The following is a 139,618-nucleotide window of genomic DNA, read 5'->3' as shown; positions in this document are numbered from 1 at the left end:
ATCTAAATCCAACTGTACTCAGTAGACCTAGGATTAGTCCTTTCTCCAGTGGATAGTCCCATAGGTCCCACTAGGCAAAGACGAGGCAATAAATGTTTTCTGTACTTGTAAAAGTCCATTCTCTAGAACATCCAAATAATGGGCTCTTTGGGTAAGACCTGTGTGTAATCCATATCAAAGTTGTCCAGGGGATCATGATTTTCTGCTTGACGGCCGACATGAGTATTCTGCACCCCTGTTCTTTGTAGCTTCTGGCTATAGATCATAAATGTCATTATCATCATCACCTGTGTAGAAACACTGCTAGGAACAGCAAGGCCTCCAAGTTGCAAAGACAACCTTGTTTTTGGTTTCAGCAACTGCATGTCTCTTGCTTCTGACAGTGAAATGTTATCTCTAGGCTCTTGTTAGAACTCCATCATCTCACTGGTACACAGGAAGCCCAGTTTCTTAATAGCTCTCTTGCCTTCACCTGAAGACACATTAGACAACAGAGCCCGTTCAAGGATGCCCCCACTCACCCTGAGAGTATATTCTGTGCTGTTTCTGTGATAGGTGTGGCTCTGATCCGTCTGGGAATGTGATGGGCTAGAGAGGCTTTGCTGAAATGCCTGACCCTCTCTCTGCTTTAGCCACAGCATCTCCACATCGTTCACTATGGCAACTCATGTCTCCTCTCCAAAGAGCCCCGTCTTAGTTAGGGTTTCTATTGCTGTAAAGAGACACCATGACCATGGCAAGTCTTATAAATGAAAACTTTAATTGAGGTGACAACTTAAAGTTTCAGAGGTTTAGTTCATTGTCATCATAGTGGGGAGCGTGGAGGCTGGGGCTGGGAGTATGGTGAGATGCTGGCAGACATGGTACTGGAGAATTCTATATCTTGACCCAAAGGCAACAGGAAGTGGACTGCACATTCAGTATTCTGTTAACTCCTTACATCTTCAAATCAAGGCCTGGAATCCCAAACAATCAACTGTTTGTTTGCTTGCTTGCTTTTGTTTTTTGAGACAGGGTTTCTCTGTGTAGCTCTGGCTGTCCTGGAACTCATTGTGTAGCCCATAATGGCCTCAAACTCACAGAGATCTACCTGCTCTGCCTCCAGAGTGCTGGGATTAAAGGCGTGGACCACCACCTCCTAGTATATAATTAACTTCTTATAAATATCAGTTTTCAATGAAGGGATAGAATTTTTCACAGAGAAAAAAGGTAAAATTAATGAGTCATTGGTAAAGTGTTTGTCTAGCATTTGTGAGAACTTGGTTTCAAACTACAACTCAAAAAAGAAGAAATAAAAGGTAAAATTAAAATTCAATAGATGAATATATCTCAAATGAGGATATGGAAGAAGAGTCATGCTTTCCTCTATATTATCAACCCATTGGTCCCCTTTGTATCTAGGCAGAATCACATTGAAGGCCATCACACAAGTCATTATCCACTGCCACCAGCAGTGAGTCATGTGTGACTCCTGCCCTGGGGTGTTTATAGAGTCGCTGTGTCTCTCTATCGCTTTCTGTCCCATTAGGGGAGCTCTTTGGCCCCAGTGGACTTGTGGGTTGGTGGGAAGTAGATGTTGTCTGTTGTTTCACTAGAGAATTATTTACTCCATCTGATTAGGAATAGCCCCCATGGACACAGAAAATATCAACACAGGATAATGGATGTTGGTCTCTAACTTAGGCAGTAATTCAGTAAGGTCGACATGGCCCCCATGTGGAGAAGACTGAAAGAGAAACATCAAATTCCTTCTTGTCTGGCTCTAATAATTATGCCTTAGATACGCTATAAACTTGTTATTTTGTGAGTTTGTATTATTTTTATAATCCAGTCGGCATAGTTTTTTCTTTTCCTTTGTGTGTGTGTTCATATGTACCTGTGTGTAATGTGTGCATGTACACGAGGAGGCCAGAGGTCAATATGGAGTATCTTCTTTAGTCCTTCCCTGCCTTACCTTCGACACGGGATCTCACTGAACTTGGAGCTCACCAATCTGATCCAGTTAGACTGGTTTTCTGACAGACCAGGGACCTTCCTCTTTGCTACCTCCTCAGTGTTGGAATGGGCATGTTCTTTTCCCTCACATGGGTGTTGATGATTGAACGAAGGTCTTTATGCTTACACAATACTGAGCCATTGTTCTTTTTTCTTTTCCTTAATTATGACCCTAGAAACTCTCAGCAGCATCTTCGCATTCCACATAAGCAGAATATATTTTTGAAACACAGTTCTTTCAAAACCATGGTGAAGAGCTGATGGCTCAGAGGTTAAGAGCACTGGCTGTTCTTCCAGAGGACCTGAGCTCAATTCCCAGCAACCACATGGTGGCTCACAACCATCTGTAATGAGATAGGATGCCCTCTTCTGGTATAAAGGCATACATGCAGAGCACTCAGACATAAAACAAAAACAAAAACAAAAACAAAACAAAAAAAAAAAACATGGTGAAGACAGCCAAAAGGTAAATTTGAACACAAAACTTATGAAAGGGACATATAAATTTTGAAAGCACTTGCTAGAAAGATGTAGAAGGTGGCTCATGCCTGTAATCTCAGCAGTTGGGAGGGGAAGGTAATGAGGATCAGGAACTCAAGGTTACCCTTGGCTACTTAGCAAGTTCAAGTCCAGCCTGAGCTACATGAAACCCTGTTTCAAAAAAACAAAACAAAAAAACAAACAAAAAAGAGATTGATTGACTTTGAGATCATTTATCATGTCTGAGCACGCCTGTGTGTATACGTGAGTAGGGAGGCCAGAGAACAACCTCAGGCTGTTGTTACTCAGGTACTGTCTATCTTGACTGCATGCAAATCACCCTGCAAAACCTCACAGCTCTAAAGGAACCATTTAGCTCAGGTTTTGTGGATTGGTGTTTTGGCTCTGGCTCAGCTGACTCTGATTTCTGCTTAGTGCTTGTATCAACCACCAGGTTACAGGTCACTCAGATGCCTGGATTGTGATCCTTGTGTGTCTGGAGGATAGTGATGAGAAATAAGGCCACAAATTTTTTGTCTTCCGACTAGCCCAGGATTCTCTACTTGCCTGTGCACAGTCCCCTCTTGAGGCATAGGCTTTGCTGGTTGTTGCTTTGTATTAGCCAAAGAATAGTCACAGTGGCAGACATGAGTCATGACACAGATAGGCTGGGGTGCAATGCAGTGGAGTCCTTAGCATGCTTAAGGCTTAGGGTTCAATCACTAGCTCCAGAGAGTGTGCAGGGATGGGGAGGGGCCGGTGTAATCTGGGTGGGAGGAGCTACAGGGTCTCGTTATAAAGAGGTGTCCTCCTTCTAAACCCAGGGTTATTTTATGCCCTCTCTTGTAATCCCAGCACTGGAGATTCCTGATGCTGGTTGGACAGCTAGCCTAGCCTAACCATTGAGCTCCAGACTAATAAGAGACTGTCTCAAAATCAGGTACTGTACCTGAGTAACAACAGCCTGAGGTTGTCCTCTGGCTTCCATACTCAGGTACACACACATGTGTGCTCAGACATGAATGCACACAAAATAAGAGGTATGCTCACAAAGAGGCATGGATGCTTGCAACCATTTTTACAACCTTTTCCAAGTCTAACTTTTCTTCTTTCACTTGGAAAAACTTCAATTTGTATGTTTTGCCTGTGACCAACCCTTTGCTAATTTTCACATCTGCCCATCAAATCACAGAGGATTAACTCCCTTTATGAAGCTCTTTGGTAACTGTCCACAGTCACTTCAGAAAGCACCCAGAGAGGGTCCTCTTTAACATGACAGGCCTTCATCTAGATAAATAACAAGGTGGCTTAGTGGAGAAGGGTGCTTGCTGTACAGGCCTGACAACCCAAGCTCAGTCCCTGGAACTCACAGTGCAAGGAGAGGACTGGCTCCCAAATCCTGCCCTCTGACCTCCACACATGTGCTGGGACTGCCCTCCCTCGTACAAATGTCATATGTACACACATTTAATAATTTGAAGATATTTATTGAAAGAAATGTAGATCTTTCAAGAAAAAAGGCAAGAGGCAGATGTATGGAATTGTACATTGAAACATTTTAAAAATACTTTATCACATTCTACTGAGTCTATTTAATTCTGTAGTTCTTTTTTTTTTTTTTCTCCTCATGAGATGGTAAAAGAATAAACTACAATCAAACCATCCCAATTTATGAATATGGATCTCCGGTTGTTATTTCATCTTAATTTCTGCTGGGTGTCCTCAAGAAAAATAATTTCCCCTACTTTTGTCAATATTGTGGAAATACAGTTTTGCCTTGTCTTCTGAGACAGAGTCTGAGGATATAGAGGTTGGTCTCAAACTCCTCCCTCTGCTTCAGTCCCCCAAGTGCAGGATAAGCATGTTTCAGATTTATCTATTTATTGTATGCATGTGGGAGTGCACAGGCCATGGCATGTGTGTAGAGATCAGAGGATAATGGGTGCCTTCATTCCCTCCTATCGAGTGCATCGCAGGGATTGAACTCAGGTCCTTAGGCTTGGCAGCAAGTGCCTTTACCTGCTGAGCCTTCTCTCAGGCTCCCAGCTTAAAACAAGACATTTTCTCCACCCAGAAACCTTTACAAAGGTAAATCAGAAAGAAAACGGCTTTGGTGAGCCTTAACCCAGAACACGACGCTGAGACCAGGAAGACGCAGACAGATCTCACACTTCTATGTTGCCACGAAAGTACAACTTATTTATTACAAGGATGTTCTTTGGAGCCCTGGTAATTAGCCTTTAATTAGCCCTCCAGTAAGAGAATTTGACAACACTATTTGTTTATCTTAAATTCACCTGATAATTAGGTCACCATCTGCATCAGTTAATTGGTTTTATACACTGAAAAAATAAGTTTTCTTTATGAAAGAAGTAGTTTGCAATGGTTTTCATGAAGTCAGGCTCCTAACCATCCACAGAGACTGGGAGACAGGGCCCTGTTATAGCTAATCAGATTATGTACTCTCCGTATATATGTAATAAAACATTTTATAATATAATGATATATTTCATATTAAGAAGACATTTAATAGAAAAGAATAAATTCATATCTAAGTATGTAATAGGGTTATATATACTGTATAATAAGATTTCAAGTCAATCTGAATGACATCTTCAGAGAAGTATCTAGGCAGTTAGGATTCAAGTGGAGAGAACATTTAAAGGAACACACACACACACACACACACACACACACACACACACACACATACATACACACACACACACACACACATTTTGTGACATTCTGAAGACAATGTTTGAAGAAAAGGAGGGGAACCTTTCCCTTGTTCTTCAGGGGAGAACTGAGCTCCATTTCACTCTATCCTTGCCCTTACCTTGAGCACAGCTCCTCTGGGTCAGCCATGGCCTTATTTAGCATGCTTCTGTTCTCTACTAATGCAGTCCCTCGGCCATCAGGTCATAATTAAATCTCGTGCACCAGAAACGGGTCTGGACTATGTTGATTCATCAGTGAGTCAGAGGCAGACTCCTTTCATTACGGAAATTGTACTGCATGAAAGGAAACACAATAAACAGATAAATAAATGTACTTAATAATTTATTTACAGTCTAGTCACAGGTGCTACTAAGTATAATGACAAATAAAACAGCATGAAGGCCGGAGTTAGATGGGGGTACTGTAGGAAGGACAGTGGTGTTTGAATTGGGAAGGATTTCAAGGAAGACAAGAGAGTCAGTGTCACAAGCAAAGAAAATGAGATTTTTGGCCTGGAGGAAGGGAACAGATGCGAGTGGCATTTGGCTGTGAGGAAGAACATGGAAAAATGATCAGAGACCAGAGAGAATTCTTCTTTAAAACATGTAAAGTTTGAGCTTTCTCTTTTAAAAAATGTATCTTATTACTATTTTTATTTAAATGCCTTATGTGTATGTTTCTGTGTGCAGGTGCCCACGTTGGCCAGAAGAGGGTATTGGTTCCATTGGAGCTGGAGTTAGGCAGCTATGAGGTGCCTGATGTAGGTGCTAGGAACTGAACTTGGGTTCTTTGGTGGAGTGGTAAGTACTCCTAACTGCAGAACCATCTCTGCAGCTCCTGAGATGCTCAAAAAACAGAAAACAAACAAACCAAAACCAACCCTTTTCATATTTTATGTGTATGAATGTTTTACTTGCACGAATGTCTGTTTTCCTTGCATGTATGTCTATGTACGACCTGTGTGCCTGCTACCTATGGAGAGCAGAAGAGGGCATTGGATCCCTTGGAACTGGAGTTGTGAGCAGCCATCTGAGTTATGCTGAGAATTGAACTCTGGTCTTCTGAAAGAACAAGTGCTCTTAACCACTGATTTGCCTCTTACTGTTAAATACAGAGCTAGCCTATAACTCCACCTCCAGGTGCTCTAACATCTTCTTCTGTCTTCCTTGGACACCCACTCACACCTAACATATGCAAACATGCAGACACCCACTCATAAATAAATAGATAAATAAAATTTTAATTAAAAAACTAAAATCCAGATGTTGAGGAGACAAGGGGTTAGTTTTTAGTCCACATTAACTGTTAGCAGAAGGTCCCATAAGAGGAATCAGGGTACAGACATGGTTTAAAGCAGGGATCCAGACTTCCTTTGCTGGATACAATTGTGTGATTTGTGGAAAACGCGTGCTCCTATGAAAACAGATTAAAAAGGAAATCAGATTTCAAAAATTAATCTTTATGATGTCTTCGGAGAGCTGCCTGAATAACTAGGATCTGAGTGGGCAGAGCATGAAAACGAGAGGAACCCGAGTGGTGAGCCAAAAGTCTTTATCTGATTTCTGCCTGCAGGCATCTGGCTGATAATAGGAAGGCTGCTGAACTCCCAGTCCAAGGAGATGCAGCCTGCTGAGCAACTGGATAAGAGAGCCAGATAAGGGACAAGAGTGAACTGTGGAAGGCAAGAAAGGAGATGGAAGGTGGAGCCTGGGCATGTGATTTGAGGCCCCTTCTCCTGAAGGCTTTCATCAGACTCAATACTGCATTACATAAGGGAGCAAGGCTGTGGGGGAAAAACCCCTAATGTGTGCCAGGTTCTCAGGGCTAAAAAAGAAAACCTTGGGTTTCAAGACCTAACCAAGAAGAGGAACCCTTCAATAAGCACACGTCTTCTGTTTATTATTGTGTTTTATGTGTGGGGGTGTTTTGCCTGCATGTGCATCTGTGTACCATATGCACGCCTAGTGCTCTCAGAGGCCAGAAGGCAAAGGATGAATCGAACTGGACTTACAGATGGCTGTGAGCTACCACATGTGTATTGGAATTGAACCTTCTCCTCTGGCAGAGAAGCAGTGCTTTTAACTACTGAGCCATCTCTCCAGCACCATAAAAACACTTCCTTTGTTGTTGTTTTGCTTTTTGAGACAGGGTTCCTCTGTGCAACAGCCCTAGCTGTCCTGGAACTCACTACGTAGACCAGGCTGGCCTCGGACTCAAAGAGATGCCTGCCCCTGCCTCTGCCTCCCAAGTGCTAAGATTAAAAGTGTGCAAATCACCCCTCCCCCAGACCTATATAGAAACTCACTTCTTTATGGGTTGAGACAGCTCAGGTTCACATAATGGTACCCAGGAGACCTTAAGAGGCACATAGCTGGGGGCGGGAGGGGTCACTCAGCAGTTAGGAGCTCCTGCTGGTTTTCTAGGAGGAGCTGAAGTTCATTTCCCAACACACACATCAGTCACTTCACAGCCTCCTGTAACTACACACACACACACACACACACACACACACACACACACACACACACACACACACACACTCAAGGGGCTGGAGAGATGGCTCACAGTAAAGAGCACTAACTGCTCTCACAGAGGACCCAGGTTTGGTTCCCAACTATCTGTAACTCCAGTTCCAGGGAATCCAGCATATTGTGCTCATACATACACGCAGACATTACATGTGCACATAAAATAAATAAGTACTAAATATAAAATTTAGGGAGGTGGAGAGATAGCTCAGCCGTGAAGAGCTCTGGCTGCCCTTCCAGAGGACCCAGGTTCAGTTCCCAGCACTCACGTGGCAGTAACTCCATTTCCAAAGGATCTGACTATAGCATGAAAAATAAAGGACCCAGAGACAGATATTGAGATTCAAGCTGCAAGCTGAAGATCAGAAAAGCAAAGCAGGCTTTTAGTCCCAGCACTCGGGAGGCAGAGGCAGAGGATCTCTGTGAGTTCCAGGACAGCCTCCAAAGCCACAAGAGAAACCCTGTCTTGAAAAACCAAAAAAAGTAAAAAATAAATACAATAAAATAGAAAGGAAGCCCAACTTTGAAACTGCAAATTTGTTTGACATTAAGATCACCTTTATCAGGCTGGACATGGTAGTTATGTACCTTTAATCTCAGCACTGGCAGGCAGAGGCAGGCAGATATCTGTGAGTTCGAGCCCAGCCTAATCTACAAAGTGAGTTCCAGGACAGCCAGGACTGTTAGACAGAGAAACCCTGTCTCAAAAACAAACAAAAAGGGCTGGAGAGATGGCTCAGAGGTTAAGAGCACTGACTGCTCTTCCAGGGGTCCTGAGTTCAATTCCCAGCAACAACATGGTGGCTCACAACCATCCGTTATGAGATCTGGTGCCCTCTTCTGGTGTGCAGATATACATGGAAGCAGAATGTTGTATATATAATAAATAAATAAGATTAAAAAAAAAAAACTAAAAGAACTCAGAGAGAGAGAGAGCGAGAATGAAAAATAAAAACAAACAAAAAGATCACTTGTGTCCAGTCTTGATAAAGAGACAAGTACATTTATTACTGAGATGAGTTACTGGAACATCACAGCAAACCCTGTACTATCTCAGCATGTGTGACATCAACTGATTTCCCAGCTAAGGGCTCAGTGAAATGTGATGAAGAACACACAGTGCTAGATTTGTTGCACAGCCACACAGAAAAACAAATTCATGGTCACAGGGTTAAAACGGAAAAAAGAGAAAGGAGAAAAAATGGATAAACAATCAGAGAGATGGCTCAGTGTTTAAAAGCACTTGCTGCTCTTGCAAAGGACCAGAGTTCCGTTCCCAGCATCCACAATTGGCAGCCACAACCTCCTGCAACTCCAGCTTCAGGGATCTAAAACCCTCTTCTGTCTGTGGGCAACCACACACAGATAAACATAAAATAAATATTTTCAAACTTTTTGTTTGAAAGAGGGTCCCTATGTAGTCAAGGCTGGCCTGGAATTTCTTGATCCTGCTGTCTTAATCTTCCCTGTGTTGGGATTATATGCATGCACCACCATGTCAGACCTTTCTTTCCTTTTGTTTGTTTGAGACAGGTTTCTCTGTGTAGCCCTGACTATTCTGGAACTCATGCTGTAGACCTGGCTGGCCTCGAACTCGGAGATCTGCCTTCTGAATGCTGGGATTAAAGTGTGTGCCACCACTGCTCGGCTCCTAATTATTTTTTTAAATAATTTTTTTTTGTTTTTTTTGGAGACAGGGTTTCTCTGTGTAGCTTTGGAGCCTATCCTGGCACTCGCTCTGGAGACCAGGCTGGCCTCGAACTCACAGAGATCCACCTGCCTCTGCCTCCCGAGTGCTGGGATTAAAGGCGTGTGCCACCAACGCCTGGCTAAATAATTTACTTAACTTTATTTTATGTGCATTGGGGTGATGGTATCAGTTCCTCTGGAACTAGAGTTACAGACAGTTGTGAGCTGCCATGTGGTTGCTGGTGCTGGGGATTGAACCTGGGTCCTCTGGAAGAACAGTCAGTGCTCTTAACTGCTGAGCCATCTCTCCAGCCCTCAGCTCTTAATTGTAGCCATGTAGATACTTAGGTTTACTAGAGTTATTGTTGAAAAGATTACCATTTGCCTCATGGAATGGCCTTGACATCTTTATTGAGAATCGGTTGTCCATATGAGTTATTGCACCTGCTGCTCAGACCCAAATTCGTGGACTCATCTTGTCTTTTTCTCACTTGCTACATATCTAGTCCATCACCACATCTGACTTTGATGTCAACATATTTTGTTCCTATTGGCACACCACTCTAAAACCATTGGCTGCATCACCATTTTGCCTGTATATCTGGCAGTGGACAGGCTGGAGCAGGAGAGTGTTTGCATAGGGTCTGTCCTAGTTAGGGTTTCTATTTCTTCAATCAAACACCATGACCAAAGCAGATTGGGAAGGAAAGGGTTTATTTTGACTTACAATTACAGATTGCCGTCTATCACTGAAGGAAGGCAGAACAGGAACTCAAACAGAGCAAGAACCTGGAGGCAGGAGCTGACACAGAGGCCATGGAAGGGTGCTGCTTACTGACTTGCCCATTATAGCTTGCTCATCCCGCTTTCTTATAGAACCCAGGACCACCAGCCACAATGGGCTAGGCCCTCTCCATCAATCACTAGTTAATAAAATGCCCTACATGTTTGCCTAAAGTCTGATAATTTGGAGGCATTTCTCAGTTGAGGTTCCCTCCTCTCAGATGACCCAAGCTTGTGTCAAGTTAACATAAACCTGGCCAGGTCAGGGTCTGATGTGGTTGCAGTTGGGTGATGTCCTTGGCTGAAGTCATCCTCAGAGCCTTCTGTATTCATAGGTCTGCAGGAATTAGCTTCTCAGGCATCCTTCTCCCTCCGTCTCTCTGTAAAGCTTTCTTGATTTGTTCTCCCTTTATGGAACCTCAGAGTATCCAAACTTCTTACATGAAGTTTGGATACTTCTTACATGAAGATTGTGACAGCAACTTGGTAATGCACTCAAGTCCATTTTCAACAGCTGCAGACATTTTTTTCCTGCTGCCATCAGCAAGGTCACAGCTGTTTGCATCAGGAGTTGGTTAAGAACCTTCGTGCATCCTTGCTCAGTCCCTCACTGATGTTGTTAAAGTGGTTATTATGGGATTCCCAACCAAAGTGAACTTGCAAATTTGTCTTTATTTAATAACTGCAGTGGACTGAATGGTGACGCCTTCTAAAAGATACATCCATGTCCCAATGCCTGGAACTTGTATTACCTTTAATGACAAAGGTGTGAATGTCCATTAATATGATAGTGTGTGGCTGAGTGGGATGGAGGGGTATGAATCAGCAATTGCGAGCACATGCTGCTCTTACAGACAACCCAGGTTCTGTTGCCAGTACCTACTGCAGACAGCTCACAACTCGTGCAACTCTAGCACCAGTGATATGCAACAGCTCTGGCCTTGTGGGCACCTACAATCAAGTTCACATACACACGTAAACATAATAAAAAAAATTTAATGTGTGACTGGGTTATTGATCTCAGATGAGGAACTTATCTTAATTTACCCACATGAGCTCTGAATACAATTGTGAGTATCCTTACAAGAAAGATATCCCAGCATGATGACCCACCTGTTAATCCCAGCACTCAGAGGCAGAGGCAGGTGGATCTCTGTGAGTTCAAGGCCAGCCTGGTCTACATAGTGAGTCTAGGTCAAGTAGGCCTACAGAGTGAGACCCTCACTCAAAACCAAAACAAAACAGAGAAGAATGTACCCTAGATAATAGTGTGATTGATGCCAGGAACAGAGAGTGGCATAAGCCTTCAAGTCCAGGGATACCAGGGCAGCCACCTGGCAGAGAGAGACAAGGAGTGGGTTCTTTCCTGGTGCCTCTGGAGAGAACAGGGCCCTGCCAGTTTTAGACAAGCAATACTGGGAGAGAATGTATTTTTCCCACATACTCCGTTTCATCTATACTCATTTGTTAATGTGCCTCAGGAAGCAAGCACAATAACCATCTTTCACTTGCTGTGTGGTGAATATCAGGGCCTCAGAAAACCTTTGCAGCCCACCTCCCTACTGTCACCAGATGGTCACTGCCAGATGGCCTATTAGTGGAACTACTGGTCTCTATATAACCAGTAAAAGTATCTCTTCAGGGACTAGAGAGATTGCTCAGTGGTTAAGAGCACCGACTACTCTTTTAGAGGTCCTGGGCTCAATTCCCAGCACCCACACGGTGGTTATAACCCTGGTTCCACGAGATCCAATGCCCTCTTCCCAGCACCCACAGGGTGGTTATAACCCTGGTACCACGAGATCCAATGCCCTCTTCTAGCTTCTGCAGGCAGGGGGATTTTGTGTTTGAATTCTAGGCCAGCATGGTTCATAGGATGATACCCTGTCTCAATCAATCAATCAATCAATCAATCAATCAATCAATCAATCAATCGATCGATCGATCATCAATCACACACACACACACACACACACACACACACACACACACACACAAAACAAAAAAGCCCAACCCTTAAACGAGTATACATTGCAAAAAAAAAAAAATCAAATCTCCCACGTGTTTGGAAAATGTCCCTTTTTAAAGGGTTTTGAGTAGCAGTGCCTTATGCTGTTATAAGGAGTGATAACAGCTTGTTTGAACATCTAAGCCAGGTACTCAGAGGAGGAGGCTAGGACCATCCTCTGTCTCAGCAAGCAGGCAAACAGAAAATTCAAAGCCAGGCATGATGGCGCATGCCTTTCATCCCAGCACTTGGGAGGCAGAGGTAGACAGATCTCTTGAGTCTGAGGCCAGCCTGGTCTATATATCAAGTTCCAGACTAGTCAGCCAGGGCTAGATAGTGAGACCCTTTCTCAAAATAAAATAAAATAAAATAAAGGAGAGAGAAAAGAAGGGAAGGAAGGAGAGAGAGAGAGAGAGAGAGAGAGAGAGAGAGAGAGAGAGAGAGAGAAGGAAATTGACAAAACTATAGCACAAGGAGGCATTTGAGTCCTCTTAGGGCCTGTACTGTGGCCCGGCCTGTAGCCCTGTCTTCAGACAGCTTTAGCTTCTCAGGGTGCTTCACGTTCTAACTTCTGACTCTCTGGTAGCAAAGTCAGTGGTGGTGTCTGCAGCCCTCAATTCAATCCGAATCAGTAGACAACATAGTCTAAAAAGTATGCCTATGTGTGTCTATGCATATGGCCATTGTATGTGTGTGTTCATGTGTGTCTACATGTATACATGCATGTGACCATTGTGTGTATGTATGTATGCTTGTGTCTACATGTATATATGCATATGACCATAAGTGTATATGTATGCTTGTGTGTGTCTACATGTGTGTGTATATACATGTGTCTCTGTGTGTGTGTGAACTCTAGTTTAGTGTTAGATTCCTTGAGTTTTTGTCTTAAAGGAAAAAGGATCCCAGCTACTGAGGGTCCAGGACACAAGTTCTACCCTGTGGATGCACAGGAGAATATAATTTTGCAACAAAAATACCTTCTGATTTCTGATTAGTAATGCAAGCTTGAATAAAATCAGCATGAGGCTTTTTGGTTTTCTTCTTCTTCTTCTTTTTTTTTTTTTTTTTTTTTTTTTTGAGACAAAGTCTCATTTTTTAGCCTAAGCTGCCTGGAATTCATGTGTAAGTGCCTATATGCATGAGTGCATGTGTGCATGTGTGTGTGTGTGTGTGTGTGTGTGTGTGTGTGTGTGTGTGTGTGTGTGTGTGTGTGTGTGTGTGCTAGCATGTATGTGCACAGAGGCCAGCCGCAGGCATCAGGTGCCCCTTTATTAGAAAGCTACACAAATGAAAACTCTCAGAGGCTGTGTTGGCACTGAGAGGGGGACCCTACCACTCTAATTCGTTCTCAAGGTAGACATCAACATGGAAAGCAGGGTCCTTAAGCCAGTATTTGGAGCAACCTAATGGGCTTCACATAATCAATTGAACCTGTTAAAAATGAGTGTGCTACTTGATATTTTCTAGAAAGTTCTGACAAGTCCTTCAGCAATCAGGGTTTTCCCAGGTCATGTAGCTTTGGTGCACAGATCCAGGAAGTTAGTGTTGGGCAGCTCATCTGTGCAATGAACAACACTGCACAGTGAATTTAAGTGTGAACACTCTCAGTTGCGTGCATCTGGCTCCAGGAAGCTATGAGTGGGGTCAGGCTGATACTCTACAGGCTGCAGCTGACTTCAATCAAAGACTGATGACCTGCAGGTGGCAATCCCACTAAATGCTGCCATCTTTGGCCAAGCCTTTAAAATCAGAGCAAGCTGTGGAGAAGAGCGAGTGTGGGCTTAGGCCATGTAAGATGGAGTTCCTTTTGCCTAGTGTGCCAATGGTGAAAATCTTCTCCTTTCTGGATGCCTTCAGCTTGCTCCAAGCTGCCCAAGTGAACAAGGTAAAGACTGCCCTTCTTACTGGTGTCTAATCGACCAGCTCTGTGCCTGAACTCCAGCTCTTTGTATATTCCTGCAAAAGGCCCCATTGGCCTATCACCCCCCAGTGATGGAGTTGGCGATCCCAGCATACACTCATACAGCCTTCTTCAGACCTGTCTGTGCAGCTCTGACACACTAGCATCTTGGGGACTTATTTCCTTCTCTTGATGAGTGGCAGTGTCAAACTCCAGAACAGCAAAGGGATGTGTTGAAGGCTTATGGGTTAGCATCATTCACTCTGAGAACCTAAAATCCTGCTAAGTGAGCCAGAAGGACTGGTGCACCCCTTCTGGCATGGCAGGTGGAAGCAAGAGGATCAGGAGTCTGGGTCATAGTCAATTAAAGGGGGAATTTAAAGCTAGCCTAAGCTTCTAGAGACCCTATTGCAAAACAATGACCACAACGCCAAAATTCTGTTAAAGGAGAGGAACAAGCTGATGTGTGGATTTGGGCTGCTGGTATGTGAGGCCCTTGAGATTCCCATGTCAAAGGTTTGGAGACTGGCCCGCCTTCCTCCAAGCTCTCACAGGTGACTTGTGTTTGCTTGGTAGCTCTTCCCAGGCTAGCTGGGCCTGGAGAGCTGGGATTAAGTTTTATGAACCTGTGTAGGCCCGGCACAGACCAAGCAGGGAGGATTGCTGGCTTAAGGACTCCTTTTTGTCTTGTAGAGCTGGAATGAGGTTGCAAACACTGACTACCTCTGGAGGTAAGGAAAGGGGTAGGATGGGCTGGAAGGGAAGAGACTTGTGGGGAGGGGGAGCTTCTGAGTCTGCACTTGGACCTCTTATGTGTGAGATGCACTCAGTAAAATGAACGTGATAAGAGGTTCGTGCACTGTAACAGTGTCTCGGAGGAGGTGAGCTGACTGGGATTGTGACTGTGCCTTGCAGGAAGCTGTGTCAGAAGAGGTGGTTCTTTCCAGACATGCCTCGAAAGTGCTGGCATAAACAGACATGGAAGCAGTACTTCCTTCGCCAAACTAGGCAAGAACACACTATATCCCGGGCAAAGCCAGAAGACTTCATCTACAAAGAAATGCCCGGGGACTTTGGTATGGGCATGGATATCCTAGAAGAGACACCTACTCGATATTTTCCCCATTCTATGTAGTCTTATATTCTCATTTAATAAGAGAGGGGAACCTGGCAGTGGTGGCGCATGCCTTTAATCCCAGCACTTGAGAGGCAGAGGCAGGCAGATCTCTGAATTTGAAGCCAGCTTGGTCTACAAGAGCTAAGTTCCAGGACATCTAGGGCTACACAGAGAAATCCTGTCTCAGGAAGAGAGAGAAGAGAGAGAGAGAATTACAATTACAATTTATTGGGTTGGGTTGCTGTCTAGTCATGGAAACAACCCTGATTTTTTTTTTTTTTTTTTTTTTGCTCATGGAATTTATTTTCTAATGAGAGGACAAAAAGGGTGTGAGATAGGCAGGCACTAACTAGCTAGCTTTGCACATGACTCTATACTGGAAACACATTTGTGGTAAGAATCTTTAACAATTCTGCAATTCTGGCTACAGACTAAAGTCTGATTTCATGCAACAAAAATTAATTTGCTTCATTGTATTTTTAATTATGTGTATCTATGTGTGGGTATGCACATATACATGAATGCAGATGATCTTGTAGACCAGGGTGTTGGATCCTCCTGGAGACTGAGTTACAGGTAGTGGAGCCACCTGACGTGGGTGCTGTGATTTAAACCTGGGTCCTCTGGAATAGCAGCCGTGCTGTTAACCACTGAGTCATCTCTTCAGACCCTAATTGGCTTTTTTTTTTTTCTCCCAAGAGATTATTTATTAGTTCAAATTAGAAACAAGCCTGCTTCACATGTCAATCCCTTCTCCCTCTCCCTCCCCTCCTCCTCATCCCCCCCTCTGTTCCCCAGGGAGGGTGAGGCCCTCCCTGGGGGTCCCCCAAAGTCTGTCATATCATCCTGGGCCAGGCCTAGGCCCTCCCCCATGTGTCCAGGCTGAGAGAGCATCCCTCCATGTGGGATGGGCTCCCAAAGTCCCTTCTTACGCCAGGGATAAATGCTGATCCACTACCAGAGGCCCCATAGGCCCCATAGGCCTCCTCATTGACATTCGCGTTGAGGGGTCTGGATCAATCGTGTGCTGGCCTCCCAGACATCAGTCTGGGGTCCATGTGCTCCCTCTTGTTCAGGTCGGCTGTTTCTGTGGGTTTCTCCAGCCTGGTCCTGACCTCTTTGCAACTGGGTTCCAGAGTTCAGCTCAGTGTTTAGCTGTGGTGTCTGCCTCTGCTTCCATCAGCCACTGGATGAGGGCTCTAGGATGGCATTTAAGGCAGTACCAACCCTGATTCTTGTCTTGTCTGCTATGATCTGAATGGGAGACCCAGAGTGATTCTTAACAGCATAAAGCCAGCCCAGCCCTGTCACTCCATTTCCCCAGAGACTTCTTACCCTCTCCAGAATACAGAGAGGACTGAATGGGGAAATTATTAAATAGCACAGGCTTTACTATTTACCTTTCCCTTTCCCTAAAATCCTCCTTGCAACAGTTTTCTGATGGAGAGATACTTCAAATTTTTTACATTTTTAGTATGTGTGTGTGTGTGTGATGCATGTACATCCCACGTCAAGTGTATGTCAGAAGACAGCTTTGTGGAATCCATTCTCCTAATAACAGTCTTTTTTGTTTTGAGACAAGGCCTCGGTATGTAGCTGTGACTGGCCTGGAACTCAGTATGTAGACTAGGCTGGCTTCAAACTTGAGATCTGCCACTTGCCTTCCTTTGATGGGACTGGAGGTACACTACCACACCAGGCTTTATACACACACACACACACACACACACACACACACACACACATATATATATATAGAGAGAGAGAGATCTAGAGAGAGTGTCATGTACCATAGTCTGACCCCAAACTCTCCACGTAGCAAACAGCTATGACCTTGAACTTCTGATCTTTCTGCCTCCAAATGAGTTCCGGGATTAGGGTTTATGGGATTCTAGGAATAGAACCTAGCACTCTAACCACGGAGTTATATCCCTTTTTGTATCTATAGAAACAGATAAAGAGTAAAAATATCTGAGCCAGTGGCCAACCTGCAGCTTGTTTGGCTGACTCTCCCTTTCCACAGCTGTTACCCAAGCCTTCCTACAAAGGGAGAGGGAATCGAAAACATAGCTTTTCTGGTTCGTTTGTCACCCCTGAACTATCCAGTGTCCAAACATTGTTGGGGTTTCCTTGCAGGAGTTCAGGGATATGTGAGCTATCTCTCAAAGGGTGGCTTAACAATGGACAGAGAAGGAAAATCGGTGGTCTGTGTGGTGACTTCCAGGACAAAGCTTACTGCCTGGGATATTGGAGAGGTGAGTCTGGAGGAGGAGTAGCAGAACCGAGCTGTTCCCGAATTCATCTTTGTGTTGTTGAGACAGGGTCTCCCTGTACAGCCCATGCTGTCCTGGAGCTCCCTGTGTAGACTGACTTGCCTCTGCCTCTGCATGCTGGGCTTTAAGGTGTACACCACCACCCTGCTTCCTCCCTCTTTTTTAATTTACTCATGTTATGTGTGTGAGTGTTTTCCCTGAATATATGGATGTGTACATATGGAGGCCACAGGAGGGAGTCAGATCCCTTAGATAGAACTGGAGTTACAGATGGTTGTAAGCTATGGATGCTGGGCACAGAACCCAAGCTCCCTGCTGAGTCGCCTCCAGTGCCTCTGGTGTCTGAAAGTTTTCATTTTAGAGATCTTTCACAGATTAGGTTAGCTTTACCCACAGGTGTTTTGTTTTTTGTTTTTGTTTCTTGAGACATGGTTTCTCTGTGCAACCTCCCTGGCTGTCCTGGAACTCTCTCTGTAGACCAGGCTGACCTCAAACTCACAAGTGATCTTTCTGCCTCTGCCTCCCAAGTGCTGGGATTAAAGGTGTTCACCACTGCCCGGCTTATTCTCCGGCATTTTTTTTATATATTTTTTTTAATTTTATATGTTTGAGTGCCTGTGTGAGTTCATGGCTGGCGGGCTGGCAGAGGCCAGGAGAGTTGGATTGTTACAGGAGAGTGTGAGATGTTTAGGCCCCCAGAGCCCAGTTAGCATCCTCTGTAAGAGCAGTAATTGCTCTTAACGCTCCAGCCCCTTCCTTACTGCAGGGCTTTGTTGTTGTTTTGAGATTGTTGTGAATATGGTTGCTTCCCTGTTGCTCCTTTACTTTGCTTATTGGTAATAGGAAGGCCACTGGTTTATTTTTGTTTTATATTAATTTTGCAGCCTGTCAATTTGCTGGGTGCTCCATCAGCCCTAAGAGGTTTCTGGTGGGTCTTCAGGATCTCTTAAGGACAGAATCAGTGTTTGCAAATAAGGCTACTATTAGCCTCTCCCTTTCCTATTGGCAGCATGTGTGTGTGAAGGTCAGAGGCGAGCCTGTGGGGAGTTAAGTTTCCTCCTTCTGTCCTGAGGGGTGTCAGTTGAACTTAGATTATCAGTCTTCCTGGCAAGTGCCTTTACCTGCTGAGCCACCTTTGGCCCCTTTGCCTGGATCTTAGTGATTTATGTCTAACTTTGAGGTTTGTGTGTTTTATTCCCAAGGCACATCATTATTTGAGGTTTTTCTGAAAAAGTTTATTTTGAGACCCTGGTTAGCCTGGAACTCACAGATCCACCTGCCCCTGACTGTGGCTCATTGATTTCTCTTTTCTCCGACACTCTCTGATGTATTAATGCAGGAGCTTGGATCTGTAAACTCTTCTCTTAGGACTGCTTTCGCTGTACCTCATGGTTTTTATATGCTGTGGGTTTGTCTTCATTCAATATTAGGAATCTTTTTTACCCTCTTGATTTCTTTCATGACCCCATTCATCAGTTTGTTTGGTCTTCATGAGTTTGCATATGCTCTAGAGATCCTATGGCTGTTGGTTACAGCTTTATTCCAGTATATTATCTTAGAATATACACTGTGTGTGCTGCAGTATTTGGATAGAATGTTCTGTAGAATGTTCTGTCTCCTATTTTTTTTAACCTGTGGTGTCATTTAATTCAGTATTTCTGATTATTTTTCTGTCAGAAGGACCTGCCATTTGGTGAGAGTGGGGTATTAAAGTCACCCACTGCTATTGTGCTGGGATTGATCTGTGGCTTTCCAGGAGTATTTGTATTTCCAGGAGTATTACAAAATTGAATACCCCATCGTTTGGTGCATATGCTTAGAACTGTAATGGTCTCTTGGTGGATTATTTGCTTAATCAGAATGAAGTGATCTTTATCTTTCTGGCTAGTTTCAGCTTGAAGTCTATTTTGTCAGATAGTTAAACAACACCTGTTTCTTAGATCCATTTGCTTGAATTCCCTTTTCCATCCTTTTACCCTAGGGTAGTGTCTATCTTTTATGGTGAGATGCATCTTGGGAGACTGTTTGCTACGAGCTAAACTTTGCTTTGTTACCTGCTCTTGATCTCATCAGTGTTTTTATATCCTCTTGACTCAATTTTAGTAGGTTTTACTAAAGAAATGTGTCGATTTCTGACCTTATAGGGAGATTCCCATGGTACTAGCACACAGATTTATCAAGCTGTGGCTTGATCAATGTAGGGAACCCACATAGATGTTGTGGAAACAAAGTTTGTGTGATTCTTAGATCTGCTAAATCTGTGTGTGCCTGCCTGGGAGCAGGTGCTATGCCCTCCTGGGGATGGGGTAATTGACACAGGCTGTTTTCCCCATGGTAGTGTCTGCCAGGGATTGGTGTACCTTATCCCAGGAGCTAAACAGAAGAGAATGTGGCTGTCACTGGGCATAGTTTCTCCTGGGACCTTCTTAAGCTGTATGTCTTAAGGGAGGAAGGACAGTGGGAGCGGTGACAGCATTGCTTGACACAGTACCCATACACCCGTGTATAGGTGGAGAATAGGGGACACCTCAGTTCTCTTTCCCCATCTGGTTTGTTAAAGATTGGAGCCCATCTGGGAGAGGAGTGGTGAGGACTATACAGGACACTACTTTTCACCCTAGTCCCTATGGGAAAGTACACAGGGCTGACCATGCCTGAGGTTCTTAGGGGCAGTACCCATGGTTTGTCTCCACACCATGATGCCAGATCTCCACTGTGCACTCCCTGTTGGTTTGTGCAAGAGTTTCTCTTGTGTACTCTAACTTGTGAGACAGCCACGTGCTGAGACAGTATAGTAGAATGTCTAAGGGGTCCCAGGCATGGGATTTGCAGGCTTCTTCACTTCCAGAGCAGTGTATGGTGTCCCAGGTGTGGGGGGTGTGCAGGCTTCTTCACTTCCAGAGCAGTGTATACGGCCCCAGGTATGGGGGGTGTGCAGACTTCTTCGCTCCCAGAGCAGTGTATGTGGTCCCAGGTGTGGTGTGTGCAGGCTTCTTTGCTCCCAGAGCAGTGTATGTGGTCCCAGGTGTGGTGTGTGCAGGCTTCTTCGCTCCCAGAGCAGTGTATGTGGTCCCAGGTGTGAGGTGTGTGCAGGCTTCTTCGATCCCAGAGCAGTGTATGGTGTCCCAGGTGTGGGGTGTGCAGGCTTCTTCACTCCCAGAGCAGTGTATACTGTCCCAGGTATGGGGGGTGTGCAGGCTTCTTCGCTCCCAGAGCAGTGTATGTGGTCCCAGGTATGGGGGGTGTGCAGACTTCTTTGCTCCCAGAGCAGTGTATGCGGTCCCAGGTGTGGTGTGTGCAGGCTTCTTCGCTCCCAGAGCAGTGTATGTGGTCCCAGGTGTGGGGTGTGCAGGCTTCTTCGCTCCCAGAGCAGTGTATGTGGTCCCAGGTGTGGGGTGTGCAGGCTTCCTCGCTTCCAGAGTGGTCTGAGGTTCCCAGGCATGGGGCATGTAGGCTTTGTCACTCCCAGAGCAGTCCTAATGTAGGTACTTAGCTTTCTTCTCGAGGTGGCTCCTGGTTACAGCATTCTATGGGGGCTCTGGCAGGTGAAATAAACTCTTTATCTCTGTAGAGAGACAACTGGCTCTCTTCTAGATGGAGATGCCAGCAGTAGGTGATGATATTCTTGTTTCTCTTGGTATGTCCTTCCCTGTTCTGAGTTTTCAAGGTTTCTTTCTTTCTTTCTTTCTTTCTTTCTCTTTCTTTCTTTCTTTCTTTCTTTCTTTCTTTCTTTCTTTCTTTCTTTCTTTCTTTCTTTCTTTCTTTCTTTCTTTTCTGGTTGAATCTCAGTGCTGTGTAGTCATGTTTTGAAGTACACAGCTATGTGCCTGTGTTCCCCATCCTCCATGGAGAAGTGGTTGAATGGACGCTGGATGCCTTTATGAGTATACTGCTTATTCTGTTCTCTCAAATGTTTTTCTTATTTTAAAAGATAAGAGTCTGTGTTATAAAATTATGGAATGAACATTGTTTGAGAGGTCTCACCCTGCAATTCTGGCTGGCTTGGAACTATGTAAACCAGGCTGGTCTCCAACTCCACAGATCTGCCTGCCTCCTGAGTGCTGTGACTAAAGCAAATGTGTTCTGTTTTTGTTTGTTTGTTAGACAGGTCACAGGTCACTGGTTTTGTTTGTTAGATCACAAATGTTTAGAAACATTGTCACTTGCAGCAAAGTGAAAATGCACCAGAATGAACTGGATGATCTTGAGGTTGGAGGCTTTTTGGTCATTTTGTTTTGGGAGGTGTTTAAGGCAGAGTATCAGATGGTCCTAGTACTTACGAGGCAGCCCAGGCTGGCCTCAGACTCACGGGAACCTCTTAGTTCTGCCTCTAAGTGCTGGGACACAGTAGTGGATCTGCACACCTGGCAGAAAGAGCTAAGAGTAGAACTTGACTTCAAGCTCATGAGACTTAGAGTCATGTGCTACATGGCGCTGAACACTTAACACTTTAACAGGCTGCCTTTCAAAGGAATCAAAGTGGTAGTCACCTTTTAGTGACAGATGTTAACTCAAAGGGGAGATGACGTTTAAGGGGAAGAAGGTGTTACTAATAGATCTCATGCAATGGAATTAGGGCTTAGAAATGGTTATATTGGTCATTGCCTTTTTTTTTTTTTACTAAATTCACATTACCATTTATGTTTTTGGCTTTTGTTTTTAACTGGTAGGGGTGTGTTATTTCTAAGATAAAGAAAAGCCTGGAAGAGAACCCATTTTTTTTTTTTTGTAATGTATAAGAATTGATGATACAGGGCTGGAGAGATGGCTCAGAGGTTAAGAGCACTGACTGCTCTTCCAGAGGTCCTGAGTTCAATTCCCAGCAACTACATGGTGGCTCACAACCATCCGTTATAAGATCTGGTGCCTTCTTCTGGTGTGCAGATACACATGGAAGCAGAATGTTGTATACATAATAAATAAATAAAACCTTTAAAAAATTGATGATACAATAACACGTTTTGCAAAGATTAAGTCATTGTGAATAGGTTTTGTGTGTTATAAAACTTGATACTAAGCCGGGCCTTGAGCCCCAGCACTTAGGAGGCAGAGGCAGGTGAATCTGAGTTCCAGGCCAGCCTGGTCTATAGAGTGAGTTCTAGGACAGCTAGGGCTATTCAGAAACTGTCTCAAAAAACCAACCCCCCAAAACCCAAACTTAATACTTCTAGAAGTGGTGGTCCTTAGTGCTCAGGTGGCAAAGGCAGGTGGATATCTGAGTTTGAGGCCAGCCTGGTTTATAAATAGTGAGTTCCAGGACAGCCAAGACTGTAGAGAGACCCTGTCTCAAAAATAAATAAATAAATAAATAAATAAATAATAAATACTAGCCTCACAAGACACAGTGATAGGAACATGCTGCATGTTGCACTGTTAGTAAATTTTGATTTGAGAATGGGGTGACTGATTGTTCTTCATACATGTTTGTGAGAGTTGGTTCTCTCCTTCCACCATGTGGTTCCTGGGGATTGGACTCATGCATGTCATCCGGTTTGGTAGCAAGTACCTGATGAGCGAACTCACCAGCCATGTTCTGCTGTACAGTCTGTGTAGTGAAGGCTTGCCTCTGAGCATAGTGCACATGTCCTGTTTTCATGTCCACTCCTGCCCCCAAATAATCTAGATGTTTATATTTTTCTTATTCATTTATTTTATTTATTTTTGGCTTCTCTGTGTAGCTTTGGAGCCTGTCCTGGAGCTCACGCTGTAGATCAGGCAGGCCTCAGACTCAGAGATCCGCTGCCTCTGCCTTCTGAGTGCTGGGATTAAAGGCGTGCACCACCACCTCTCGGCATATTTTTCTTTTTTGTGTGTCTCCTTTCCTTTTTTGAGATAGTCTTGTAGTGTAGCCCAACTGGTCTGCAACTTGATATTGTAGACCAGGCTGGCCTCAAACTTGTAGTGATCCTCCTGCCTCTGCCTCCCTGGGCTGGGGTTATAGGCATGTGCCACTATGCCCAGCTAGAAATGCTTAGACTTTTCATATCCTTTTCTTGTAAGAAGTGGTTCCAGTCTGGAAAAGGCTTCCAAATAAAATTGATGGATGAAAGCAGTGGAAATAAATAGTTCAGTAGACACAATGCTGCTCTTGTTCATTAGGGTGCTATGACCTGGTTAAGCCCAGAACAGCCTATCGATATCCTGAAACTGGCTTCCCTCCCGGAGATGCACCTTGTGATCACCGTAGATAAGGATGCAACCGTCAAAGTGTGGAACTGTCGTGACAGGGATGCTCTGGCGACTAACAGAATGTTATCTCCCTGTCGATCACTGAAAGCTGTCATTACAAGGCATGGTCCAGTGGTCTTGGTAAGTGATCCCCAAATTGCCCTCTTGGAGTCCTCTCTGCAAACCCTGAGAGTCCATCACAGTACACTAATAAATGATAGCTATAGAATGTCCATGCCTCTAACCTAACTTCATGTGCATTTAAGCCATCCTTTTTGTTTGAGACAGTGTCTCTTTGTGTAGCCTGGATGTCGTAGAACTTGCTATATAGACCAGGCTGGCCTCAAACTGTGATCTGCCTGCCTCTGTCTCTTGAGTGCTGGGATTAAAGGTATGTGCCACCCCCACTCTGCTCCTAAGTCATTTTTTAAAAACAACAATGGGGGAGAGATGGCTCAGTGGGTAGGAGTGTTTGCTGTGCAAGCATGAAGACCCGAGTTCAAATACCTGGCACTCACATAAAAAGTGGGATGTAGCTAAATATGCCAGCAACCCTAGTGTGACTGGGGCTGGAGATAAAAGGGTGACTGGGGCTTGCTGGATGCTAACCAGCCTAGCTCCAGATTCAATAAGAGGGAATAAGGTGGAGATTGATGCAGCAGGAATCTGACACCCTTCTCTGGACTCCATGTATGCACAGGTATGCATATCTACACAAAAATGTACAGATATACATGTAATACAGTTTTTCTAAGTGACATCACATCTTTGCTTCTTTCAAATGTTTGTTATTATAGAGTTAATAATTTTGGACAAAGACAGTGGAGAGAGAAATGTGTATATTTTCATATTAGATACTATGGAAAATAGGAAAATGTTTATCCCAGTGAGTCCTTGGGGAAGACTGTTTTAGGGCTTAGAAAATCTCTCTATCCTGGGCCGTGGTGGTGCACACCTTTAGTCTCAGCACTGGGGAGGCAGAGGCTGGAGGATCTCTGTGAGTTCAAGACCAGCCTGGTCTCCAGAGCAAGTGACAGGACTACTGCCATGTCAGTTGACAACTGCCATCTATTCTCTAGAAGAACGAGTGCTCTTAAAAACCTCTGAACCACCTCTCTAGCCCCAGAAGGTCTCATTTTTGTTAAAGATCTATTTTTAATTATGTGTCTGTGTGTGGGTGTGTGCATGTGAGTATCGGAGCCCACAAAGTCTAGAAGAGGGATCCGGATCCCTTGGAGCAGGCAGGGGTGAGCCACCCAAGGCAGATTCAGTACAGGCTCTTACCCACTGAGCCTAGAAAGTCTTTTTGCATGGGCTCATCCAAGGGGCTCTGTGAGGCAGGCTGGTGGCTCTCAGACCTGGCAGTGCAGCCTCCCTCCTACTCCAGGTTTCCCTCCTGATTTCAGGCTGGTGGCACTTCTGGTGACCTCCACACATACCGGGTTCCCGACTTACTGCTCATTTCTACAGTCCATGCATTGGAGGCCCCTATTAACCAGCTCTACTGCTCTCCTCACTTGAAGTGGGTCTTTCTGAATAAGAAAGAGCCTCGTGTCTTGCCAAAGGTAGGTCTGTTCAAGAGACTTGAACTTCAGGGTGGGTGGGAGAGTCAAGGGAGGTCCAGCCCTCAGGGAGGACCAGGCAGGCTGCTCCTCTTCCCTTAGCCTTACCACAAGCAGAAATCATCCCCACAGTCAGGAAGTAAAGCTCTGGGGAGCAGCAATGTCTAGTCACAATGGCAAATGTCTATTAGTGAATAGTGTCCTTGAAACCGGCTCAGCCAAAGGCAGGTGAAGTAAGGGTCCCTGGAAACCTCCTTTACTTTGCTGGCCCTGAACTCACAGCAGTCTCTTGTCACTGAACTACACTCCTGCCTTCCCCAGGAATCCACCTCTGGTGCTGGATTTCAGACATGTGCCACCATGCCTGTCGGGAGTCCCTGCTGGTCAGACATACCATGGCCTGGCAGCGCTCTCAGAGCTTGGCACAATATGGAAGATTTCCCCCACCCCACCCCCTGAAGTCTCCCTGCTCTCTACCTAACTTTATTTGGAGATGGACTCTAAGCACAGATGCCTGACTTACCTCAGGTGTGACCCTTGATACGGCTCCTGCAGAAGCTTCCCCTGCTGCCACATAGGGAGTCTTATGACAGGAGCTGCTCTTTAATGCAAACTAGGTGATGCCCCAGCCACTGTCCCCATCCTGAATGCTTCCATTACTCTGAAATAAAGCTGAGCTGTAACACTGAAACAGTCTCCTGGAAGGCTATTTCTGTCATGCTCATAGGCCAGACAAGGCCCTGTTTGCCCTTGTGGCCTGGTGGCCAATGGACCATGGTAAAAGAGGGGACCTACACATCCCCAGTGCTCTTTATACTCCCTTCCCTCCGAACCCCTGTCTCTGTGGTGCCCAATTCATGTGAGGCGGTGGCCTGCTCAGAGGCCGAGTGCTTCCTCAGGGCCCATGCATATTTATTTACCTTTGTACATTGCTGTACTTTCAGAGCCAGCCTGTGTTACAGTAAGATGGTCTCAACCCCTCCTCATTAAAAAAAAAAAAAAAAAAATCAAACAGCCCTGGACAGAAAAATCTACTTCTGTCTGATGAGGAGTATATTGTGGGAGACTGACTGAGTAGCCCTTTGACCTGAGTCAGGAAATCTACTTCTGTCTGAGGAGTATGTTGTGAGAGACTGACTGAGTTGCCCTTTGACCTGAGTCAGGGACTCCATTCTATCTCTGTCCTAGAATATGGCAGGAGAGACAGGAAGACAGTGGGTTACTGGGATATTGAGTGGGAGCAGTCACGGCTCAGCGCTGTGCATTTCTTCCTCAAGCCCCTTGCATGGAGTTGCATATGTGCCAGACTGCGGCAGAGTTACTCTTCACTGACCCTACTGTGCGATACTCTCTGTAGGTGTTTTTCATGGACAGCTTGCTGAGGCCAGCAGAATACCCCACCCCTGTGTTTTGTGTTATTTCATTTACATTATGCGTCAAAGGCTTCTGGACCCCAAGGAGGGAAGACCGGATAACGCTGATGTACCAGAGAGGCGCCCACAGAACTGCGGGATTTGTTACATTTGATATAGAACTGGAAAAGACAGAGGACAAAATAAATGTTGAAGGTAAACCTCACCACCTTAGACATCTCACAAGCTAGGCGTGACAGCACATGCCCCAAATCTGGAGTCTGAGGCTGAAAAGCTTCAGAGAGAGGACTGCCTCAAAAACAAAGATTGGCCTGGTGAGATGGCTTAACATGTGCACATTCATGCAAACATGCACACAGATGCACACACAATAATGAGTTTTTTAAGAAAAGAAAAAGAAAAGGCCAAAAATAGTGGTGCACACCTTTAATCTCAGCACTCAGGAGGTAAAGGCCAGGTGAGTTGAGGTCAGCCTGGTCTACAAAGTGAGTTCCAAGACCACCAGGGCTGTTGCATAGAGAAAACCTGTCTTAATAAAAAACAACAACAAAAAAATACAACACACTCATTGGTGGTGGTGCACGCCTTTAGTCCCAGTGCTCGGGAGGCAGAGGCAGGCGGGTCTCTGTGAGTTCGAGGCCAGCCTGGTCTACAGAGAGATTTCCAGGACAGGCTCCAAAGCCACAGAGAAACCCTGTCTCAAAAAACAAACAAACAAAACAAAAACAAAAACAAACAAAAAACCAATCAAACAAAACCAAAAAACCCTTTATTATGTGGCTAGCCATTGCTTACAACAGTGATTCTCAATCTGTGGGTAGTGACCCCTTTAGCAAACCTCTATCTAAAAAAATATTTATACTATGCCTCTGTGGTGATATATTATTTATAATTTAAAGATTTCCTGAAGTATCAGAAAGCAAAGCCAGCCACATAAGCTAGCTGTAAAAGCTAGGCAGTGAGCCCAGATACACGAAAGAGGGCCTAGGCCCTCCCCCAGATGATGTGACAGACTTTGATAGTCCCCCATGGAGGGCCTCACTATCCTTGGCGTGGGTGGGTGGTGGGTTGGGGGGGTCGGTGGAGGGCGTGGGAGGATGGGAGGTGTGGGAATGGGGGATTGATCTGTAAAATAAGATTGTTTCTTAAAAAAAAAAAAAAAAGCTAAGCAGTGGTGGCACACACCTTTAAAGCCTGGCCTCAGGATGGATCTCTGAGTTCAAGGCCACCCAGGATCATCCCTTTTGGCCTGAGGTAGAGATAAGAGCTAGTGGCCGACTGCTTTGCTTTTTCTGATCTTCAGCTTGAAGTTTGACCCCCCCACCCAACATCAGTCTCTGGGTCTTTTGTGTCCCATGCCTCATAACAGCAAAATTAGTTATTTAGTAGCAATGAAAGTAATTTCATGGTTGAATCACAACATAAGGAACTGTTTTAAAGGGAGTCACATTATTAGGAAGATTGAGAACCACTACACTAGCTTTGGAGATAGGGACACTCGACTGCCAGGGCTGACAACCTAGTTTAATTCCTGGGGTACCACATGGTGAAAGGAGAGAACTAAGTCCCTCAAGTTGTCTCCTGACTGCCATGTGTGTTTGTGGCATGAACATGTATACAAACCTAATCAATAATCACGTGAAAACAATGTTAAAAAGAAACCCTATTTTCAGCCGGGTGTTGGTGGTGCACACTTTAATCCCAGCACTAGGGAGGCAGAGGCGCATCTCTGAGTTCAAGGCCAGCCTGGTCTCCAGAGCGAGTGCCAGGATAGGCTCCAAAGCTACACAGAGAAACGCTGTCTCGAAAAACAAAACAAAAAATCCTATTTTCTCCTCTCACTCCCACAAGTACTCATAAAGCCATAATGCATGACTTTGTTTTTTTTTGTATTTTGTGTTTTGAGACAGGGTTTCTTTATAGCCCTGACTTTCCTGGAACTTGCTCTGTAGATCAGGCTGGCCTCGAACTCACAGAGATCTACTGGACTCTGGGATTAAAGGCATGTGTCACTATGTGATGATGCAAGCTTTTGTAAAGGGAACAGAAGGGCTCCTTAGCTAAATGTGAACCCATGCCTGTTCAGTGGTCACACTCAAGTGGACGCTGTACTCTGCTCTCTTGGGCAAACATGCTTCCATTTATATCCTGTGTTAGGGACTGGATTCTAATGTCCTTTCCTAGAACAGGTGTCTTCCCAATGATTGAGCCATTATTGAGTGTCCACACTACCCCTGTGTTACAGCCCTCCTTTCCATGATAAAGACAGATATGTCAGTCCATTGGACTGTTTTCATGGTCTCTACCAGACTAGAGTTCCATGGAAGGAAGGGTATGCTTTTAACTTGACAATAAGGATTTTGCTCTGACTTAAATGATTTAAAAATTGCCTGCGCATTTTGTGTGTGTTTTGTATGAAACAGCACGTGTTGTAGCAAGCTTCAAGCTGTCATGTCACACGCAAAGCCCAGAGTGGATGGGCGTCAGTGACAAGAGTGTGATTGTGTGTTCAAGTGGGCCATCTCTGTTAGTCTACACCATGACTGGGCTCCAGCTGCAGAGATTTCAGGACTATCCGGAAGAGATCATGCAATTACTGGTGGTATGTTTGGGATGCTTCCTTTCCAGTGGGCCTTTTGTTTTTGTTTTTGTTTAACAGATTTAGATTTTGCTGTTTTTTGTTGGTTTTTTTTTTTTTTGTTTGTTTTTTTGTTTTGTTTTTGAGACAGGGTTTCTCTGTGTACCCTTGGCTATTCTGGCACTCGCTCTGTAGACCAGGCTGGCCTCAAACTCAGAGATCCACCTGCCTCTGCCTCCCAGAGTGCTGGGATTAAAGGCATGCAGTGCCACCACCTGGCCAAATTGATGTTTTTAACGTTATCACTGCTGGGGTGTTCCAGGGCATGTGTGTTTGTGTGTATACAGTGGCCAGAGGCCAACTTTCTGGAGTTAGTACTCTCTGGTTACACCCTTGCTCAGGGATGGCTGAGTGTCAGGCTTGCTCAGCAAGTGCCTTTATCTGATGAGCCATCTCATTGGACCTTTACCCTGTATTGTAATCTGACCTTGACTCCTGTCCACTCACGTCTGGATGTCCTTTGAAGAATCCCATATACGTCATCGTCACATTTACTGACGGCTGTTTGGAAGTGTACAAGTGGGAGGAAAGAAGTTATTACCTCACGAAGTGTTACCGCCTGCAAAATGAGAGCCATCTGGGGCAACAAAGGTAAGCTCTGCTCTGTGATTTAAAATTTACTAAAGCCGAACGCAATGTGGAGTCAGAACTAGATAACAGATAGTTTATTAAGAAAGTACTCACACAACAGAGCCAGTGACCAGGTTTACACAGGATACCTGCTCGTCTGCTCAGCCAGGCAGGAGGGGGAAAAAGAGGGCTGCAAGCATGCCTCTCTGATATTTAAACCCTTGCTAAGTCACTCTGACCATGCCCAATCAGGCACGTGGTCAGCGTTACCCGTGTCCAGCCCCAAGCAGGCATGGTCAGCATTTTCCCCTACACTTTCCCTTAATTAAAAAAAAAAAACCTTCTGCATAAAAATGAATTTTTTAAAAAAGAGAAATTGAGCTTTCTGTAAAAAGATATGACTGACTAGGTTTATGATCCCAGCATCACATAAAACCAGGAATTGTGCTGTGTGTGTACAGGAGGGTCCAGATTGAATCTCTTGTCAGTCCCAGGACAGCGTGGGCTACATAGAGAGACTCTTGTCTTTAGAAAGAAAGTCAGGCAGTGTTGGCACACACCTTTAATCCCAGCACTCAGAAGGCAGTGGCAGGCGGATCTCTGTGAAGTTGAGGCCAGCCTGGTCTACAGAGTGAGTGAGTTCCAGGACAGGCTCCAAAGCTACATAGAGAAACCCTGCCTTGAAAAAAAAAAAAAAAAGGTATTTCATCCCTCTGGATATGGTGGCACACACCTATAATTCCAGCATTCAGGAAACTAAGGCAGAAGGTTTACCTCAAGTTTGAAACCAGCCTGAGCTATTATAGTGAAACCTTACTTTAAAAAAATTATTTTTCTACTTTGTGGGGTTTCTCTTCATTCTTTTGGGGGGTTTCTGTTTTGTTTGCTTCTGTTTTGTTGGTTTTTTTTTTTCCTTCCACTTTGCTGTGGAGAAGCTTTTTAGTTTAGTTTGATTCGATCCCATTTGTCAATTCCTGGTTTGGTCACCTGTGTTTGAAATCCTAGCCAGAACTCTTGCCTAGCCGAGAGTCATAGAATTTTTTCTATAGATTCAGTTTTAGTCATTTTCAAGCTTCAGGTCTGATCTTGTCTCGTATCTGTTCTAAGTTAATTATTGAATTACTGAGTAGTGGGTGATACAAGAAAGTGGTGGATAGCCGGCCTTGCAACACCATTTATTGGAGAGACTATGCCTTTCCCTTAAACCAATTAACTATAAATGTGTAGGTTCTTTTCCTGGGCTCTGATGCATCTATTTTTATGGCAAAGCCATTCTGCTTTGATCACTGTAGCTTTGTGATGTATTGAGTATTGTGATACCTCTAGTTCTGTTGTTTTGGTCAAGAAGGTCTTTGCTATTTAAAGTGTGTGTATGCATGGGTGTGTGCGGGAGTGCATGTGTTTTGAGACAACTCCTATAACCCAGGCTGACCTTAAACTTGTTATGTAACCGAGGCTAGCCTAAAGCTTTATGTATCCAAAGGTTGCCTTAAACTCCTGATCCTTCTGCCTCACTCACTCTGTCTTTTAATTGGTATTACTTTATTCTTTCAGGATTTGAAAGGGGCTTTACTATGTCCATCTGCCTTCTATGATGTGCTGAGAGCTCTATTGTCTTTGCAGTCTGTCACTTGTGTATATCCAGGTGTAATATCCTCCTGATTTCAAGTTTGTTTAGGGTTGTGTGTGCCTCTGACCCCTCCACCACAGGGCTTCTCTGTGTAGCTCTGGCTGTCCTGGAACTTTCTGGAGACCAGTCTGGCCTCGAACTCTGAGATCTGCCTGCCTCTGCCTTCTGAGTGCGGGGATCAAAGGCGTGCGCCATCACAACCCAACTTTTATTCAGTTTTTAGAAATTTGATTGCGGTGTATCTCGTGTGAATGTTTGGGATTTAATGTGCTTGCGCTTGATCAGCTTTTGACTGTAAATTTACCAATTTGGGGAAGGCATTTTGTCTTTCTTGTGCTGGGGGAGTGAATCCCAGGTCTTGCACAGGTAAAGTATGATTTCTGCAATGAACTTTATCCCAAAACTTTAGGAAGTTTTGCTGTGTTCTCAACATGCCTGGTGGGGGGAGGGGGAGAGAAAGGGGGAGGAAGAACCTCTCCTGCTTCAGTCTCTTAAACTGATGTGGCTTAAGGCATATGGCATCACACCAGCGCCTCTCATTGCTAAGTTTAGATACCTATCAGCTGTGGGGGAGGTCTATCCCAGAAGGCTGGATCAGCACTCATACTATGAATGACAGTCTACCTTTGCCAATGTGTGCAGTTACACAAATAACTGAGATGGCTTAACAGTTAAGGCAATTGCCACCAAGTCTGACAGCCTGAGCTTGAGTCCTTCAACTTTCTTGGAAGGAGAGAACTGATTTCCACAGGTTATTCTCTAAAACACATATACACACACACCATGAATAAGTAAATACTTAAAAGTTCTAGATAAATTTAGGAATGTGATTAAAGAACCGTTATCAGTTAGTGTGGCTACTCCCGTTTGTTCACTGACATTTTGTTTTTCCCCTTGGGCAGCATGATCCCCAAAACCCTGTGCGATGACGTGAGCATAATCCGAGTGGTGGCAAGAAGGGCGCAGTGCTTTCTGCTGGCGTACGTTATGAAGCTCTGCTCTTGAAGACTGAGGGCCGTCCGTCCTCTTACTCACTGTAATAAACCTCCATTTCCAAAGCTAGACTGGTGATTTTAGTGTTGCGAAGAAGTGAGGAGGTCAGATGTGGTGGCGCACACCTTTAATCCCAGCACTCGGGAGGCACAGGCAGGTGGATCTCTGAGTTCGAGGCCAGCCTGGTCTACAGAGTGAGTTCCAGGACAGAGAAACCCTGTCTTGAAGGTTCCCCGCTCCCCCACAAAAAAATGTTTAATTGGGCTTATGGACTTCGAGGGTTAGAATCAATATGGTGGACTATAGAGGCAAAAACAGCTAAGGGCTCACCTCCCGATCTGCAAATAGAAGGCAGAGGACACTGGGAATGACACGAGTCTTTTGAAACCTCAAAGCCTGCTCATAGTAACACACCTAATCCTTCTAAAGTAGTTCCAACTAGGGACCAAGAATTCAAACAATTGAACAGAGTAGGGGGTATTCTCATTCTACTTAGGGCACATACATACACACATGTACACCATATACACATACATAAATTATTTAAAGAGGAAGGTTTTATGAAAAGATAATTTGAAGCAAGGATTTAAAAACGAGAGCTGTGCCAATGAGATGGCTTTAGTGGGTGAGAGCACTTTCCAGGCAAGTCTGGTGACTTGAGTGTTCAATCCCTAGAGCCCACATGGTGGAAAGAAATCTAACTCCCGAAGTTGGTCTGTGAGCTCCACTTGAACTGGCATGAATGCGAGCCTTTGCATGCTTACACTACACCCACACACGGGGGGGTGGGGTTGGGGGGACTGGCACACAAAGAATTAGAGAAACCACAGAAATCAAACCTACTGGGATCTTAGCTTCTATGTAGACATCCTTGAAGTCTAGCATGCCTTTGAAGTCCACTTCTGATCTGCTAGTCCAGGCCTGATCCAGGTTCTTCCTCAGTCACAGAAGCCCTGTCAGGGTGCATCTTCCAGTGGTAACTAATCAAGCCTTCCTGTATGTGGCTAATATTCTGCTAACACACACTAATGTTTATCAGACTGTAGTAGCTGACTAAATGCTAGGACCTCTCATCTTCTCAATTCCCCAGAATTCCCTGGGGCTTCAAGCTATCACTCACAGGGCTAACTAGATTATAGAGAATTAATCTGTGCCATTTCCTTTATTAGAGGTCTTTGACCGGATACCATTTAGTAACATTTAAAATAGCATAGGGAGGGGTTGAAGAGATGGCTCAGCTATGAGCATTTGCTGACCTTACAGAGGACCTGAGGTGAATTCCTAGCACCCACATGGCAGTTCATAGCCCCCTGTACCATCTGTAATTCTGGTTCTGGGAGATCAACACCCTCTTCTGGCTACTCTGGCATAAGGCATGCACATGGTACACATGCATACACTTAGACAGAGCACGCATCAATTTCAAAAAATAAAAACCACATACCCATAAAATTAACTCTTAAAAAAGGCTCCTAACAAAAAAAAAAGGCTCCTAACTTTAAAAAGTATACATGAATGGTTTAAAGTCATAGATGTGAATATACTTGCCTGTGAGTGTGCCTGGGAAGGCTCTGTATGCACTCACCTGTGAGTGTGCCCGGGAAGGCTCTGTATGCACTCCCCTGTGAGTGTGCCCAGGAAGGCCAGAGAGCAGTGTTAGCTTCCCTCTTTTGCTCTACATCTTAAAATCAGTTCATACATTTATTGGAGTGGGGAGAGCATGCCACAGTGCACATGTGGAGCTCAGAAGACAACATGCAGGGGTGGGTTTTCTCCTACCTCGTTGGTCCCTGAGATCTATACAGGTCACGAGGCTTGGTGGCAAGCACTTTTACTGACTGAGCCAACTTGCTGGCCCCTCCACTTTTTTTTTTTTTTTTTTTTTTTTTTGAGACAGGGTATCTCATTTAACTTGGAGTTCACCCTTTCCCCTGGGTAGCTGACCAGCAAACCACTAGAACCCATTTGTGTCCACCTCCACCCCCCACAGCACTGGAGTTGTAGGCAGCCTGCTGTGCCCAGCTCTCATTACAAGGCTGCTGCAGTCTGAACTCTGGCTTCACTCACATTAGCACTTTAAACAACGAACCAATTCCCAGCCCCACACTTGACTAGTATATTCCATACAGTACGCATGTCCCAGGAAAAGCCATCTTTATTTACATAAACTCTGTGTTAAGGGCACTTTGGCACAAATCAGGACCTGTTCCTAACACATATAGTGAGCTGTAGTCATCTTTCCCTAGGCACAGAACTGGCTTCCATTATTTCAGTTGCCCATGGTAAACAATCTGAAAATCTTAAAATGAGAAGTTCTGGAACTGGGCTGAGGCCACAGCTTGTCTATGTGGTCACTGCCAGGCGTAAGCCCAGTTCTTATGCCCCCAGGGCACCCCTCCTCCAGGACAGAGCTTCTTCCTGACCTATGACCACAGGCACGCATCATACGTGTATGCTATTACATCCTAACACAGTGAGGAGCCTGGGTGAGGCTGGGAAGAAGTGGCACTATACATGGGGCTCTGAATGCCTACATGCATGTGTGGGTGTGCAGCATGCAGGCACACTGGCTTTCCTGTCTCTGGGGTGGCCTATCCTTTGAAATCTTTGGCCCCGAGATGAAGCTACAGACTGAGAATTTGTGTCTTCCACAGCCTGAAGCTTGGGTTGCAGCCTGGAGAGACAGCATAGGAGCGCCACCAACCCTGAAAGTTGAAATTTCAGACGTTTTCCCAGGTAGTTTGTGTGGCTCCTTCCGAGGAGAACCAGGGCATGGGGGGGGGGTCCTGAAAGCCAAGAGGCTTGGGGCCAATTCTTGCTATGGTAGGAAACACAGCCTTGCACAGAGATCCTGCTGGTCTTACTGAGTTGGCATGAGAGTTGCTCAGGTTGGTTGCACCATCTGTCCTCTCTATTGCTTTCCACCTGCATTTCAGAGCTGCCCTCGAGTTTTCAGACAAACTGAAAGAAGCCTGGCTATTGGGAGGAGCAGCCTGGATGGGTCATTACCCCCGCCCCCAGCATCCTTCTGTAGTAGATATAGTGCCTCTGTCAGCAGCAGTCCTCCCCTTAGCCCAGCTGTGTTTGTTCTTGTCCCTTCAAGCTCAAGGCCGGTAACAGCTGCTTCATCTCTGATACTCTGAGACCTGGACTGATGACAGCTGTAATTCACACCCCCTCAGTGGCTTCTCTAATGCCCACCACCTGTTAAGTGGTCCATGCCATCAATGCCCTGCCTGGACCTGGACCAATCTAGAAGTTATTGTTTCATTAAATCTTTCCAGATGCCAGCTTAAGATGTCACTGCCACAGGATGCATGCCAATGCACTAATGATGCTTCCCTTCTCTGAAGATACCCAGCCGCTCAGGGAACTGAAATTAGAACCTGGTCTCTCTGCAACCCAGGGCTTGGGCCTTATTATCTGGGAAGGCAGTTAAGTCCCGGGATGGAGGGAAAGTTCAAGTAAGAGGGGCTTGAATCCTCCTCCCGGTAGCAAATATTCACGGTGGCATCAAAGCAACCTACCTACCAAATCACAAGCCTGAGCCAAGGGTATGGGGTCAGTTTCTCTGCCCGCTGCAGCCACAGCATGTCGTAGCAGGCTATAAGAGACTGCGGCCCCTTCTGTGGGTGACTAACCTCCAACTTCTCTCCCGCCACCCTTTCAACAGCATATGGTCACTACCGCTACTGGGAACGCCCACAACGGTTTTCCTGCTGGCTACTCACCTCCAAACTATCATTTCCTGTCCTTAAATGTAGCTGGATCCCAACCTAGATTCTAGAGCGTGGCTCTGGCATTGGAGTCCACTGTTCTTATGTGTAGATGTTTGTGTCCACATGTACACCTGAGTTCAGGTGCTCACAGAGGCCAGAGGCGTCCCATCTCCTGGAGCTGCAGTTAACAGTAAGACACCTAATACGGGCACTGAGGACCAAGCTACTCAGGGAAGAACAGCTACGTGCTTTTAACTGCAGCCAGCTCAATTCTACACTATGGCCAGAAGATGGCACTATGAAGACAGACACCAGCAGTGGACAGCACATTCCTACTTCTGCTGGTTCTCTGTGACAGAGTAGATGGCCCATAAGTCTCAGGAACAGCCTGTCAGCCAGATAATCCAAGCACTTGGGAGGAGGACCGACCCTCCCCCCCCCAAGGTAAGTTTGGAATGGGATAACTATCATCCTTCTTCTTCTTCTTCTTCTTTTTTTTTTGGAGAAAAGATCCCTGTCTACCCTTTAGTGGTTTAGAATTCACTGTGTAGACCAGGTTGGCCTGAACTTGGAGTTGACTCTGTCAACTCCATCCCTCAAGTGCTGGGATTACAGGTGTGCCTGGCAAGAACAGAAAACTGCCCCCCCCACAGGGTTTCTCTGTAGCTTTGGAGCCTATCCTTGAACTCACAGAGATCTGCCTGTCCCTGCCTCCCAAATGCTGGGATCAAAGGTATGCACCACCACCGTTGGGCAAGAACAGAAAGCTTTTTAACAAGTTAATAATGAACCATGAGGTGGTGGCGCACTGCTTAAATCCCAGCACTCGTAGGTAGAGGCAGGTGGATCTCTCGAGTTCCCACACAGCTAGGGCTACACAGAGAAACCCTGCCTTAAAACACAAAACAAAAATAGTGAGTTTTGCCTACATGTTTCTACACCATGTGTGTGCCTGGTACCCACAGAGGCCAGAAGATAATTTTGGAACTCCTGGGCCTAGAGTTATAGACAGTTGTGAGCTGTCATACGGGTGCTGGGAATAAAATCTGGATCCTCTGCAAGAGCAAACTTCTGAGATCCAGTCAGGCCTGGTGGCACTGAGCTGTAATCTCTGTGCTCTTGAAGCAGGAGCATTACTGCAAAAACCAGGCTAACCTAGTCAGAGACCCTTTCTCAAAACAAAATCTACAAAGATATAAGACTTTACCAAGACTTGTAATCACGTGTATTTGTCTCATGGGAAATGTGTGAGTGAGGCAGATCAGAGCCCCTGGAAATGGGATCACAGCTGTGAACACCTAATGTGGGTACCTGGGAACGGAACTCGGGTCCTCTGGAAGAGCAACTGCTTGTAACCACTGCACTGTCTTCCCAGCCCTTCATATTTATTCATTCATTCATTCATTCATTCATTCATTCATTCATTCATTCATTCATTCATTCGTGTGTTCTTTCTCTATGGCTTTGGAGGCTGTCCTGGAACTCACTTTTTAGACCAGGCTGGCCTTGAACTCAGAGATCCGCCTGCCTCTGCCTCCCGAGTCCTGGGATCAAAGGCATGCGCCACCACCACCCAGCCCCAGTCCTTTATTTTGATACAGGATTGTGAAAACAGATGAAGCCATGGACCCATGCCTTAGCTGACGGAGGTGATTTGGGTATGTGCTTTTTAATGTGTTCTCTTACAGAAGCCCGATGACACACACACTAGTAGGCATTACTACCCAAGAGGAAAGACCAGGTAGGTCTACACTGTGGCCCAGCACAGTCCACACTCTGGATATCAATCAAGTCTCCTCCAGTGCTTTTGCCCCTTTCCAAGGTTCAAGTGACCTCAGTGCTAATCAGCACAAATCCAGATGTTACACCCACAAGCACCATTCTTCTGAAAAAAAAAATAATAACAAAAATATATAATGTCCTGGGTGTGGGGATGTACACCGTTAGTTCCACCACTCAGGAGGCAGAGTCTGACTCTGATTTCAAGGCCAGACTGGTCTACAGAGCAAGTTCCAGGCCAGCCAGGGAAAAACAGTGAACCCCTGTCTTAATTAGAAATATATATATTCATCTGGACAATTATTCCAGTCTTTAAATTGGTGGGCAAAGTGAGAAACAAAGGGCCTTTGTATACTAACAAGTTTGTGGAAAACAGTGAGGAGGACACACCTTTGCAAACTTGGAGAGAAAGGGGAAAAGACAGACTGCATTATAAACGGTTTATACTGAAACTGGCCTAGACCCAAGTGAGCCATCACCAAGCTCTGTTGGCACTGGCTCTGCCATTCTTGGCCATGGTGTTTGAGTGAAGACTTAGCTTCCTATCTTATGTGGTAAGGTTTTTATTTTCATGACATCCTCTATCACAATGTTCTGTGAGGGTGAGACATGAGTGACTCAGCGCACGTTCAGTGCTCGCCCTTCCCGCCAGCGCTCGCCCAAGCGTGCAGGTACTTGAAAGCCTCCCTCACCAGGAGCCCTCACCTCCTCACAGGACTCCCAAAGACTGCAGAAGCCCAAGCCTGGAGCAGAGGTGCAGCTCCGTCACTCCCTCTTTGTGTCTGTCTGAAGTCTAGCCAAGACCTCATTCCCCTGTCAGCCCTGTTCCATGGTTAGCCATGGGGGAGGCAGATGAACACTGAGTGAGGATAAAATCTGGACTAAGACAGCTATTATTAGTACTGAGGTTCACACGCTCCCAAATGAGGGCCTGACCGATAACCCCATCTGTGACTGTGGCTCCCCACATCTGGCAGGAATGGGCAAGACAGGATGTTAGAGCTGACATAAATAGCAGCTGTGATTTCCCCTGGAATGAAAACCAGCATGGCTCCTGCTATCTTAAGGACAAGGACTTCAGAGATGAGAAGAAAGGGCTCTTCTTGGAATCGTATCAGCCCACCTCTTCAAACCCTCAGAGAGACCCCAAAGGCGGCTGGATCACTGGTGGTACACAGTAAGAAGGAGCCCTCACCTAGCAAGGCCTAGGGTATTCTCAACCTCCAGCTCTCCTGACCCAGGCGGCCACAGACACCTCAGTACAGTGGTGTTGAAGCTCACCTGCAGCTTCAAATAGGAAAATACCATGTAAGGGGCCACTACACAGGCAGGTGGTTGGCTGTGAGCCCCGACTTAAGGTACCTCGACAGGGACATCAATATGGAAATCAAGTCTAGAGACAGGGCCATGGACAAGGACCCTTGAGACCCACAGTGCCTGCAGTCACCTTTAATAAAGGCACGCTTTCCCAATTCCTTTCAAAATGTATGGAACATGAATGAAATTTAGCACAGCCTGCAACCACGGTGGACCCCTTGAAGATGGAGAACCTGTCCTCCCCCTCAGGCCCTACATCTCCTTGAGCCCTATAGTACTTAAAATTCTCCTTTCCAGGGAGCCGACCCCACCTAAGAGCCAGGGAGAAACTGCTGCTTGCAGTGTAGGGCCTTTCAGAGAGGTCAGGAGACCCTTCGGTGTGACTGTGCCCATGTCCCCCAACAGCTGCCAGTTAGCAGAAGGGCCAGTGTGTCCATCTGTCAGACTCCACACCATGTGTTACCCTTTAATGAAGAGCTGCATCATCCCTGGGCCTTCCCCACCAGCCACCTGAAGACAGGGTGGGCCCGAGGCACCGTGCTTGCTGAGGCAGCAGCAGCCCAGAAAGACATTTTTTTTTTTTCTTCTCTCTCTCTTAGGCCTTGAAATTGGCAACAGGGAACAAGGACAGAGGAAGCTAAACTGAGGTCAAGGAGGATGGATGGAGAGGACAGGAAGTGGGAGGGCTCTCTTCCTTCCTCTGTGATTCCTGGTGGGATATAGGCCAGTGCTCAACAACAGTAGTCTCCCCAGGGGCCCAGAGGCCTTACCAGACATTCTCTGGAAACCCTAAGTCCCCAGCTCCCTGCAGGCTGGCGTCACCCAGGAAGTATGTTACAGAGTTACCAGGCTTGGGGCAGGCCTGGCACTACCGCCTGAGCCACTAGTTCCCAGGCCTACAAGGTGGGCCCAACGGGGCTGTGGCTGAAGCCAGTGGGAGGCTGGGAGCCACCTTTCATTAAACTCTGCTTGTCAGTCACTACAGGCATCTACGAAGGTGGCCTCTCCCTTGAGATTCCAGGGCTGCCCAGGAGGTGCTGAGACAATAGGCCAGGACTCCCTGGTCCCTATAGATCTGTGACCTTGTTTTCCACAGCAGCAGCAATCTGCTGGAGCCGGTAGCCCAGCTGCATCTTCTGGGCAGTGCCATCCTCCTCCAAGGCAGTGATGATCTGAAAGGCAGAGCAACAGAATCAGATGCGATGTCTCTGGATCCCACAGTCACTGCAGGGGTAAGCATGAGAAATCCAGTGAATCACATCACATACTGTCAGGGTGAAAACAGAACAGAAGCATCAAGGGTTGCTTTTCTAGGGTTTTTTATTGTTAGGACAGGGTCTCAGTATGGCCTTACACAAACTTCCTGCCTCTCCTGTGCTGAGAATGTAGTCATACACCACCACACCGTGATGTTAAAGAACAGGCAGTTACGTAATAAGTAAAAGTATGTCATTCCCTAACATTCTCTTCTTGCCCAGCTCATTTCAGGTAGAAGCCAGCCTTACACATACACTGGCCTTCTCACAAGGTCTGCCAAAGCCATCCCCACTGCCTTGCCTGCTCCTGGCATCTCCTGATTCTATGCGCTAAGACCCGGAGCATCCAGTATGGGAGGCTGAAGGACGTTGTGGGTCACTTGACTCTTTACCAGACCACTAGGCTGGGGCCATGATACAGGTTCCTGTACTCTGAACAGTGACAGGGCCATCCCTGCTGCCACATGAATGTGATGATTCTACTAGGCACTCCTAGAATGACTAACAGGTCCAGGGTGTGCTCACCTGGTCATAGTATTTGTTGATATACTTGTAGAGTTCGTGCAGAGCCACTCGCGCCCCAAGGTCACCAGAGTAGTTCTAGGGAAGAGGACAAATACAGGGTGAGAGAAATGAGAAGGAAGTGTGGGGGAGGGGCAGGATCCCAGAGAAGGGGACCTGAAAAAGAATGGGTCCTGGGGCTGGAGAGATGGCTCAGAGGTTAAGAGCACTGACTGCTCTTCCAGAGGTCCTGAGCTCAATTCCCAGCAACCACATGGTGGCTCACAACCATCCGTTATGAGATCTGGTGCCCTCTTCTGGTGTGCAGATAGACATGGAAGCAGAATATTATATGCATAATAAATAAAATCTTAAAAAAAAAAGGGGGTCCTGTGGTGGGAAGCAGGATCTCCATAGGGCAGGGACCCAAGGCAAAGTGTGACTGCAGCTCAGGACAGGCTAAGTCAAAGACCCCATGGAGGAAGAGAGTTTCCACTGGAGCCCTGCCAGCCTCTCCAGGCAGAACTGTAGATAGACTGGCTGGGAATGCAGCGTAACTTTGCTCTGATCTTACTCAAATGTTTCCTCACGGGGACATCAGACCCTCGCCCTCCTTCTCTGGACAGAATTGCTGATTCACTCTAAGTAACTCATGGAGCTCTCAGGGGGGATCAAATGTAGAAGTACACCCCCATGAAGGGCTTGACACAGCTGCTGTTGGCGATGTGGGTATCCTTGTAACTACTTGAGGAACACTGTCCATCGTTCCTAAAGTTCTCCTGTGTGCTGACAGTGCCATGAGCAACAGAACAGTGACAGTACGGGCAGGTAGACTGAAAAGGTCCAGAGCTGAATCCCATCCATTCAACAGACCCTACCTAACAAGGGCTTCAACAACACAAGCACCTGGCTAGATCAGATTAGATGACAGCTATCAAAACGAGACCCTGCTCACTCAGAGATGCTAGGAGGGCTGGCCTTTTTGAATACCATTGACATTGGAACACTCCTCCTGTATGGTGACAGTGTGTTCTCTCCCAGCCAGATCATAGGTATAGAGGTGACAGGGGCTTCTCTACAATTGAGACATTTGAAGGGGAGCCTTACCCGGGACAGCTCTGCTAGGACTGAGTTCATCTCTTGGTCACTGGCCGGGACGGTCTGTCTGATGTCTGCATAGTACCTGCCAGGGACAACAGATGCTACAATAAAGCCCACTTCCTTGTCCCATCAGGACCCACCTAGGGCCTCAACTGCATGCACACCCCCACGCCTCCCCAGTACCTTTCTACCATCTGTTTGTAACGGGGAATATCTCGAGCATACAGCAGCTTGTTGATGGGAGAGTCCTGGATACCAACAGAGAAGGAAAGAAGGGTCAAAGTTCAATAAGGTGATCAGCACCTGGGGTTCCCAGCAACATCACAGTTTTATAACTAAATAACCCACAATCCAGGACGCTCCCAGAAAACCAGGATTGTTGGTCACCGAAGCCTACTTCTTTGGGGTTTTTTCCTACATTGTGTGTGTATGGAAGTCAAGGGACAACTTGCAGGAGTTGGTTCTCTTCTTCCACCATATGGGCCCAAGAGATTGAACTCAGGGCCTCAGGCTTGGCAGTGGGTTCCATTATACCATTAAGGCCCTGGCCACTGGGAGCCCCATGTCAGAAGACTCTGGGCTCTGACTCCTGGGACATCTTCCTAGATGCTTCCTGTCACACCACTGACAAAAGACACCTCCAACACCCCAAGAAACCAAATCCGCCAGGCATCCATGACACCACTGGTGACACCTTGCAATTCCTCAGACTCATCCACAAGTGTGAGCTCATCATAGCCTGGGAGACTTCGCCTCACTCTTCAATACCCCACACCTGTATCTTTGCTGGCTTGAGCTGGCCACTGCTGGACCACAGGTTAGTGCAATGTGGACTCCCAAGCTCCAACCCGCCTGCAGGCAACTGCGACACTTCTCCTTGTTCCCAAGCCTACTGTGGCTACCTACCCACTTGCCCTAATGGTGAGCCCTCATCAAGTGGCACTGGTTACATAGGACTATGCAGTCATAGACTGTCACCACACTCCACTTTCCACACCCACACAGGCTACCTGGGTGACCCCATCCTCCCTTGTCATATCCCTCCCAGCCTGCTCACCCTGCCCAGTTTGTGGTCGGCCAGGGTGCAGGCATCCATGAAGGTCTGTGCAATGACGAGGAGCACTGCATCCATGTTGTCGGATGTCTGCACATCAAACACGAACTGTGGGTTTTTGATGATGTTGATCCAGAACCTCAGTGGCAGACTGCAGATTGGGGAGAAGGGGCCAGTAACTATGCTGGGAGGGAGGCAGGGGCCACACCCCCCCATACGTCCTGAGCCTGCTCCTCCCACACCTGTTGGTCTTCCAGATATGGATGGTGTCCTGATCGGAGATGCCATGCTGCTGAGCCTGTTCATCCAGCAAGTCAAAGAAGTACTTCACAGCCAGCGGCACGGGGCGGCTGGTGCCGAGAATCACCTGGAACAGGTCATCCACAAACTTCTGCAGTGTGCCCTGTGGGAAGAAAAGGAAGGAGACGGTAGCAGCAGCCACCTGTACAAGCCCCACACTGCCCCCACGTCCCCTGGGTAGCCCTTTTTTCTAAGAGCTCAGCCCCACCTTCATTGACAGCAGTCGCGTCAGGTAGATCTCAGGGATGGCCTTGGCTCGCTCACGCTCCCCACCCCGAAGGCTGCCCCTCCGTGGCCTGGGAGGCTCTGGCTCCTCGCTTGGCTTTACCAGGTGCCAGGGCCGGATGCCCCCCTCATCTACGTCCTCTAGCATTGGGGTCCCTGTGCCAAGATGTAAGAGTTTGGGTGCCCTCCATATGGTGTTGCCACCTCTCAGGAATCCAAGTCCAGTGAACTCCCCAGGAGTGGGAACACCTGGCTGAGGCTCCTCTGAGGAGGCACCAGGCTGCCCTCAGCCCGAAAGACCTTCCCTGCTACCCATGACTGGGCAACATACATGCAGAAAACCACAACAAGGAGGAGGTAGGTACTCACGTTCTCCAGGGACGTAATCCTGGTTTTCCCTAAGAACGTGCTTTGTAAGGCAGGGGACTAGGGCCACCGTTGCTCCATCTGGGACCTGCTAACCACAGCTGGTGATCCTCTAGTCAGTCTTAGTCCACCCTAGTCCATCCAGCCTCCAGCTCCCATCCCCCCCACCTTGTAATGCTGCAGGGTGTTGAGACGTCTCCACAGACCCTGAACCTCAGAAGTGACATCTTCATCAGAAAGAATGAGGTGCCCGGCCACTCCAGACCGCCATTCTGCAAGGACAAGAGAGGACTTGGTTGGAGGATTCTCTTCTTGCCATGCAGCTCATCTCATCCTAGATGGAGACATGGCCCCTCTACCTGGGGGTAGCGTCACCCATCCTCTCCAAAGAGCTAGAGAAGAACCCTCTCCCAGTGAAAGCCCATCTAATAAAGTTCCTGAGCCAGCTTTTGTAGCTACTCCCAACATCCCACCTGGCCCCTTAGGACCAATCTTGGGCCAACTCAGGCCCAGCACTATCTCAGAGTCCTCAAGCCACCCTGCTCCCAACCCTCACCAACATCCAAGGTTCGAGAGTCTGGCCGTTGGGCAAGAGGCACTCCCTTATAAAGCTGGTCCAGCATCTTCTCCTTGGCCTGGGAGATGGTGTCACAGTCCAAGACTTTCACAGCTATACCCTGGGCCTCTCCTGCACCAGGCCCCACAGCCAGAAGAGCATTCAAGGTCTACAAAAGAATGCGAGTGATTTCAGGATTGGTTCTACATGCAGGATGACCAAGATGCAGGTCAAGGACAGGAACAACCCATGAAACGGCTGCAGCCTGAGCCCAGCCCAGTACCAAGCAGCTGTAACTCTTCACCTGTCTGCCTCCACCCTTTATGCAAATGCTTATGGGGTGAATGGGAGAACCCCCATGTGAGCACATAACCCCCCTTCATGTCTGAGGCAGTCTGCATGAGCAGACTCCCTCTGCAGCCTGATTAGGGAAACTGTTTAGAGGAGACTAAGCTAGGACCTCTAAAGGAACCCTTGTGTGTGACAGAGAAGCTCCAGGCAGGCCTGCCTTCCAAGTGGCTACTGGCTTGGGAGACCAAACTCCATCCCTGGTGAGATGGCAAGAAAGATACTCCGACTCAGCCCAGATCTCTGCTTCCCTCCTAAGTCAGGGACCCTCTGTGGCTCTAGCTCAGTGTTGGAAGCATGCTTGCAGGCACGTGGGAGGCCATGCATTCCCCCCACAATAGATGAACGGCCTCGCCAGCAGGTACCCAGGGGCCAGATAAGCTCTATATCGGGGCATAGACACCTGCCCAGAGCACACCCTCACCAGGGGACGGTACTCCACATCCTCTCTGAGCAGGCGGTTGTCATTCAGGGTGTATTTGGCTTTGCCAGTCACACTGTCCACGGGCCCCTTGTCCACTTGATGCTTAATCCCTCGGAAGAGCATGTACAGAGGCTCTCCTACAGAGTCCTGTGAAAGTGTGGGCAGTCAGGTCCTCTGGCAAAAGGCAAAAGTACACAGGGCATGATGGGTGAAGTCTTGCCTGGGGCATCAGTGGGCAAGCAATACGGAGACTCAGTGCTCTAAAGGGCCTGACCCTCCCATGAAGAGCTGTCAGCCCCTCCCTCACCCTCACAAAGGTGTACAGGCAGATGGACATCCAGTTGGTGAGCAGCTTCTCCACCACAGTCTCTGTCCTGGGATGGCAGCAAAGGGAAGGCCAGGTCAGCAGGGGGCTACAGGGCTCGATTCCACAGCTCCACTCCTGGCTCCGGCCGTCCTACACCACATACCTGCGCAGCATAAGCTTGGGGTTCTTGGCCACATACTGGGCCACCAGGTCACTAAGTAGCGTACGGAGGATGTCAGTGAAGTATTCGAGCTTCCCATGAAGCGCCACAGTGAGCAGAGATGCCACATAGGCACGGTCCCGAGCAGAGAAGGTGCGCTGACTCTCCAGTGTGTGGATGAACTGAGGTCAGGGAGAGAGTCAGGGCGCGGGGTGGGTTTAGACACGGATGGAGGAAGACCAGGCCCGTCCAGGCACGAGTAAGAAGGGATGGGGAAGCCTGGCTGGGAGTGCACCTTGGTAAGGAAGAGCTTGCTGTTAAGCAGGTTGGAGAGCTGCCCCAGGCCCTGTTCCACAGTGGGTCGCCTGCTGTCAGGCACGCCGAGGTCCCTGTGCAAGGGCGACTCCCGGTACCCAGGGAAGAAGACCCTCTCTGCATACACCTTGTAGTCAAGGAAGGGAATGCCACTGCCAAGGAGGTCGCTGGTGAGGTCAGTCATCTCAGTCATGAGGTCTGTTGAGCAGAGGAATGTGAGTGGATCCCATGTGACCACAGCAGCCTTGGCTAGAGCCTGGCAGCAACTCCACCCCCAGTCTCACCTGTAAACTCCTTCTTACAACGATCCCGAACACTGCTCTCCAGATTCTCCAACTGGATCTGCACTTTCTTATAGTCCCTCAGGGCCTGCTTGCTCTTCCTCCTACTCAGCACGAGGGCAGAGGGGAAAGACCAGCCCTTGCTAGGCTGGACTTGGCTCAGGCATGCTTAACTCCAGGCCAAGCCCAGTCTAACCTGACCCAAAACAATCCCTGTCCCATTCCTATCAAAGCACATCTACCCTGCACTCCTGCCCCCAGCAAACTCCGACTATGCCATAGAGGGCCCATGAGTTACTTTTATAAACACAGGTTACAACTCAGCGATAATCAATGGTTTACATATTGTTCACGGCTGTTCTTAGGCCATGTTAGTGTTATGGGAGACCACTATTCCCAGAGATCTGACTCGGTGGTTAAAAGTACTGGCTGCTCTTCTAGAGGACTCGGGTTAAATTCCCAGCATCCACATGGCAGCTCACAACTGTCTATAACTCCAGTTTCAGGGGTTCTGACACCCTCACAAAGATACACATGCAGGCAAAACACCAATGCCCATAAAATAAAAATAATTTTTTGGTTTTTGAGACAGGGTTCTCTGTAGCTTTGGAGGCTATCCTGGAACTCGACCTATAGACTAGGCTGGCCTCTAACTCAGAAATCCGTCTGCCTCTGCCTCCCAAGTGCTGGGATTAAAGGTGTGCATTACTACCACGGCCAGGCAAAAATAAGTAAATCTTAAAAAAAAAAAAAAAAAGCCAGGCCGGGCAGTGGTGGCACTCACCTTTAATCCCAGCACCCAGGAGATAAAGGCAGGTAAATTTCTGTGAGTTTGAGGCCAGCCTGGTCTACAGAGCAAGTTCCAGGACAGCCAGGGAAACACAAAGAAATCCTGTCTCGAAAAACCAAAAAATATGGCAGAGCCATGCTCTAATCTGCACCTTCTCTGTCCAGCCACATCTCCCTGTGTGCCATAATTGGCCACACTCACCTGTATATGAGAACAATGATGATGACACCCAGGGCCAGGAGAGATGTGCCCACTCCCAAGCCCACCTGGGCTGCCACAGGAAAAGCCACAGGGCTCTCGCCATCATACTGTACATGACCCAAGGAGAAGTGTAGGTTCCCCATTTGCACCTGTGTGGGAAGCTACCTGTGAGTCAGGGCCCCAGACATCATGATGCCCAACCCTGCCCAGGTCCTGCCCACTGACCGTGAACTCAGGCAAAGCATCCGGTGCCTCCTGCAGGGCACGGTGCCGTGGCAGGGGCTGCTCTACAGGGGGCTCACAGTACAGGTGGTGTCGGGTCAGTGTCTTCACCACGCAGGGACCATCTCCTACCATGGCCACCACCTCCTCCTTAGACATGGCAAGGTCCAGATTCTCGCCCTGGAACAGTGGGTCCCTGATCTGTTAGAACACTTGCCACCCAGAGCCTATCTTCCCAAATGGCTAGGGATGGTCTGGAGACCACCCTTTAGCCCCGTTTCCCTTGCAGGCAGCGCCCATGGTCAGCTGTCCTTTAGACTCTCACCTTAACCTCTGTGCGTCCCACCTTTCTTCCACAGCTGAAACCCTGGAAAGCCTGCAACAATTCCCCACACGCTGGGCAGTTAACTCAGTTACCCTTGGCTCGGTGACGACAGATTACCTGAGTCTGGCCTGTCCAAGTGCCCACACCCTACTCACCATGTGTGTCACACAAACATCTAGTGTCACCAGTGTAAGCCCAGTTGCCAAATGAGGATCAGCCAGTTATTGAATGTGCACCACACTACCCAACTACTGATTACGCCAAACCATTTACTTAACCAAACAGATAGCCTCATGGAATACAGGGACCCAGGCCACTAATCAAATCCCTGCCATGACCCAGGCTGGTACCTATGCTGTACCAACTCCCTTCAGGACCTGCTCCTTCAATCCTGACCGCTGCAGCATACATACTACTGTTTTCCTATAAAAGAGCCCAAGCAGGTACATTACCTCCACAGAGAACACACTCCCTGGCTTGTGCCGGAATGGTGTGGTGGGATCCTCGGGGTTGAGAGAATGCAAAGTGGGGTCAGCCTCATAGGAGAAGGGTATGGGGCTCAGTGTAGCAAAGTCAAACACCACGTTGTCCAGGATGAACTCTACCTGGACCCAAGGGTCCTCTGGTGGGCCCCGGAGAGCAGGTGTGCGGCACATGATAAGATGTGAGGAGTTCACAAGACATGGCTCCTCAATCTGCAGAGGAAGATGAGAGCAGATCTACGGAGGTGCCACGGCAAAGGCGAAAAACATCATCTTTGGTACCAACTCCCCCATGGCTGCCCACAGGCTGTGGTACAGGGGAGGGAAAGAGAGGGCCAGCATGTTGTCACACAAAGCAGGGGAGGCCCATGGAAATGCTATGTGACGATGCTCAGACCGACATACTTTCTCAGGGACCCCATGAGGCCTCTGTCCAAGCCCCTGGCCAGGCTGTAGCGTTCTTGGGACCACAGTCACTCGGATTCTTGGCATCTGTACCACATCCAGATTCTGGCCACGGACCCATATCTCACGTCCTCCACTGAAACACAGCCGGGGAGCCACTCATGACTTAGACGAACCAGGACCTGAAGCATAGGCCAGTTCTAGCCAGCTCAGTCCCAAACCCAAACTCCATGACCCCTTCTGTCAACAATAAGGAGTTCACAGCCACCATCCTTGAACCCCAGCTCCCCCACCGTGAGAATTACACACACAATTTGGCCCCACCTGAAGAAGCTCTTGGTGGGGCCCACAGAGGTGATGTTGGGGTCCAGTGTATATTTGAATTGACCATGCTGCAGTCTCCGCTCTGTGTTCCCAAACCAGACAGCCACTGGAAGCACAGCAGGCATGGGGTATGGGCTGGTCTCACAGCACAGCTGCTCAGACTGCTGCTCCAGTAGCCTGGGGTGGTGGTAGAAGATAAGGTCAGCTCAAATCTTAGCTCACTTTGCTCCCTCACCAACTGCAGTCTCCATCATGCACCCTGAAGTTGTACTTTTCCCACCGCCCTGGCTTTTGTGGGGATGCCAGAACTTTCTCACGCAGCAGACTTGACCCACCACCCCATCACCTTCCCGGAACGCATGGATTCTACAGAACAAGGAACAACCCTTACAAGTGGCAGGGCTGGTCACCAACCACCACCCGGACGTCCTCTAGCCGCCCAGTCAGAAGCTTAGAACCATGAAGGGTAAGGCGGGTGCCTCCGGCTCTGGGGCCGCGGTCTGGGAAGATGGAGTGTACTTTTGGATCCTGTGAGAGGAGGAAGGGGAGAGACAATGTCAGGTCAGAATCAGAGGCCAGGGGCACCTCAAACAAACTAGGCAGTCTCAGGGTGGGGTGTGCTACGAAGGCAAAACCAAATGGGCTGAGACACCCACAGAGGGAGAGGACTGCTGACAGCTGGGAGGGGAGGAACTTAGCCATCAGGCACCTGGTAGGCAAAGTTGAACTCTGAGACACTGTGTCCTCTTCCAGGTACCTCCACCGCCACAGCGCCAGTCACTTCCTCCCCGGTGGTCCCAGTGATGCACACGAGACTGAGGGCACAAGACAGGCAAGGGATAGCAGGCTACACAGATGTCCCTCAAAGTGACCTGGCAGATCCTCTTCCTACCACTGCCAGGTCGTCTGCTGTGCCCATCCCCCATAAGATGGGTCATCATCCCCTCAGGCTTTGGAGGGAACTCCCTACGGCACACTAGCAAGCCTCAGCATCAGAGAAGTCATATTCCTGGTTCAGTCACTAAGGTAAAAACCTCCAACAAGGAGGAGTGTCTCTCTCTGATGTGACAAGTGTTCACAAAGGAGCTATGGAGAGCTGATTGTGTGTGTGTGGGGGGGCGCTGAGTGAACGATAGGGCTCACCAGCCACCCCCAAGCTCCCCACCATCACTGAGTGGCCAGCAACCTCTTGCAAAGTGATGGAAACTTGATCTGATTTTGAATAAATAGTCCCTGAAAGCCTCTAGTCAGGACTGGAGGCAGATGTGAGCCGTCGAAGAACGCTGGTTCTTGGCCAGAAAACAGAAGCCTAGGGCACATGAACTCCCAGAATGTTAAGCGTACAGTGGCTAACATTGTCACAGTCACCACAAACACCAGCAAAACATCTGGAGGGAAAGTGCAAGCTCCTGTAAAGTGACCCGTTGTTTAAAATATAAACTGTGGGAATCTCCAACAGTTCTTCTGTGGGTGCAGTAGAGAGGTCACCCTGATATTTTGCCAAGTTTGGGCCTGCTGCTCATGGGCAGCTCCTGGAGAACGTTCCATATTCCCAGGCACTCTGGAGGTATGCCACGGGAACCCTCCCGAGAACCCGGCTAGGGTAGGTCTTGGAGAAGTGCTAGGGAGAAGGCTGCTCAGGAATCTGCTACAGCGATATCCAAGGCCACTAAGAAAGCCAAGAAGTACATCTAAGCAGAGCCATCAGCAAGCTCCAGGCAGTGACTTTGCCCAGCAGACTAGAATCCCAAGCAGCTCAGACCAGGGACCTGCAGAAGTATGCATAGGAAGTCAGAGCTTCAGGCCTCCGTGATAACCCAGCACTAAGACACAGACACCATAATTAAAGACAGGAGAAAGGAAAGCAGACAGAGGAAGGGGGCCCTGGGTAGGAAGCCATCTAGCCACACAGTGCCCTCCCGTGTTGGGCCCAAACAGCTCACCTACTGGAGACCTCGTATTCCCCAGCATCAACAGCACAGGGCACACCAGCCACTCTGACCATACCCAGCACATCCTGTACATGCTGGCCCAGGTTAGAGCCCCTGATGGTGACACGGGTGCCTCCGTCTATAGGTCCAGTCAGTGGCTCCACCTATTCCAGGACAAGGAACACTCACTTCTACGTCCCTGCCAACCTCCACGGTCTGAGGCGGCCCCAGCCTCCTATTTTGAGTCCTGTGCATCCATGGCACAGACAACCTCCCTCCAAGGCCAGCAGTGAGTAAGGAAAGGGACACACCAGTGTCCCAACATACCGAGTGAATGAGAGGTGCAGGGCACTGAGTGGCCACAGTCTCAGCCTCATGACAGGCTTCCCGGGCCACACAACGAGGGTGCTCCCCCTCACACCACACACAGCCGTACTGGGGCAGGGCAGTCTGGCAGCGGCTACAGTCCCCATGTCCCACGGAGCAGTCATACAGCACCACTAAACAGCAGGAGTCCAATGTGATGGGGGAGCCTAGCAGAGCCCTGATGCCGCCAGCCTGCCCTGTGGTCCCCAGGCAGCTTACCATACAGCCCATCAGCACTGTCCACACGCAGGCCACCTGCCCAACGCAGGAACAGCCCCACCTGGAGTTCCGGCTGCAAAGCCTGATAGCTGAACTGGAGAAATGGTAGTGAAGTCAGAGCCTAGAGTTTGGGCCAGGCCTGGGGAGGGTGTGGCTTAGGAAAGGGCCAAAATGACTAGTTATGGGAGTAGTGTTGGAGGTCAGAATTGGAATTCAGGGATCCCAGGGTGAAAGGGCAGGGGATCAGCAATGGAACTAGAATGTAGAACCCCTTGGGATATCTTCAACTTAGAGGTCAGACTGGGACACGGGGACCCCATGAGGCACATGGCACAGGTGGGGTACCCATCTGTTTTCCAGCTTGGGCTGTGACAAGCACAACACCACCAGCTGAGGTTAGCAGCCAGCCTGTGGCCAGTGCTTCCATGTCTACCCAGGCTCCTGTGTCCGCACCTGGTGTTGCTGGCACTTGACATGACACCAGGTGTCTGGAGGTGGCTCACACTCGACCTGGGCCTCAACTGCAACCTCCAGGCCCTCCAGCTCCATCACACATTCACTGTTCCTTGGGCCATCCTGGGGGCAGAGCACGTGTTGTTCAGGTTGCTCTAGAAGCTAGCCCCTGCAGGCTGCAGGCAGGCCCTGCCCTGGTACAGCCCAAGCTGGGAGGGAAAGGTGGGGCTGGTGATGCGCTCCTGTTTTATAAGGCTTGGGTAGAGTTGCTCAGTAGCCAAGAAGTCTGAAGGGAATGAAGTTAGCTGGACAGGCACCCACCTGGAAGAGCCGCAGGTTCCTGCCTCGAAGCTGGATCTCTCGCTCCACATGGACTGGTATCAGCAAGGAGCCTTGAACATTCTCCACACAGGGGCAGGAGCTCACCCTCTGGCTCATCTCTCCCTGTAGGCACCAATAGTGAGGCAGTCTGTGGCTCCCACCCTGCCCACCTCAGTATTCTACCTCACTTGACTCCAGTGGCAGCCCTGTCCCCACCCTCACAAAGCAGAATCACAGGGAGCACAAACGGCTGCATCTTGCCATCCCCTCCCTGAGGCCTCCTTCCTGGGCTGGACCTCACCAGCTCCCAGAGCCCGGGGGTGTCGTACTGGTAGTCGAGGCTGGACAGGAGGATGAGGGGGGCAGGAGAGCCCTCGTGCTCTGCTGAGTCTCCATCACCTGAGAGGAGTGTGGAAGTGGAGAAGGCAGGCGTGTCAACCCCCATCCACTCATCCGCCTCGGGCAGCTCGCCGCCTTCTTTCACGAGCCAATCCAGAACAGGCTTCATGGAGCCAGTGGCCCCTGGGAAAGTGGTGGCAGGAGCAGTGCCAGGGGGATGGTCCAGAGCCCCTGTGGAAGGCAGGGCCTCAGGGCCAGGCTCTGCAGGGGACACTGTAGCTGCATCTGAGGGGAATGGGTAGGAGGCCAAGAGGTCCTCAGGTGTGGTCATTGGTTCCAAGTGAGCAGGGGTAGGGACAGTGGTTCCAGGTGTGGTAGGGAGGGGCTTCTCATAGAGAGGTAAGTCTGTGGAGGTAGGGGAAAGTATGGGGCCAGGACCTGCCCATGGGCCCCAGAGGCTGAGCCAGGAAGGCCTGGCCCCAGGTAGGACGTCTGAAACTGTGGAGGGAGCCCGAGGCTCCACTGGGAAGGTGTTGGGAGTAGGGGTGACTGTGGCTTTGGGGACTGTGGGTGGGAATGGAGTGAGTACATCCCTTGCAGGAGGGACTGGGGAGAGGAGTGGGCTCTGAGAGGGAAGGCCAAGACAGACAGGAAGGGCCACTCAGCAGGCAGGTGCAGGAGCAGGCAGGCAAGGGTATGTTAAGAGGGAAGAAGACCGAGGAAAAGAGAAACAAAAAACATCCCATTAATTCTCTAAAGCAGGAACACAGAGGGCAGGCTCCAGGGGGGTCTGTGCCAAGGTAGCAGGCCAAGGCCACACCTCTTGCCCCTCAGCTTAAATGTCCTCTCCCAAAACAGATGGGATGGACAAGTAGCCATTCTCCCGGAGTGTCTGTCACACAAAACAGCTGGAGTACTCAGCACAGAACTTCAAAGGAGGTGGCAGGCACACAGACCCCAGGCCATTAGAAACCTCACCCTGGGGAGCCTTAGCCCCACCCCCAACATGCCTCATTCTGGAGTCCCACTCACCTGTTGGCTCGCCACCATGGGCCCAGCACCACACGAGGCCTTGTGTGTGCACAGGTGCTGCCACACACACCAGTTACACCCCCAGCGGCTGCTCACACAGGCCTGGCACCTGCATGCATATAGTGGTCATGGAATGGAGGTCACAATAAAGGAGCCCAGTGCTGGGGACAGACAAGGTAAGGAACTCACGGTGCAGACGGGAAAAGCTCAGTAACTGCCATGCAGTCATAAAACGAGAGGGAAGTGTTGGCGATCACCACAGCACCAAACCTGAGCTCCACGGTCACGGAGACGTGGTCTGCAGCATGGGGGAGAAAGCCAGAAATGAACAGCGGGAAGGGCATAGGGTCCATATGGGATGAGGCTGACACCCCAAATGGAGACAGGAACTAGGGTCAGAGAACAAAGCCCTCAGGACATATAGCATGGACACTGTGGGGACTCAGAGCACAACCAGGGCTATGTCTGGATTCACCTCTTATCCCAACAAAACCCCTTAGAGCAAAGTGGAAGCAGGATGGGGCTCCCAGGTCCGGGGCTGGCCCCTTCTCTCACCCACCGGCTCCTCTCTGCAGCATCGGAGCCTCACTAGGGTCTGGGGAGGAGCACATCACACCAGAACCAGTCAGCAGAGCAGGACTCTGATGGTCTCCAAAGTAGCAGAAATATGATTCCCCCGGCCAAAGAGACGGCAGGCCTGGCACCGACAAGAAAACCTACCAAGAAAGCCAAGGGCACACTTTGGGATCATTGGCTGGTAGACCAGGAACTCTCCTTTAAGGGGCACCAAGTCCAGGTTGGCATTAGCATCCTGTAGCCCTCACAAACAACCTCTGACCTTGATTGTTACAGAGAAATCCAAGGCCCAAGAGAAGTGGCTGAGGAAGGCCATGTGGCATTTGATGCAATAACTCAAAGATCCAAGGTCTCCATCCATCCCGAGTTCTCCCCGTTGGGGCTCTGCCAACTCCGGTCACTTACCTCCCTCATCTCCTCCCGACTGATATTGGCAGGGCTCACAGCCACCACTCGAAGACAACCCAGTTCCGACTGGAAGCTCCACAGCCACTGCTCTGGGCCCTGGCCCCTGGAACACTCTGACCGGCGACTGCATCTAAGAAGAACCAACATGTTAATTGTGACCCTCAAGCAGTCACCAAGAATTCACAAAGCAAATATATCTCTAGCCCCGAGGCCCTGGCCACAGTCCTCACGTGGGGTTGATACCAGGCTCTTGTGTCTGCTATGGCAGAGAACTGAAGCCCTGAGCAGGGGGATAAAGAGCAGAGGGGGGTCGTCCACAGGTCAGAAATTGAGAGTTGGTGGACAAGGGCCAAGAATCTTGTATGAGGCACAAGCCCAGGTCACGAGTTGGAGCAGGAGCACTAACCTGCCCAGGAGCACGCACCATCCACAGTAAGGGTCCCTGTGGGCAAGGCAAGAGTCACAGTCCAGACGCTGAGCACAAGGGGCCACAGGAACCTTCACAAGCTGTGACAGCAAAGAGGACCTGAGGCTGGCAATCCAAAAACTAGTGGCCCACCCACATATGGGTCCCTGTACCATCCCAGGAACCGCTCCCAGCAGCCATTCCCTGGCCTGTGTCCAGGACTTACGGTAGTCTGGGTCGCTACATACAGATGCTCAAAAGTACCATCAAAGGTAAGGTCTCTGCTCACAGCAGACCCCGGCTGGATGCTCTGTTTAGAGTACGGGGCAACACTTCTTCCAGGGCCCAAGTAGACCTAAGATGAAAGACCACAAAATCTGGCACCGAGCCCAAAGCCACAAACTCAAGACCTTCCACTGCTCAGAACTAGAACAATTTATGAATAAGAGCGTTCTCTTTGGGCAGATGTCGGGGGGGGGGGGGCAGTCTTAAATTCCAGCACCGTGGAGGCAGAGACAGGCAGATTTCTGTGAGTTTGAGAGCAGTTTGTTCTACACTGTGAGTTCCAGGTTATTACAACCAGCCTGTAGGGTGTATGTGTATGTGGGGAGAATTATAGGTAAATACACCCTACCCGGGCAGGAGCAGCATTTTCAGAGCCAGAGCAGGGATGGGAGGCACTTAGTATGTCACATGTCACACATTCAAACCTTAATACTTCCTAAGGACGTACCCTATGCAACTGTCCTTGACTGTCACCCAGGAAAGCAATGGTGTGTCCATCCTCCATGGTGACTGCCACAGCTGTTAGTTGAACCCCTGGCAGCTCCAGAATTGGTGTGGCTTCCAAAGGGACACAGCTGACCATGGGGCTGGGTGTGTGGTCTGAGCCACAAGGAAAGGCATCCGGGGTATCCTACAGGTGGCAAAAAGCATCACTAAGACCCTGCCTGGATAACCTTCCAGGTAAACTTCACCTAGGTCCCAATCTCCGCTTGGCCTCCCTGGCAGTGCTGTCCTGGGCAGGACACTCCTACAGGACCATCCTTAGCTTTACCTCAGTGTGCTTCCGTCCTCCATGTTTCTGGTGGTTCCTTTCCCTTTTCATCTCCATCCTAGCAGTGGTCCCCATTTTCTGCCATCCCTTTCCTGGAAGCTACTTCCTCCAGTTGCTATACTCAGTATCTTTTCCTGAGTCGTCTCCTAAAGCTCGCACAGCTTGGCTCCACAACGCCCAGCCCACTTGCCTGTGCCCTCTGCACCTCACGGACTCAGTGAGCAGTTTCTCCGTCTCTATCCTTCCTAGGCTATAGCCACAGAGTCTTTACCTTTTCTTTTGCTCCAGAACCTAAAACAAGAGGGCTCATTCCAACACTTTATCCATACCCTCGAGCCCAAGCACTCTCTTTGCCGACTTCTACAGTCACTTCTTCAGTGCCCTGACTCAAGCCCGTCCCTCCAACTGCTCCTTACCACCTGGCTCAGCCACTGCAATAAGATAGTCACCTTGCTCAGGCCTAAAAGGAAATACCTAGCACCTGGCATGAGAGCCACTCTTCCCAATCCCTGCTCCTCAGCCTTCCTGGCAGTTGATCAGTGGCAAATGCCTGGACTCACCACTGGCAGCTGCGCACAGTCAGAAAGGACATCGTATGCAATGTCGGCCACCTTGGTCCCATTCTCAGCAAGGCCTTCCCGGGTGTAACAGGCATCTCGAGTATAATTAGCAAGCTGGTCTACCTCATCCAGGGGGAAGGCACAGAGCACAGAGGTTCCATATGCGGATGCCCCAGTTGAAGCCGACAGGGGCCAGTCCACAGTAGGAGGAGCCACTGAGGAGAAAGCTGCAAAGAGCACTTCCCCACGGGCCACCTCTTTGGATGTGGTGACAGCTGCAGCATGGATCCAACCGTAGCGGCCACCCTGGCAGGCCAGGGGCAGCTCCACATACGAGTAGTAATGCTGGTCCTGAAGGCACACTCGGGACACATAGGCACGGAAAGCTCTAGAAGGGGCCTTCAGGTCGCGCCGCAGGAACAGGAAGTAGGCACTGGCCCCACGTACAAAGGCACTCACGAAGTGATGGCTGTACTCAGAGAGGCGGCCCACTGCCAGCTTGGCTGTCTCTTCATAAGAGAAGGCAGCTTGGGGGTCCGGTGGCCGCAGGGCCCGGGTTGTAATGGGAGGAATGCCACCACTTACGCCCTTGCTGGTGTACCCCCGCCCCACAAACAGGAGGGGCTCCCCCAACAATCCCTGGGCAACCAGCCCCACTGTGCTAACTGCAGGGTCATTTGCAGCCACATACTGGGTGTCCCCAGGCCGTTCTGGCCGGAGCAGCAGCTGTCCAATCTGTCCCAGGCTCCGCAGCTCACAGATACCCTGGTGAACACTCCCACACACCACCAGTGCCTCTGGGCTCACCAGAAGCAGCTGGTTAGGGTTGTTAGTAGGCTGGGCGAGGGGACATTCGTCAGGTATCACAGGTGGCAGACAGTCTAGGCTGTCATTCACAGGGCCTGTGGACACCACGGCCTCCAGCTGCAACCCAGGGCTCAGCTGGAACAGGAAGTTGGTGGCCCCTACATAAAGGGTACCTGAGGTGGGGTCCCTTGCCAAATGCTGTAGTTGTGTGCCATTGGCAGTAAAAACAGCTGGTAGAGGGGACTGTAGGGTGAGGATACACCCGGCCCAGAGCATCTGGAGAAGAACTGGGCCGAGGACAGGCATGGTCACCTGGCAGAGAGAAAGGCTGGATGAGGCTCACATGGCCAGGAGGGTACTCAGAAGTCACTGATGGGGGACAGGACTGTGGCACTGCCAAGATGTTCCTCCTAACCTGGGCTACTGAGAGATTCCTAGGCTTCACTAGGCTTAGATGCCCGGGTGATCCCAGGACTGCACACGTACTGAGGCAGAAACAGAAGACATTGCCCTTGGAAAACTCAACACTACTCTCTCAGGAGACCTGTACCTCCTCATATCCCACCCTAGCCCTCACCTGATCTCTCTGTTCCTTCTAGACCCTGCTCTCTGATTCAAATGATGAAGAGGTCTCTGAGGAGGGAAAGGGTCCCTCTATATGGATACTAGATTCCTGGGCAAGAGGAAAAGGGGTGATGAGGTCTTAAAAGACTACCAGCATGTCTTAACAATGCAAGAATTGGACACAGGGATGGGTGTGGTGGCACACTCCTTTGATCCCACCTCTTGGGAGGCAGAGGCAGGTGGATCGGTCGGTTTGAGACCAGCCTGGTTCATACAGAGAGTTCCAGGACAGCCTCATAGAGACCTCGTTTCAATACAACAACAAAATAAATAAATGAAAAAGTAAAGAATTTGGATGCAGGGCCCTTCAGGCCAGGGATCTAAAAGGGCTATGTTGGGATGGGTGAGAGCTGAAGGACAGGGCCTCACCTTGGGGAGCCCTGAGTAGCAGAGACAGCTACACAGTTCCCCATTAGGGTAAAGTCTGGCTCACCTGGCAGGGCTGGCTGGGTCAGGAGATGACAGCATGACCTGAGCAGGAGTCACCTAGCCAGTGGGGAAAAGCAGAGAATGAAGCTGGGGGCTGGGCTGCAGGCCTGCGGGAGCCCTGGACTCCCTCCCACTCCCCAGCCCACGGTGGAGCCCAGCCCAGCCTGGCCCTCAGCCACCAAACACATTCCACAGAGGACGCCTCCTCAGAACCCACACAGGGAGGGGGAGGGCAGCAGAGCCAGGCACCCGAGGGGCCTGGGAAAGGTCAACTAGAAAGGAACCCCATGGCCATCTGGGCTCAGTCAGGCCCCCAGCACCGAGGTCCCTTCTCGGCATCCTTTCCATCCCACCCTTGGCTTTAACTTTGCCCATCAGGGCACTCAGCTCTACACTGCTCACATAGACTAGGGGCCACCCTAACTCAAACGGGCATCAGCACACCAGCAGGGACACATGCACACACACTAAGACAGACGCATGCCACCTACACTGAATGCATACGTCTCCACACAAACACAGGAGCACTTGCACACACAGACAGACACATGACAACGCATGCAGATATGACCTATGCACACAGTAGACACATACACACAAACATTAAACACACCACACAGGGCACATGTATCTATGTTCAGACACCACATGAAAACAGTCATACAAAACTCAGCCCCTACATACATTGCATGGACATGTCATACCTCCACCGAGACAGACATACACACATTAGACACCTGCACATACAGACTCACGCACACTTCCCTGGTTCCAGCACTAAGTCCTAGAAAGCTGTGGAAGGCAGGCCATCTCCTGGAATTTTCTCTCCTGCAGGTTGTAGAGTCAGAACCCAGAGTGCAGTATGAGTGGTAGGTTGGGTATTCTGAGGAAGTGATCATGCCTGGCTGTGCCCTGCAACCTGAGTCCAAACCCAGGACTTCCACAGACTCTGAGTGCCTGCTTTCCCACTTTGCAGGCCCCAGCTAAGGCTCCTAAATTCCAGACCTAAGTAACTATGGCAAAACTACCTTCCCCAAACTCCACTGGTCCTCACTCAGGAACACAGTTTGGTTGGGGTATGGGACAAACCATTCTACATTGAGAAACATTCCCCTCCTTGCCTGTGCCCAGGCCACATTGCCCAGCCCCTCCCACCACCTAGCTGCCAGGCTATGCAGAATGTTCCCAAAGTTTTCTTCCTTGAGCCTGGATTGGCCCATGCTATCAAAGGCCTCAGCAGGGCACTCCTGAGGTTGCCCTATCATAAGCAGGGCTGGGCACAAGGCTAAGAGGAAGGTCCAGCAGCCTGGTGGGAGCAAGGACGCTGTGGTCACAGCCCAGTTGGGAGCAGGGGGCCATGGCCACAGTCTGGCTGGGCACTGCTCCCAAAATAGCTTGGGGGTTTCCATTTTTAGTGTGTAGAGAACAGGGCAGCTCTATGGGAGCGGGAACAAGGCTGCTTCTGTTTGCCACCCAAGGGGGTGGAGGGGAAGAGGCAGCAGAAAAAGTCTTGAACCCAGCCTGAAGCCCAGGGCTGTGGCAAGGCCAGGCTACTAAATAGCCCCCCACCTTGTTTCCAAGGGATAGAGAGACCAAATTTCCTCCCCTGGAAAGGCAGAAGCCAACACTTTCACTGCTGCTACCCGACCTTCCCATACTACCTTGGGCCACAGAGGTGCCTTGGGCACAGGGTCCCATAGTGAGCCCAGCATTTGCTGTTTCGTTGGCTTGTAAATAAATATTTGCTCAGAGCCTACTGCAAGCCAAAGTTTCTCAGCCCTCAAGGGGCAGTAACAAAACCACTCCCCAAACTGAAATTACAGCTGCATTGAGGGGAACATACAGAGAAATTTGAGGGCTCCGAAGAGCTCAGCACACAGGTCAGAGGTTAACCCCCTCTAAGGAACTACTTCAATAGGCCTACATACCATGGGCAGGGGCAGGACAAAGGGTAGTGACATTTTCCTCCTCCATGCTAGCAGACAGATTGCACTTAACTACAGAGGTATCCCTAGTCCCTCCAATCTATGAGGACATCACTGGATGCTCTTTAAACGAAAATGCAGTGCACGCCCTCCTCAAGCTTTTTGGGTACGCTAGGGATGGAGAGAGAAAGGCCAGGCCCTTCTTATCCACATGCTCTTAGTTCCTGCCTAAACTGCAGGCTTGTTCTACTCCTCCCTGCCATCACAAGGGCTGTTCCCTCGGCCTGGAATGCCCACTCCCTCTCTCTCCCATTACCTCCCACACCCAGCCGTCACCTCCCCGGGGAGCCTTCCTAGCCTTCCCAGGCTCCTGAGGAGGCGACCCTGTGTGGTAGATGGAATGGACACACCTAGCCACCAGCCTGACTTTCCTTGGGCTTTGAGCTTCGTTTCCTGTTGGTGGGAGGGGACGTAGGGCTGTTCTGAACACTAAATGTGGTACAGTGGATCTGGCATGAGTGGGTCCCGAGACCATTTTCTCCCATTGCATCCTCCCACCCTGGACAAGGAGGAGTGTGCCCACTTTTAATTAGGAGGCCCAAGTAACCGGCAACCCCAACGCAGAGCAGGTGTTCCCTCCACGGTGAATGAGCCCCCATTTCACTGCCCAGGAAATCCAGCCAGTAGGGGTAATATGGAGCTTCCTGCTTTCCAAGCCTCTTGGCCTCTCAAAAGACAAGGAATTGGCACCGTCTTATTAATGATCAGACTAGAGCAGACTGAAAACGCTTATTTGGACCCAAGCCTCATGTCCCTAACTTGCACTGCGAGTATCTCCTCCCTACTCCCTGCATCTCAGGCTCTGTCCAGGCTCATAGCCAAAGTCTAACTCTGCCTGTGCCCAGGCCTGCCCTACAGGCCTCTTCAGAGTCCACACTCCCTGAAACCCTTCAGCGGGGCCCAGGACTGCTTTGCCTGACTTCTGCAAAGGACAAGCACCACCTGAGCCCCTCCTGCAGCGGCTCTCACTAACCAAGAGGGCTCACAAATTCAGTCCATCCGCACCTGCACAAGAACCTTGCCTGGGAGTTAGCTGGCCTTTCCTTTCTGAGTCCCCATCCAGTATCCACTTAAAAGGGAACGTAACTCATTGACATTGAAATGGTGACCACCGCACACCTGCTTTCAGGCTGTTGAGTGGGGGTGGAGGGGACGGAGCCATCATTTACCAGACACCCGCGATAAATTCAGGCGCTCCTCGAGCACCCGCGGGGTACGTCCCAGAATTAAAAGGCTCGTGGTCCTCCTTTGTCAGCCTCAGCCCGAAGGGTCTGCTATCCTACGGGGAAGCCTCCACTGCCCTGCCTCGGCTCATCCTCAGCCCTCCCCCCTCCACCACGCCACGGGACAAAGACCCCACCAGTGGCCCTGGGAGGGCGGGGAAGGGGCCGGCCGGCCCCGACAGACGGCGGCGGCGGCGGCGGCGAGGAGGGGGCGCGGAGGAGCAGCTCCACCTCCTCCGTCTCCCAATCGCGTTTCAGGCGGCGCCGCCAGAGTTTGCCTTCGCGCGCACCAGCGTGGTCCCAACTCTCTGCACCGCAGCCGCCCACCGCGCCGCTCGGGCTGCCCGCGCCCGGCGGGACCCAGGCCTCGGGGTCGTTCCACCTGGGCGCGCGCGCGGCTTTCCGCCCGGCCCCGCCCAAGCCCCCGCAACTCACCGCCCGACCTGCCTGCGGGATGCGCGCGGCGAGGCGTCCGCGACGGGCAGCTCCGGGCTCGCTCGGGATCTGCGCGCTACGACCTTCCCTCCCCCCGGAGGTGGGTCTGGCGGAGCCGCAGCTGTTACCCGGAGACCGAGGGGCGGAAAACTGCGCCCGCCGCCCGCCCCTCCCGCCGCGGCTCTGCCACCGCTGGGAACAAAGGAGACAAAGCCGCGTCGGCCGGCCCGAGCTCCGCTCCTTCCACCCCCTCCCGTCGGGCCGCCCTCCCCCCGCGCGCCGCCAGGATCAGGCCGGAAGCAGCCCGGAGAGCGGGGTGCGCGGCCCCAGCCCCCCGGGACCCCGCGTGCCGGTCCCGCGGGATCCGAGTCTGTGAAGGGCCCGGGGGGGGGGGGTGTGAGCAGCCCCTCTCATTAAGTGGGGGCTGCTGCACCCCGGCGGTAGCCATGGCTACGAGGACGTGTAGGGCCAGAGCCCAGCTCGGAGCGTGGGCGGTCCGCCCCGCCCCGCCCGGCCTCACCTGCGCGCCGCTCGGGACCCGCCGCTGGCCCCGCTTCCCCAGCGCCGGAGGCCGCGGCCACGGTGGCCCCGCCTGACTCCTGGGGGCAGTGGTACAGCACCCGAGCCTCGTCCTGCCAGAGTCGAGGGACTCGTGCCCCTCACCTGCCCGGCCTGTCCCTGATCACCGTCGCCACCGCCCCCAACGCGCCCCGCCCAGCCCCCGAGCGCCCTCTCTCCCTTATAGTTAGTTCCTGGCCCTGTGGCCATCTTCCCGCAACTTTCTTCACCTGAACTCGTAGGCGCCAGCTTTCTCCTCTTCTCACCTGGCCCTGCCCACCTTCCCTTCTCCCAGGACTCCGCGACTCCCAACCTCTCCTTCCGGCCCCCACCCCTGGCTGTTTGAGGAAAGCCCGGGCTTTGGACCCGCGTTTGCGCCATCACTAAGCCTTGTAACCTGACACTCCTCCCCCAACCTATTTGCTCACCCACAAGTGGGGTTGATACCACCCATAGCTGGGCTGTGAAAGCCGGGCACACTGCCTGCGAGGTGCGTTAAGTGGGGTCTCATTTTTCTTCCTTTCCACCAAGGCCCGTACCTCGAGCTATCCAGAACTCAGAAGCCTTGAGCAAGTCTGGACTCCCTCCTTGGAAAACACCTGGGTCTTTCTGGGCCGAGGTTCTATCCCCAGGCACATTGCATTGTGCCTTGTGCCGCGCCCTTCACACCCGGGCTTGCCAACGGCAATCTGTGGGCCCAGGACCTGACCCATCCTGAGGGCTTTTGGAGGACTTTAGCTCAAGGCAAAATCTGCTATATATAGAAGCCTCTAAGTTTGGGCTCTTACAGGGAAGCCTTCCACATAGGCCATAGGCACTCAGTTGATGCCAGCCAGGCTCCTCTGCCACCACACCCTCCCACCCTGTGCTGGCTTGTTTTATGTCAACTTGACCAAGCTTGAGTTATCTGAAAGGAGGGAACTTCAACTGAGAAAAATCCCCAGGGCTGGAGAGATGGCTCAGAGGTTAAGAGCACCGACTGCTCTTCCAGAGGTCCTGAGTTCAATTCCCAGCAACCACATGGTGGCTCACAACCATCCATTATGAGATCTGGTGCCGTCTTCTGGTGTGCGGATATACATGGAAGCAGAATGTTGTATACATAATAAATAAATAAAATATTTAAAAAAAAAACCCTTCCTAAGATCCCTCTGTAGGGCATTTTCTTAATTAGTGAGATGGGGGAGGGCCCAGCCCATTGTGGGTGGCACCACCCCTAGACCTGGGTTCTATTAGAAAGCCTTGAGGAGCAAGCCAGTAAGCAGCACCCCACCGTGGCCTCTGCATCAGCTCCTGCCTCCAGGATCCTGCCCTGTTTGAGTTCCTGTTCTGACTTCTGTCAATGATGAGCATAAGCCAAATAACCCTTTCCTCCCCAACTTGCTTTTGGTCATGGTGTTTCAGCAGCAATAGAAACTAAGACAGGATCCTCTCACCTCCCGGCTTTCTAAAATACCCTTCACCTAGGTCTCAGAGCACCCCTCTTTTTCCTCCACCCCCACTTTCAGCACCTGATTCCAGTCACCTAGCATGTGGTCAGCACACCTTGAGAGGCCTTCCGCACCCTGGCCTGATGATACTCTGTAACTGCCAACCCAGCACTCCAACACCCTTTCCCCACCCGCTAACCTTATGCTCCACAGCTCTCCCAAACCTACCCCCACCTCAGCTAGGACAGTCTACTATGATTCCCTCTTACATTGGCCTTTTACTTCTGCAACTTGTAAGAGCCCCGGTTCATGTGTGGGGATCCGCTCCCCTCAAACCTACTTACTCAACTATCCCAGTGGGGAGCCTGGACACACCTACACAGCCTGTCCTCATGTATGACACAGACACGACACTTCCTGGCCCTCCAGGAGTATGAACACTCTTAGGTGAGGGGGGGGTTGTTTCTCCCCTAGGGAACTGTATATTGAAAATGAAGTGACCAAATGACCAAGAGACTAGATTGTCAGAGGTGAGAACTTGAGCCATTTGGGTCATGCTTGCTGTTTAGGAATGAACACGGCATCCAAGAGTAGACGGCTTCTCGTGGGAAACACTTCTGGCTCCAAAAGCACCAACAAGCTCACACCTGAAGCTTATAGCTGGGGTGCCCTCTGGGAGGCTGTTAGACTGACTCCCCACTATAGTTCTAGACCTCTAATAATCAGGCACAGAGCAATGCTCCACAAATTCTGTTTACGTAAGGCCACCCACGCCATTTAGCTGAGGAAGTCAAGGGTCACTGGAAAGAGGTCAGGGTTCTCAGGGCAGTCCACATCGGTGTTTCACTGTACCTTAACTAATTCTCTACACCGCTACTGGCATGGATCTGAACTATGCTCATGCCTTTCAGGGCCCCAGGCTACATGGGGAGTACTTTGCATCAGTGCTGCATGACAAGCATGGATCTGTGACTCCCGGTCGGTCTCTTCCTTCCTTCTGAGCATACTTCAGCATCAGAACCAGGAAGTCCCTCTCTTCCCTTCCCCATGGCAGAAAGCTATGCACCAGGCTAGGTTCTGTTCATTTGAACCCCTATCCAGAAAGGCCCAACAAGCAGAGGGCAAGTCAGGATATTCAAAGTGAGAATCTAGACCTCAGGGCTAACCTCATCTAACAGTCCTGAGCCAGGACCAAGATAGGATAAGAGAGGAACTAAAGGGGTGATTGCTGGCTGAACCCAAGCCCCAAATTTCTGAAGTCAATAACAAAACTGAGTCTGATGTAAAAATCTTTTAAATAATACAAATTCTTATATATTTTAATTGGACATCTGCAAAGTTTTGATAATTAATGTGAATAAGCATTACCTACAAAATAAAATATAACTGCCAGTGAGCCTCTCAGATGGTACTCAGTTTGCGTTTGTGTGTACCTCAAGATTTGTCATATCACCAGCAAAAGCCACATTCACCCTCAGGCCCCTCTGAAGAGGCCCCCAAGGCTAACTGGTTTTGAACAGCATGTAGAGCACGGGCAACGTGGCCATAAATGTCACACAGGTGACCAGTGTGCTGTAGATAGAATTCCTGTTGACTTGGGCTTCTAGCCTCTGCTCCACATCAGACAGGGCCAAGATCATGCTCCCTTGTTCCAGCAAAGAGCTGGGCAGGGCCCCGTCTGCTGGCTCCTCCAGGCCTGGATGTGCTGTAGCCTTTGCAAGCTGAACCAACCCAGCCATTTGGCTGTAAGTCTTTTCCAGGCCATCAAGCCGCTCTCGTAAACCCTCCAGGCAGGAATGGACCTGCTGGGAATGACTGAGCTGCTCTTTCATGGCAGCTGAAAGGGCATCTATGTCTTTTCCTCTGGTAGAAGAAGTACCTGTTGGTGACCCAGAGCCCTGGCCCTGCCCAGCATGCACCAGGCCCCTCAGATCCACCATGAGGTCCTTGAGGTCTCTCTGCTGGAGGGAGTAGCTAGAAGCCTGTTCACGGATGGCCTCCTGGAGACTCACGGGCCCTTTCTGTGCCTCCAGGAGTAAGGCCTTCAGTTCTTGTAGCCGGACACGGTTAACATAGGTGGAGCCAGCCACACCGATCAGCGCTCCGAGAACTGAGCCAATGAGGGACCAGTTCTTAGTCCTCTCAGCCCGTGTGCGCTCCTTCTCGTGACTCTCCCGCACAGCTGCAGAGAAGAGAGAGAACTTCTCCCGCTCAGAGTCTTCTGCACGCATATAGGCTACTCGGAGCCTCTTCTCTTCCTGTGGGAACAGAGTGGTGTCAGACAACAACCAGGAGCCTTGTGACTGCAGTCAGAGGCACAGGGGCCACTCCCCTGCCCCTGGCGCCACAAACACCTGCTGCATGAATGACGACAGAAAATACCTAGCTGCATGTGGAGCAGAGCCATGAGGAGTGTGAAAGGCAGCCACGTGATCTTCCCAGTGGGCAGTCGTACAGAACATGTCTATAGGAAATAAGTGTGTGGCATTCCCTGAGCCAGCACCTCCACACTCTCTTCAGTACTTTGGGCATCAGTCAGTACTTTGCTGGACTCAGGAAAGAACAGGCAGACAGGCTCTGGAAGCCTGGGGCCATGACATCAAGAGTCATGGTTACCACCTCACACCCGGCCATGCCAGAGGCCTTGTGCAGGTAAGCAAGGGCTGTTGCCTGAGGGACGCACCTGCAGCATCCTGTGCTCCAGAGTAGCCAGCTCCAGGTACTGGTTGTCCTCCCTGGAGACTCGGTCCAAACGATCCCTCACCTCCTTCAGCTTAGCCTGCTGAGCCTCTAAATTCTCCCGAGCCTCTCGGACAAGGCTACGAGCCACCATGAACACCTTTTCTGCCTGCAGAGAGAACATCAGATGCCATCAGCCCTTTCTGTCCATCCCCAAACAGGCTCAGCTCCACTGCTAACAAGGCAGCAGCTGAAAAGAGGTCACTGGGGTGTTACTGTGAAAGGTAGAAAGAGTCCTTGGACATTAATCCCTGCTCACTCTGGCATGCTCAACAGGCAGCCATAGGCCACGCCCACTCGAAGCACTGGATTTATTCATTCAAGCAGAAATAACATGCCCCTGAGAAACTTGCAAAAAGCAAACAGTGACACAATCTTTGTCCACTAAAACCAGCCAACTCTTGTCTGATGGGAACCACCATGAGGAACCCATGTACTTACGCTGTTTGCCGTGTGTTACTGAGGCCTACAATACTACCATCAAAGTATTCGCTACAGTCTCCAGCTGATGGTCCTGGAAATTTCAACTCAGCAAAACTCACTGGTATAAATATTTTCCGAGGAGAAGAGACAACCATGTGCCTAAACCTCAATTTCTTCCTACCATGCCACACTCCTCTGCATCTGAGTGGACACAGGTGATGGAATGCATTCCTGCTGCCACCAAGGGCTTGAAGAAAAAAAAAAAATAGGCAGCTCTGTCTGCTTCCCAATATGATGTTTCCAGTGCCCTCTGTCTTCACACAATAAGGCAAAACAGTCCATGAAGGACGATTTGCTGGCCTAATGCAAGGGGGGAGTCATTAGCCAGGACTTTTCAAGTACTTAAGTATTTTCATAAAGGCCTTCATCCCTGTAGTGCAGACACAGACTTCCACATGAGAGAGAGTCAAATATTCCATCCAGTGACGTTTGTTTAAGAAAAGGCAAGCCTGAGCTGGGTGTGCTGACCACACCTATAATCTCAGCTCTGATGCAGGGAGATCACAAGTTCGAAGCCACCTGGAATATAAATTCCAGGCAAGCCTGGACTTGAGGACACACAGCCCTGTCTCAGAAAGAAAATAAGGCTAGCTGTGGTGGCACACGGACACAGGAAGATCAGGAGTTTGGCTACATAGGGATTCCAAGGCCAGCCAGGGATACATAAGATGCTGTCTTAAACAAGAAGGACCAAACTGTCCATGTAGTTTTCCCAGCTGCCACCACATATGCAGATGGGAACTTTTTTGTTAGGAACCCAAGACATATTTCCCAAAACAAAGGCAAAGCCAACCACCCAGGCTCCCTTCTCACCTCGGTTACATTTCCTTGGGCCTCTCGAACTTCATTGAGTCCCACAAACTCTTCATATCTGTCCCACCAAGCCTTGGCTGTGGAGGTCGCTTGTTGCTGAATGCTGTGGCCCAATGCTCTTCCCAATGCCGGGAGGCGGTGATACAGCCCTAAGGCTGCAGCCTCTGGTCGCTTTTCTCTGGGCTGGCTGGGACCTGGACTGCACAGAGTCCTTGTCATGAGGAGGTCCGTTCCAAGGAGGCTTCTCCGTACCAGTCCATGGGGCACAGCCACAATGTGCTGCATGGCAAATGCAGGACTGCACCCTGTCATCAGAGCTGTGAGGAAGATACCAGACAGATGAGCCCCTGACTGAGAGAGGCTAGACATCAGGCAGGTCTCAAACGCTAGGCCTAGCACTGAATAGACTAATTTCAGCCCCTATCGCAAGAAGAAGGCCAGGCTTTCCTATGGGTCTGCAGGACAACACATTTATGGAAAAGCTCATCAGGGTGTCATGCCTTCCCTGACCTCCCATGATGCCTTACAAACCACCCCCCCACACACACACATATCCTCCCCCACATACATACACCCCCCCCACATACACATATACACCCCACACACACCCCCCCACATACACATCCCTCCCACACACACACACACACACACACACACACACATCCCCCCCACATACATACACATTCCCCTCCCACAGATACATACACCCCACCCCCCCACACACACACACACCATCTCCTAGGTATTTCTGACAGGACCTAGGTGAGAATCTTGGTGGTGCTTGCTTTTTCTGCTAATGCCAGAGAAAATCCTCAAACCTGGGTTGCCCATGATGACAAACAGATTAACAAAGGCCCTATGGGCTGGGCTGGTGGTACAGGTTTGTAACCCCAGCTCCTTTAGAAGCTGATACAGAACGTCTGAAATTCAAGAATAGCCTGGTCTATATAGCAAGTTGCAGGCTAGCCAGGGCTACATAGTGAGACCCTGTCTCAAACAACAACAAAAAACAAAATAATAATAATAGTACTAACAAAAAGTAAAAATACTTTTCTAACATGTCTATGACCCTAGGTTCGATCCCCAGTACTGCAAACGACACACACACACACACACACACACACACACACACACACACACACACACACCACACACACACACAAGCCTCCTTGGGAATGGCGGATCTATGGATAACTTAGTTAACTTCCAGAATCATTTCTATGAAACACCCTCACATCTAACTCCCAGACTTACTGAGGCAGCACTAAGCTCTCCTTTGAAAGGGCAATTCCAGGGGAGGAAAAAAATCCTGTTTTCCCTGCTGCCGAGTGCTTTTCTTAGGTTCACATCACACCATCACTCTGCCCTCCCACCTGACTTCAGGTAACCAAGTCCCTGTGTCACATCCCCCTTCCTCCCCAGCCTCGGCCACTGCTCAGCAGGTCAGGGTTCTCTGCTCCCTTTTAGCCTAGCTTTCATGTTTGAGCCCTAACAACACCTACTTCCTCTGACACCACCAGGACGAGGAGTACCCAGAGGGACTCAGAACCCTAAATCGAGGGCTAGGTTATCCAGAATCCCAGAAAAACCTAGCAATGTCCTCTGGTCAAAACCACATTAAGCCCTGAAGCACTGACCACAGTGACACCTGGTGGCCAACAAGAGAAAGCAGGAGGAAGCCAACAGAAAGCAGGCAACAGAAGCAGAGGAAGGGCCAAATGGAGAACAGGAAAAGGCTTCCTTACACGTTATTGGGATTTCATTCCTTAGTTTCAAGGGATAAAACTTCACACGGTGGTAACTAAGAGACGACGGCATAATTTTGATAATTTCTTCTCTATATGCGTATTAACTTGATCATATTTGAAGGAACTATGTAAACAAACACAGGTGTGACTCGATCACAGCATCCAGTCTTGTCCTCATCAGCGGTGCTCTTGGATAGACAGGGACATGCCTTCTGGTCAAAGTGGCCTCAGGCAGAGAGCCACAGAAGAGGGCATCTCTGTGACACTGGCCCCAAGCTGGTGTTCCACCTGAACTCCATAAAGCTGAGTACCAGCATACGGCATTCATGCCCCAGTGGTTGGGTGAGCATCCCCAGCCCCAACACCAGGGTCCACAGAACACAGGTGACAGCACCACAACCACTCTGTAAGTATCCCTTTCATCACAGCCAAGCGTTACAGCTGGTGCATTTACCGCTGCCTCCTCCCCAGCCCTCTCAGGGTTCATGACCAAACCTAGCAGAGCCTGACAAGCTCTGTATCACTACGCCCACAGCTGCTTCCCTTCCCTCTTGACCCTGCTCTAAGATTCAGAGGCCGCCGAAATAAGAGGCACTCGGACATCTCTGATCTCGCCATGACTTTCAAAACTTCTTCCTGAAGTCGCGCCCTCCTTTCAGCTTCCTCTAGCCCTTTCAGCCCAGTTCCCGGCTTGTCCTCTACCAGCTGTCTGCCCTCAGTTCCCTGGAACATCACCTGTACACAGCAGTGATGGGGTCTACAGCATGTCTCTGACACAGCAGTCCAGCGGCCGGTTAACACATAAGGAAGCACAGCCTACAGTTCCCAACTCACCTGGCATAAGGAGATCTGGCAGAAGCCAGCAAGCCCAGCCCACCCAGCCCTCCCAACCTCCCCACTCTTTCTTCTTTCCATAGCCATGCTCTGCTCCACCCACCCTGACACACTAAGCGCGATCTGCGTGTTTCTGTGCCCTGCAATCCCCCCTCTTCCTCACAAGTCCATGTGACTCATCTATACCTGTTCAAATGTCCCCTTTCAGTACGGCCTTCCTTGCCACCCTTCCTGCTCTCCGTCTTAGATGTGTAGTTCCGAGCAAGCACATGCCCTGGTAGTAGCAGGAACTCCCAGAGAAAAGTGTCAATGGCTCCCTGCTGCTTCCCTGCTCTATGCCCTCCTTTCAGACTCTCCTTGCCAGCCCATCATGCACTGGCCTGTTTCAATCCCAGTGACATCCATACACAGGTGTCTTGTAGGCCCTTCAACCAGCAAGGGAAGAATGATGCTGGCAGGGGGAAAGCTAGGAAGCTCTTGGGGTCATCTACAACCTGGAAGGTGGCCAATGCCGTCAGAAGGTAAGGCAGAGAGGGGTTGAGAGGGAGAAGCTGGACAGGTGGACAGAGGCCATATCAAGCAGGAGTCTAAGGACCAAGTTCAGAATCTTGCCCTTTCAGATCAGTTCCAGCGGCCACCGGATGGCTGCTTCCTACCCTGCTTTCCTCACACCTTTGTCATGTGTTTCTTAGCCTCACTGGCAGCTGATGGTTTGCTTGTTTCTCACCAAGAAAACTGGAATGGCGGGGTGGGGGTGGGAGGGATTTCTACAGATTCCTCGCATACTTTCTCAGCTGCCAGTATTTCAGTGCTGGGAGTTAAACCCAGAATCTTGCACATGCTAGGCAAGCATTCTACCAGGGATCCAGAGCTCTAGCCTTCACCTTCTCTCTTGATCTTAGGACTAAAAGACGCATGCTTCTTGGGAAGAGCAATAGGCAGCCTCTCACACTGCTCAGTGGTTGATGAGATGCCTCATCCAGCAACTGCCCGGTTTCTTTGTCCCTGTGTGCCATCAGATCCTTCCACACGGTGCCGGAACTCCATCTCACTTGTCCTCCTCCCAACGCTCCTGAGCCCTCTGCAATGGCCTTCACCCCCACCTTGTCCAGATATGGATCTGCTCAAACGTCACCTGGTTCTTGTCCAGATCACCTCCACCACTAAATGTGATGGCCAGTTCTTGATCCTCATCTTTTTTTGGGGGGGGAGCAGGGGTTCGAGACAGACTTTCTCTGTGTAGCTTTGGAGGCTGTCCTGGAACTAGCTCTTGTAGACCAGGCTGGTCTCAGAACTCACAGAGATCGCCTGCCTTCACCTCCCACTAAAGGCGTGCCCCACCACGGCGCGGCTGACCCTCTTCTCATCCTGTGTCTCATGAACACGCCCTCTTCCTTCAAAGGCCATTTCACTTGGCTTCCATTTGCCATCGTCTCCCTAATGGCCAGACACTTTTGCAGCCCAAGATGCAGTGCTCAGATTCCTCTTTCACAGTTTTCTGGAGTTAAAAATGCCAGAGGGAGCTGGGCGTTGGTGGCGCACGCCTTTGATCCCAGCACTTGGGAGGCAGAGGCAGGTGGATCTCTGTGAGTTCAAAGCCAGCCTGGTTTACAGAGTGAGTGCCAGGACAGGCTTCAAAGTTCCACTGAGAAATCCTGTCTTGGAAAGTAAATAAATAAATAAATAAATAAATAAATAAATAAATAAAAATGCTAAAAGGTGCGGAGATGCCTCAGTAGTGAAGAGAGCATACTGTTCTTGCAGGGAACACAAATTTGGTTCCCAGTATGTAGATTGGTGCTTGTACCACCTGTAACTCCAACTATAGGGAATCAGCGCCCTCTTCTGGCCTCAATGAGTACCTGCATTTACACGCACATATGGACATGTAATTAAAATATAAGGGCTAACTGTAGTGGTACAAGCCTTTAATCCTAGCACTCAAGAAGCAGAGGAAGGTGGATATCTGTGAGTTCAAGGCCAGCCTGGTCTACATAGCAAGTTCCAGGTCAGTCAAGGCTACACAGTGAGACGCTGTCTAGAAAATAAATAAATAAAAAGCCAGGAGTATGCCTTTAATCCTAGCACTCAGGAGGTAGAGGCAGGAAGAGCTCTGTAAGTTTGAGGCCAGCCTGGTCTATAGAAGGAGTTTCAGCACAACAGAGGCTACACAGGGAAAACCTGTCTTGAAAAAAAAAAAAACCAAATATATACATACATATATGATAATATATATATATATATATATATATATATATACAAAATATTTTAAGATAGTTGAGGTTATAATTGGGTGTGGTACACATGTCTTCAATCCAAGCCCTCATAAGGTAGAAGCAGGCAGATCTTTGTGAGTTCTAGGCTAATCCAGACTACATAGTAAACCCCTGTCTCCAAAAACAAACTCAAAAAACTGGTTTTGGAGCTGGAGAGATGCCTCAGTGGTTAAGGGCAACTGCTGCTCTTTTAGAGGCCCAGGGTTTAGTTCCCCCGGATCTATAGCCCATGACTCACAACCATCTATATAATCCCAGCTCTAGAGGATCCAACTCCCTTTTCTGGCTTCTACAGACACTGCATGCATGTGGTATGTGGATGGACAAGCAGGCACACACACCCATAACAATTACAAATACATTAATACAACAAAACAAAACGTCACAAGGCTAGGGATGCAGATGGGTGGTTCAGTATTTCCTAGCATGGGAGAAGTCCTGGGCTAGACCCCAGAAGAAAATAAAAGTGCTCAGCATACTCAAGGTGGTGCTTGCACCTGCAATTCCAACACTTGGGAGGCTGAGCAGGAGACTTCCTCAAGTCCCAGGCTAGTCCAGTCTACAGAGTGAGTCTCTTTTTCCTTCTTTTTTGTTTTGTTTTTTGAAACAAGATTTCTCTGTGTAGCTTTGGAGGCTGTCCTGGCACTTGCTCTGTAGACCAGGCTGGCCTCTAACTCACAGAAATCCATCTGCCTTTGCCTCCTGAATGCTGACTCGCCTGGCAAGTCTCTGTTTCAAACCCAGTGACAGCAAGAGGAAATGCTTCTATAATTGAGTGTAGTAGTATTTGCATAATCTTTGATGAACAAAAAAAATCACTGAGTTGTACAAATTAAACAGCTGGGTTACATAGTAAGTTTTATATCAGAAAGCTGTTACTAAAAAAAAAAAAAAAAAAAAAAAAAAAAAAAAAAAAGCAGGGTGGTGGAAGCACACACTTTTGATCTCAGCTCTTGGAAGGCAGATCGAGACCAGCCTGGTCTACAAGAGCTAGTTCCAGGACAGCCTCCAAAGCCACAGAGAAACCCTGTCTCGAACCCCCCCCCCAAAAAAAAAAGAAAGAAAGAAAAGAAAAACCCAAAGTAATAATTACCAATAATAACTGGGTTGGAGAGATGGCTCAGAGGTGAAGAGGGCATATAAACTAGTTTGGTTCCTAGCACTCATACCTAGCACTCAAGTTTTGGGGTACCTGATGGCTCTAGCGTCTGAGCACTCTCTCTCACACACATACACACACTCATAATTAGAAATTTTTCCAAAGCTGGGGGTATAATTCAACTGAACAGCCTTTGCCTAACATGTGTAAGACCCTTGGTTCAATCCCTAGTGTGTGTGTGCATGTCTCTGTTGATAGCTGGCTCCCTGGCCTCCCTCAAGTCCAAGTTCAAATAGCCCCAGAAGAGGTCTTTTCTAACCATGCTATCAAAAATTGACATCCTACCTCCAAAATAACCACTTTCTCTGCTTATTTTCTCTCCCTACACAGGTCATGTAATGTGTGAGACATAGTTTACTCATTTGCTTTGCTGTGGGTTTGCCTTGCTACAATGTCAGCTTTGCTCAATCCCCAGTCAGGAGTACTATGCATATAATAAATAATACATAGTCAACAAAAATGAACGAGGAGAGGAAAGAATTTGCAAACAGTTACACTCATTATTTCATAAAGTCCAAACTTTTCCCCGCGGCTCCGAAGCTGAGGACCAGGAGATATTGGCCAGTGCCGTCTCCCATCCTATATCGTTCCTTCCAGCCAGCTGTGCTTTCCTCGGTTCCGGAAAGGCGCTTTGCACGTGCCCTCCCCTCCACCTGCAACTACCGGCCTCACAGCCACACACCGCCCCGCGCCCCCGCCGCCCCCGCCCCCGCGGGTTCGGGTCGTCCCCAGGCAGAAGCTGCCTTCCGCCTCGTACCTTAGGAGCCCAAGCCTATTAGGCTCCAGCGGTGAGCCCCGCGTCTGCCACTCAAATGACCCCTGGCCGGCTAGCACCCGCCCCCGGGCAACGCGTCATTTAAAAGACGTGAGGATAGCTTCCGGCCTAGGAGCCAATCAGCGGGCTGCTGCGCGGCCTAGGCGCCGGCAGTAAGCTCCGTTTCCGGCTTAGCATCAGGGTCTGGGAAGGGGCCGTCAGTGGGCGCCATGTCTGGCCGCGAAGGTAAGGCTGTTCGGGGTCGGGATCGATGGGCGGGGAGCAGGGAGGAGGGCGATGGAAGGTGGGGATGGGCCGAGCATGCTCGTGTCGCCCACAGGTGGCAAAAAGAAGCCCCTGAAACAGCCCAAGAAGCAGGCCAAGGAGATGGACGAGGTGAGGACGGGCGCGGGGGCGCGGGCTGGCGGGAGCTGAGGGAATGGGCGACTGGCCTGGAGTGAACCTGCTCTGCCTCTCCGCAGGAGGATAAAGCTTTCAAGCAGAAACAAAAAGAGGAGCAGAAGAAACTCGAGGAGCTAAAAGCCAAGGCCGCGGGGAAGGGACCCCTGGGTGAGTGAGGGAGACATGTCGAGCCAGTGTGGGTGCGAGCGTCTGTCCCCGGGTCTGCAGCAGCAGTACGGAGGGGTGGAGGGGAAACGTGGCCAGGGAATAAAATCTCTGGCCTCGCAGTCTTTGGCTTCCAGGCCGTAGGGAAGCTACAGAACTGGAAACACAAAAATGTACTCCGGACAGATGAATACAGAAAAGTTTCTGGTTTTCGTCCAGTTTCTGGCTCCAAGTTAGAAGTTCGCTGCTGCTTTATAATTTGTTACGTTAGACCATAGGACTTTTTATTTATTTTTGGTTTAGTTTTTCGAGGCAAGATTTTACTGTGTGTGTTTGAAGCTGGTCCTTGAACTCGCTTTGGAGATCATGCTGGACTCGAACTCAGAGATTGGGCCTGCCTCTGCTTCCTGAGTGCTGGAATTAAAGACATGCACCACCATCGCCCGGCTAGACCATAGAACTTTTACTTGCTGCTTGCCTATCTACAATGTTAGTGAGTCCTGAGTCACCTTTGGGTGTGACTTGACTAAAAGATAAAAGTCCGGGCTCCTTAACATGTATTCCACTCTCAGGGTGCTGTTTTTATGTTTATTTGTGGCTATGCCTGGGAGCAAATTTATTTGTGCAAGGCGAACTCTCCCACCTGAGCCGTGCCCTATGCCCAATGCTCTCCACCTTGTTAATCTAATCTTACAGTTTGTCTCCTTGGAGTGAGTCACAGGCTCATCGGTCCTAATTCCGAATTTTAAAAACGCGTATCTTTGTGTTTTATGTGTATGAGAGTTTCTCGTGCGCATCTGTGAACCATGTATGTGCAATGCCCTGAGAGACCAGACAAGGGCTTCAGATCTCCTGGTAGTTACAGATGGTTGTGAGCTGGGAATCGAAGTCAGTTCCCCCAAAAGATCAGCCAGTGCTCTTAACTGCTAGGCTGTCATTCTCTCTCTCTCTGTCCCGTCCCGTCCCCGTCCCAGTCCCCGTCCCCCCCCTCCCCCTCCCCTCCCCCTCCCGAGTGCTGAGATTAAAGGTGGGCGCCACCAATGCCGGGCCTAGGTTGTCATTCTAACTCCATTTTGTGCTGTTTTGTTTTTTAATTGCTGTGCCTCTTTTTGTTCTTTTTTATCGCAGTACCTCACACATGCTAGACAAGACCTCTACTGTCATATTTTGAGGCGTGTTGTTGCTAAGTTTCTCAGGCTGGCCTTGAATTTATGTTTCTCCTGCTTTCATCTCCTAGATAGCTGAGCTTAGAGTGTGAGCCACCAGCCTAGCTTGTGTGCATTGTAAAAGCGCTGTTTTCTATCTTCCAACTAGTGATTATTCTGCCTGGTATCAGTGCAGCACAGATACTGGAAAATCATCCCAAGACCTATTGCAGTAGGTTTGATCTATTGTTTATCCACACAGCAATGAAATTCTAGATGTCAAGATTGCTTGTTAGAATGAGCTCAGGTACATGGGGCCTTCCTTTAATCTGTGATTATGTTTAAGAAGGTCAAACCTTGGTGAAGTCCTATACAGGCTGAGCATTTATAATCTGTAAATCCAAAGTGCTCCGGATGTGAAGCCTCAGCAGAAGTAGAAAATTCTCCTCCAGCCTTGATAATGAATTGCAGTTAAGATGCTGCGGAAGTGCATTAACTTCAAGCTGCATGCATTGGGCGTGTATGGGGGGGAACATAAATGAATGCTCTGTTCATAATTGGGTCCCATTCCTGAAGAGTGTATATGCAAAAGTGCCTGAAACCCTAAACACGTCTGCTCCCAGGAATTTCCAATAAGGGAAATCCAACTAGTAATACTTCTCATTGAAAACCATCTATTTTGAGTTTCTTGGTTGTTGTTTTTGGTTTTCTGGGTTTTTGAGATAGGGTTTCTTTGTGTAGCTTTTTTTCAGTTCCAGACCTGTCCTGGAACTCACAGAGATCTGCCTGTCTCTGCCTGCTACCTTGGCCTCCCGAGTGCTGTAATTAAAGGCATGCACCACCACTGGCCAGCCTTCTTGTCTTTTGTTTTGTTTTTAAACAAAGTCGCCTGATACAACCTGAACTTGCCTTGAATTCCTTATCCTACTACCTTGGCCTCCGAATGCTGGATGTGACTCTGTGCCTGCTTTATTAAAAGATTTATTTTGCACCCTCATTCTTTTTTTTACTTTTTTCCAAGACAGGGTTTCTCTGTATAGCCTTGGCTGTCTTAGAATTTACTATGTAGCCGGGCGTTGGTGGCACATGTCTTTAGTTCCAGCACTCGGGAGGCAGAGGCAGGCGGATCTCTGTGAGTTTGAGACCAGCCTGGTCTACAAGAGCTAGTTCCAGGACAGTCTCCAAAAGCCACAGAGAAACCCTGTCTCGAAAAACAAAACAAAAATGCAATAAAGAGCTAGAGAGACATCTCAGTTGGTAAAGTGCTTGCCTGATAAGCATGAGGACTTAAGTTTGATACCTATAACCCTCATAAGAAAAATCAGGCATGGTGGTGTCTACTTATTATCCCACCCTTGTGGAGGCAGAGCCAGGCAGATCCCTGGAGTTGAGCTTCTGGCCCACACATTCAGGCACACATGCATACATAAAATATGAAGGGAAAAAAGTATGCAGTTAGAAGTTAGACTACTGGGGGCTGGAGAGATGGCTCAGCGGTTAAGAGCACCGACTGCTCTTCCAGAGGTACTGAGTTCAATTCCCAGCAACCACATGGTGGCTCACAACCATCCGTTATGAGATCTGGTGCCCTCTTCTGGTGTGCAGATATACATGGAAGCAGAATGTTATATACATAATAAATAAATAAAATCTTAAAAAAAAAAAAAAGAAGTCAGACTACTTAGGTAGAGCATGGTGTTGTACACCACTAATCTAACAACTGGAGAGGTTGAGGGAGACTGAGGCAGATGAATTTTTTGAGATGGGTTCTCTGTGTCAGTGGTTCTTAACATATGGATTTGGCCCCTTGGGTCAAATCACTCTTTCACATGGGTTGTCTAAGACTATTGGAAAACACAGATATTTGCATTATGGTTAATAACTAGCAAAATTACAGATATGAAATAGCAACAAAAGCTGGGTGTTGGTGGCGCACACCTTTAATCCCAGCACTCAGGAGGTAGAGGCAGGCGGATCTCTGTGAGTTTGAGGCCAGCCTGGTCTTCAGAGCGAGTGCTAGGATAGGCTCCAAAGCTACACAGAGAAACCCTGTCTTGAAAAACCAAAAAAAAAAAAAAGAAATAGCAACAAAAACAATTTTATGGTGTGGAGGGGAGTCACCACAACATGAGGAACTGTATTACAGGGTCACAGCTTTAAGGTTGGAAATTACTGCTATATATAGTCCTGGTTGTTCTGGAACTCAGTACATAGACCAGGCTGGCCACAAACAAGAGATCCTTCTGCGTCTGCCTCCCAAGTGCTGGGATTAATCCATACACACCTGGCTAAAACCTTTTTTTTTTTTTCATACAGTATGCTTTGAGCATGTTTTCTCCTCCCCCAAGTCTTTCCAAATCTTCTCCACCTCCCTACACATCAACTTCTGTGTTCTTTCTGTTTTAAAAGAAGAAATGAAGGGGGCTGGAGAGATGGCTCAGAGGTTAAGAGCACCGACTGCTCTTCCAGAGGTCCTGAGTTCAATTCCCAGCAACCACCTGGTGGCTCACAACCATCCGTAATGAGATCTGGTGCCCTCTTCTGGCCTGCAGGGACACATGCAGACAGAACACTGTACATAATAAATCTTTAAAAAAAAAAAAAAAGATGCCTATTAATACTACAAAAATAGAAAAATCAAACTACCAGGTGAGAATTGAGGCTTCTCACATGCTAGCTTAAAACTTTGAACGTCAAACATCAAGACTTATTTATGTGTTGAGTTGCTGTGGCAGGAAAGTTGCTAAGCTAATCTGAAGGACACAATAGTGTAGATGGAGCACAACACAGCTGTGGCCTTCCCCTGCCTCAACCATGCTCTCCGCCTTTGCCTAGGAGAGAAGGTATTGATAAAGGAACTATGTATGTTTGTGTCATAGTTGATACCCAGTTAAAGAGCCAAGTAATACTAGGATCCCTGAGGCTTTTTAGCCACAACTATATTTTTCCTTAATCAACTTTTCTTTTTGCAGCCACAGGTGGAATTAAGAAATCTGGCAAAAAGTAAGCTGTTCCTCTTATCTTCCATGATGGTGACCCTCCTCCATCCCTATTTAAACATCTGGATACCCTGCCATAACATCTTTGCCACCTACAGCTAGGATGAAGTGTTATCCTGGAGCCTGTTAAACATCTGGATTCCCTACTATAACATCTTTGCCACCTGCAGCTAGAATGAAGTGCTATCTTGAATGAAGCCTATTGTACATTGTAATAAACTTTTGTAAAAAAAATAAACAAGTAAAATGAATAATACAATGGCTCTTTGTCCTAGTGTTCAGCAATTCCTACCTCAGCTGTGAATTTAAACCCAGTCTGGAATCCTACCAGAGCCTGCTGTTTCATCTTTGTTGTACTCTGAATTCTGTATCACTTTGAATTAAACAACTCATTAAAAGGCTATCATTTCTTGTGTAGTTGTTTATCTAATGGTATCCTTTTACAGGGTTTAGTAAAAGGAAGTACACTTTGTAAAGAAAAACAACTGTCTTTCATGATATCCAAGTTGACATGTTTGTGTTTAAAAACAAACTACTTTAATTCAGGCAGAGACAAGGGATCCCTGGAGCAAGCCGGATAGCTAGCCTCCATATAGGCGAGCTTTGAGTTAAGTTGAGACACCCTGCCTCAATGAATAAGATTCCCAAGCTTGGGCCACATATGCACTTGCATGTGTGCTCACAGATATGACACACATGCAAAGAGGGAAAAGGCCCATCTTGCTAAACCACAACTCATTTTGTTTCTCATTGGCTTAAAATTCTCTCCGGTGCTAAAAAAGAAAAAAAAAAAAAAAAGCCACAGTTCATAAAATCAGACTCTAAGGCAGTGGTTAACCCTTTACAATACAGTTCCTTGTGGTGATCTCAATCAAACTTTAAATTGCAGCTTCATAACTAATTTTGCTACTGCTATGAATCATAATGTAAATATCTGGTATGTGACCCCCCAAAGAGGTGTCGAGCCCCCAGTTGAGAAGTGGTCTGGACACCATTCCTTTCCTTCTGATTTCTACTATTCACTCTTTAGTCCACTGGCAGCCACAGTAGTCTGAGGTGAAGACAAGCCTGTGTTTTTGTTTGTTTGTTTGAGATAGGATCTCAATGTAACCCTTGCTGTCCTGGGGCTCTGTGTAATCCAGGCCTGCCTCCAGAGTACTGAGATTAAAGGTATGAGCCACTATGCCCAGCTCTGTATTTTCTGTTTTTATACTGGGCATTTTCTTAGTGGTGAAGAAATACACATATAGCAAGCACACAAAGACAAAGCAGTGAGTAAGGAAGTCCAAGCCCTTCACTGTGTGTCACCAACTTGACTCCTTCTGTCTTACCTTTACAAAGTCCTAACTCCTTGGGAAGTTGAAGCAGGAGGATCACAACTTGAAGACATGACTGGGTAACAGTCACAAAAAAAGTAAAAGGGGCTGGGGACATGGTTCAGTGATAAGAGGACTGACTGGCTTTATACATTTGAAGAGCCCTAGATTTCAGACCCCAGTTCTGGGAGAAAACAAGTTATAGTGACTTTTCCCTGATCATACTTTGCAAAGTGGTAGTTCCTACCAAATGTTACCTGCTATCAACCACCAAGTGAAAAATTCCAGAATAGAAACCAATCTTGTTTGGGAAGGAAGGAGTTGAGGTAGGATTTTATTATCACACAGACTGACCTGGAACTCTGTATAGACTGGACGGGCCTTGACTTTAAAAATCCTCCAGCTTCAACCTCCGTAAAGCTGGAATTACAGGTTTGTGCCATCATGGCCAGAAATGGGATCCTATTTTAGGTGAGACAAGATGCTGGAAATTCTATGCAAATACTTTAACACTGTCCCACCCCTATGTATTTACTGAAACTCCTAATTGAGAGGCACAAGACTTCTGATTTGCTCTCTAGGTCATTCATAAACTGGAAATAAACTTTCCCTGAATATTTTTTTTTTTTTTAATGAGACAGGGTCTCACTAAATTGCTCAACTAGACCTTGAATGTGGATTACCCAGCCTAAGCCTCCTGAGTGGTTGGAATTACAGACCTGCACCAAGCCCAGCTAGCACACCTTTAATCCTGGCACTCGGGCAACTGATGCAGGAGAATCAAAATTATAAAACACCAGCTTGGAGAGTAGAGAGATGGTTCAGCAGTTAATAGCACTGGCTGTTCTAGAGGGCCAGGGTTCAATTCCCAGAACCCCCATGGTGTCTCATTATAATTCTAGTTCCAAGGTAGCGAATTCCCTCTTCTGGCCTCTGACATACATGTAAGCAAAAGACCCATACACACAAAGCATTTTTTAAAAAATAAGCTTGCTTTGTTCATCTCCAAAAAGCACCTTCTTTGTGCTTTAGGCAAATGAGGTCTTGGCACCTGCCACCTAGCCTGGCACTGTGCTGCTGGAAATAACTTGTCAAGAGTCATGGCTTCCTGCCCCCCTCAACAGAAGTTACTTCTTTATTTTGTGGAATCTAATCCCTCCGGACAATGAACAGTCCTATCTCTTTTTCAGATGCACAGACCTTAGTTATTAAGACTGGGGTATTCAGCCAGGGATGGTAGCCCACACCTACAATTCTAGCACTTGGAGACTGAGACAGGCGGATTGTAAGTTTGAGACCATCTTAAAAAACAAAAACAGCTGAACATGGTGGTTCATGTCTATAGTTCCAGCACTCAGAGGGGAGGAAGGACATTTTGGAGTTCCAGGCCAGCTTTGGTTACATGTCAAGACACCGTCAACAGGCGGGGAGGGGGCTGGGAGGCTTAAGCAGTCAACATGTTGGGCAGCTAAAGGAAACTACTAGCCGCTGCATCCAAAAACTAAGGCCGTTCTAAGTGAGCCAATGCCTTCTGGCCTCTGTAGGCATCAGACATGCATGTGGAGCACACACATACATGCAGGCAAACACACACACACACACACACACACACACACACACACACACACACGACCTAAGGCATTCTAGGCCTGAGCACTCTCCTTTTTCACCCAATGTCTTAGCAGACAGATAGGCTCACAAGCTAAGTCTGGCACCCAGGAAGCAGAGTAGAAAAGTCTGATCCTGTTGGTCTCCAATGCTAACCCCCCAGTCCTGCCAACTGTTCCGTCCACCACTTATGCTCATAAAAGCCTATCATACACCCAAGCGCAACCCAAATCTTCGCTCCACTGTGAAGTTTTACCACACCTCTCTGCCGCAGGAACTTCCACCTAGTATCCTTGTCGAAGATGACTTTTTCTCAGTAACATTATGCGTCAGGCTCTTACCCATTTTTCTTGCCAGTTTTCCCTCAACCTGTTAGGCGATCCAAGGACCACTCACAAGGAGCCTTCCTTGACCGCTTGAGCTTCATTCACCTCTATGCAACCAGCGCTCAGGACATAAAGAGTCTCCGAGAAATAAGAAAGTTCAAGCAGCGGCGAACAGACACACCGTTCTCAAGATCGCCCTTCCCGGACTTTCCTCAAATACACACATCCTTGAAACATTCGCTATTCTGGAAGATCCCTTCTCCCCAAGGCAAGAGAGTCTCCGGATACATGACAGGCGGGGCAGGCGCGGTGAGTGACCCCTGGCTGCTGCCCGTCTCGACTCAAGGCGGACTGTATTCCACGCAACGCCAGCGGGGACAGCCACAGGTGCGGCCGGACAGACGCTCCTCGGTCCCGCAACACGGGTAGCCACGACAGCACTGCACAGCGCCCAGGCACAAGCGGCGACTTCGCGGTGCCGAGTCCAGACTGCAGCAGGAACCTGTCAGGTGTAACAGCGCGCTCAGTACACGTCATCCCTCCGCGCCCGCTAGCTGACAGCGGATTGGCCCGCAGGCTGGGGAGACGCTCGTAGCTGAAGCGAGCCGCGGCGCGCGGGCGGTTGGGCCAAGTCGGGCTTTCTGCGGACGGGGCTGCGCTTGGCGTCCTCGGACGCTGCGGGCAGAAGGAAGTCATGGCTGGGACACCCGCACCGAGCAGCCACAGGAAGCAGAGCGGCGGCCCGGCGCCTCTCCCGGGCCTATCGCGGGCCTTCGACAACCCTCCGAGCAAGCGGGCCCGCAGCTTCTCGGAGACCGCGGACCCGGACCCCGAAGACCCATTCGGCGCGCACGCGGAATTCACCGCGGACGACCTAGAGGAACTCGACATCCTTGCGTCACAGGCCCTGAGCCAGTGTCCGGTCGCGCCTCGGAACAGCCTGGCCAGTGAGTGCCTGAGGGGGGCCTTTCCCCCGGGGTGGTGCACACCGCTTCAAAGCGGTGGCTTTGGCAATGGTGTCTTGCACCGCTTCCCCTTCTCTTTATAAGGCGAGGGACCCCGATCGAAGCGCGGTTCTGCTTCACAGGGCCCTTTGATTTGGTGTTACAACATCCAGAATGCCCAAAGGCCTCACATACCCAGGCTTTAAATATAGATAGCCAGACTATTATTTATTTCCCTTGAAACATAACTACGACCACTTCAGAACTGTCACAACCCATGTGAGAGGATTTAGATTTTATGCAGCCCAGCACGAGCATGGGAAGCGTCTGGCAGAGGCAAGAAATGATTCTTACACAACCAGTAATCTACGATAGTTACCCAAAAGTTAGGAATGGCAACAGCCACGGGCAATGAGCAAGAAATATCAAAACTTTCCTTCACAGAGCTTACATCTTAAAAAGTGAAATCTCGTGGACTGTCAGGAGGATCTGATGGGCCCTTTTCGTCAGTTCTTAACACCTAAAGCATCTGAAAAATAGGATTATTCCTGGAAATGTAGACCTCCATCTCTCCAGCAATATTGCCTGGGAAACCTGGCATTAGAAAACACTCATTGCTGACCAGATGTTTTAAGTGGTAGTGGTGAGCACTACTCTCCACCCAATGGTACAGGCAACTCCTCCTCTTTCTTTGGCCCTGCATTACCTGAATCCATCCCTGAAACCCCACCTCCCCCGTGAGATATATCCATTTTTTTCGACATTGTGTCTTTAAAGACTAGCAGATCCTATGTCTAGCATATTGCAGTAAATAATATTAATGATACATTGTAGTTATAACCAGTGATATCTCAGCCATTAGCTGAGATTCTTGAAATTAGGTGCAAAGGGAGAGTATTCAGACATGCTATTTCATAAGAATTCTTTATGAGTTTACATCATGTTCTGAGATTGAAAGTATTGGTAAATATTATTTACTGGGTCTTTCTCAACTTGGCTTTCAAGACAAGCATTTTATGACAAAGGTGGGTACATACTGAGTCCTGAAGTATTTATGGAATTTTTTTCCCAAGATTTTCTCACTCTATAACTAGACTAGCCTTGAACTTGGGATCCCCCTACCTCAGCCTCCCAAGCACTGGGATTACAGTTCTGTGCCACCATGCTCAACTTAATGGGAACTATTTTTTATGCAGGTGCTCATAAGGTCTGCCAATTAGATGGGTCATCAAATAGTCCTATGAGGAAAAACAAAGAAAATGCTCCAGTTAAAGATAGTTTTGAATTAGAAGTACTTCAGACACAATACAAAGAACTTAAAGAAAAGGTATGTAACTTGTGAGGTTTCTTTCCTTGTTTATTTGGTGTAATGCTGAGAATATAACTTTACCTTTACACGTGCTATAAACAGGGACACCGACTGCTAAGCTATATTTCCAGCTCTAACTTCTTGCATTTGTAGCTAATTCATTCATTTACGTATTAAAAAGCATTGTGTAAAAAAATATAAAATTTTTAAAACATGCATGTAGATTCACCCCCCTGAAATGAAAGATTAGGGGAAGAATGCCTGATTTTTTTATTTGCTCTGTGTATGCATGTAAGTCTATGTGAGTTTACATGCACCACATGTATGCAGGTGCCCATAATGGTCAGAGGGTTTTGGATCCTCTGGAACCAGAGTTACAACTGGTTGTGAGCCACCTGATGTGGGTACTGAGAAAGGAACCTGGGTCCTCTGCAAGAGCAGTAAGTACTTTTAGCTGCTAAATCATCTCTTTAGCTCCCATAACCTGTATCTTTCATTTGAGGAACAATCATTATATTGGTTGCTATTTCATTAGTTTTGTTAAGTAATCATCATCTTTCATATGGCCATCTGTAAGTGCCTCTAAGAAACCCAGGAATGTAACATGGAGCATTAGTTCTGGAGTGTGTGACCCATAGTGTCAAAAAAAGTTGAAAGAATTTATGTATATGTGACAAGTGTATTCTGAAACTGTTCTTGCTGAATACCAACTGACTGGACATAATTTACAGCTGAAAGCAATGGAAGAAGAAGTCTTAATTAAGAATGGAGAAATTAAAATTTTGCGTGACTCACTGCATCAGACAGAATCAGTTCTAGAAGAACAGAGAAGATCACACTTCCTTCTTGAGCAAGAGAAGACTCAAGCACTCAATGAAAAAGAAAAGGAGTTCTCTAAAAAGGTGACCCAGATCATTTGTTTTGCATGCTATGGACAGTAGTTTTGCCTATTCGCTAAATTCCATTAGAAGCAATAACCAAAGCTGGGTGTAGTAGTGCATACCTTTAATTGCAGGAGGCAGAGGCAGGTGGATCTCCATGAGCTCTAGGTCAATTTAATCTACATAGTGAATGCCAGGCCAGTTAAGGCTACATAGTGAGACAGTATCTCTAAAAAGTGAAACAAAATAGAAACAATAACAAGTGTTGCCTGGAAATATTCAGCCATCATTTGTCTTAAGTACTTCCTGCTCTTACTAAATGGCATGCACCTTCCTTCCAAGGTCTGCATTTGGTTTGGAAAAGGACTAAGATGATACTCTGCTTTGCTGTGGTTGTTGGCAGGAATAAATCACTAACTTTGAGTTTCTAGGAATAGGCTTGAATTAGGGTTCTTTGGTGGATAAGAAATTCAGTTACTTGGCTTACCAAAAAGGAAATGTATTAGCACCATATTCAAGTCTAGGGCTTCAAATGACTTAACCTTGCCAGGATATGTTTTGATCCTGTTATAGAGACCCACGGCTCTGTCAGTAGTGTGTTCTGACCCCCAAGCTCATGTATATACATTTCAAAACTCCAGAGCACAGTTAAGACATGGGCTTCCTCATCCAGGCATTGTGAACACATGTTTGCAATGCTAGTACTTGGGAGGCTGATATGACAGTGTTGCTATAAGTCCAAGGGCCAACTTAGGCTGTATGGTGAGACCCTGTTTCAAAAGGCCAAATAAGCAAACAAACAAACAAACAAACAAAAAAGGTGGAGGTTCCCTCATCTCTAACTTAAGAGTTTTAAAAAAGCAGCTAACTGGTATTAAGCCAGGTACCTGCTTCCAGACTAGTTCTAAAACCAAAGGATAACTGTCATTTGTATCCCAGTCAGGTAGGAAAGGGAGGTTATGGTTTGCCAAGAAAATGGTAGTATTCCTGGGCATCGGTGGCAGGGCACGCCTTTAATCCCAGCACAGGTGGATCTCTGTGAGTTCCAGACCAGCCTGAGTTCCAGGACAGCCTCCAAAGCTAGATATCCTGTCTCACCCCCCCCCCCAAAAAAAATGGTAGTATCCAGTATCTAGCTGTAAGCGTTGCGGCACAAATGGGAAAGTATTCTGGCACTCGGGAGCCACAGAATACCACAGGTCGCAGTTAGCATAGCAGCTTACAGCCCTGTTCCAGGGAAAGGGTTCCTCAGTGTAATAGCTCTGCTCAAGCAGGAGAGTGTTTCCCAGCTCCAGGGTAATAGCAGTTCTGCTCCCAGCAGTGGAGGGCTTCCCCATCAAAGTTAACAGTTCAGCTCCAGTCCGCTGAGTGTAACATGGTGGTCTCCCAAACCTCATTCAAGAGATTTATTGGGCCAGGTGGTGGTGGTGGTGGTGGTGGTGGTGGTGGTGGTGGTGGTGGTGGTGCACGTCTTTATACCCAGCACTCAGGAGGCACAGGAGGCGGATCTCTGTGAGTTCAAGGCCAGCCTGCTGGTCTACAAGAGCTAGTTTCAGGACAGCCTCCAAAACCACAGAGAAACCCTGTCTCGAAAAACAAACAAACAAACAAACAAAAAGAGATTTATTGGGAGGGAAGAATCAAGAGAGTGGCTGCCTCTGCCAGGGTGGAAGAAGACAGCAGCAAAGGGAAGAGGCACAGGGTTTATGTAGGACTTCTTAGGGGCAGACTTTTACCAGGGAGCTTTCCAGGGTGGGGATTGGTCAGATTTCAGTCCCTGAGCTCAGATTGGCTAGATCTCCTGCTCAGGGATTGGTTGGTTTTCTGGCCAGGGACAGATTTGGCTCTGATTTCAGGGCCAAAATATGTTTCTTTCACTGGCAAATTTAACTTTTTGACTCTAATTTTAGGGTCAGGGCATATTTCTTTCTCTGGCTCTGATTCTAGGGACAAAGTGTGTTTCTTTGGCACTTATTTCAGGGTCAGTCAGGGTGCATTTCTTTGGCTCTGGTTGCAGGGCCAAAGTGTGCTTCTTTGACTGGTACCTTTTCCCAACACTACCACCACTTTCCTTCAGAACATCTGTGTGCCATGTCAAGGATATGCACCCCCACCCCTTTTTAATTTGAATTTTGTTTTGTTTTGCTTTTGAGACAGACTCTTACTATATAACCCTGGTTGTCTCGGAGCTCAACGTGTAGATCAGGCTGGTCTCAAACTCAGAGGTTCACCAATCATACCTGCTCTGCTTCCTGAGTGTTGGGGTTAAAGGCGAGTACCAGCGTACACACATTTTGGAGTGTGTGTAGTATATACAGTGCTGTCACAGATGTCTTCCTTTGGCTTTTTCAGCTTCAGTCATTGCAGTCAGAGCTCCAATTTAAAGATGCAGAAATGAATGAATTAAGGACAAAACTTCAGAGCAGTGAACGAACAAATAAACTAGCTGCTTCCTCCACTTCCCACGCCAGGTAAGCAGTGTGCTGGACGGACAGTTCAGTTTGGCATTGTTTTACAAAAGGCCTGACAACTCTCTGAATGGTTTTGAATGAAGTGCATTTTTCTGAGTCCCTCTTTCCTGAAGGATGCAAAGGTGTCTGGATGAGGCTAAATGGTCTGCGCTGTTCAGTATAAATGTTCTCATTCCAGGAGTGCTTAGCCTGAATGGGGCAATAGTAATAGAAAGATAATACCTATTTTTTTTTTTTTTTTAAGGGTAAAAAAGGTTTGCTTTGGCTTACCGTCCAGGGAGTACAGTCCATTCTGTTGGGAAAGGCATGGCAGCAGGAACTCAGAGCTGAGCAGATTAGGAAGCAAATAGATGAGTGCTCAGCTGTTTTCCTCACTTTCCCAGTCTATGGTGTAGTGTTACCCACATTCAGGGTAGGCCTGCCTTCAAAGTTTGAAAACAGACCAGCCTTTATTTGCTTGTAATTTGTTTAACAACACCCCCAACAACAACAACAACACAAAAGAAAAACATGAATGTATTTCAGTTCTGGCTGATTAAAATATTTTTTCTCATTTGCTATCTGGGACCTTTGTCTTACAGCCCCTCCTTTGCTGCCAGATGGGCTCACCTTATTAATGATCTGTGTCCTGCCCTCTGCCTCCCACAGCAGTCTGTCATGTATCAGTATCAGCCTTGAATTTTGAACTCTTTCTGGTATGGAACATTCTCCTGCCTTTGGTCATGTTGGGCAGAGTGTGAAACTGAACTTACCTTGCCTTACGTGCTTCAGGTGAGACAGGAGTGATGGAGGTCTGTCCTTACCTCTTTACCCTTCAGTCATAGATCAGAGAGCTCAGACTCCGTCTCACGCACAGCCGTCAGTGCTGGGTAGGCTGAGGGGCCTACTCAGTTTTCATCCACTTTCTAATAGGCCCTCTTTGTTTTAAAGATTTTTTAAACAATTATGTACATTTGTATATGTTTGTATGGGTATGCATTTTTGAATGCCAGTACCTACAGAAGCCAGAAGAGGACACTAGGTTCCCTAGAGCTGGAGTTACAGGCATTATGAATTGCCAGACATGGGTACCAGTAGCAGAACCTAGGTCCTCTCAAGAGTGGTATTCACTATTAATGCTGAGCTATCTCCTGCCCCAGATAAAAATTTCTTTTGGAAATTTTTGGATCCAGGCACTGATTACTAAAAATTGGGTTGTTCTTTTAAAAACTTTTTTTTTTTTTTGCTTATGTGTGGAATTGGAGTAAAGACTAACAGCTAGTATTTTTGGATGCCTAAGAGAATATGAAAATAAATGCCACCTTCAACATAGACTAACATATCCATAATAGATAAAACCTCTGCTCAAAATGTCTAGACATGAAAAGTTTATGTTAGAAAATTTCTAACCAGGTATTTTAAGTGGTTTTAACAGAACCATGACTTTGTTCTCATTGTTAACTCTTTCCAGTCCTAGGAAAGGCTCTTCTGTGGCTATAAAATCAGAAGCATGCTCTCCACATGTCAGAAAATCATCTTTCCCTACAAAGGAGTCTTTTAGTGCTAATATGCCGCTCTCCCATCCCTGCCAGACTGAGGCAGGATTCAAACTTCTGGTGGAACCAGAGGGTAAGTCAAGCTATTAGTAACTGATTTTTGTGTAATGGACTGCTCCTAATAGTGGCCTACCCATTAATATTTACTTTCTTTTTCAAAATTTCTGTGCATTAGCAGTTTGACACATGGAGACTGTATTGAGGTCAGAGAGCAATTGTTGTTTTGTTTTGTTTTGTTTTTCCAGACAGTGTCTCTCTGTGTAGTCCTGACTATTTTGGAACTTGTTCAGTAGACCATGCTGGCTTGAGCTTACAAATATGCACCTGCCTCTGCCTCCTAAATCTGGAGCGTCTTTAGGTGACTCTGAGACTCTGCTGTGTTACCTTATTATATAATTAGATACATTGCCCCTCTTCCCACCGTCAGCCCTTAAATCACTGCTGCTGCTCTGAGAAACTGCAGCCACATCTTTGGTGTCTCAGCTAGCAGGGCACCACACTGTAGCAGAGCTCTGCCTATTACAGGCAGGCAGAGCACACAGCCTGGATGTAAGTCCCAGCCACACTACTTACTAGCTGATGTGCTTCAGTTCTTTATATGTAAAACAACTAATTGTGACCTCTAATCATAGGGTTGCTCTATGAAACTAATGGGCTCCTTTGTGTAAAGTTAGTGATTGCTATTTTCACTGTATCAGTGAGGCAAACAGATTTTCTTTTTAGGGATCAGGAGGTACTTTGGCTCTTGTTTTGACTGAATTTGAAGAAGAGATTATCTAGGCTTTTAAATATTATGTGTAGGAGTTTCTGGAACACCTGCTCTTTTATGTTCAGCTTTTTTTTTTTTTTTTTTTTTTTTTTGGTTTTTCAAGACAGGGTTTCTCTGTGTAGCTTTGGAGCCTATCCTGGCACTCGCTCTGGAGACCAGGCTGGCCTCGAACTCACAGTGATCCGCCTACCTCTGCCTCCCAAGTGCTGGGGTTAAAGGCGTGTGCCACCAAACGCCCGGCTTATGTTCAGCTTTTGATTCATATTTTTTCTAGTTCCAGATAATAAAACCCACAGTCTGAGAGATAACCCCATGAAGCAAGATGTTCAACAGAAAATTCTTGCTGACAGCTGGATGCAGAGATCAAACACTCAAGGTACCAGAATACCTGCTTTTCTGTAGAAGCCTTCGTAGCTTCCATTTTCTTCTGTGATGCCCAGAATTGCCCAGGGGAACTGTCTGAAAACTTCATCCTAGGCAGTCCTTTAGAGTTCAGACACATAGGAATCTGCAACTTACAAAGAAAAACAAAGCTGGGTGGTGGTGCATGCATTTACTCCCAGAACTTGGGAGGCAGAGGCAGGTGAATCTCTGAGAGTTCAAGGCCAGCCTAGTTACAGAGCAAGTTCCAGGACAGCCAGGGCTACACAGAGAAACCCTGTCTTGGGAAGAAAAAAAAGAAAAAAGCTGGACAGTGGTGGCACACACCTTTAATCCTAGCACTCAGGAGGCACAGGCAGGCAGATCTCTGAGTTTGAGGCCAGCCTGGTTTACAAAGCGAGTTCCAGGACAGCCAGGTCTACACAGTGAAATCCTGTCTTGAAAAACAAACAAACACAGAAAGAAAAACAGAGAAGAAGAAAAACAACAACATGGTCTGGTGTGATGGCTTAAAGGTGTCTGCCATCAGGCCTGGCAACCTGAGTGCAATCCTGGGACCCATGTGATGAAAGGAGAGACCAATTCCCAAAGGTTTTCTTCTGACCTCCACGTGTACGCTGTGGCACACATTCCCCCATGCCATAAAATAAATATAATTCATTTTAGTTAGATGTGGTGGTACATGTCTTTGATCCTAATGCTCTGGAGGTAAAGGCAGGGGCCAGTTTGGTCTACCTAGTGAATTCCAGGCAAGCCAAAGCTACAGTGAGATGAAGGGAGGGAGGGAGGGAGGGAGGGAGGGAGGGAGGGAGGGAGGGAGACATTAATTTAAAAAAAAAAGAAGGGCTGGAGAGATAGCTCAATGGTTAAGAGCACTGGCTGCTCTCGCAAAGATCCTGAGTTCAATTCCCAGCAACCACATGGTAGCTCACCACCACCCCTAGTGGGATCTGATGCCCTTTTCTGGCATAAGGGCATACATGCAAATAGAGCACTCACATATAAATAAATCTTTAAAAAAATAGAAGGAAGGAAGGGGAGAAGGAAAAGGGAGGGAGGGAGGAAGGAAGGAAGAAAAGGAAAAGAAAGGCAGGGCTGGAGAGGTGGCTCAGTGATTAAGGGCACTGGCTGCTCTTCCAGAGGTCCTGGGTTCAATTCCCAGTGCTCAGATGTCGACTCACAATATGATACCCTGTCCTAGTCTGCAAGCATACATGCAGACAAAGCATCTGTATACTTAAAAAAAATAAATCTTAAAAAATATATAATGACGGGCTGGAGAGATGGCTCAGAGGTTAAGAGCACTGGCTGGTTCCAGAGGTTCTGAGTTCAATTCCCAGCAAACACATGGTGGCTCACAATCACCTCTAATGAGACATGGTGCCATCTTCTGGCATGTAGGCAGAACTGCATAATAAATAATATATGTATGTATGTATGTATGTATGTATGTATGTATGTATGATGACTAGCTGGGCATTGGTGGCACAGGCCTTTAATCCCAGCACTCGGGAGACAGAGGCAGGTGGATCTCTGTGAGTTCGAGACCAGCCTGGTCTACAAGAGCTAGTTCCAGGACAGCCTCCAAAGCCACAGAGAAACCCTGTCTCGAAAAAAAAACAAAAAAAAAAAAAGAAAGGGTGTGGTGTATGTATGTGTGTGTGTGTGTGTGTTGGGGGGGGGTAGAGTTATGTAAAGGGAAGAAACATTTAAAAAAAAAAAAAAAAGGAAAAAAGGCTAAGAACAGAATCCAGAGCCTTCTGCACCTACAAGCATCATAACAGAGTTTAGTAGCTTAAGGATGGTTCTCTAAAGGTCCCTCGCCTCTTTTCTCCTAAGGCTGTAGAAGAGATCTCCAGTAGTCAGGCTCGACAGTACAGGATTGTAATCCCAGCACCTTAGAGGCTGAGGCAGGAAGATCATGAGTTCACGGCAGAAAAGGCAACAGTGTAAGACTCTGTTTCTAAAAAAAAAACCAAAAAAACAAAGGAAGAGCAGGGCAGTAATGGCCCACACCTTTAATCCCAGCACTTGGAAGGCAGAGGCCAGCAATCTGAGTTGAGGCCAGCTTGGTCTACAGAGCAAGTTCTAGGACAACCAGGGCTATACAGAGAATCTCTGTCTCGAAAAACCAAATGGGAAGAAAACAGGGAGGAAGGAACTCTCCCATGTCAGAACATTCTGGAGTCACCTTGTCTTTTGCAGGTTCTATTTTGATAAATCTGCTTCTGAAGCAACCTTTGGTCCCAGGGTCATCTCTAGGTCTTTGTCACCTCCTAAGCAGTTGTTCTGAGGTTCCTATCGGCACCCTCTTGCAGCCACCAGGGCTCAGTAGGTAAGCATGACACTCCTGGAAACCTTGTTTGGGAAAGAGTCTCCACAGAGTATATGCCTTTTTAGTTCTGGCCAACATGGGAGATTAATGACATGTTTCGGGAGACTAGAGAACTTGGCAGACTGGTGATTTTGGGTCCTTGACCTAATGTATTTTCTTTTATTTCCAGCACCTTGGCTGGGATTTCAGGCCTCAGGACCATCATTTCTCGTGATGGGTCATTTTCCCCCTCTGCCCTGAGAGAAGCACAGAACTTGGCATTCACTGGATTAAATCTGGTTGCCAGGAGTGAGAGCTCACATGACGGAGACCTAGCAAAGGGAAGCAGGAGAGTCTTCCCTCTCTGCCAGCTCCCTGGAGCTGTGCACCTCCTACCACTTGTACAGTTTTTCATTGGCTTACACTGCCAGGCTCTGCAAGATTTAGCCTCAGCTAAGAAGAGTGTGGCGCCTGGGGACTCTCCAACACATACTTCCTGTGTGAGCTCTGGGGTAGAGACCAGCCTGGAGGACTCAATTTATCACCTGGAAAGCTTCTCTGTGACTTCACTTAGTGTCCTTCAACACCTGGTGTGCCACAGCGGAGCAGTCGTCTGCCTGTTATTGTCAGGCTTGGGGACAGATGCAGCTGCCAGGGAAGGAAACCCAGTTCAGACTTGTGCAGATACAGTCTCGGCCTCCAGGGAGGATGCTCATGACAAAAAACAGCATCCACTATTGAAGATGCTTCTTCAACTGGTGGCTTTCTCTTCTACAGCATCAGGTCATTTTCAAGCCAGTGTCCTGAGCCAGTGCCTCAAAGTTTTGGTGAAATTAGCTGAAAATGCTTCCTCTGATTTCTTGCCCAGGTATAAAGACTCACAGGAGGCATGATTCCCTAGGGGTCTGCCCTGACCTCTTGAGGTCCAACCTGTGGCTCTTGCACTTTGTTCCCATCTTGACTTAATCCTATTACTCAGCTATGGCTATGGCTTGATTCAGGGAGTTCTGAAGCAATGGGAAGGGGCCAAGTAAGCAAAGCACAGCCGGCAAAGGCTGAGCTAAGTGGCCTTGAACCTGAGATGTGGATCAGCTGAAGAACATGCCACAACATGTTTAAATTTGGTAGAGTTCTGCAAGGAAGCAGAGAGTACCAGGAGTGCATACAGCCATGAGCTGACCTTGCTGAGAATCTATCAACCTTGTATCCACCTCTATCATGAGTCACAGGTCACTTGCTTCTTAAGAGGAGTTTGTTAAAAGTGATAGTATAATGAATCTAGCACACACGCGTGCACACACACACACATGCGCGCGCGTGCGCGCGCAAAAGAAGTTGTTATAAATTATTAATTTGGGGTGCTAGAGAGACAGCTTAGCAATTAAGAGCTCTTGTTTTTCTTGCAGAAGACCTGGGTTCAATTCCCAGTACCCACGTAATAGCTCACAACCATCTATTACCCCAGTTCCAGGGGATCCAGTAGGCATACATGTGGTACACATGCATGTAGGCAAAGCATTCATATACATAAAGTAAAATAAGTAAATGGATCTTTAGAAAAATTATAAATTCCTAACTTGGGAATTGAGAGCATCAAAGGCAAGATAGGGAGAATTATGAACCCTGCCCAGCCTGCACCTCCATCCAGCCATCCATTTGTTTCCCTCAAAGCATGCTTGTAAGAGGCCAATTCTTTGTTTGTTTGTTTTTGTTTTTTGAGACAGTGTTTCTCTGTGGCTTTGGAGGCTGTCCTGGAACTCTGTAGACCAGGCTGGCCTCAAACTCACAGAGATCCACCTGCCTCTGCCTCCCCAGTGCTGGGATGAAAGGTGTGCACTACCACTGCCCAGCAAGAGGCCAATTCATGTGTTACAATAATACCTCTGCCTAGGTGCAGCTTCCATATAGTTTCTGCCAGGCATCATGACACATGGCACTTGGGAGGCAGAGACAGGTGGATTTATGCGTTTGAGACCAGCCAGAGCTATACAGTGAAATCCTGTCTCAAAAAACAAAGTTTTACCTCTGAGCTCAGCATTCCTTTTTTTTAAAAATAATTTATTTAACTTTTTTTTCTTTTTGGTTTTTCAAGACAGGGTTTCTCTGTGTATCTTTGGAGCCTATCCTGACACTTGCTCTGTAGACCAGGCTGGCCTTGAACTCAGAGAGATCCGCCTGCCTCTGCCTCCTGAGTGCTGGGATTAAAGGCATGCGCCACCAACGCCTGGCTATTTAGCTTTATTTTATGTGCATTGGTGTGAAGGTATAAGATCCCTTGGAACTGGAGTTACAGACAATTGTGAACTTCGAAGTGGGTTCTGGGAATTGAACCCAGGTCCTCTGGAAAAGCAGTCAGTGCTCTTAACCTCAGAGCCATCTCTCCAGCCCCCCTCCCCCGCCTTTTTTTTTTTTTTTTTTTTTTTGAGACAGGGTTTCTCATCGAGTAACCAGACCAGCCTTGAACTCAGAGATTTGTCTGTCTGTGTTTCCTAAGTGTTGGGATTAAAGGTATGCACCACCACTGCCCACCCAACATTCCATTCCTTGAAGGTGCTTCTGAATCATGTTTTCATATAGTATTTTCTGGCCAGTTCCATCTGTCCTAAAGTGATGTATAAAATTGAACACAGCACTTTGGTGCAGTATAGACAATACATAGGGGCAGAATTGCCATCCACAAGCCCAACTTATACTGGCTAGTTGCCTGTCTCCTGTGTGTTTAATGAATCCCAGAAACCATGTTTCCCAGTTCTGTTAGCAGACCCCTCACTCTGTTCTGTTCTGTTGACCTACAGGGTATTCAGAACTCTTATCTACTGGCCAGATACAAGTACTTTATTCAGTGGCTCTGGTGACTCTCCTGACAGCACTCTACACTTCACACAGAGCCTGGCTCAGTCCGTGTTTGTTAAGTAGGCCCTATGTTGAAGTAGGAACACTTGTGTAAAATGCCATAGGGAACATGTTAGGGCAGTTCCATTGCCCCATGGCGCTCAGACCCACAGCACCCCCCACAAAATACTGCTCTATTTTCATCGTGTTTATGTGCTGGAGATGAACTGCACAGCGTCCTCGTCACCTTCTGGTGAAGCCAGGGAACCTGCAGTCTGCTCAGTCTCATTGCCCTCCAGACTTGAAAACCCTGTACTTCTGTAATCTGGTGCTATGTGCAACTTGTTTTCTGTTTCCTTTTTGAGACAGGGTATCACTATTTACCCCTCCCTACTTGGCCTGAAACTCACTATATAGACCAGTCTGGGCTAGAACTAAGATCTCCATGCCTCTGCCTCCCGAATCCTGGGATAACAGGTGTGCACTCCCATGTCTGGCATAACTTTGTAAAAGAAGGCCTTACAGCCATGGGAGGGAAAAACCATACTGGAAAGCAAAGGTAGAATCTCTCAAGCTATGTTCAAGGGCCAGAATAGGCTAGGTTGGCATAGTTAGGTCAGAGAGCAACTAAATTAAACTCTTCCCCAGAGATCCACAGTACCTGGCAACTAAAGAATGCCCAATTTCTCCCTGTTTGTAAAACGTTCTGTAAAACAGGAGCTAGAGAGATGACTCAGTGGTTAAGAGCAATAGCTGTGCAGGGCAGTGGTGGTGCACACCTTTAATTCCAGCACTCCAGAGGCAGAGGCAGGTGCATCTCTGTGAGTTAAGGCCAGCCAAGGCTACACAGAGAAACCCTGTCTCAAATAACCAAAAGCAAGCAAACAAAAAAAGAGCACTTGTTCTTACAGAGGTCCAGTGTTCAATTCCCAGCATAGGCAGCTCACAACTCTTTGTAACTTAAGTTCCAGGGGATCCAACACCCTCACACAGACATGCATGCAGGCAAACACCGATGCACATAGGGAAAAAAAAAAATGTGCTGCAAACCAGGGTCGACCCAAGTATTGAGCCTTTGTTTTCCCATGTCACACTGATGGACAGTCTCCATCTCCATGCTCTGTGCTGAGACACCATACATGTACAAATTGCTACAAACATATGGCCTCAGAGTATTTTAGGTGGCCTCTCTCCCACCTACCAGTTCTCCCTTGTGCTGATGCAGGTAGTGTGGATCCAGCCCTTGCGACCTGATTCCTTGGCCACAGCCATCCCTTTGTCTCTGAGACCTGAGGGAGAAATAGCATTCATATTCTCTGTGTCTGTCTGTCTGTCTGTCTGTCTGTCTGTCTGTCTGTCTCTCTCTCTCTCTCTCTCTCTCTCTCTCTGTGTGTGTGTGTGTGTGTTTCTTGAGTGCACGGGCACTACATGTGCCTTTCACTCTGATAACAGAGACCAGTGGAGGAAAATGGTTTTCCTTGTTCTGTGAATGGCTTCATAAGACAGAGCTGTAGCCAGGTCCATGCTTGTTTCTTAGAGACTATCCTGTAGTATTGGATAAAGAACGTTTCTCATGCTGTTTTGAGAGCAGATGCAGGAAGAGGCCTGAGGGTGTGGTCATGCACCCCATATCCAGGGAGTCCTGTCCCATTTATTTCATACAAAGCTACGTAAGGGCCTGTCTTTTTTTAGGGTGAATGAGGGGTTGTGATATGCTGGTGAGGCTTGATTGCATGTAGCCTAGGCTCATCTCTAACTCATTGTGTGGTGGATCCTGCCTCTGACTCCCAAGTGCTGAGATTATGGGCATGTACCCCCCACCCCCACTGAGGGCCTGTTATTTTTAAGTCACAGCAGTCTTGTAAAGGTTAATACCTGTCTACCTGTGACAATCTTGAAGCAATAGGCCATGGTCAGGCCAGCATTTAAACCCTTGTCTGACTGCATTAAGTGTCCTTTTGCAGAGTGTCGTAACTGTGCCCATCCTTCAGGTTCTCCTGTGTGTTGCCGATGTTGCCACAGTGCCTCAGCTCAGAGCTGCCACTGCCGTGTGTGCTACTGGCTGTTGAGCTGCTCTCCCTTCTGGTGGACCATGACAGCTTTGCACAGCAGCTGTGCTTCCACTCAGGTAAAGCAGGCCAGGCTGGCTCTCAACTATCCTGTCATGGAAGGGAGGGTTTGGCGCAGGGACAGGTTCAGAGCCTCTCGGGGGGCTTCTGCACTTGGACCCCAGGCTCCAGTGAAAAGGGAGATGCTGAGTAAGGCTGGGCATCCTTTTCAGAAGGCTGCCTTCTCCTGAGGCTGTACATGTACATTACGTCAAGGCCTGACAAAGTGGCCTCAGAGACACAGTGGCTTCAGCTGGAACAAGAGGTAAGATGGGGAGACCGAGAGACTGTGCACCCCTCACCCCCTTCCTAAGAGCCCAGGGTCTTTCCTCCTGTGGGAAAACAGGAGCTACACTTGATTTTGATTAGTTTGTCGAACCACAACAGGTAAGATTTAGGGGTTCCTCACACAGATACAATACAAATGTACCCAGGATTACAATGGACTCAGCAGAGTTGCCTGATGCTGCTGCCTGGTTTGGGGGGCCTGATCCTGGCCCCAGAAGTAGGTAAGCTATTGATGAGATTCGGGTCTGAAAGCCTCGAACCACCACTACTCAGCCCCCACTTGTGTAAGCAAACAGCTGGAGAAGTAGCTAGAGCTTCTTAGAAATGCCCGAGAAAGCCCTGGTGACAAGTGTCGGGTTCTGCAAGTGACAAGCCATCTCTTCTCATTCCAGGTGGTATGGCTTTTGGCCAAGCTGAGTGTGCAGAGTCCTTCCCTGCCAGGCATTGGTTCTGACTGCCAATGCAACGTAGAGGTGAGTGGCCAGGGGCCGCAACATGCCAGCTCAGTTGGGTAAGTGGCTAGGCTGAGTGAGTCCTTAGACCTCGGTCTGTGCCCTCTCTCACCCCAGGCAGTCAGAGTGCTCACTGTGATGTTGCACAGACAATGGCTGACTGTGCGGCGGGCAGGGGGTCCAAGGACCCCCCAGCAGAAGCAGACGATGCGCTGTCTGAGGGACACTGTGCTGCTGCTGCATAGCCTGTCTCAGAAGGACAAGTTCTTTACTGTGCATTGTGTGGAGGTCCTGCATCAGTATGACCAGGTGATGCCAGGGGTCAGCATGCTGATTCGAGCCCTTCCTGATGTAGCCGATTGTGAAGGTAAGCCAGCAAGAGGACCCTGCCCGAGCCTTTATGAGCCTCTGCCTGAGGCTCATGAGATGGCAAGTTCCTTTGCTAGGCCTCAGTGCCCCCCCCCACCACCACCACCAGAGCCATTTTTCTGGCACTGTGGACATTACCTTCCTGCTCTGGTTCTTTGAGTATACTAGGTTGTCCTTTGATCATGTCCATTGAATTGGCCTAGCTGAGCCATGGTTTTTCCAGAATATATCTGTCTGAATTGCTTTTGTATCACTTTTGCTCACAGTAGCTGAGGGAGCAAAGCTTGGGCATGGAAGGGACTGGTTAGTTCCTGTGCTGCTAGGGGAGGATGGGTAGACCTCCAAGCCTCAGCACTATCAGGCTTAACCTCAGAACCCTCTTCCTTTTGGTTCAGAGGCAGCCCTGGATGACCTCTGTGCTGCGGAGACAGATTTGGAAGACTCTGAAATGGACTGTAGCTGACGGCCTGAGCAGCCGGCCACAAGGTGGCACCAGCTCCCACCACTGTCTTTGCCATATCCACTGATTAAAACTGCAGTTCCTGCTGAGAACAACAGCTTTGTTTCCTGAGTCTAGTTTGTGTGACTGAGAGCGAGGGACAGAGAAGACTAGGAACTACCTCCCTCCCCTTACTGGAGTTGAGATGGTCCCCATGGTAACTAATCTGCCTTGAGGAAATGCCCTACCCCTCTTCGGGAATTGCCCTGAGTCATAGCTTTGGGCTGGAGCCATGGGAAAAACTTTGTGTGTAGCAGAGAAGGCAGCCCTTCCCTAGGAAGGCCTGGGAAAGTGGCCCAAGGACTAGGAAAGGCAAGGAAAGCCATGGTAGAGGTTTGCAGGAGTGTTTGAACCCTGGAGACAAGCAAAGGTTAAGAGCGTTGTCAGTGTGGCAGCACTAGTCTTGTTTTATCAGCCAACTGGGATCACAGCTATGGATCTAAGGCCTTTGGGGTATTTGGAGAGAGAGGGAGGGCTTTAGCATGTGAGGGCCAGGCCTGGGATGACTAGCTGGGCGGGCCTTGTTCAGAAGGCAGGCCTATGGGCAGACCCAGGCAGTTTCACTTCCTGAGCCACTGCTGCCAGCAGCAGAACCAACACAGTGCCTTGCTGCCTGCTTCTCGGTAAGTGTGGACCTTAAGGATATGGGGTAAGAAAAGAAAAGGTTTCCCTCACCCTGAGGGTGGTCAGCACTAGGGGAAGGGCTCCTGCCTCAAAAGGATAGTAGTATGCCCAGCCCACTAGGAAAACAACCCTGTCTTCTAGCCCCTGCTCTGAAAATGGGCCCTGGATAGTGCCTGACTGAAGGGAAGGCCTGAGCTGTGCTTCTGCCCACACCCTATCCCTGTCCTGGCCCACTGTAGACTCTGCTGGCACTCATCTACCCCATGCTCCTTCCCAGGCTCAGCATGGGCTCACAGGCTCTGCCCCTCGGTCCCATGCAGACCCTCATCTTCTTGGACTTGGAAGCCACTGGCCTGCCTTTTTCTCAGCCCAAGATCACAGAGCTGTGTCTGCTGGCTGTCCATAGATGTGCCCTGGAAAACACCTCCATCTCTGCGGGACAGCCACCTCCAGTGCCCAAACCACCCCGTGTGGTGGACAAGCTCTCTCTATGCATTGCTCCAGGGAAAGCCTGTAGCCCTGCAGCCAGTGAGATCACAGGTCTGAACACAGCTGAACTGGAAGCAAATGGACGGCAACCCTTTGATGACAGCTTGGCCAACCTGCTCCAAGCCTTCCTGCAGCGCCAGCCACAGCCCTGCTGCCTTGTGGCACACAATGGTGACCGTTACGACTTTCCCCTGCTCCAGGCAGAGCTTGCTATGCTGACCATTAGAAGTCCTCTAGATGGTACCTTCTGTGTAGATAGCATTGCTGCCCTAAAGGCCTTGGAACAAGCTAGCAGCTCCTCAGAGCGTGGTCCAAGGAAGAGCTACAGCCTGGGCAGCATCTATACCCGCCTGTATGGGCAAGCACCAACAGACTCACACACTGCTGAAGGTGATGTTCTAGCCCTGCTCAGCATCTGTCAGTGGAAGCCACGGGCCCTCTTGCAGTGGGTGGATAAACATGCCCGGCCCTTTAGCACCATCAAACCCATGTATGATATTGCAGCTACTGCTGGAACAACCAAGCCAAGGCCATATGCTGCCACAACCACTACATCCCTGACCACAACCAACACAAGTCCCAGCCATGGCAGGAGCAGGCAACCCAAGAATCTTCCTCCAGCAAAGGTCCCAGAAACCCCATCAGAGGAGCTGCTGGCCCCACTGAGCCTGCTGGCCTTCCTGACCTTGGCGGTAGCCATGCTGTATGGATTCTTCTTGGCCTCACCTGGGCAATAAACCAAGGAAAATCTGACTAATAAAGACCCCCACAGCACTGACAGGTACTTGCTGCCTCCACTTCTTCACAGCCTGGGCCTCTGCCCACATTCAGGGCCCTGGGGACGAGCGAGGCCCAGCTTCAGCCCCTTGCTGTCTTAGCAGGATAATCAAACCTACCTGGCTAATAAAAGTAGGGGAAACCAAGTTCAAGAGACAGATAAAAACAGTATTTGGTGATATAGCCGAGGCTAGCAGCCCAGGCTCTGAAGAAAGAGGAAGTAGGCCCAAATGTTTGCATTTATTATAAACAAAGGTACAGAGCCTGGATGCTCCAAAATACACAACAGACACAGAGCTAGGACAGCTATTGGAACAGCAATCCACAGGGAACACCGAGGTAAAGTATTCATGTCTGGGCCAGAGCTCCCGTCTATGCCCTCCACCCCACCTTTGGTCCAGATAGCCCCTTGGCCCTGGCATCTCTGGTGCTATACAGGAGTCAGGTATTCTATGAAGCTGGTGTCAAGGGAAACAGATTATCAGAGGCCAGGTTATCCTCCAGGAACCAGGGATTTCAACCTCACACCAACTAGCACATCTCGAGGCAGAAAACAGGCAAAATGTTTGGCTAAAAGTAAAACAAGGCAGTGCAAGTAGAAACAAGCCATGGTAGACAGAGGCCCCTTGCCTAGTGGCAGGAGCCAGGCAGCAAAGGTAGAAAAACTTCCTCACTGAAGCCTGAATGCTGAGTGCATGTAGCCCTCCACATAGTCCTAGGAAAGCCACCGGGACAGTCCAGACAACTGATGGTGAGTAGATGAGGCTGTCTGGTGTGCTTTAACATTGGGAGCTGACCCACGCACGACACTGAGCTTCAGCCAGGCCCCTTGTTCTGCCCACCTACCTGCCTCACTGCAAAATGCAGCCAACCCCTGGGGACAAGCCATGGCCCTGACCAGCAGCTAGCTGGTTACTCCCCAGAGCAGGACATGTGCCCACAAAAAGCTTACTCTCCTAAGTGTGACAGGCCATGGCTGGTCACCTTGGGGTGAACTGGGAAATACCTCCTACCCCAATGTTTCTAATTTACTTGAGATTTCAGAAAGTATAATTCAAGTGAGGAAGAAAACAGGTTGGTCCCAAGCCACACTGGTAAGGGTTTGTGCCTACCTGGTCAGCATCAGGAGTCACAGGGTTAGACAAGGCACATACACCCCAGAGAGCAGTAAAGAACTGCATGCCACTCACTCACACATGACAATCAAATGGCAGCCAAAGAGGCGGGGGCAGGCTCAGGGAACTGCCTTTGGGGGGTCCATGTAGGCCGGATTGTATGGAGGCTGACTGGCAGAGTAGGGTGCAGATGAACCTCCTGAAAGTAAAGAGGACATAGGTTAGCTGTGGGGACATTGGGCTGCAGTATAGATGGGATGCAAGTTAGCAGGAAGGGACCCTAGGAACAGAGACTTGAGTTGGGGACCATGCAGGGTACCCACAGTGGTACTCACCAGCCAAGGTCTCATGGTAGGCTGGTGGTCCCACGGGCTGGGCCAGGTAGGGCGGTGGGTACTGTGTCGGGTAGGGTGCTGCTGGCACTCCTGGCTGGGGGGGCATGGGGTGGTAGCCCTGGTATGTTGGTCCAGGGTAGCTGGGCGCCACACTTGGAGGCTGAGGGTAAGGGGTATGAACCACGGTGGTGGTTGTGGTGTTGGTCACTATAGCTGCAAAGAGAGTCCTGATTAGTCAAAACCTTATGACTCCCTAGGCCAGGCCTGCCCCCTCCATCCCTCCAGCTTAGCCAAAACAGGGTTCTGGTCAGGTCTCTGGGCTTGGCAAGTTCATACAGGGAGGGGCACAGGCAGGCAAGGTGGGGAAGGGCAAGCTTACGGCGTGGTCGGCGGCACATCTTATACAGACAGCAGCAGGAGCAGGTACAGCATATGACGATGGTGGCGATGAACACCACAACGATTGTCAGGCCAATGGCGACAGTCGCTCCAAACCTGCCGAAGAGCTGGTCGTAACCAAGTTTTCCTCTTTTCTGTGACCAGCAACCCCCTCTCCACCTGTTCCCAGGGGCACCCAGCTCAGCAAGAGACTCTAAGAAAGTTCCCAGTAGTGTGATATAAATCTGTTACAGCCCCAGTTTCTTCATGCTTACCCTCCCCCACACCTGCTCCCTGTATCGGCCGCCTACCCATACACCTGTCCTACCCTACCAAACACGCAGTGTATGGTTGTCAGGCATATGCCACAAGCCAGGCAGGATGGGATCTGAGTCAAAACTCCCAAAGGCAGACAAAGCCCCCAATTATCCTCCCACGGTCCCTGGGCCCATGCTGTATCCTAATAAAAGACAAATGTTTGGCAACTGAGACACATTGAAAATGTAAACTCTAGTCAGAGGGGAAGGATGGAGGTGCCACCCCACCCTGCCATGAGGCTTCCAGCTAACACCCGGAAGAGTAGCAAAGAAAGCCTCAGCAGGGTCTCTCGGCCAAGGGACAGGCCCCCCACACTGCAGGCTTCCATAACAGAAGCCTTCACCACCATGTGTGTGGCCCAGGACCATGGAACCATAGGTGTCTCCCTGAGCAGTGAGAGGCAGGAAAGGACAAAAACACATTCACACAGTTGGTGGCATGCAGTGGAAAGCCCAGTGTTTCTCTATAGAATGTGCTCTGCTCACCCCATGTTAGCCTCCACCTTCACGCAAGGGGCTCCTGCAGCCCAGGACTTCCCCTCTTTTCATCAGGGCCTACTCAGTTTCAATCTCCTCCCCTTTCAAAGAAAAGGAAATCGAATCTTCTTAGTTAGTCTTTCCCATTCCTGACGTCAGTGGCCGGAAGGACAAACTCACAGGCCCTGTAGCCACCCACTTAAAGACACAGCATGACTCAAGCACCAACTGCAGCTTCAGCAGTCAGACAGGCGCTGAGGAGGGCTGGAAGGCAAAGCAGAGGCCCCAGGCCCGGCCCGGCCCCGCCCAGCTCAGCCCCCGAGCTACTCTGCTTGCCTCACCCACCCCTTGGGTCTGAGCCTGCAGTGGCAAAGCAGGGCCTGCTGGCTCTGGCTGGCTGATCTCTGTTGTTCCTCCTCTCCCACTAACTGCTCCCAAGTTTTACATGACCAGGCCAGGTCTGATCATGTTTCCCTGGTTCTAACGTCAAAGGCTCCCCCAGCCCCTAAAACCACAGGATGTTGTTTTATAATCACTAGTGACACAGTGTGTACCTACCTACCTACCTACCTTTCTGTGGGTATGTGTAAGTATAGTTAACAACTAAAATCTAGGGTTTGTCTAACCAGATAGTAAAACTTAAAAAAAAAAAAAGCCAATTTCAATCCTCAATTAAAAATTTAGCTAGGTGTGCTAGCACACAGGTTAATAGTTGAATTCAGGAGGCTGTTGAGGCAGGAGCATTATGAGTTCTGGGCAAGTCTGAGCTCTATAGAGAATTCTAGTCAGGCCTGGTCTATATTGAGAAACCCTGTCCCCCAAAAGCTTAACAAAAAAAAATTAGATAAAACTCCTGGCAGAACCCACCAAAGCCACGTGAGGCTGAAGACTCACCCTCCCTCTTTATCTCTGCTCTGGCCAGTTCACCATGCACCAAACTGTGTTCTGCCTCAGGGTCTTCCCGCCTGGTAGGCCCCTCTTCCCCACAACCCTCACTCCCAGCTGATAATCCCTCGGACCTCAGCTCAGGCCTCACTTCCAAGGGGATACATTCCTCAACCACGAAAACACCGGACTTCTTGGCTCCTACAGAATTAAAGTCCTGTCCACTCACATGGCTTAGTGGGCCAGGTTTGGGTGGTGCCTACCTGGCAGAGACAGGTAGAAGATCTCTGAGTTTGAGGCTAGCCTGGTCTATGTCTGAGTTCCAGGCCAGATAGGGCTACATAGTGAGATCCTGTCTCAAAAAAACAAGGAAGGAAGGAAGGAAGGAAGGAAGGAAGGAAGGAAGGAAGGAAGGAAGGAAGGGAAAGAAAGAGGAGTTGAGCACTGAGGGAAGACACATCATATAAAGGACGTGACACTCAGGACGTGGTAGGTGTGTGCTCTTGCACACGTCTGTTCTGACCTGTGACTCGGGTGAGAACCAAAGAGGAGGGTCAATGGTGGGATATAGGGGCAGAGTTTCCAAATCTCAGGCCCCATCATCTTTCTTCTGGGGGCTTCTCTGGGGTCCCATTCCAGGGCCAGGCAGCAGGTACTGAGCCCCTACCATGGAATCCACTCTGTGGACAAAGTGCCCTCAGCCACAGAAGCAGCACACGGGTATCTAATGGAGTGTCTCCGTAAGAAGGTTCCCAAGAAGTGTCATGACAGCCCTGTCCCTCAGCTTCCTCAGCTGGGCACAATTCTGGGGCTCCGAAGAATAGGAGAAAAAGAAATCCCAGTAAACCATTCATCCTCCTAGAACTCCTTCCTCCCCCCACTTCTAGCTGTGACCACCATGGCCACAAAAAACCTTTCTGCACACTGTCAGGTCCCTGAGAGTCTCTATGGAGCTGTCTAACTCATCACACGCTTCCAATTCACTCTTCGTGTGCTGTGCTGGGCGGCTCCTGCCAAGCATGCCATGCTGGTGAGGGGTGCCAGTCCCACTGCAGTGCAGTCCACAGAGCCTTGGACCAGCTGCCTTCTTGCCCTCAAGCCCAGTCCTCCCTCTTGGCTCTCCCTGACACCATTCCTCAAATACGGCTGTCCCTTAGGTCCTCCACACATTCGTTCTTCTCACCTAAACCTTCAAGACAAGGTCCCTCCTCCCCAGTCCCTCTAACGGTCCTGTCTATCCAGCATCCCTATGAGGCCTGCTTCTCTGTCTGCAGATTCTCTTCTCTTGCTCCTTCTGGCAGGCAGCTGCTCAACACCAATAGCCCACCTCCATCCTAACCTCCCAACACCCCTGGCCAGGAAGTCATAGCCACTCCCAACAGCTGCCTTCCATGTTGACTCGTGTGCTCTGTTCCTCAGAGACTTGCTCTGGGGCCTCCGATGGGGACAAGACAATAGTTCAGGAAGGTAACATGGACGCTCATACCTGTAATTCCTGCAATCAGGAAGCTGAGGCAGGAGGACTACAAATTCCGAGCCAGCTCAAATGACATAGTGAGTTCCAGGCTAGCCTGGTCTACAGAGCAAGAGGCTGTTCCAAAACAAGTAAACAAAGATGCAGGAGCTACAGCTCACAGTTGACAGAGTGCTTGCCTGTATAAGAGATAAATTATTCTGGTCCATTTTTAGGGTGCTGTGTGCTTAGAGTGCTAAGAGTCATAAATGGGCAGGGGGTGCGAGGCTTCTCTCTCCCCAGGCTGACAGCTGACCTGCTAGTCTCAGAACTCTGAGCCTTGGAAAGGTGCAAGCATTAGCACCTTTTACTAGATAAGGCTTGACATTCTGAACTGATAGGATGGGGGTCCTGGAAAGGGGGTATGCTAGAAGAGCTGTAGACTATCATACCAGTCATTTTAGCCTTTTCTCTATGCTGGTGCCCTACTCTGCAGAATCATATATTAAAAACTGTTTTACTTTCTCTAGTCTCTCCAGTTTGTTATTATAAGGTGAAGGTCTTGTTTCTCATGCCTACCACACAGGAGGCCCTGGGTGACACACACCTGTAATTCAAGCACTGGAGAGGATCAGGAGTTCAAGGTCATCCTCAGCTACCTACCAAGTTCATGGTTAGCCTGGGCTATAAGAAATTTTGTCTCAGGAAGGAAGGGAGGAAGAAAGTAAGTTAGGGCAGGAGCCAGGCCAACAAGTTGAGGGCTAAGAGAGTGAGGGACCTCTGTGAGTGTGTGTGGGGGGGTATGATGGTTGCACTCCTCCTTCATGGAGGGGTCACCCTGATTCTGAGACCGAGACCATCCACAAGCCTTCTGCTGTGTCAGCACCCTGATTCAACACGATCACACAGTTAACATGGCCATCATCATGCCACTGCCATCGATCACCCAACTGCCACTGCCCCATTGCCTCACAGCACTGCAGTTTCCACCAATGCCACTTTTTCCTCCTCCGTTACCTCTACTCATCAGGTACCGCACTCCATCACCCAGGTCAATATGAACCCCACCCCTGAACCTTCAACCATCTGTTCCCAACCAGGTACCACCATCATTTCCCTCTCCAGAACACAGAGGAAACCCAGCCCCCCGGAGGTCCAAAGATACCAGTGGGTAAACATGGTCACAACATCACTGGGACACCATCCCAATGATTTTGTGCCATTTTAGTATGCAGAGGCCACCCCCTAGCCCACCTGAGCCCTTGTAAATTCTGCCACAAAAACAGACACAGCCTAAAGGCTTTATTTACCCTGACATGGGGTCACTGTCAAAACTGGATCGAAATCTCAGCGCCGAACCCAGCTGCTCCGGTGTCTCCGGGTGGGTGGAAAATCTAGAAACAGAAAAGAGAAAGCTCCTGAGGAACACTCTGGATCCCCACAGCACACGGCCTCAAGGCACACATGACATTCCAAGAATGGACAGGGTACACACCGGATCTGTTCACTCTTCTCCAACACACCACAGGCAGTCTCCAGAGTAAAGTGCCTATGAGGCCCGGAAATGGCAAATCTCATACTTAAGATCAGCAACATACTCGATCCTGACCACAACAGGATGCAGGTAGAGAGAGCAGAGGGTGGCCCTGCTACAAAGTAGAAAGGAGGAAAGAAAGAAGGAAAGAAAGAAAGAGAAAAGAAAAGAAAGAAATGCAGGGGAAAATAGATCGCCACCAACTCTTTCCATTGGAGACTGAGGCAGGAGGATCACGAGATTGAAGCCAGCCTGGATTGCATGACAAGACGTTTTCTGAGGGGAAGGAAAGGGAGGGAGGAAATGGGAGAAAAGAGGGAGGGAAGAGAGGAAGGGAGACACACAGAGAGGCGCCACACAGAACGGAATGAAAACACTATAGGTCAAAATTCACCAGAGCCATGGTGTCGAGTACCTGCAACCCCATGCTCAGGAAGCAGACAGGGAGTCAGGAGTTAGGGTGAGCCTATGCTGCAGGAGACCCCATCCCAAACAAAACAGACCATAGTCATGAAACAGCTTAGCCAGTTCATAGAAGGAAATGAACTTCATTACTACAATATGTCAAGGACAAAAAATAAGCAAGCCACTGCTGGGCACAGTGACGCATAATCCCAGCACCCCTGAGGCTGAGGCAGAGGGCTGTCTAAAATTCAAGCTCCTTTAGGCTACAGACTATGACCCTGTTGGGGGTGAGGGTGGAAGCTAGGAAGAGTAATATATGCTTAGAATCTTAGCACACAGAGGAGAGATCAGAATTATCAGATTATCCTTGGCTATTTAGCAAGTTCAAAGCCAGCCTGAACTTGGCTATAGCAGACCATTTCAAAAAACAAACAGAAAAACCCACAAATGCACGCACACACACACACACACACACACACACACACACACACACACACACGAGCACACTCAAACAAAACAACAAACTCAAGAAAAGTCAGGAGTATGGGTGCATGCCTACATGGGGGAGCCTGAGGATGATTTGAAGTTCAAAGCCATTCTAGGCTACATAATAAAACCCGTCTTCTCTTTCTTTACTCTTTTTTTCTTAAAGAATTAATTTTGGGGGGCTGGAGAGATGGCTCAGTGGTTAAGAGTACCGTTTGCTGTTCTAGAGGACTCGAGTTCAATTCACAGCACCCACCTGGCAGCTCACAACTGTCTGTCATTCTAGTTTCAGGGGATCCGATACCCTCACACAGACATACATGCAAGCAAAACACATAGGCTAAATAAATCATTTATATAAAAAAGAATTTTTATACAGGTTTTTAATTACATTTATTTACTTATTTGTGTGTGTGGTTTTTGGTTTTTTTTTTTTTTAGTAATTGATTTTTTTTCCCAGCCCAATCACAGTTTCTTCCCACAACCTCCCCTCTCCCAATCCCCTCCTCCTTTCTCTTCAGAAAAGGGCAGGCTTCCCATGTATGTCAGTCAGCCATGGCATATCAAGTTGCAGTGAGACTAGGCACCTCCTCCCCTATTTAGGGTGGATAAAGCAACCCAGTAAGAGGAAAGGGTCCCCAAAGCAGGCAGCTTAAGTCTATGTGTATGAGTGTTCTGAATGCATGCATGTCTGTGTGCCATGTTTGTGTAGTGCCTGTGGAGGTCAGAAGGGGGCATTGGTCCTCTAGGACTGGAGTTACAGACAGTTGAATTCCCATATGAGCACTGGGAATTGAACCCAGGTCCTCTGGAGAGCAGCCAGTGCCCTTAACCTCCAAGTCATCTCTCCACCCCACTTCCTTTCTTTTAAAGCAGAGCAAATGAGATTTATTAAGGAAGCTGGGAAGTGGAGGTGCACACCTTTAATCTCAACACCCGTGAGTTCGAGCCAGCCTGGTCTACCAAGTGAGTTCCAGGACAGCCAGGGCTACACAGAGAAACCCTGTCTTGAAAAACCAAAAAAAAAAAAAAAAAAAAAAAAGATAAAATAAAAATATAAAAATGTCCACATTGCTCTGAGCATGAAACTAGCAGACACTAATATCAAATGACACATTGGAGCAGGGGTAGTTTTTTTGTCTTTTAAGATTTACTTACTTTGTATACAGTGTTCTGCCTGCATCTATGCCTACATGCTAGAAGAGGGCACCACTATAAATGGTTATGAGCTACCATGTGGTTGCTGGGAATTGAACTTAGGTCCTCTGAAAGAATAACAAGCGCTCTTAACCTCTGAGCCATCTCTCCAACCCAACAAAACACACTGTTTAAAGAATACACAGGGGCCAGTGAGGTGTCTGTAGAGGCTCAATAGCACGGTGGATGGAAAGACCTGTCTGCTGAAAGTTGTCCTCTGACTTCTACACATGCATCAGGCATTCGTGTGCCCATGCCTGATGCACATAAAATAAATGAATGTAATTTTTAAAAAGTACACCAGCCTGGTCTACAAGAGCTAGTTCCAGGACAGCCTCCAAAGAAACCCTGTCTCCAAAAACCAAAAAAAAATAAAAAAAATAAAAGTGTTTAAACAGTGGGCTGGGCAGTGGCAGAGCACGCCTTTAATCTCAGCACTCAGGAGGCAGAGGCAGGTGGATCTCTGTGAGTTTGAGGCCAGCCTGGTCTTCAGAGTGAGTTCCAGGACAGGCTCCAATGCCACAAAGAAACCCTGTCTCGAAAATCCAAGAAAGAACAATAAACACTGGAACTGGCAGAGCTGTGATTGGGCCAATGAGATGGCTCAGAGGGTAAAGGCACTTACTGACATTTAACATCTACCCTCCCCATGCTGCGAATAACACACACGCACCCACCCACCCACACACACACAGAGACACACACAGACACACAGACACATACACAGACACACACAGACACACACACACACACACACACACACACAGACACACACACCAAAAGTCGTAAGCAAAATGTAATAAAAAGAATAAACTGGGGCTGGAGAGATGGCTCAGCGGTTAAGAGCACTGACTGCTCTTCCAGAGGTCCTGAGTTCAATTTCCAGCAACCACATGGTGCTTCACAACCACCTTGAATGAGATCTGGTGCCCTCTGCTGGCCTGCAGGCAGAAGACTGTATACGTAATAAATAAATAAAATCTTAAAAAAAAAAAAAAGAATAAACTGAAACTACCAGGAAGGACTTAAAGAGATTAAAGACTGAGCAACTCTGAGAACTTGAAGTACCCTAGAAAGACAGCTGAAGAAATTTCTTAGCAATTGTGAGAACACAGTGACTCTTCTGACTTCATGGGAAATGTGAGAGATAACAGAATCAAAGGAAGAAATCAAAACTTCAAGAAAAGTGAAGGCTGGGAGTGTAGCTCAGTGGTTCTGTTATCCTAGCTCAGAGGTTTGATCGCCAGCAGAAAAATAAAAAGGAAAAAGAAAAAAAAAAGTGTGGAAAATTCTCAGCCTATTTCTATTGCAGGCAAGAAGACTGCAGTCCAAAACCCATCTGATACGGAGAGTAGATGTACACCAGGTTAGCCCAGCAGAAATGAAGCCAGGTGGCACTGAAGGAGGTAGAGACAGGATCTGAAGGGACGCTGCAGGACTCAGGACTCAGCTCCCACAGGTCCTGTCTATGGTGCTAGATCCTTGTTCACCACTCTCCAAGACAAAGAAATGACCTCAAAGGCAATCTAGGTCCCATGGAAGCTGCATGGCCATCCCACTCAGCTCCGATTGCACAGGTGGGAGGGTGCAATGTGCAGGCTTGTCACAGCAGGCTTGTAGCATCAGGCCTGTCAGAGATCATTTTGAAGCCTTAAAGCCTATTGGTGGTCCCAACTTGATGGCACACACCTTCAATCCCAGCACTTGGGAGGCAGATCTCTGTGAGTCTGAGGCCAGTCTGGTCTTCACAGAGAGTTCCAAGGCAGCTAGAGCTACATAGTGAGACCCTGCCTCAAAAACCTCAAATTAGGGCTGGAGAGATGGCTCAGAGGTTAAGAGCACTGACTGCTCTTCCAGAGGTCCTGAGTTCAATTTCCCAGCAACCACATGGTGGCTCACAGCCATCTGTAATGAGATCTGGTGCCCTCTTCTGGTCTGCAGGAATACATGCAGACAGAACACTGTATACATAATAAATAAATAAATAAATAAATAAATATTAAAAAAAAAATAGAACCCAAGTTTGGTTCCCAGGCCCCACGTGGTAGCTCACAACTTTCTGTAACTCCAGTTCCAAGGGATCTGACGCCCTCTTCTATACTCTTTGATCGCTGTACATACATACATACATACATACATACATACATACATACATACATACAGGTAAATACATACAGGCAGGCAAAAACACCCATGCACTTAAAATAAAAATAAATATTAAACAAGTGTGGACAGTGAGGGCCTGAGGACAAACATCTGAGGGCATCCTCCACACGTACTTGAACTACACGCAGGCGCACACCCACTCACTCACACACACATTCTCTCTTCTTTAGCAAAGTTTGTTGCTGAGTCGGGGTCTTTCTTGCTGGGACTGTTACTTCTTATCAATCATTCTTCCCTAATAAACAGACAGTTAATTCAGTCAGTTAATTCACTCAGTCAGAGCATGCTGCTGATAAATTAATCAATTCATGAAAAGGTATTCTAAAACATCTATGTTGCAGAGTGGCTAAACTGAACTAATTAATAGATGCATTAGCTCACACACAGCATTTTCTGTGAGAAGAACATGTAAAAAAAAAGTCTATTATCTTTTAAGCATGATGGTGCATGCCTATAATCCTAACACTTGGGAGGCTGAGGCAGGAGAATTGCCTGGAGCTCAAGAATACCATCAGTGAATTCAAGGCCAGACTGCACTGACCATCTCAAGGAAAGGGGGAACCCCTCCCAAAGCCAACAGCAGCAACAAAAAAGCTACTATATGCAATTATATCTCAATTAAAAGATTAATAAATCAGGGCTGGAGGAATGGCTCAGTGGTTAAGAGCACTTGCTGCTCTTACAGAGGGCCTGTGTTTGATTCTCAGCCCACACAGCAGCTCACAACTCGAGTTCCATGAAAATCCAATGACCTCTTCTGACCTCCACAGGTACCAGGCTCACACATGGTGCACAGATATGCAGGCAAAATAATAACAAAAACCCCTGATTGAGAATTGCGTTTTGGGGCTGACCTTCACAGGCAGGCATACACTGTTTTTCCCAATGACCTGGGTTCAATTCACAGCCATCACGTGGTGGTTCACAACAGTCTGAAACCCCCATCCTAGGGGATCTGATGCCCTCTTTTGGCATCCCAGGGCACTGCATGTCATGTGGTAACAATTTACGTATAGGCAAAACACCCATACACATAAAATGAAAAGATAGAATCATGGGCTGGAGAGATGGCTCAGAGGTTAAGAGCACTGACTGCTCTTCCAGAGGTCCTGAGTTCAATTCCCAGCAACCACATGGTGGCTCACAACCATCTGTATTGAGATCTGGGGCCCTCTTCTGGTGTGCAGATATACATGCAGGCAGAACACTATACAAAAAATAAAAAGAAAAGAGAAGATCAAAGTTATATAATAGTTAAGATAATAGCTACCATTTGGGGGTGAGAAACAATGAATGCACTTAAGAAGCCTCTGAATTGTCCTAAAGATTCTGGTCTTTATTCAATGATAGATTACTGAGTTGCACATTTAGTTTGTACATAGGATATTATGTACAATATAACCAAATAAAAACTTCAGTCAGCCGGGTGGTGGTGGCGCATGCCTTTAATCCCAACACTCAGGAGATCCTCTCTTCAAAGAGAGAGTTCCAGGACAGTCTCCAAACCTACAGAGAAACCCTGTCTCAAAAAACAAACAAACAAACAAAAAACTTCAGTCATGGGCTAGAGAGATGGCTCAGCTCAGCGGCTAAGAGCACTGACTGCCCTTCCAGAGGTCCTAAATTCAATCCCTAGCAATCAAATGGTGGCTCACAACCATCTATAATAAGATCTGGTGCCCTCTTCTGGCCTGCAGGCAGACATGCAGGCAGAACACTGTATACATAATAATAATAAAAAAAAATCTTAAAAAACATTCCGGGCATTGGTGGCGCACGCCTTTAATCCCAGCACTCGGGAGGCAGAGGCAGGGGGATCTCTGTGAGTTCGAGACCAGCCTAGTCTACATGAGCTAGTTCCAGGACAGCCTCCAAAGTCACAGAGAAACTCTGTCTCGAAAAACCAAGAGAGAGAAAGAGAGAGAGAGAGAGAGAGATCTGTAAAGCAGGTATGGTGGTGCATGCCTTTAATCCCAACACTCAGTAGGCAAAGGCCCGCAGATTACCACAAATCACAGGCTAGCTAGGCTGGTCTACATGAGTTCCAAGTCAGCCAGGAGCTACAAGAGAGATCCTGTCTGAAAAAAATATGTAAAGGAAGGATAAGATTGGACAAGCATGAAGCTCAGGAGTGTGTCCAAGGCCCTGTGTTGGTTTCCTAGCACCACAAAAGAAAAATAATCCCTTACCCTCTCATTTCTTGAGAGATTAAAATGAAAATTGAACTGATTTCCAAGCTCATATCTCAATGGAAATAATAAAAACAGAAAGGAAGTGAAATGGAACTTTCTATATGCCAAGAGAAAAAAGTTACCAACCTAATCTAATACTATTTGACTTTATTTTACATTTATTTCTTTATTCATTTGGTTTTTACAGACAGGGTTTCTCTGTGTAGCTCTGTAGACCAGGCTGACCTTGAACTCCCAGAGATCTGCCTGCCTCTGCCTCCCAAGTGCTGGGACTACAAGCATTCGCCACCACCGCCCGGCTTATTTTACATTTAGTATGCACACACATGTAATCAGAGGGCAATTTACAGGAGTCAATTCTTTCCTTCCACAGTGTGGGTCCCAGGGACTGAACTCAGGTTGTCAGGCTTGGTGGCAAGCACCTCTACCTAGTGAATCATGCCAACAGCCCCATATAAAATACTAATTTAGGAGCTGGAACAATGGCTCAGCAGATAAGAGCACAGGCTGCTCTTCCAGAGGATCTGGGTTCAATTCACAGCACCCACATGGCAGCTCACAACTGTGTGTTAACTCCAGTTCCAAGGGATTCAATAATGCCCTCTTCCTACTTCCACAAACACCAGGTATGCAGGTGGCAGACATATATGCAGGCAAAACTCTCACATGCAAAAAATAAAAATAAACATTATTTTAGAACGAGATGCACATTATTTACCATATTAAGAGAATAAAAACAGAAAGCTCAGGACCATCTCAGAAAACAGCAGCATCTCGAAAAATTTGAACCCCTGCATCATTAAAACTCCAGGGAAAGTAGGACTAACAAGGAACTTCCTCCACATGAAAGAGGAAACCTCCAAAAAGGTAGCATTTTACCTCTAAAATTGGAAATGAAACATGGGTGTAAGGCTGGAGAGACGGCTCAGCACTTACAACACTAGCTCCTCATGTAGAGGATGGAGTTGTGTACCCAGCACCGACATGGCAGCTCATAATTACCTGTAACTTCATCTCCAGAGGACCTGACACCCTCTTCTGGCCTCTAAGGGCACTGCACATACATGGTACACACACACACACACACACACACACACACACACACACACACACACGCACTCAGGCAAACACTCATACACACAAAAGTAAAAAAATTTTAAAAAACATGGGTATCTACATCTCATCAATACAATAGGCAAGAAAAAGAAATAAAGTAATAAGGTTTAAAGGAAGTAAAATAAAGAGAATAAAATGAAACTGAAATAAGAAATTTAAAAGTACAAAACAAGAGACTAACAGAAAGCTAAGTAAAATGACAAATATAATTTCGTAATATTAACAACTATATTACATTTGATGGCCCTTTTTGGAGGTGCTAGTGATTAAACCCTCATGTGGAATAATGTTCTTGTACACTGTAAAGATTTGTCACTCAGCCGTGCGTTGGTGGTGCACACCTTTAATCCCAGCATTCGGGAGGCAGGGGCAGGCAGATCTCTGTGAGTTCGAGGCCAGCCTGGTCTCCAGAGCGAGTGCCAGGATAGGCTCCAAAGCTATACAGAGAAACCCTGTCTCAAAAAACCAAAACCAAAAACAAACAAAAAAAAGATTTGTCACTTATATTGGTTTAATAAAATGCTGATTGGCCAGTAGCCAGACAGGAAGTATAGGTAGAGCTACCAGACTAGGAGAATTCTGGGAAGAGGACAAGCCAGCCAGAAGCAGAGGAAGCAAGATGAGAATGCCTTACTGAGAAAAGGTACCAAGCCACGTGGCTGAACATAGATAAGAATTATGGGTTAATTTAAGTTGTAAGAGCTTGTTAGTAATAAGTCTGAGCAATAGGCTAAACAGTTTATAATTAATGTAAGCTTCTGTGTGTTTATTTGGGGCTAACTGGCTGTGGGACCGGGCAGGACAGAAACTTCTGTCTACACAGAACCCAGGGCCCAGTGTACTACTGAGCTACATCCTAGGTGATCCATGACATCTAAATGGAATAAATACACCTGCTTTGGCCAGGCGTTGGTGGCGCACGCCTTTAATCCCAGCACTCGGGAGGCAGAGGCAGGCGGATCTCTGTGAGTTCCAGGCCTGCCTGGTCTCCAGAGCGAGAGTGCCAGGATAGGCTCCAAAGCTAGTCAATAGCTAGGCAGGAGAGGCTAGGCAGAGAGTGGAACTGGGAGGAGAAATCTAGGTGCTCGGATTTGCCAGCAGACTCCAAGAAAGTCAGACATGCCATACTGAAGAATGGTAATGAGCCACGTGGCAGAAGGTAGATAAAAAAAAAAATAGGGGTGAATTAAGTTATAAGAGCTAGTTGAAAACAAGCCTAAGCCAAAGGCTAAGCTTTCATAATTAATAATAAGTCTCAGTGTCATTAACGGGAGGCTGGCGGTCCCAAGAAAGCCCGACAAGAAAGACCTACTACAGACACCTGCCTTCTTAACACTGTATTGAGCTCAAAGAGTGAGGACATGATTGGAACATCTCTCAAAGTGCCCACAAAACAATACAGACTTTTTAAGAATACTAACAAAAGAATACACTTCAAACACTAGGATGCCCGCCGGTAGGGTGGGAGGGGAACAGAATGGCCAGCAGAGACTTGGAGTGAACACAGATAGTGTAGTCTGGCCTTTTGCAAAACAATGATGACAACGTGCTATGAACTAAGTATGACCACTAAAACTGCAAATCTGTGGCCAAGCATGAAGAAAAACTCTCAGTCTGATGATTCGAGACCCACCAATGACAACAGTCTATACCAAAGATGGAACAGAAACACTCAGCTCTGCCTGGAGGACACAGCCCAGCTCACTCTGGGCACACATCCACACCCTGTGCCTTGCATAGCATACACATAACCACAGCACAGACATGGTGTGGGGCACTCTCATAACCAGGTGCCCACCCTGAGGACCTGTGGGTCAAAGTACACACCCAGAACCAAAGCCAGCTGAGGCCATTGGGCCCAGCCCAACGCTTGAGGGCAGGGGGTGGGGCAGCCTGGAGTAGCTCTAAGTAGGAGCCCTGTCTAGAACAGGAGTCCTCACACACTGGTTCACCTCCCGGAGGGGCAGGGCGCTCTCAGGGCATGGCCCATGTTCCACACCCTCTGCTGCCCTCCTTGCACCCACCTGGCCTCCGGCTCAGTGCACACATTCTCATTCCACTGGACTTTCTTCAGCACATCAGAGCAGCAATACTGGCTGGAACAGGAACCGCAGCAGAAATCAGGGCAGGACAATGGGATCAGGTTGTCTTCGCCAATAAGCCTGCACGGCTCACCCTGGGCTGAAGCAGAAACACACTGTTCCTTGTGTTCCATAGGCCAGGTCTTATCCATACCACCAATGACAGTGACTTCCCTGGTGCAGCTACCAGGCACAGCGGAGCATGTGTTAGGCAATCTCAGTAGACCACCCCTCCTACCAAGCCTTTGCCCTCTCCTTGAGGCCACAGCAAGGTGCTCTCAAAGATGCCCTCCGTCCCTTGGCAGTCTGTTGGTTTCCTGGTAGAAGGCTGGCTTTAAAAGTCTGACTGGGCTACTTGCTGTTCTCAGAATCCCCTACTTTCAGATCAAGACCTCAAGGTACAGTGTCAACTGCAAAGGCCTGAGGCAATTATTCTTTCTACCTCAACACACCGTTCCTGCCTGTCCTCCACCTGTGACTCTACTCCTCCTTCAAGGTCTTATTCCAGGCCACCTTTCAGAAGCTGCCAAACCTGGAAGGTGTACAGCTGAACAGAACACACCTGAGCACCTGCAGGCACAGGGCTGTGCAATATTTAATCCTCATTAACCCCATAGCAGCCTCACCTGCTGGGCACAAATGCAGGGGGAGACCTAGACCTCATAGAGCACCCCCTACCAGCAGGCTGAATATCCTAACCAATGCACAATGACATTCTCCACATAAGCATCCATAAAGCACTTGTCCTAGGCATACAGTAGGCACTAGAAAATCTTTGTGCTCTCAGTAGCACCCATGTGACATCCTGGAACCATCACAAAGCTCTCAGCCTAAGGGCAAGTGGTACCCTTGCAAATCTCAACAAACAAGGTCATGTTGAGAGATGTGGAGGACAAAGGGCTTTGGATACCCACAAGCTTTACCTGTGTGTCCTTAGGCTACACTAGCAAACCGGGAGCCCACACACAGGAAACCCCCACATGAAACACCCAGCACATCCAGGCTCACCAGACTCCATCTGCCACAATTGCTTAAGTGTCAGCCTGGATGCAGCCCTGGTCCAGCCAGATCAGTGACTGAGCATGCTCCCTGGGGCTGTCAGAATTAGACTCTAAGATAACTTGGAGGTAAGGAGGGCAGCATTTTTGCTGTTTTGTTTTGGTAGACCAAGCAGAACCTTGCTCTGAGCAAAACTGTAGAATGGGTATTTCTGACCATTGCAGGCCCAGTTCAGCCAACTGGCCACCTGCAAGTGACTACAGCTACAGCCACAAGCCAGGCTGTGCCTCTGAGTCAGGCTGAACAGCCTACATCAATGGGACTTTTCCTTTTGCTTCTAGGGCAGGGTCTTGCTATGTAGCCCTGGCTGGCCTCAAACTCACAGGGATCCTCCTGCCTCTGCCTCTGGGGAGCGCTGAGACTAAATACAAGTACCATCTTCTGGTGCCCACACCAGTGGGTTTTTCAGGCTGGGTGCCCAGGTACAAATGCTATTCAGAGCTCCAGACACAGAGACCCACCCTCCCACAGGCTCAGTCCAGGGGTAGGCTGACTGTGTGCAGTGCTCTCTCCCTTCTCATCTCCCCACCCCAGGTCCTCCAATTTCATGTCAGCCTTCAGGAAACACAGCCCTTTTTCCTCCAGGAAGCTGCCCATCCCAGCGGAATCATTAGCTTCCCATGGCTGGGCAGGGGGGGCGGGGTTCCAATTCCCACCTCAATAGGCCCCTAGCCTACCCTCCTAAGCTTGTGAGTCACTCCTCCAGGATGGCAAGGGAAAGCGGTGTCTCCTCCCCATGAGAGGCCAGCCTCGGGGGCCCAGCTTCTCCAGGAACACAAGGGCTGTAGAGGCTGTGGATGGAGCGCTGCCAGCCAGGAAGCAGGCTGCTAGGGACAACCTCTGCAGGAGGGGCCGGGCAGCCTGGAGGTCCCACCTGGGGCTAACCCCCGGCGTGGAATCCTGCGCCAGCCCCTGGAACATGTAGGGCCTACCCACCATGAAGGACACAACAAAGGTGGCAGATTTCCGGGGCAGTATCGGTTCAGGAAGGTAGGGGTGGCAGGATGAAGTCAGTGGCAGGGTTCGCGGACGCCCCCTGGGTTATCAGGGAGTCAAGTCGAAGCACTGCAGGGCTGGTACTGTCTGGCTCGTTGCATAGACAGCTAGGGGAAGTGTCTGACCCTACCCGGTCCCTGGACCCCCTCCTCCCTGGCTCACCACCCGGAGGCGGCGGCAGCAACAGCAGCAACAGCAGCAGCAGCAACAGGGTCCGCGGAGAGGGCGCCGGCACAGCCATGGCGAGACAGGCAGACGGACAGACGGACGAGCAGACGGGCCAAGCACCGGGCCGCGATGCTGCCGCAACCTCAGCGACCCGCGCGGCCCTAGCCTCCTTGCCCCGCCCCGGCCGGTTCCCGGAACCCCCGCCCCAGGGGGGAGGAGGTGGGAGGGAAGGGAAGCGACCGCCCCTCCCAGCCTGGCCGCCGCTCTCCCGACCCCGACGGGAGACAGGTTTCCCCGACGCAGAAGGAGGGATCGGTGTCCCCAGATTGCTTTGTGCTCACGGGATACTTTTGCGGGGAGACCCCCCCCCCTTGCAGCTGACTTAGGGGCGGGAGAGGATCTCCGTAGCAACGTTACCCCAACACTCGAGCGCCAGCTGTATGCGGCTGGTACAGGCGTCCCAACTTTGCCCTCAGGGACGCTGCGATTTTCCGCTGCCCCAATGGACCCTCACACAGGTCCACCTGAGGACCATAAATTCAAGTTCCTTCTAGTAGATGTCCAGGACCTCAATCTGGGGACCGCCCTGAGATGACACCTCCATCTCCCAGCGACCCAAACTCCCAGCTCAGGCCGCCGCTCTCTCTTACCCTCAGGGGGCCTATCCTGAGGGTAAGAACTCATAGCTCCCAGGACACATACAGGCCACCTCCTGACAAAATTCTGACAGGCTGCCTCTTCCCCTCAGTGTGGGCAAAGTTCCTAGCACGGCCAGCCAGGAAAGTGGGGTGTGGTGTTCTTGTGCTGCCCAGCACCTGGAACAGCAAGTGTTGTCTACTCAAGGCTGAGCCCGTGAAACCTCCGCTAGTGGACCACCTGAGCCCCTATGTTCTCTCCGCTGTGCCATCCATCACACATTTCTCATCTGAGACTGGGCCACTGCTGTAGACAAAGATCAAGCCCTAAAGTAAAGAGAGTCTCCGGCAGCTATCCTGCAGGTAGGATTAGAGGAAGCCAGGAAAGGAAGCGGCACACACCAATACAAACCCATAAGGAAAAACTAGCTCCTTCTGGTCAAGAAGACGAAATCCTAAACTATGAAAAATGTAAAAGAGTTAACCTGGCCAGCCAGGCCACAGGGTTACTCTGTCAGCAAGGTAGGGCCACCCCTGGGAAGACGGGTGCTATCCTGTGCTGAAGGATAGGCAGACTAATTATCCCTTTAATGGGATAGTACACGTTGCCTTCCCAGAATTCCTGAACACCATGCACAGTTCCTACATGCTGCCATGAGCTTCTGTCAAGTCCGCCTTTCTCTTTCCCCTTTTTAGTTCTTTTCGATGCCTGTCAGATCATAAGTGTGCTTTTGCTAACACTTTGAGTTGAGTTTCTTCTAAAACTCCACTCTCTCCTATATGGCTTCGTGCACCTGCCCCCCCCTTTCCCTGCCCCATGCTATTTTTTGTTTTTGTTTTTTGAGACAGGGTTTCTTTGTGGCTTTGGAGGCTGTCCTGGAACTCACTCTTGTAGACCAGGCTGGTCTCGAACTCACAGAGATCCGCCTGCCTCTACTTCCCAAGTGCTGGGATTAAAGGAGTGTGCCACCACCACCTGGTCAGGTTTTGCTTTTAAACTATAAAAACATTGTCCTCCTTGGATTAATTTGGGCTTTGCATGATTTTCCAACTTTTCCTGACTTTTAGTTCTTTTAAATTAATTTATTTTGTATTTTATATGCATTGGTGTTTTGCCATACATGTCAGGCCCCTTGGAACTGGGGTTACAGACAGTGGTGAGCTGCCATGTGGGTGCTGGGAACTGAACCTGGGTCCTTTGGAAGAGCAGTCAGTGCTCTTAACCACTGACTCATCTCTCCAGCCCACCTTAATTCTTAAAGTGGCAAAGAAAATGGACCCCTTGCCTGCATGTCTGGAGGCATCACCAACTCAAGTAGAATTAACTGCTGCAGAGCTGGAGACAGCACAGTGGTTAAAAACACTAATGGTTCTTGTGGAGGAGCTGGGTTGGTTCCCAGCACCCACCTGGTGGCTCACAACCATCCGTAGCTCCAGGGTCAGGGGATCCCATGCCCTCTTCTGACCTCTGTGGTCACCAGGCATACATGTGGTACACATATGTATGTAGAGGCAAACACTTATACACATAAATTTTAAAAATGTACAATTTGTAGCTTCAAACTGCGCATGGGCCTGGCAAGCCAGAACAATACCCAGGGATGCTTAGGCGGCCTGACAGAATGGGCGTGGCTGGGTGTGATAAGTGCTAGTACAGCTAGCCCAAGGGGCCTTGTTCTCACCCAGCACCTGGGCCCCTTTCATCCACTTTGGATGGTTGTCGGTCAAACACCCCTTCCTCAGCATCCATTGCACCTAGAGCAAAGGGTCTTTGCTGCAGGCCCAGCCAACGAGCTGCACCCTCAGACATGTATGATAGGAAGGCAGTATGCGGTAGTCAGTCTTCATTCATCTTTGGGCCCCACCTCCAGTGTCCCTGATAATCCTGAAGAAAGAGGAAAGGTCCCACTTGCTTCTTAGAATCTGAAGCCCCAGCGGCTAATCAGCGGTGCATGCTCCTTCACATGTGGCTCTGTTGAGAATACCCTTCTGTGCCCAGGCCTCCCATGTTTCACAACCTCATGGGAACTGCCAGTAGGTGGAAAGAAATGTAATACACCTGGAGCCATATTCAAAGGCTCAGTAAAGTCCTGGGTAAAGATAGCTGCAGCCAAGCCAAGCCTGACTGCCTGCTCAGTCCCCAGGGCCACTTGATGGAATCAAGAATGCTAGAGATAGGAAGAACAACTGTCCCCTCAGGGAGTTACTTCTTACCCTCAAAGCTGCTCCCTGACCCCAGGGCTTACTGGTGCTGTCTCTTTCATGTATGTCCCCTTTTTAGATTCCAGCGAACATCCTAACCCTGCTTACCCAGACAGCTGACATTCTTACACTTTCTCTTGGGACTCCTCTACACACACACACACACACACACACACACACACACACACACCGAGGCTGCTCCAACACTGCCCTTCTTTAGCCTGTCTGCTTTCTTCACTCAAAAGAGCATAGCCTTTTCTCCTCCTTGTGCCCATCTCCCTCCTCCTGGCAGGAGGCCAAGGGCTGGAGAGATGGCACAGTGGTTAAGAGCACGGATGCTCTTCCAGAAGTCCTGAGTTCAATTCCCAGCAACCTCATGGTGGCTCACAACCATCTGTAATGAGATCTGACATCCTCTTCTGGCATGCAGATACATGCAGGCAGAATATTGTATACATAATAAATAAATCTTAAAAAATTTTTGAGGAGGCCAAAAGCCTGCAAAAAGAGTGTTGTGCTCCCCACTGACAGACTGGAGTCTCCTGTTCTCAAGATAAAATGGTTTGGGAGATACCGCTTTCTCAACATTTCCCTTGGAGACTGGGATATTGCTTAGTGGTAGAGCTGTGTACAAGGCCTGGGTTGGAGTCTTCCCAGAAAGAAAGAAGGGGGTGTGGGTAAAGGCGTTTGCCTCTAGACGCAGTAGCTCCCACAGGTTGTTTGATTCAGTTTGTTTTTTTAGAAAGAGCATGTGACCAGTTTTTATGGGTAGGCTAAAATTATTCACTAAAGTCAGAAAAGATTTATTCTGTGTGGCCATGTTGGGAATAGGATCAAATAAAGAAGTCCAGGGGCCACCACCTCCAAATCCATCTTCAGGGTACCAGCAAGAGGCTTGGGTTGAATAGAGGGCAAAAGGAGTGGGGTCCAGCCCAAGTTGTGATGCCACAGGCTACAAGTTGTCTGAAGGAACTGAGAGAAATCTCTTCCTCTGGCCAGGGCCAGGCTTCACTCAATCCATGTCTCCCTGCATTAGATTCTCAGGAAACTGCAGTTATTTGGGGCCCATTGTTTCAGTAGTTTGATAGCCAGATGGGAGGGACACAAGGGTCACTTTAGAATAGCTTTCTTCCTGTCAGTACCAGGAGGGAGTGAAGGAAGGGAGGGAGAGAGCGGGAGAGAGGGAAGGAAAGAAGGGATCCACAAAAGACCCAGCCACTTTCTGAATCACACTCTTTATAATACACAGTAACCCTTAAGTTCCTGGGTCCTGTGAATCACAGAACCTGTGGAGGGCATGTGGATACCCAAGATTTATAGCCAGCCACTCTTCAGTATGACTGACTTTCCCCTTGAAACCTGAATTGGAGACAGTCTTGGGGGACTAAATCTTTGACCTCTGGGGTCTGTGTAAGAACTGAATTACTAGGTACCCAGATGGTGTTAGATTTAGGGTACTGGTTACTAAGTCACTACCCTCTCCTGGCACAATCTTGTGCTAAAAGACGGGACATCACACCTTGGGAGGCTAGGCCAGTGACAAACACAGGAAGACAAGACTTCAGACTCCAAGAGTTGGCTGACAGGTACAGATGTGGTGTCAGGTGGTAGCTTCTCAGTGGACCCACAGCTTAAAGAAAGAACAAAGTCAAGGCACAAAATGAAACGTGCTCCACTCCCCTGGAAGATTCCGATATCTGTGAGAGCACAGGCCGCTCTTCCAGAGAAGCCCTGTGTGTTTCGCAGCTGGCAATTGCTGTGACTCCAGTGTCAGGGGAGCCAATGACCTCTAGCCTTCAGAGGCACCATGCAGGCAAGTAGTACATATACCTACACATGAAGGCACTGCCATCTACACATAGAAATATATGAATCTTTCAAAAATTATCTTACTATTTTTAATTATATACAGAGTGTATATGCCACTTGTGTACGGGGGAGTGGGGTTTGCAAGCAGTTGTGAAACACCATGTGGTTGCTGGGAATTGAACTCATGACCTCTGGAAGAGCAGCCGGTGCTCTTAATCACTGAGCCATCTCTCCACCCCTCAGTAATTATTTTTAAATGATAACACTTCTGGCTACAACTCACCTGAGAAGACATTAATGAGGTAAAATGAAAGCTAGGGCACTCCTGTGGAACCCGACGCAACAATCCAGGTAAAGACGACTAAGATGTGGGCAATTACGGCATCAGGTTTTGCTTATCAGGTGCGGGCTATCCATGTGAGGCCTCACGCTAGGCAAGTGCTTTACTTTACGTAAATTTAGAAGACAGAGCAAAGATTGGTGCAATTTTAGAGGAAGACGTGTGTGAAAACGGTGAGAGTCCGGGAGTGGCTGTCTCCTCTGTACCTGGGGATGCCTGCGTGAGGGAGTTGGGGATAAGGGGCAGCAATTTAGCTGAAGGAAAGTGTGAATGAAATTTGAGGTGGACAGCATGTATGTAAATAAAGAAAAACAATGAAGTCCCAGAAAGAGCTCTGAGCACTGCACATTGAACTCGGTTAAGAGACCCGGGGCTGGAGTCTGGCAATGGTGATGCACACCATTGATTCCAGAAGAGGCAGAATCACAAGTGAATCCCTTGAGTTTTAAGGCCAACCTTGATTATACAGAGTGGATTCCAGGACAGCCAAGGCTACACAGTGAAACTCTGTGTTGGAAAAAATGATAGAGAGAGAGAGAGAGAGAGAGAGAGAGAGAGAGAGAGAGAGAGAGAGAGAGAGAGAGAGAGAGAAAGAAAGAGAGAAAGAGAGAAAGAAAGAGAGAGGCCCTGGGTTGGAGAGAGGGGTCAATAGTAAACAGCACTGGCTGCTCTTCCAGAGGACCCAGGTTCAATTCCCAGCACCTACACAGCAGCTCACAACTGCCTGTAACTCCAGTTCCAGAGAATCCAATGCCCTCTTCTGGCCTCTATGGGCACCAGGCATACATATAAAATAAAATAATTACATTTTAAAAAGAGAGAGGGTGTGTGCAAGATGGTGGTGGTACTTACCTTTAATCCCAGCACTTGGGAGGCAGAGGCAGGCAGATCTCTGTGACTTCCAGGCCAGCTTGGTCCACAGAGAGAGTTCCAGGAATGACTCCAAAGCTACACAGAGAAACCCTGTCTTGAAAAACCAAAAAGAGATAGATAGATAGATAGATAGAGAGAGAGAGAGAGAGAGAGAGAGAGAGAGAGTTCTATCAATAGAGTGTGGTGGTTTGAATAAAAATGGCCCCTATAGGGGGGCATATTTGAATGCCTGGACATCAGGGAGTGGCACTGTTTGAGAGGGATTAGGAGATGTGGCCTCTTTGGAGGAAGTGTGTCACTAGGAGGTGGGCTCTGAGGTTTCAAAAGCCCAAGCCAGGCCAGTGGCTTTCTATCTGCTGCCTGAGGGTTCAGATGTAGAAGTCACAGCTACTTCTTCAGCACCATGTCTGCCGGCATGCCACCATGCTTTATGACATGATGAGAATAGACTAAACCTCTGACACTGTAAGCAAGCCCCAATTAAATGCTTTTTTATAAGAGTTGCCATGGCCATGGTGTCTCTTCACAGCAATAGACTACTAAGACAGGGATTCTCCTGCCTCTGCCTCCAGAGTGCTGAGATTACAGATGTGTGCCACCTGGTTGTATTTTACAAGGGGGAACACCTGGGCAGAAGGTGACTGAAGGATTCCAACACACACACACTGTCTTAGTTAGGGTTTCTATTGCTGTGAAGAGACACCATGACCATGGCAACTCTTATAAAGGAAACTAATTTGGGTGACTTGTTTTCAGAAGTTTAGTCCATTATTGACATGGTGTTAGAGATGGAGCTGAGAAGTCCTACATCTTGACTTGCAGGCCACAGGAAGTGGTCTGAGACACTGGATATCTTGAGCATATATGAGACCTCAAAGCCCACTTCCACAATAACACACTCTCCAACAAGGTTACACCGCCTAATAGTGCCATTCTCTTTGGGGACCATTTTCTTTCAAACCACCACACACACCTATGAGAAAGCCTACAACACCAGGTGACAGCAGAGCTGGCAGAGAGAATATTGTAGGCAGAGTTTTTCTGTGCTGTGGCCGCTTACCAAATAATCAACACAATGGCTTAATATTACTTATAAATGCTCAGCCAATAGCTCAAGCTTGTTACTAACCAGCTCTTACAACTTAACTCATTTCTACTTGTTGGGAGCCAAATCTCAGGGCTTGGCATGAGATCCTAGGCCATTCTTGGATGGCCACATAGTTGTATATTAACCTTTATATAGCAGCTCCTTGGAACCTCAGCTCAAGAAAAGAGACAACCTGACCCAGCCCTCCACCCACAGGCTCAGTCACCTAGGCAACCCTTCCTGGATCTCTTACTCATAAACTCTTTACCCTGCCAAACATCCTCTTTGTGGCTTCCTAATATCCTGCCTACACTAACACCTGGTGCACAAACAATCCATTCTGCCCCTCCCCATATCCTGCTCTGCTGACTATATAAACTAGCCTGAGAAAAGTAAAGTTTGCCACTTGATCAGAATCCTGTCTTGTGGTCACTCTTTCTGTGTCTCTTGTCCCCATTCCCTACCCTGACTCTCTTGCCCCAGGTTGACATCCTGCAGCTCGGGACACTGCTAATCTATGATCTGCCCTAAGGCTCATGGCTTTTACCTCTATCCCATTTTGTGTGCCCAACTCAAAAGTTCTCCATCTGACTGGTGAGTCCCTCATTCCACCCTTCTTTGCCCTCAATTTGATTGTCCTATCGAACTTTTTCTTGTCTTGCTGTAGGCCAATCAGCTTCTTTATGAACCAATGAGAGTAATACATTTCACAGTGTATGGAAGGATTATATCACAGCAGACCACACAGACAATCAGACAGAACTAGCTCTAAAATACCATCTCAAATTACTGCTTTAAAAAAGTATTTATTGCTGGGCGTTGGTGGCGCACACCTTTAATCCCAGCACTTGGGAGGCAGAGGCAAGCAGATCTCTGTGAGAATGGTCTCCAGAGCAAGTGCCAGGATAGGCTCCAAAGCTACACAGAGAAACCCTGTCTCGAAAAAAAAAAAAAAAAAAAAAAAAAAAAAAAAAGTATTTATTGCAAAGAATGCTGGACACAGTGCAATGTACAACTGAAATCCAAAACCATATATTCTAAGGAAAGCAGGACAGTGTTGGCAATTCTGCCCATGAGCCATCTCAGCTAAAAGCTGGGGACCAGCTGGCATGCAGCTGCCTTGCAGAGGCCACTTCCAGGTGCTTGAGGGAGGGACTGTCCAGAACATGCCCGCTCCACTGACGTCCTTCTGCCCCAACCCTAGGCTCTTATACCCCTGAGTCCAGCAATTCCTGTCTTCCCTGGACACAGAGGAAAAAGGCTTTGGTGGTCTCCACCTCAAGTGGCATCCAGCTACGTATTCATAGCTGCTAACCACAGCAGCTATGGCTAACAAGTGTGTGGAGATAACATGACCAACATCACTCAAATTTTGAGAGACAGGGAGCAAAAGTTTCAGGCCCCAAAGGCAGTGGTATGGTCCTCTAGCTTCAAGCTAGGACTTGGAGGTCTCATGAGACGATTATAGGAGAGTCATGCACCAGTCCTAGCCCAGCACCAGCAGGGCAGCAGTTTGTCTACAGCTGCTGAGGAGAGACACAGGCTGGGGATAATGGCACTGGCTTCTTGGAGGCAGATGGCATCTGCAAGCTACACTGCCCAGGGCTGGCAGGGCTGCCAAAGGTAGACTGCTCCGCCAGATTCGGGCCTGGAAATGTTCTTGGATGCAGTGCCTGGCTTCCCCATGGCTGCTCTGTGGCCAGCAGAGCACTGATTGCTGCTACAGACAGTTTCTTGCCCTGCTTCACAGCCTGCTTGTCACTCTGCTGGTCAGCTGGAACATGGAGCCTGACTTCACTGCCTGGACCCACAAGAACTCAGGGCATGAGAGGCACAGGCTTCATAAGGCTGTTTTCAGTAGGCTTAAGTTGTATACGAATCAAAACTGGAGTGGGGCTGTGGACTCCTCCCTTGGCTGGGGCTGCCTGTGTTTTGTCCTCTCCTTCCTCAGTCCTACAGGTGGAGATCAACAAACAAGACGACAATCTGACAGTTCTGAGCCACTTATGACAAAGGCATGTCCCGGTCACCAGTGTTCAGTCCTGTGTGGACAGTGACAGCAACAGCCAGGTAGGGGAGACCAGTTTCCATGAGCACTTTGGTGAGTGCACCAAGAAGGTACTTCGTGCGGCTGCCTTGTCATTACGCGGTCCCCCATGGAGGAATTAGGACAAGGCAGCCTGAGCTGCAGCTACCCTATATTCCAGTGTACAACTTGGTAGACGTTAGGAAGGCATTACAAATGCTGCCCTCCACATTTATTCAGTGTTAAACGCCCAAGAGGATGTGCTGTTCTCGTGAGTACCACAAATATAGGTGACATCCAGGTGGGAAGCAAGGGCTTTCCCCTTCACCAGAGGCAGCATACACTGAGGTCCCACGAATATCTGGCCTCTGGCTTCAAGAGTGGCTACAGAGAGGACGGTAGAGCTCTCCAAGGGTCACCTGGCCCATTTCAGGCAGCTGGGCCACAGTGGGGACGTCCTAGTGAGACTTTTTGTCTCAGTGTCACATTTAAGGTTGCAAGCCTCATGAAGCAGCCAGCCTGGTGAGAAGGCTGCTTGAGGGCTGTAGCAGAGAGGCCAGCGCAGGGCACAAAGCCCAGGGAACTCAGCAGCAGGTCAGCAGCCATACCCAACTCTGTCACTGGTTGTCAACAAGGAGGCAGGTGGGCTAGGCTGGGGGTTCTGAGTGTTGCCAGCCATCCATGGCTTCCAGGAGTGTTCCTGCGTGGTGACATCATCAGTATTGCAAACACCAAGGAGGCCTGGAGAAGTCAGGGCCCGCCCGGGGGTCTTGGATGAGACGTGGTCATTGGTGAGCAGGGACTGTGACAAGGGCTTCCTCTGAAGGCCTGGATATGTCTACATTCTGCACAACAATAAAGACAAAAGCTGTTCACCCTGCTCAGGAATAGATGGGGACACCTCACTCCTGCTGTCCTGATCACTGTGGCCAGACAGATACACATCCTGCCTCAGTGGCCTCAGCTGAAAGACCCTAACCTGCCCTAAGCATGAAGCACCACTTGCTGGGTGCTCAGACGAGAGGACGAGCATGGGGTGAGGGTGTGGCCCACTCATGCGCCACTGCAAGCAGGTCAGGCGCTGCCCACAGAAAGGCCACACCCCCTGCCGCCTGAGGACCGGTCAGCTGGGGAGGGAGAGGAGTACACCTCCTTCCTGGCTCTAGCAGCCTAAGGACATCTAGTTTGTAACATGTTTTATCTCTTCAGGATGGAACCTCACAAAACCATAAAGCCCAGTTCCATCTTTGGCCCGCTGAGCTTCCAGTTTCTCAGGCCTGAAGAATGGGGGGCAGGGCTTGGGACCTCTCTCAGCTCCATGAGGCTGCCCTGTGAGCCCTCAACGGCTTCCTTTGATTCCAGAAACTGAGGAATAGGTGAGGAGTGGTAGCCCAGTGCAACATGACACAGCTATGCCTTCAGGGACAGAGATATGCTCTCATGGTCTAGAGTGAGCTCACAGACCAGCCCAGGAGCTGTAGGAGCAGGTAGATCCCTACTTTCAGGCAGGGTTGGTCCCAGGTTTGTTACTGTTTTTGTTTTGTTTTTTGAGAGAGGGTCTCATGTAGCTCCTGTTGCCCTCAAACTCACTATATAGCTGAGGATGCCTTTGAACTTCTGATTCTCCTGCTGGGATTATAGGCATGTGTCACTATGCCCTGCTGGGGATCAAATCCAGGGCTTTGTGTGTGATAGGCAATCATTCTACCAACTCGACTACAACACCCAGCCCATGATAATTTTTAAAAAGGCTCATGATGCCTAGACTGGCAAAGGAGGCCAGAATCATTACCTCCCATCGATGGGCATCTAGCCTCTCCCTCCCAGGACCAGCTCTAGCCCAGAGCTATGTCAGGGCTGCTCAGGAGCTTGTGAGGCCTTAAGAACTGGGAGCCAAACACACCAGCTTCCTGCTGGTGGCCCAGCTCCAGGTCCCTCCCCTAGCCCAGCTCCAGGTCCCTCCCCAGGCCTGACCTTGGGAAACACCTAACCAGGCCACAGCCCCACCCTGGCCACAGGAGACAGACCTAAACAGAAAACAGCCCTGGGAAGAGACTCACCGTTACCCTAGCCTGGCCCTGACCCAACTGGGAATCCTGAAGATGTAGTCAGAACACCCCTGGGGAACATGTCCACCACCCCAGCGGTGAGCCCAGTGTTACCTGAGGCCTGTCTCGGTGTGTGTTCACAGCTGCCACATTCAGGAATATGGACTCCACTTTACAACCTGTCAAAGGAAGAGGCCAGTGCAATCCCCACACAGATGGCAGCCAGAGCCACAGAGAGGCAAAAGCTACTCTAAGGAGGAGGCTAGAATGTACCGAGCTCAGCTTTACTCTAATCCTTCCTTCCTGAGACAGCTCCAGGGACCACTAGGAGGCAAGGGAGCCTTGTCAGACTCCTGCTTATCCATGTATGGGGACCCAGGCTGCCTACACAGGGACTGGGGGTGGGCGGGGCAGCAACAGGGCAATGATCAATACGGAAATCCAAACTCTTGGTGCCCTCAAACCAGTCCCACCCTCCATCCTATCATAGAAAGTCCAGTCAGCCCCGGAGGAGGGAGGATAACCCCAGCTCCCCTGGAGCTCCATCTTCCACAAGCACGATGCAGGAGAGTGGGCTGTGGCCAGAATATCTGCCAGTGCAGGAAAAGGCAGGGGAGGGACACAAATGTCCTGCATCCAGAATATTCTGGGGTTAAAGGAAGATCAAAGATCACTGGTCACAGGGTCTCATTCTGTAGCTCAGGCTGGCCTTGAACTCACTATATAGCCAAAGCTGGCCTCAAACTCTTGGCAACCTTCCTACCGTAGTCTTCTGATTGATTACAAGTATACACTACCATAATTGAATACACAAAGTTTTTTATAAACTAAAAAGCAAATCAGGTGCACAATTAGAATTCCAGCACTGGTGGGGTAGGGGGTGAGACAAGAAGTTTCTGAGGAAAAACCTGCCTCAAAACAATGAGAGAAGAGAAATAGAAAAGGGGAATTGAGGCTGGGCATTGGTGGCACACACCTTTAATCCTGGCACGGGAGGCAGAGGCAGGCAGATCTCTGTGAGTTCGAGGCCAACCTGGTCTCCAGAGCAAGTGCCAGGATAGGCTCCAAAGCTACACAGAGAAACCCTGTCTCGAAAAACCAAAAAAAAAAAAAAAAGGGGGGGGGTTGAGAAAGACAGTATGTGGTGGAGAGTGGGGATGAATGAATGAGTCCCTGTGGAAAGAAGAGATCTGTGGACCATCATAGAACCCTACAGACAGCCAAGGTCAACACGTGGGAAACTCCCTTACCGTAAGCTACAGGTGTGAGCTTCAGGACTGTGTGCAAGGGACATTTGAGGTAGGGCAGCTCTTCTGTGGACAAAGAAGGACAGGGCTCACATGCCATACATGCCTGGATGTCCCCATGTCATGCACACAGCCCACCTGCCTGGCCAAGGCCCCTCACCAGCTGCCTTGTCAAGGAAGTAGGCCAGCAGGCAGCGCATCACAGCCTGGTGGCAAATGACCAGCACATTCTCCTGTCTCTCCAGTTCCATAATGACAGGCTCTAGTCGCTGCACCAAGTCTTCATAGGACTGCAAAGGGAAGCAACGAAGGTGTCCTTCAGGCCTGGCTCCAGGGGTAGGAACCAAATCAGGAGTTGTACTGATTAGACTTAGGTCAACTTGACACAAACTAGAGTTGTCTGAAAGAAGTTATACTGGTGTGAATGAAAATAGGCTCATAGGGAGTGGCACTGTTAGGGGTTGTGGGCTTGCTGGAGTAGGTGTGGCCTTATAGGAGGAAGTGTGTCACTGGGGGGTGGGCTTTGAGGTTTCAAATGCTCAAGCCAGGCCTAGTGTCACTCTCTCTTCTAGCTGCCTATGGATCCAGATGTTTTCCTTCATAAGAATTGCCGTGGTCATGGTGTCTCTTCACAGCAATAGAAACTCTAGGACAGGTTGTTACCTCAATTGAGAAAAATCCCTCCACAAGATCTTTTTCTTAACTAGTGATTGATGGGAGAGGGCTCAGCCCATTGTGAGCAGAGCAAGCCAGTAAGTAGCACCCTTCATGGCCTCTGCATCAGCTCCTGCCTCCAGGTTCCTGCCCTGTTTGAGTTCTATCCGGATTTCCTTCAATGAAGAACTTTAATGTGGAAGTGCCAAGCCAAATAACCCTTCCCTCCCCAACTTTCTCTTGGTCATTGTGTTTCATCCCAGCAACAGAAACCTTAAGACAGGTGTGCTGGGCAGCTAGCCACCTGCTAACTCTTGTGTTTAAGCTCCCTCCAGCCTAGTTCCTGAGGGGATGGAGTGGGCAGCTGCCCTTGGAGGGCTGCTTTAGTGAGGTGACCAACGTGGGCGGGAGGTGGGAACAACCTGGGAAGGAAGCCACCTTCTCCTTCCAGGGCTACGTCCTGGTAAGACCAAGAGAGCTAGGCCCCAGACACACCCCAAAGACTCTCAGGATAAATGGCTACCTATGGTGCCTATTGGCATACTGAAGCAATGCTGGTCTTCAGCCACAAGTACCTGTGGCTCTTCTCACCCTACCCCTACCCTAAACTTCTCCAGCTCATGGGCTTCTCTCCCCGACTTTCTCATTCCTTGTAACCAACTACTTTGGCTATGTGCTCTCTTGGTCCCCTCTCTCTTGCCTGTCTCTCCGGGTCTTGTTTCTCTCTCTCTCCTCCATTCTTCGCTCGTGGCCAGGCTCAGTCTGCTGAACATAATAGGTCTACAACTTCCTCTTTCTGCTCTGGATTCTTCCAGACACCTCTGGCTGTTCTCTCCTCATATCTACAATAGGAACTTTCCTCTTTTTTTTTTTTTTTTTTTTTTTTTTTGGTTTTTCGAGACAGGGTTTCTCTGTGGCTTTGGAGGCTGTCCTGGAACTAGCTCTTGTAGACCAGGCTGGTCTCGAACTCACAGAAATCTGTCTGCCTCTGCCTCCCGAGTGCTGTCAGGAACCTGAGGTCCCCAGGAACAACCTCGTGATTATCTGCTTGCCTGTTCCCTCCCCTACTGTGTGATAATGGGGACCTTATACCCCTGCTGGCCCCCGGGACAACCCCTAGCTCCATTTTAACCCAAAAATCAGGCATGGGGGTGGGGCAGTTCCATCTCTCCCCATCTTTCAAAGTACATCCCTCAGAAGAGCCTGCCCCAAGCTGTGACCTGTGACTAGGCAGTGGTACCAACGCCCAACCTGTGCTGATCTCTAGCGGTTCTGGGATGACTCTTTTTTATTTTTCATTATTTTATTATTATTTTCTCTGTGTGTGGAAGGGGGTATGTTCAGTGATTCTATGTATGTGTCCACACACATGTGGAGGCTTTGAGGTCAACCTCAGATGCCATTTATCAGGTGCTGTCTACCTTATTTTTTGAGAAAGGGTCTTTCATTGGCCTGGAGCAGAGTAGGAGAAGTTGACCAGCAGCAAGCCCCAAGGATTGATCTGCCTCCACCTCCTCAGTACTGGGGTTACAGGCACGCACACTACACCAGTGTTTTTGTTTTGTTTTCAACCTGAGTTCTGGGGATCAAACTTGGGTCATCATGTTTGCAAGACAGAAAACTGACTACACTATCTACCCAATCCTGTATTGGTTCTCTTTACCACTATGTGGGTTAGTTCTGAACCTGAACTCTGCCTCACAGCACAATGTGAGAATTATTCATGTCGCCCAGAGCTACACGATTCCACATGTGTGTCTCAGGGCACCTCCTTGAAGCAGGAGGAGATTCTTCAGCCAAAGTGATTCTTACTTTCTGACCCAGGGTCTGGAATGACAGGGACTCTCTGAGGGATGGTGGCAGTGTGACCACTTTGCCAAATCTCTCTGGAGAAGGTCTCCATGGATCTGGAAGCAGAGTTGGGGTTGGCACATGGAGCTCTGGGGAGGACAGGGAACCTGACAAGGGAAAGCACCCAAAGAAAGGGAAAAGGTCCCGGCAGAGAGAAGGGTGGGCTGCCCCTTTGGAGCGAGGCCGGGCCACTTAGAGCACTCTGGGAAAAGGCTAGCAACTCCCTGAGTAAGGAGCTGGCCTGGGCATCCCAGGAGAAGATGGCTAAGCTACAGAAGTCCCAGAAAAGCCAAACCCAACAGAGCCAGGGGCACTCAGCTCAGGCTCTGCCCTCACAAGGTCTGTACCCTTATGAAGGGGGGAACAAAGACAGAGAGGGACCCAACATGGCTAATACCTGCTCTCTGTCGTACTACCCCCACCCCACCAACCAAGGAAGAGCAAAGGTCCAGGAGACAGAGCTGGGCACTGATGGAGGAGAAACCCACACCTAGGCTGCCAGCCTCAAAGACAAGGATCTGAGCCCTGAAAACAAGCAGCAGTGCTGGCAGGCAGCCGGCACTGAGACTCCAGCTCTCACCTACCTCGCCTTTGGGGTACCGGTAGCGGTACTTGTCCTGATCCCTGAGGGCAAACTCCAGTGGGTAGTGGTCCTGGATTTCTTCGTAGGTCATTTCCTCACAGACACCCTAGGAAGACACAGTAGCCATCACACCACCCATGCCAGGCTGAAAAGACCAAAACTGGGTTGCAGCAGCAGACAGAGGAGACCAGCATTTCCTGGGCCAAGGGGACACTCCTAACACAAAGCTTACATTGCGTGGAAAAGCAGACCCTCTCTGGACACTGAGTACACTGGCAGCCATGTCTGTAGGATGACATCAAAACAGTCCCCACCTATCCATCACACAGCTATCCAGTGGGTGATACAGGGCTGATATAGGGCTTGGCACTAATGTGGGCATTTTCCTAAGTCTTTAATTGTTTTGTTTTGTTTTTTGTCCTTTGAGACTAGGTCTCTACATACAGCCCTGACTGCCCTGGAACTGACTTTGTAGACCAGACTGGCCTCAAACTCACAGAGATCCACCTGCCTCTGCCTCCCAAGTACTGCAATTAAAGGCATGCACCACTACACCTGGGTTAAATTTTTTTTATTGCAATTATTTGCTTGTCTGTTAGTTTATTGTGTATGTGTGCTCCCATGGGCTCATGGCATGGCATGGCATGGTCAGAGGACAACTTGCAGGAATGAGTTGTCAGGCTTGTCAGCAAATGCCTTTACCCACCGAGCCGTCTCGATGGCCTTAAGTCTTATCTATTATGGAACTACTAAATATGAGTAGAGACTGCTCTGTGAATTGTAATAACAAAAACTCATTTGTATGCTGGAGGGAGACAGCAGGCCACAGTGGACAAGAGCAAGCTGGTGGTGGTAGAGGGGTGGGGGGCAGGGAGGTGGATGGATGGACAGACAGACAACACATACACTATCTTATACCAACATCAAAACAAAACAAGCCAAGCTGAGTGTACTAGGTAATGAATCATGAGTTCACAAGCCAAAGGTCAAGGATGAGATCAGCCTGATCCACAGGAGACCCAGCTCAAAAACCAACATGGAGCTGGAGAGACATCCTGCTTTTGCAGAGGACCTGGGTTCAGTTCCCAGCACCCACTTCAGACATCTCACAACTGCCTGTAACTCCAGCTCTAGGAGATCTGATGCCCCAGATCCTCATAGGCACCTGGACTACACACACGCACGCACGCACGCGCACACACACACACACACACACACACACACACACACACACACGCACGCACGCACGCACGCACGCACACACGCACGCGCGCACACACACACACGCACACACACACGCACACACTCAAAACAACAACAAAGGCACTACAGAGACTACTTGATGATTAAGAATGCTTGCTGCTTTTCCAGAGGACCCACATTTAGCTCCCAGGCTGTGACTTAAGTCACCTGTAACTTAAGTTCCAAAGGATCCAACACCCTCTTCTGGTCTCTGCAGGCACCACACACCCACACAAATAAATAGAAAAAAAAAAAAAAAAAACAATACAGTCAGCCACCAGCAGAGAAGAAGGGTGATGGAAAATTCTGAACAGTTATTTCAGGCACTGAAGAGACTGAAACATCTCGTGACCTACTTCACCTGAGTGAGACACCACTATGGGTCCCCTAAGGAACTAATACTTGTTTTGAGATCAGGAAGTGAAATAGTGTTGTAATAAGTCCCTAAGGATGTGGAAGTGGTTACAGAGGCAGGAAGAATATTTTAGGTTGCCTTGCAGAGTCTGTTGGTAACAGTGTAAACGTTAAAGGAGATTGTGGGAAGCCTTAGAGGGAAGCAGGGATGGTAAAGAAAGCCCTGGTCATGCCGGGTGTTGGTGGCACACCCTTTAATGCCAGCACTCAGGAGGCAGAGGCAGAGGCAGGAGGATCTCTGTGAGTTCGAGGCCAGCCTGGTCTCTAGAGTGAGTGCCAGGATAGACTCCAAAGCTACACAGAGAAACCCTGTCTCAAAAACACCAAAAAAAAAAAAAAAAAAAAAAGCCCTGGTCAGGTTGAGAAGATGGCTCAGTCAGTAAAGTGCTTGTTAGTACATGTAAAAAGCTAGTATGGCAGCACACATTTGTCATCCTAGCACTGGGGAGGCAGAGCCAGGAGGAGAGTCCTTGGAGACCCTGTCTCAAAAAAGCCAGATGGCGAATGACTGAAGAACACTCAGCATTAGTGCTGACCTCTGGACTCATGCACGCCCAAACGCACATGTGCACAACACCCAAGAACCTAGACACAACATGCGCACGCGTGCACACACACACACCCTGTGAACAACACACATGCACACATACACACACTGTGTACAAATACACACACACACACACACACACACACACACACACACACACACCTCTGTTATTCACATCACCATAACCAGGCTGTTAATGTAAATGTGAGTCTAGCCCATTGTGGAAGCAAACACTTGCAGTCTCAATATTCAGGAGGCTGAGGAAGAGGATCATGAGATCCTAGGCCAGCCTGAGTGACAGACCAAGATCCTGCTTCAACAGGAAAAAAGAAAGAAATGTGGATGCTGGGTTCTGTGAAGCCTCAGAAGGAATTAAAGTGCTGGTTGTGAAAAACCAGAGAAAAGATGATCAATGTTCTGAAGTGACAGAGAACTTGGCTGAACTATGTTTTAGAACTGCAAGCTATGTATGATGCCCTCTTCTGGCCTCTGGAGGTACTACACCTGCACATGGTGCACATACAGACAAGCAGGCACACACATACACAGGTAAAGAAAAATACATAAAATGTTGGCTCAGTGAGTAAAGCACTTGCTGGATAGGATTGAGGACTGGGGTTCAGATCCTCAGACCCCACTTACTGTCAGGTGGGCATGGTAGCCTGCCTACAATCCAGCACATGGCAGGCAGACACAGTGAGAGACTGTGACTCAAAATATAAGGTGGGAGGTAGCTGAGAAGACACCCAGTGTCAACTCTGACCTTCCCAAGCACACGCAAACAAGCAAACACAAAAAGTTGAGAAAACAGTCAAAGTACAAGCCATGTAGAAAAAGCATTTCATATTTTAAAAAATGAACCAAGCCACTGGAACCGTGAGAGGAAGTAGGTGAGGCCTGAGACTGCAGCAGCTCACCACTTAGAGGCATTTCCTGTACTACAGAGCATAACAGTGAAGAGACAGAACAATTAGACTCCCCAGAGCTTCAAGGGCGCCCTCTGCAGTAAAGGGCTCACTGCCTCCCCCCTGCCTTTCAGTCTGGAGAAGGGCCGTCCTATCTGTGCTTCTGCAATGGATGGAGACCCTGGATGCATCAACTTCCCTGGTCAAGAAGAACAAACCTGGATCTCTGAGCCCAGTGACCTGAAGGCTGCACTCCTCCCACTGTGAGAGGTGATTCATGGGGCGTGGGCCTAAGGCTGGGCAAAGAAGGCCAGAGGCAAAGGAACCACCAGAAGTGGAAACACTACTCTGAGGGCTCCAGCCACAAAGCAATAGTCAGTCAGACTTTCCAAACCAGAAAGAAAAAGCAGAAGTAAAAATGAACTTGAAAACACAAACAGCAATAGAAACAAACTATCCCCACAAAAGCTTAGTAAGAAAAAGCAGAAACCTCACTACACCCTAAAGGAACCAGGGGCAGAGGGACAGTCAGAGGGTATGAGCACTTGCTGTACAAGCAGGAAAGCCTGAGTTCCAATCCTCAGCACCCATGTAAAAGCTAGGCAAGGCCACATACACCTGCAATCCCAGGGCTGTGG

General features: G+C 48.7%; 8 protein-coding genes and 1 long non-coding RNA gene across 17 annotated transcripts in view; 4 read left to right on the top strand and 5 right to left on the bottom strand.

Moving 5' to 3' along the window:
* The window catches only part of Spink8 (serine peptidase inhibitor Kazal type 8 (putative)), a 31,597-nt gene extending 26,207 nt beyond the window's left edge, over positions 1-5,390 (bottom strand). Inside the window, exon 1 of the mRNA XM_027414636.2 lies at positions 5,315-5,390. Within this exon, the coding sequence (XP_027270437.1) occupies positions 5,315-5,358 (44 nt within the window). The 5' untranslated portion in view covers positions 5,359-5,390. The remainder of the gene's footprint in view (positions 1-5,314) is intronic.
* Positions 5,391-13,768: 8,378 nt separating this feature from the next.
* Positions 13,769-32,443, top strand: Fbxw12 (F-box and WD repeat domain containing 12). Its single transcript, XM_027414632.2, has 10 exons — positions 13,769-14,092; positions 14,801-14,838; positions 15,023-15,183; positions 17,361-17,479; positions 23,597-23,806; positions 25,072-25,230; positions 26,585-26,795; positions 29,024-29,202; positions 29,705-29,829; positions 32,341-32,443. Exons 1-10 carry the CDS (start codon positions 13,925-13,927, stop codon positions 32,441-32,443), a joined length of 1,473 nt encoding a protein of 490 aa, XP_027270433.1. The 5' UTR covers positions 13,769-13,924.
* A 6,833-nt stretch (positions 32,444-39,276) lies between these two features.
* Positions 39,277-57,970, bottom strand: Plxnb1 (plexin B1). Of its 2 annotated transcripts, none has more exons than XM_035444584.1 (36): positions 56,858-57,970; positions 55,974-56,156; positions 55,467-55,595; positions 55,241-55,341; positions 54,832-54,964; positions 54,410-54,566; positions 54,040-54,148; positions 53,851-53,959; positions 52,781-53,443; positions 52,480-52,602; positions 52,159-52,281; positions 51,706-51,799; positions 51,448-51,620; positions 51,133-51,284; positions 49,899-50,004; positions 49,581-49,717; positions 49,190-49,366; positions 48,866-49,001; positions 48,431-48,697; positions 47,657-47,833; positions 47,432-47,580; positions 46,444-46,544; positions 46,140-46,357; positions 45,848-46,026; positions 45,685-45,751; positions 45,378-45,524; positions 44,606-44,774; positions 44,218-44,321; positions 44,053-44,137; positions 43,667-43,839; positions 43,401-43,561; positions 43,162-43,309; positions 42,288-42,352; positions 42,111-42,186; positions 41,028-41,102; positions 39,277-40,418 (listed from the first exon to the last, which is right to left on the bottom strand). In XM_035444584.1, exons 1-36 carry the CDS (start codon positions 57,968-57,970, stop codon positions 40,314-40,316), a joined length of 6,384 nt encoding a protein of 2,127 aa, XP_035300475.1. In that variant the 3' UTR covers positions 39,277-40,313. The 2 variants fall into 2 exon arrangements, with proteins under 2 accessions (XP_035300475.1, XP_035300476.1); XM_035444585.1 differs by having other exon boundaries at positions 48,431-48,673.
* A 7,661-nt stretch (positions 57,971-65,631) lies between these two features.
* Positions 65,632-83,605, bottom strand: Ccdc51 (coiled-coil domain containing 51). 2 transcript variants are annotated; one of them, XM_027414624.2, is made up of 4 exons: positions 83,131-83,605; positions 68,384-68,700; positions 67,032-67,196; positions 65,632-66,606 (listed from the first exon to the last, which is right to left on the bottom strand). In XM_027414624.2, exons 1-4 carry the CDS (start codon positions 83,132-83,134, stop codon positions 65,851-65,853), a joined length of 1,242 nt encoding a protein of 413 aa, XP_027270425.1. In that variant the 5' UTR covers positions 83,135-83,605; the 3' UTR covers positions 65,632-65,850. The 2 variants fall into 2 exon arrangements, with proteins under 2 accessions (XP_027270425.1, XP_027270426.1); XM_027414625.2 differs by lacking the exon at positions 83,131-83,605 and adding an exon at positions 75,158-75,251.
* Positions 75,299-80,124, top strand: LOC103163070. Its single transcript, XR_003485144.2, has 4 exons — positions 75,299-75,400; positions 75,495-75,550; positions 75,637-75,724; positions 79,839-80,124. It is a non-coding gene; the product is annotated as an uncharacterized LOC103163070 (long non-coding RNA).
* An 85-nt stretch (positions 83,606-83,690) lies between the features above and the next one.
* Positions 83,691-100,325, top strand: Atrip (ATR interacting protein). 4 transcript variants are annotated; one of them, XM_027414623.2, is made up of 13 exons: positions 83,691-84,062; positions 85,256-85,386; positions 86,100-86,270; positions 88,602-88,720; positions 90,171-90,328; positions 91,299-91,400; positions 93,611-93,740; positions 93,910-94,587; positions 98,543-98,679; positions 98,836-98,924; positions 99,340-99,420; positions 99,517-99,766; positions 100,164-100,325. In XM_027414623.2, the coding sequence occupies exons 1-13, from the start codon at positions 83,810-83,812 to the stop codon at positions 100,229-100,231; spliced, it is 2,367 nt and encodes a 788-aa protein (XP_027270424.1). In that variant the 5' UTR covers positions 83,691-83,809; the 3' UTR covers positions 100,232-100,325. The 4 variants fall into 4 exon arrangements, with proteins under 4 accessions (XP_027270424.1, XP_027270423.1, XP_035299873.1 ...); XM_027414622.2 differs by having other exon boundaries at positions 98,833-98,924; XM_035443982.1 differs by lacking the exons at positions 99,340-99,420; positions 99,517-99,766; positions 100,164-100,325 and adding an exon at positions 99,073-99,333.
* A 146-nt stretch (positions 100,326-100,471) lies between these two features.
* Trex1 (three prime repair exonuclease 1) lies at positions 100,472-102,160 on the top strand. 2 transcript variants are annotated; one of them, XM_035443983.1, is made up of 3 exons: positions 100,472-100,890; positions 101,169-101,770; positions 101,885-102,160. In XM_035443983.1, the coding sequence occupies exons 1-3, from the start codon at positions 100,808-100,810 to the stop codon at positions 102,115-102,117; spliced, it is 918 nt and encodes a 305-aa protein (XP_035299874.1). In that variant the 5' UTR covers positions 100,472-100,807; the 3' UTR covers positions 102,118-102,160. The 2 variants fall into 2 exon arrangements, with proteins under 2 accessions (XP_035299874.1, XP_027270427.1); XM_027414626.2 differs by having other exon boundaries at positions 101,169-102,160.
* Positions 102,161-102,378: 218 nt separating this feature from the next.
* On the bottom strand, positions 102,379-120,697 carry Shisa5 (shisa family member 5). The gene is made up of 6 exons (XM_027414627.2): positions 120,512-120,697; positions 118,238-118,394; positions 108,428-108,511; positions 103,987-104,102; positions 103,608-103,820; positions 102,379-103,471 (listed from the first exon to the last, which is right to left on the bottom strand). The coding sequence occupies exons 1-6, from the start codon at positions 120,588-120,590 to the stop codon at positions 103,392-103,394; spliced, it is 729 nt and encodes a 242-aa protein (XP_027270428.1). The 5' UTR covers positions 120,591-120,697; the 3' UTR covers positions 102,379-103,391.
* Positions 120,698-128,425: 7,728 nt separating this feature from the next.
* Positions 128,426-139,618, bottom strand: part of Pfkfb4 (6-phosphofructo-2-kinase/fructose-2,6-biphosphatase 4) — a 39,266-nt gene continuing 28,073 nt past the window's right edge. For all 3 annotated transcript variants that reach the window (XM_027414621.2, XM_027414620.2, XM_027414619.2), the window contains exons 10-14: positions 135,874-135,978; positions 132,945-133,074; positions 132,788-132,850; positions 131,652-131,716; positions 128,426-130,334 (exon numbers count right to left, since the gene is read on the bottom strand). In XM_027414621.2, coding sequence (XP_027270422.1) covers positions 130,275-130,334; positions 131,652-131,716; positions 132,788-132,850; positions 132,945-133,074; positions 135,874-135,978 — 423 coding nt within the window. In that variant the 3' untranslated portion in view covers positions 128,426-130,274. The remainder of the gene's footprint in view (positions 130,335-131,651; positions 131,717-132,787; positions 132,851-132,944; positions 133,075-135,873; positions 135,979-139,618) is intronic.

This window comes from Cricetulus griseus, chromosome 4 (assembly GCF_003668045.3).
Source record: "Cricetulus griseus strain 17A/GY chromosome 4, alternate assembly CriGri-PICRH-1.0, whole genome shotgun sequence".
Taxonomy (NCBI): Eukaryota; Metazoa; Chordata; class Mammalia; order Rodentia; family Cricetidae; genus Cricetulus; species Cricetulus griseus.
This window is presented reverse-complemented; position numbering and strand designations above follow the sequence as displayed.

Coding starts and splice junctions, on each gene's coding strand:
- Fbxw12 (XM_027414632.2), top strand. CDS start 13,925: ATGCTGCCATCTTTGGCCAAGCCTTTAAAATCAGAGCAAGCTGTGGAG. Junction 15,184..17,360: donor AGAAATGCCCGGGGACTTTG/GTATGGGCATGG, acceptor GTTTCCTTGCAG/GAGTTCAGGGATATGTGAGC. Junction 25,231..26,584: donor AGCCTCGTGTCTTGCCAAAG/GTAGGTCTGTTC, acceptor TACTCTCTGTAG/GTGTTTTTCATGGACAGCTT.
- Plxnb1 (XM_035444584.1), bottom strand. CDS start 57,970: ATGCCTGTCCTCGGCCCAGTTCTTCTCCAGATGCTCTGGGCCGGGTGT. Junction 55,596..55,973: donor GTCAAGGACAGTTGCATAGG/GTACGTCCTTAG, acceptor CTTTCATCTTAG/GTCTACTTGGGCCCTGGAAG. Junction 49,367..49,580: donor GGTGACCAGCCCTGCCACTT/GTAAGGGTTGTT, acceptor CCACCACCCCAG/GCTACTGGAGCAGCAGTCTG.
- Ccdc51 (XM_027414624.2), bottom strand. Junction 67,197..68,383: donor CCCAAGGAAATGTAACCGAG/GTGAGAAGGGAG, acceptor TTCTCTCTGCAG/GCAGAAAAGGTGTTCATGGT. Junction 66,607..67,031: donor TGGAGCACAGGATGCTGCAG/GTGCGTCCCTCA, acceptor CTGTTCCCACAG/GAAGAGAAGAGGCTCCGAGT.
- Atrip (XM_027414622.2), top strand. CDS start 83,810: ATGGCTGGGACACCCGCACCGAGCAGCCACAGGAAGCAGAGCGGCGGC. Junction 84,063..85,255: donor GCCTCGGAACAGCCTGGCCA/GTGAGTGCCTGA, acceptor TTTTTTATGCAG/GTGCTCATAAGGTCTGCCAA. Junction 98,925..99,339: donor GGCTTCAGCTGGAACAAGAG/GTAAGATGGGGA, acceptor TTCTCATTCCAG/GTGGTATGGCTTTTGGCCAA.
- Trex1 (XM_027414626.2), top strand. CDS start 100,808: ATGGGCAGACCCAGGCAGTTTCACTTCCTGAGCCACTGCTGCCAGCAG. Junction 100,891..101,168: donor GCCTTGCTGCCTGCTTCTCG/GTAAGTGTGGAC, acceptor GCTCCTTCCCAG/GCTCAGCATGGGCTCACAGG.
- Shisa5 (XM_027414627.2), bottom strand. CDS start 120,590: ATGGCTGTGCCGGCGCCCTCTCCGCGGACCCTGTTGCTGCTGCTGCTG. Junction 118,395..120,511: donor GCTGCCGCCGCCTCCGGGTG/GTGAGCCAGGGA, acceptor TTTCTGCTTCAG/CCCAGGGTGAGCCGTGCAGG. Junction 108,512..118,237: donor TGCACTGAGCCGGAGGCCAG/GTGGGTGCAAGG, acceptor TTCTGTTTCTAG/ATTTTCCACCCACCCGGAGA.